General features: G+C 37.0%; 16 protein-coding genes and 3 pseudogenes across 24 annotated transcripts; 5 read left to right on the forward strand and 14 right to left on the reverse strand.

Annotated features, from left to right (window-relative positions):
• Positions 1–225: 225 nt before the first annotated feature.
• LOC110765293 (uncharacterized) lies at positions 226–3802 on the reverse strand (annotated as a pseudogene).
• Positions 3803–6044: 2242 nt separating this feature from the next.
• On the reverse strand, positions 6045–12537 carry LOC110765301 (Ankyrin repeat family protein). Of its 2 annotated transcripts, none has more exons than XM_088244332.1 (6): positions 12275–12537; positions 11741–11835; positions 11582–11660; positions 11406–11500; positions 11145–11240; positions 6045–6342 (listed from the first exon to the last, which is right to left on the reverse strand). In XM_088244332.1, exons 1-6 carry the CDS (start codon positions 12444–12446, stop codon positions 6262–6264), a joined length of 618 nt encoding a protein of 205 aa, XP_088100458.1. In that variant the 5' UTR covers positions 12447–12537; the 3' UTR covers positions 6045–6261. The 2 variants fall into 2 exon arrangements, with proteins under 2 accessions (XP_088100458.1, XP_021824079.1); XM_021968387.2 differs by lacking the exon at positions 6045–6342 and adding an exon at positions 10620–11070 and having other exon boundaries at positions 12275–12531.
• On the reverse strand, positions 6920–10226 carry LOC110765299 (pentatricopeptide repeat-containing protein At5g27110-like). Of its 2 annotated transcripts, XM_021968386.2 has the most exons (2): positions 7973–10226; positions 7762–7902 (listed from the first exon to the last, which is right to left on the reverse strand). In XM_021968386.2, exons 1-2 carry the CDS (start codon positions 10034–10036, stop codon positions 7894–7896), a joined length of 2073 nt encoding a protein of 690 aa, XP_021824078.2. In that variant the 5' UTR covers positions 10037–10226; the 3' UTR covers positions 7762–7893. The 2 variants fall into 2 exon arrangements, with proteins under 2 accessions (XP_021824077.2, XP_021824078.2); XM_021968385.2 differs by having other exon boundaries at positions 6920–10226.
• Positions 12538–14136: 1599 nt separating the features above from the next.
• Positions 14137–15665, reverse strand: LOC110765292 (zinc finger protein ZAT5-like). Its single transcript, XM_021968379.2, has one exon. The coding sequence runs from the start codon at positions 15217–15219 to the stop codon at positions 14287–14289; it is 933 nt and encodes a 310-aa protein (XP_021824071.1). The 5' UTR covers positions 15220–15665; the 3' UTR covers positions 14137–14286.
• Positions 15666–25826: 10161 nt separating this feature from the next.
• On the forward strand, positions 25827–27060 carry LOC110765295 (aquaporin TIP1-1). The gene is made up of 2 exons (XM_021968382.2): positions 25827–26309; positions 26423–27060. Exons 1-2 carry the CDS (start codon positions 25926–25928, stop codon positions 26795–26797), a joined length of 759 nt encoding a protein of 252 aa, XP_021824074.1. The 5' UTR covers positions 25827–25925; the 3' UTR covers positions 26798–27060.
• Positions 27061–46097: 19037 nt separating this feature from the next.
• Positions 46098–49402, forward strand: LOC110765305 (CHY-type/CTCHY-type/RING-type Zinc finger protein). The gene is made up of 12 exons (XM_021968393.2): positions 46098–46786; positions 46880–46967; positions 47061–47120; positions 47521–47553; positions 47648–47725; positions 47913–47956; positions 48129–48169; positions 48268–48350; positions 48434–48525; positions 48696–48765; positions 48860–48901; positions 48986–49402. The coding sequence occupies exons 1-12, from the start codon at positions 46692–46694 to the stop codon at positions 49136–49138; spliced, it is 879 nt and encodes a 292-aa protein (XP_021824085.1). The 5' UTR covers positions 46098–46691; the 3' UTR covers positions 49139–49402.
• On the reverse strand, positions 49373–51198 carry LOC110765304 (carbonic anhydrase Nec1-like). 2 transcript variants are annotated; one of them, XM_088244393.1, is made up of 6 exons: positions 50933–51198; positions 50610–50830; positions 50309–50521; positions 50012–50221; positions 49854–49907; positions 49373–49747 (listed from the first exon to the last, which is right to left on the reverse strand). In XM_088244393.1, exons 1-6 carry the CDS (start codon positions 51018–51020, stop codon positions 49658–49660), a joined length of 876 nt encoding a protein of 291 aa, XP_088100519.1. In that variant the 5' UTR covers positions 51021–51198; the 3' UTR covers positions 49373–49657. The 2 variants fall into 2 exon arrangements, with proteins under 2 accessions (XP_088100519.1, XP_021824083.1); XM_021968391.2 differs by having other exon boundaries at positions 50610–50836; positions 50927–51198.
• A 776-nt stretch (positions 51199–51974) lies between these two features.
• On the reverse strand, positions 51975–53432 carry LOC110765294 (carbonic anhydrase Nec1-like; annotated as a pseudogene).
• Positions 53433–54356: 924 nt separating this feature from the next.
• Positions 54357–56031, reverse strand: LOC110765303 (alpha carbonic anhydrase 7-like). Its single transcript, XM_021968389.2, has 6 exons — positions 55891–56031; positions 55577–55797; positions 55281–55490; positions 54977–55186; positions 54833–54886; positions 54357–54693 (listed from the first exon to the last, which is right to left on the reverse strand). Exons 1-6 carry the CDS (start codon positions 55982–55984, stop codon positions 54604–54606), a joined length of 879 nt encoding a protein of 292 aa, XP_021824081.1. The 5' UTR covers positions 55985–56031; the 3' UTR covers positions 54357–54603.
• Positions 55902–76652, reverse strand: LOC110765289 (alpha carbonic anhydrase 4-like). Of its 6 annotated transcripts, none has more exons than XM_088244087.1 (9): positions 59881–60665; positions 59652–59717; positions 59039–59160; positions 58029–58135; positions 57835–57949; positions 57593–57754; positions 57438–57491; positions 57118–57242; positions 55902–56039 (listed from the first exon to the last, which is right to left on the reverse strand). In XM_088244087.1, the coding sequence occupies exons 1-9, from the start codon at positions 59897–59899 to the stop codon at positions 55988–55990; spliced, it is 822 nt and encodes a 273-aa protein (XP_088100213.1). In that variant the 5' UTR covers positions 59900–60665; the 3' UTR covers positions 55902–55987. The 6 variants fall into 6 exon arrangements, with proteins under 6 accessions (XP_088100213.1, XP_088100212.1, XP_021824067.1 ...); XM_088244086.1 differs by lacking the exon at positions 55902–56039 and adding an exon at positions 76529–76652 and having other exon boundaries at positions 56818–57242; positions 59881–60241; XM_021968375.2 differs by lacking the exon at positions 55902–56039 and having other exon boundaries at positions 56818–57242; positions 59881–60241; positions 60345–60665.
• On the forward strand, positions 72621–76133 carry LOC148293318 (uncharacterized; annotated as a pseudogene).
• Positions 76653–81976: 5324 nt separating the features above from the next.
• Positions 81977–84275, reverse strand: LOC110759409 (carbonic anhydrase Nec1-like). Its single transcript, XM_021961456.2, has 7 exons — positions 84016–84275; positions 83638–83855; positions 83437–83543; positions 83239–83353; positions 82649–82816; positions 82465–82518; positions 81977–82361 (listed from the first exon to the last, which is right to left on the reverse strand). The coding sequence occupies exons 1-7, from the start codon at positions 84125–84127 to the stop codon at positions 82269–82271; spliced, it is 867 nt and encodes a 288-aa protein (XP_021817148.2). The 5' UTR covers positions 84128–84275; the 3' UTR covers positions 81977–82268.
• Positions 84276–91609: 7334 nt separating this feature from the next.
• Positions 91610–94375, forward strand: LOC110759404 (Pectin lyase-like superfamily protein). Its single transcript, XM_021961453.2, has 4 exons — positions 91610–91961; positions 92080–92543; positions 92881–93532; positions 94131–94375. Exons 1-4 carry the CDS (start codon positions 91831–91833, stop codon positions 94345–94347), a joined length of 1464 nt encoding a protein of 487 aa, XP_021817145.1. The 5' UTR covers positions 91610–91830; the 3' UTR covers positions 94348–94375.
• A 1655-nt stretch (positions 94376–96030) lies between these two features.
• On the reverse strand, positions 96031–97916 carry MYB27 (myb domain protein 27). The gene is given in 5 exon segments (XM_021961465.2): positions 96031–96626; positions 96718–96815; positions 96946–97075; positions 97174–97261; positions 97264–97916. Coding segments are annotated over 5 exon segments (711 nt in total). The 5' UTR covers positions 97309–97916; the 3' UTR covers positions 96031–96276.
• A 135-nt stretch (positions 97917–98051) lies between these two features.
• LOC110759411 (uncharacterized) lies at positions 98052–100903 on the reverse strand. Its single transcript, XM_021961459.2, has 4 exons — positions 100385–100903; positions 100152–100262; positions 99290–99358; positions 98052–98413 (listed from the first exon to the last, which is right to left on the reverse strand). The coding sequence occupies exons 1-4, from the start codon at positions 100535–100537 to the stop codon at positions 98363–98365; spliced, it is 384 nt and encodes a 127-aa protein (XP_021817151.2). The 5' UTR covers positions 100538–100903; the 3' UTR covers positions 98052–98362.
• A 478-nt stretch (positions 100904–101381) lies between these two features.
• LOC110759410 (Protein phosphatase 2A regulatory B subunit family protein) lies at positions 101382–105282 on the reverse strand. Its single transcript, XM_088243870.1, has 2 exons — positions 103618–105282; positions 101382–101962 (listed from the first exon to the last, which is right to left on the reverse strand). The coding sequence occupies exons 1-2, from the start codon at positions 104782–104784 to the stop codon at positions 101639–101641; spliced, it is 1491 nt and encodes a 496-aa protein (XP_088099996.1). The 5' UTR covers positions 104785–105282; the 3' UTR covers positions 101382–101638.
• A 5165-nt stretch (positions 105283–110447) lies between these two features.
• Positions 110448–112787, reverse strand: LOC110759416 (protein NUCLEAR FUSION DEFECTIVE 4-like). Its single transcript, XM_021961462.2, has one exon. It carries the CDS (start codon positions 112475–112477, stop codon positions 110588–110590), a length of 1890 nt encoding a protein of 629 aa, XP_021817154.2. The 5' UTR covers positions 112478–112787; the 3' UTR covers positions 110448–110587.
• Positions 112788–120836: 8049 nt separating this feature from the next.
• Positions 120837–123257, reverse strand: LOC148293319 (protein NUCLEAR FUSION DEFECTIVE 4-like). Its single transcript, XM_088256087.1, has one exon. It carries the CDS (start codon positions 122863–122865, stop codon positions 120967–120969), a length of 1899 nt encoding a protein of 632 aa, XP_088112213.1. The 5' UTR covers positions 122866–123257; the 3' UTR covers positions 120837–120966.
• A 3406-nt stretch (positions 123258–126663) lies between these two features.
• Positions 126664–130135, forward strand: LOC110759408 (uncharacterized). The gene is made up of 13 exons (XM_088256088.1): positions 126664–127116; positions 127280–127417; positions 127623–127704; positions 127888–127964; positions 128094–128209; positions 128340–128448; positions 128535–128651; positions 128843–128934; positions 129028–129094; positions 129189–129270; positions 129391–129482; positions 129574–129717; positions 129826–130135. Exons 1-13 carry the CDS (start codon positions 126844–126846, stop codon positions 129970–129972), a joined length of 1536 nt encoding a protein of 511 aa, XP_088112214.1. The 5' UTR covers positions 126664–126843; the 3' UTR covers positions 129973–130135.
• Positions 130136–132943: the final 2808 nt, after the last annotated feature.

Consider the following 132943-nt stretch of genomic DNA (forward strand, 5'->3'; position numbering starts at 1 on the left):
GCTCTTTTAGTAGCGCTATGGGAGGTGTAAGCCTTTTGAACAATAATTTATTTTAATAAGGAAAATTTATTAATAATACAATACAATTAAATTGTACAACTAATTCTTATTGAACCATAACAATCTTTTAAATATAATTAAATATAAGTACTAATTGTCATTCAAAGCATAATAATCAATCCCAAAACATAAAATATTTATTCAACATCAAAACAAAAATATAATTCACTCATCCCACTCCTCAACACTAATATCATTCAAACTAGCATCACTATCATATCGATCAACTGTATCAATATGAAAATGATATTTCCCACTGTCAAATGTTGAAGGATCTTTATCTATCTCATCATCTTCATCCATAAGCATCACTCTTATGGACTTGCTTTTGACTTTCCTCTTACCTGTACATATGAACAATGAATTAAAATTATAAAATTTAGTTATAATGAATTAAACACTCCATGATTTACTTTCCATACTTACTTGAGGCTTCACCATCTTTTCTCTTTTTTGAAGCTAACGAGGAAAGAAGAACATCATCGTCAAGAATAGGATCATCATCAATAATAGGATCTTGAATTCTAGAATAATGGACAGTAGGCTTTTGAGTCCTAACATGAATATTCCCTCGCTCTTGAGTCCTAGGATCAACAATAGGCTCCACAGAAATAGGCACTCGAGCATGTAGATCAGTTTCATAAGGTTCAGTGGGCATATTTCTGATTACATCAACATCATATAATTCTTGAGAACTAAGCCCAGTAAGATCAGTTGGTAGAATTGGTTCTTAAACCTCAGCTATCCATTCATCATTAGACTCAATTTCATTCACCAATATTGGATCAATCTTTGACCTCCTTCTAATACTTCCCTCTCTTAGCGCCGTATTATACTTCACATATACTAGAGCATTGAGCTTTGGGTTAATTACAGTTTAGTACCCTGTGGTTACACCCTTAAGACATGTTAGTCCCTATCTTTTCAATTTTAACAATCACATACCCCGGTCTTTTAAATTGGTTACAATGTGGTCCGCCGTTAGGGTTTCTGTCAGATCTCTCTGTTAGTTGCCTACGTGGCATTGTGGGTCCCACATTTTTCAAAATTTTTAATTTTAAATTGATTAAAATATGAATAAAATATTTAAAAATTAAAAATTAAAAATTCTCAAAAATTCTCTCTCTCTCTCTCTCTCTCTCTCTCTCTCTCTCTCTCTCTCTCTCTCTGTCTCTGTGCAACGAACCTAGAACCCAGAACCCAGAACCCAGCTCTCTCTCTTCTCTCTGCTCTCTACCCCATGACGCCACCACCTGCAAACTATACCACACCCCAGCCTGTTGTGAAGACAGTTGAACATGGAACAATCAAAGACAAGGTGACAAGAGTCTGCCTTATCTTCCACATAGCTTGAAATTAATAATCACATATGCAGTATTTTGAATTCTAAAAACGAGCATTGTGAAAGAAGAAAAAAAAAAAGAAAAAAGAAAGAGTTGTTTTTGGAGCTACAAATGATATTTTGGGCTTTGAGTGAAAGTTGGGATCTGACCCAAAAAATAAACATCGAAGTTGGGCTTTTATAAGAAATAGCTATATGCATTAGAAAGGATAAGCCAGAGCTCGACCCCATCGTCTTCATCCACACACAAACTCATCACTCTTACTAGTCACGCAGTGTTGACAAAACTGGCGCAAACACTGGCAATGCCTCTGGCACCCTCACTCTCTGTAATTTGCAATGGAAGAAACCCTAACCCCCTCTCCAACAGTCTCTCCTTCCCACTCAAAAACCCCAATAAGGTAAATTTCACTTCAAACCCACATTTTAAAATCTGGGATGAGTGGGGAAGAAGAAATCGGAGAGGGGGGGAGGGGGAAGAGAATAAATCTGGGTGGGGGAAGAAATCTAGGTTGGGGGGAAGAAATCGGGTCTGGGTTTCTGGGTTCATGGGGATCTGGTTGCAGGCTGGGGTGTGGTATAGTTTGCAGGTGGTGGTGTCATGGGGTAGAGAGCATAGGGAAGAGAGAGAGCTGGGTTCTGGGTTCGTTGCAGAGAGAGAACGCAGAGAGAGAGAGAGAGAGAGAGAGAGAATTTTTGAGAAATTTTTTAAATTCTTTTGGTTTTTAATATTTATTCGTATTTTAATAAAATTAAAATTAAAAAATTTGAAAAATGTGGGACCCACAGTGCCACGTAGGCAACTAACAGAGAGATTTGACAGAAACCATAATGGCGTAACCACATTATAACAAATTTAAAAGACTGGGATATGTGATTGTTAAAATTGAAAAGATATGGACTAACATGTCTTAAGGGTGTAACCACAGGGTACTAAACTGTAATTAACCCTTGAGCTTTTGATGTCAAGTCTATTTCTTTTCTTTGTATTAATCTAAAATGAATATAAAAATACAAAATTAGATTTAGAAGCATCAAAATTTGAACCGATGAACTTTACCTGCTCAAATGTGCTCCAATTCCTCTCACACCCAGATGCACTATAAGTAAGGCTAAGGACCTGAATAGCAAACTTCGTCAACTCAGGTGGGTCCCTTCCAAAACGCTTCCACCAATTTGTTAAAAAAAATAAAACAAATCCATCTAATTAAGTTTAACATTTATTTCAAGTGTTCATTATACTTGAATGAAAATGAAAAAGTAAAAATTATAACCTGGAGTTCGTAGTTTCCTTGAATTCACAGCAAGACGACCTCCAAACTCTCCTTTTGCCTCATCATACAAGTCCAACTGGATATCAGCAGCCATACGATCCTCAAAAGACAACATCCTAGTCATGCAATCTTCCAATCCCTTCCTCACTTCATCAGCATTAGAAAAGGTTTCTTCATAACGCAATTGAGGGTTCAAATAATAACCAGCAACATGTAAAGGTTGATGAAGTTGTAGGCCCCATCTTTCGTCTATTCTTCTCCAAATTGGTTTATACTTTCTTTCAACTTTTCCACAATTAAAAGCAATCTTCTCTTTTGCAACATCCATTAACTCATAAATAAATCCCATAGCGGGTCTCTCCTCTGAATCAACTTCTCTCAAAACAGATACTAATGGAATAACACTTTTGATGCAAAAAGCAACATGGGACCAAAAATTAACATCATATAGTATAGTTGAGCGAGCCCTAATACCTTCATTATGTTGGACAAATGGTCCATTGTGCCATTCTCTAGAAGAAAACATAGCCTGAAGAGGTTGCTTTTGCTTATATATGCTTTGAAGAGTAAGATAAGAAGTGGCAAACCGTCTGATTGCAGGGCGAATTATCTCTTTACTTTTCGTGAAAGATCTCATCAAAGCAAGAACCCATGTATGCCCATAAATAAACTTCACTACTTGCTTGGCTGGTCTAATTGTATCTTCAAAAAGTTTCATTTTGCTAATATCTTCTAACATCAAATCAATGCAGTGGGCAGCACATGGAGTCCACCATAACTTCTTCCTCTTCTCCATAAGTTTCACTCCAGCATTCTTATAATTGGAAGCATTATCTGTTATTACTTGAATCACATGCTCCTCCCCAACTTCTTTGACAACATCATCTAAATATTTGAATAGTAATGTTCCAGTTTTTATGGAATCAGATGCATCAATAGATTTCAAAAACCAAGTACCTGCAGGGCTATTCACAAGAAAGTTTATTAGCACTCTATTTTTACCATCAGTCCAACCATCAGACATAATAGTACATCCATACTCTGCCCAAGCTTTCTTATGTTCTTCCATCATCGTATTAATATCGCCAACGTCTTCCTTAAGGATCCAAGTCTTCAGCTCATGCATTGATGAGTTTGACCCAAATGATGCTTAAGTCTAGAAATTCCTCCGTTGCATCTTTGATCACAAAATGCGCATCTCAAGTATTTTTCCCCCTCTATTTCTTTTGCATACTTCCACGCAGGATCTTTTCTATTCATAGGTATAAAACAACACCATTAATAATTCTAAGATACAAGTATGATGCATGTACGTCAAATTTCTACTATATGACATAAACGAATAAGATAACTAATATATTTTGAAAAAGGGATATTTGTAGAAATGTCACATGAACTTATACATTAGTTTCAATTTGTCACCTTAAATTTTTTTTTAAAAGAAATGTCACCTGAATTTTTCAAAATCCATGATTTGTCACTTGACTTTAACATCATCCAATTTTCCATCTTTTTTTAAAAGGGTATTTTAGTCTTTTCATTTTCAAAGGTATTTTAAAAATGGAAAAAATTATTATTAAAAAAAGCTTAAATGTAAAAATGGATGGGGGTTAAAAGTAAAAAGCCCTGTTTTCCATTTTTAACATATTGGCAAATTTTAAAAACTGATAAGACAAAAATAAAAATAGAATAAAACATTAGAGAAAGGAAAAAAACTTGAAAAAAAGGATGGGGGTTGTCCGGGGAAGGAAGGACCTAGCAACGGAGATGTGGGAAGGATGGGCATGGCCTAAGGGGAGAGATGGAGACAAAGAAGTGGGGTGACCCCCGAATGGGCAGAGATTGGGGTGGAGATGGGTTGGAAAATCTAGATGAGCAACTAGGGATGGTGGGGCAGGGTTTGTTCTTGTGAGAGGACGAGATATATATATATATATATATATATATTAAGGGGTGAGATTGATCGGAGTTGGGTGGTGGGTTGTTGTTGGGGAGAAAGAAAAGAGAGAACAATGGCAGCTGGCGGTTGGGATTGGAGGATTGGAGGTGGTGTCTTTCAAATTTTTTTTTTTTTTTAAGTTTTAAGTTTTATTTTTCAAAATTATTTATTTATTTAGTTAACTCGTATTGATTTATTTATTTTAAATTGTATTCAAATAAAGTGGTGACGGTGGGTGTTGAAGATAAAGAGGGGGGAAGAGAGAAGTTTTTTTTCACAATTTTTCTTTTCATTTTTAATTATTTAAAAGATATATAATTTTTTTATAATGAATTTTCCATTTTAAACATACCCTTGAAAATGAAAAGACTAAAATACCCTTTAAAATAGATGGAAAATTGGATGAGGTTATAGTCAGGTGACAAATTCAGGTGACATTTCTCTTCAATTTTTTTTTTTAAGGTGACAAATTGAAACTAAGGTAAAAGTTTGGGTGACATTTCTACAAATATCACTTTTTAAAAAAATGAAAAAAAATTATACAAAACTTCAAATTACAGTTGCGAAGAATTAGAGAGAAAAATAAAATACTTACTTGTAGTCGAAAGATGAAGAGGATTCTTGAAATTGATGGAGATTATTTATAAGGGTAGAAATTAGGGTTGTACTATATATATATATATATATATATATATATATATATAATTCCGTGCAATAATATATTAATTTAGACCAAAAAAAAAAAAAGAGTAAGTAGCAAAGCTACAATCGGCTGGAGATAGAAAAGGCAAGAAGATATTAATTCTTCTTGCCTTAAGTTTATTACAATAAAGGGAAGGAAAAAAAAAACAGAAACTTGCGTTATTTTTTTTCTTCAAAACACTCCAAGTGAAACGACGTCGTTTCACTTTAAGTTTTTTAAAAACACTTCAATCGAAACGACGTCGTTTCATTACAATAAACCTAAAAAAAAATAACACGCGAGTCATCTTCCTCGCGAAGTCGTCTTCCTCGCAGAGCCGCAGCCAATTTGCAGAGTCTCAAAATTTCTTCCGGTTCAGAGTGTCTAGATATGTCACGCCATGGTCCACGTCGCTCCGCCTTGCAACTCCTCCTCACGCCTTCCCAGCGCTAAACGTGCAACCCGCGAAATAGCCGACCGCCTCGGGCGATTTCCTGCCGCCTCGCTCCGACGCGCGCGAAGGCATGCCTTTGAAAACACTGGTTTGAATGCTAAGAATATCACCGAGGCCATTGACGGCAGGTTTGGTAAAGCAAACAGACCCGCCCTGGCGCCCAGACCCGCCTAGACCCGCCCAGGCCGCCTAGATCCGCCTAGACCGCCTAGGGGCCGCCTAGATCGCCCCAGACCTCCCAGATCCCCCCAGATCAGCCCAGAACATTGGAAAGGTGCAAAGAAAAGCAAAAACAGAAAACCTACATACATGGAGTTCGAGTAACTGCATAGCCTAAAACCTTGGACATGTATGTGCTATTTTTCTATATTTAATATCCTAAATTGAGAAAGTATTAATGATAAACAAAGGGGCACAAAATCGTCAACATTTTGGTGTTGCTGACTGGTAATACTAATAAGATAAAAGCAGCAGAGTCACATCCTTCACGAAATCCTCAGCAAGTAAAGCCTACTGGCATGCCGTCGCACCAGCTGCAGCTTCCAAAATTCTCCTAGCTTCTGTAGCTAGTTCTGGTAAATCACTTGGGTTCTGCCAAAATTTTCAATGAGAAACACCACAACAACAGGAAACGTATAATTTATAAAGTTCCTTCAAATACAAATCTTTCCATATAGGTTCGCCTTTGTAGGAGAAGCTCCAGAAGCCAGCAACAATCTTATAATATCAGCATGCTCACCCCTCGCTGCATGATGAAGAGGCTGTGGAAGAAATGCCAATATATGAGTATAACGTTCACAAAACCGACAAGAAATAAGGCCAAACACCTTTGCGGTCCCTTGAAGCATGTTCTGCCAAGTCACAAACTTCTTTTAGGTTTCATTTGTGTAATTTTCTTTTTAGTCGTTTATATTAAAGCCTAAATTTACTTGTGGAAAAGAGAAGGCCTTTTTTTATTATCGCAATCTATTGAATAAGTTAAGAAAGAAATTCTATGTGATTTCAGGAATCTGAAAGGGCTGTAAGTAGAGAAGAGGGGCTTGCTCTTGCAGAAGATCTTGGATGTTTGTTTCTTGAATGTAGCACTAAAACTAGAGAAAATGTGGAGCAATGCTTCGAAGAGCTAGCATTAAAGGTACTTTCGAGAAAGTTTTGATAATTTCAGAACTGAGGTTCTTATGCAACTTCATCCCTACAAACTTGTTGATATAATTTTAGCTGAATACAGAATCGTAATGACAATTTTGGTTTAGTAATTATTTTTGCGGAGTGAGATTGACTGGCCTTTTTGGTAGATTTGTGGCATCATTGCTATAAGAATTTGCCTTTGACTCAAATAATTTCTCTTGAAAAAACAAATTACAATTATGCTCTGCCTGAGGTAACTATAAATCCATCCCGGCTTGGAATAACCAAACTTCTTAAATTGACTGCTCCTTCCCCATCTTTTGAAATTGATGCTTTCATTCTTTTGAGAAACCATATCTGGAAGCTTTCTTTCATTTTTGTCGCAGACTCTCAATACATATATACACGAGGGAATTGTTTACCAAGCCTAAAAAAGATGCAAAATTTTTCATGTTCTTCCCTTCCAACAATGACAGACACATTAATCAATGGAACCCATCACAAAGCCTTTTTGAGTTCTTAGTGATCATTAAAAGGTTCCCAACCCTCAGCAGTATGGAAAACTGAAGATTATGACCCCACTTTCAACCTAACCCTCTTCGTCACGCAAAACCAATCGAAGATCAGGAATGTATCCACTTTCTTTAATCAAGGTTGACAGAGAATTTAAACTTGCATAAATTATGTCTGATTGAAGGTGTGATGTGTCTCCAGCAACGAAACAATGGACCTGGCTTTTAACAACAATCCAACTTACTCCGGGAGGCTTTTCTAAACCCTTTTCCCTGAGCCGTGTTCTTATCTGCCTGACCTCCATCCATAGACCTGCTGCAGCATATATATTAGATATCAGAACATAATTCCCTGCATTCATCGGTTCTAATTCAACAAGTTTTTCAAATATGGTTCTAGCTAACTTCGTGGCAGAATGAAGTCGACAAGCATTGAGCAAGGCTCTCCACACTGATGCATCTGCTTCAACAGGCATTGATTCAATAAACTCTCTACCTTCTTCTAAGCGGCCTGCACGACCAAGAAGGTCAACCACACAACCATAGTGAACAAGCTCAGGTGATATCTTGAAATCACGTACCATAGTGTGGAAAAGCTGCAATCCCATCTCTATCAAACCAGAATGTCTGCAAGCAGATAGAACAGCTACAAAAGTTGCCCCATTTGGTCGAAAACCATCTTCTAACATTTGTAAGAACGCATGAATAGCATCATGTCCGTGACCGTGCATGCTGTACCCAGTAATCAAGGCATTCCATGAGACAACATTCCTCTTTGGCAAAATTTTAAACATCTTTTCAGCATTTTGCATGCTACCACTTCTTGCATACATTGATATAAAAGCATTTGCAAGAGACAAATCAAAACCAAATGAGAATTGCCTCCGATTTGCATAAGCATGCAAGCATTGACCTAGAGGCAGAGAGGCAAGCTGGGTACATGATGATAGAATATTTATGATTGTCACAGAGTTGGGATTCACTTCTGAAACCATACGGTTAAAGAGTAACTGAGCTTTGCCGATTTCATTGTTTTTTATGTAACTTGCAATTAAAGCATTCCATGAGATCACATCCCTACTGGGACAGCCCTCAAATACAGTCCTAGCTGCTGCTTCATCACCACAATTCATGTACATATCTGTTAGTGCAGTGTTCAAGGATAGGTCAGCTTCAATACCATGTTTTATCACAAAACCATGAATTGCTCGCACTATATTTATACAAGTTTCATCTTCACAAGTAGCAAGGATAGATATTATTGTATGTGAGTTAGGTTTGGTGTCAGATTCTCGCATCACCCCAAATATTTTCCATGCTTCATCTTGCAATCCATTGCAGGCTAGTGCCCTGATCAGAGTGTTCCATGAGATAACATCTGAGTATTTCATCTCAGAAAAAGCCTTCTGAACAGATTCAACACAGTTAAATTCAGCATACATACTCAACAATGTATTTCCTAGAGAAGCATCCATTTTCATCCCACTCTTTCTTGCAAGAGCATGCAAACTTTTACCGTTCCTCAAGCCCTCAGCTAAATCTTCACATACCGACAACATTATAACAATAGTTCTCTCGTCTTCTCTGATTCCTTCTATTCGCATTTTAGAAAACAAGCTCAAAGCTTCCTCATAAAAGCCATATTCAATGCATGCAGATATCATGGAATTCCACAAAGCAACATCACGGCTGGAGACAAATTCAAATAATTTACGTGATAGCTCGAAAAATCCACACTCACTGTACATATTCAGCAATGCATTTACTATGAACAGATCATCACTGTAACTATTCTTAATAGCCATTTGATGAATTTGCCTACCTAATTCAATAGATCCAATTCCTGCACAGGCCTGAATAACAACCAACATTGAAACATAGTCAAACTTAAGCCCGTCCACAAGCATCTGTACAAAAAGCTTCAAGGTCATCAAGTACTCTCCAATTTCAACATACCCTGTAATTATTGCATTCCAACTGACAATGTTCCTCACAACCATCGAATCAAACGTAAGGCGTGTTGTTTTAATGTCGAATCTCAGATAAAACCCTATCAAAGCAGTACCCACATGAGCATCCAAATCAAAGAGACCATTCCTCAAGGCATAGCCATGTATCTCCTGTCCGGACCTCAACTCTGAAACCTCCCTACATGCTGAAAGCAATGCAACCACAGTACGCGAATTGGGTTTCAATCCCCCATTCTGCATCTGCATGAACAACGATATAGCCTCCTTGTAACAACAACACCTCACATACCCATGTATCAAAGCATTCCACATAACCAAATCTCTCTCCCTCATTTCATCAAACACCTCAACCGCATCATTGATAAGCCCGCCTTTGCAGTAAAAATCAACAAGGGCAGTCCCAATTCTAACATCTTTCATTAAACCCGTGTTCCGAATACTCGAATGTATTCCCTTGCCTCTCTCGATGGCACTCAGCATTGCACATGCCTTGAGAACCAGAGGCAGAGAGGTGTTATCGGGTGCCACTCCGAGAGATTCCATCTGGGTATATGTTGAGAGGATTGCATGGTCATTTTTGAGCTTGGCGTGGTGCTTTATGATCAAGTTCCAGTCTTTTGGTTTTGGGTCTTTGATTGGTAGATTTTGAAGGCTTAGACTGACAGGTATATCCATTAGTGGAGGCTTTCACATTTTGCGGGAATGTGAGGAAGATAGAAGATAGACCAACATCAAAGGGGTTCTTTCCTTATCCTATATATTTTGTTGGTTTATTAGCGGCGGTTCAGTGGTTTGTCTCTTCTTTCTTTTCTCAGGCCTTCATCAGGGATGGTATAAGCAATGCTATGTTCGTGTTATCTTTTCTTTTTTATACTTGAAGGAATGCTTGAATTTGTAGAAAATGAGAGGCTCAAAGATTGTATCCATTTATCATCGTCTTTGAGAAGCTCAAAGAACTTGTAGCTCTAGTGGTTAAAAGTAATGTATTTACTTATACACTAGCCTCGAACCCGAGTTAAAATCCTCATTCACGCCCTGAGTTCAAATACCAAAGAGTCTAAATGATACAAAATGAGCAAGTGTGACCTACTCCCAATTTCATTGCTTGAATTACCATATAATTATACAGCTTTCTAGCCAACTCCAATTTCAATTTCCAGCAAAACACATGGTTTTTATATCATAGATCCAGAACTTTTCTGCTGGCTCTCAGTCTCACGCAAGTCCATGTGAGCAGTAACTATTAACTGTAACCATATGAAAAATAAATAGAATTTTGTTTCAACTGTGATACTAATAACCCAACAATCCTCAGGTTAGTCAAAAAGCGAAAACCATGGTTTACAGGATATTGCATCGCCCCACCCAAAGAACATTGGAAAGGTGCAAAGAAAAGCAAAAACAGAAAACCTGCATACATGGAGTTTGAGAAACTGCATAGCCAAAAACCTTGCACAAGTATGTGCTATTTTTCTATATTTAATATCCTAAATTCTGAAAGTATTAATGATAAACAAAGGGGGACAAAATCGTCAACATTTTTGTCATTTTGGTGTTGCTGACTGGTAATACTAATAAGATAAAAGCAGCAGAGTCACATCCTTCACGAAATCCTCAGCAAGTAAAGCCTACTGGCATGCCGTCGCACCAGCTGCAGCTTCCAAAATTCTCCTAGCTTCTGTAGCTAGTTCTGGTAAATCACTTGGGATCTGCCAAAATTTTCAATGAGAAACACCACAACAACAGGAAACGTATAATTTATAAAGTTCCTTCAAATACAAACCTTTCCATATAGGTTCGCCTTTGTAGGAGAAGCTCCAGAAGCCAGCAACAATCTTATAATATCAGCATGCTCACCCCTCGCTGCATGATGAAGAGGCTGTGGAAGAAATGCCAATATATGAGTATAACGTTCACAAAACCGACAAGAAATAAGGCTAGAGTACAACTGCTTTTAATATGCAGTTCATCGGGAAAACTAAAGAAAAATTCACAATTGGAACTCCCATGTAAAACAAAAGGATATGATTTGGTTAATACTCACAGTATCGCCTTCGGCATCAACTGTTTCTAGCATTCTCTTTACACGGGCAGCGTCATTAGCACCGTTAATCAAAAGTTGAACTATTTCAGTGTAGCCTGCAATAGTCATTTGAGGAAAAGTCAAACAAATTGAATTGAAATATGAATTCAGACATCACAATGGCAACAAGTGCTTACCCCCAGCACAAGCATCATGCAAAGGAATTGCTCCATCTTCATCCGTAGCCTCCAAGTTTGCACCTCTCTCCAACAGTAACTAAATTGAAAAAATTATTATCAGCTCAAAGTACTACTTGCAACAAATAAATAAAGAACAAAGAATTGATAAAAAAAAACCTGGACACAAGAAAGATTGCCATAGAGACATGCAAGATGGAGAGCTGTGTCCCCATCTTCCACTGGTTCATCAATGCTGCCTCCTTCTAAGTTATCTATATACAATCAGAATGAAGGGCAAGCATAAGCAGAAATAAAGATTATATGACCCAAAAACCAAAATAGGGCAATTAAACACTCCATGGGAAAAAAATTTAAAAATTTTAAAAAAACTTCATGAGGTTCCATGAATATATTATTTCCCAAAGCATTTGAATACAGTACAATCAAATAACTAAGAGGGGCAAGTATGAAAACACATATTAATGAAAGTTTCCAGCTTTCTTACACTAACCACCGAAATACAAACATAATTAACCAATCTGTGACAAGATTTCAGCAGAATTCTTTGTTTAAGTCTTTTGGGTCCATAAGTCTAACAAAATTTAGCTAAATGGCCATACCAAATCATAATCGCAATAAACCCATTGAGAAATCAAGCTCAAAAATCTAGTTAAGAAAAGTGGGTATGAAAATTGAGAGGCGAAGGGATACCAAGAGCGAGGCGAAGGGCGTCAAGGTCGCCTTGCTGAGAAGCGTCAGCGATGGCGCGAAGGTGAGGAGGGGTGTGAGAGTCGAGGTCCTCCAAGCCCTCTTCTTCGAACAGAGCGTTTTCGTCTTCGTTGTCATCTTCCTCCATACCATTCCGCCTCCCTGGAACCGCCATTCTCTTCCGAACGTTTGTGGGTTTTTGGTCCGCAGATTCGTGTGTTCTAATTTTCGAAACTAGGGGTTAAGAGGCCAAAAGGGTACTCCGGGATTTGTATGTGTTTTGATAAATTACAGTTTTGGGCCTTTGGGAACCACACTGGAGTGTTGCAATTAGGATACTGATCACATTTTTAGTCTTCAAATAATGTGACTAATCACATGTTAGTATTTTCAAATTTTTTTTCATTTCCTGATAGAATGTATAACATTTTAACTGTTGGAAATTAGGAGTGGACATCTGAAATGGTGAATTGGTGAACCAAATCGAAACATACTAAAGAAAGAAAAAATTTGTTGACCAAAAAAGTCAAATTAAAATCGAACAAACCAGTTTATGAATTTTTATTTTAACATAAGCTATATTATAGAGAAATCGAACCTAGAACCTTAATGATAAATATTTTTAACCACTTATTTACACGTCACTTGCAACTGATTTTTTATTTTAAACTTTGCAAAGCCGCGGTCTAAGCTTATCGGTTAGGCTGGGCTTAACTTATTGGGTCCGGCCCATATTTACAGATTTAAAACCACATAATTCCAAATTACAAGATAGTCCAAGATCATATGCAATTATACAAATCTCAAACAGAAACAATTTATCCCATATTTCCCGCTGATGATGAAGATTTGGTGCACTCATCTTTTCCATAGTGTACGGATTAGGGGTGGGTAGTAGCACCAATAATTTAAAGCCCTTGCTCAAACAAAAGCTAGTGACAACTTTAAATATGAGCCTCTTGTGAGGCTTGAAATTTTAGAGTTTTGGGGTTCCTTGTTTAAGGCAGCGTATAAACCATGCACAGTTGCCAAATTGCCAATGGCCCCCATCTCTCTCTCTCTCTCTCTCTCTCTATATATATATATATATATATAATGCAAATGGATCGATGGATATGCATCTCACGCAACCTTTTCAGCACCCACCATGAGCACATAGCCAACAATACAAGAAAAATTAAGATCAACCTTTGTGACTAATTTTACAACAAACGAGCACATGTTTATGAATGGTTACGTCTAAGTAGCTCGATAGATAACCGATGAGAAATTTTATTTTTATCTTGAAAATGTGATGTATAGATATGATACAAATAGTTTTATCATTATGATTTTAAACAGTATAATTAATATTTGCCGTTACATCCTAAGAAAGCATGAGTCAGTACACGTTCGTATACTTTGCATCATTGTAGATATAGTTTTGATTGGACAAAATAACATAACGGAATAAGAGAGCGTGTGGTGTATCACTTTCCCCATATAAATGCAAAAGTGGATCCATAAAAGAAGGGCAGTTAGCTTGGAGCTACTAGCTTTGCTTGCCATCCGTTTAAACTTTTTTGGTCAGTTATGTATGAAAAAGATAGACAGAGACAAAGCTTTTTAGCTTTCTTGCAAACCAAACAAGGGAACCTAATCCCCTACTTTCGGTTGAGGTTTTGGTGGTTCTGGCAAAGTCATTTCAATTGACAATCCCCTACCCTCCTTTGCTCTCATTCTCAATTCTAACTCTCCTCAGATATATGCTCTTTTCAGACTCTAAAAGGACTGGCCGAAAAATATGCCACCATATATAGACAGTAGCATACATGGCCCCAAAAACACAATTTGACAACAAAAAATTAATACACAAGTCAGTTCAGTAACCAAAGAATTCATCAATTTCAACTATATGATTAAAGTTTGGACATGTATAAAAGAATCAACAATGGAGATTGAATGAGTAACAATGGTGTTAACAATTAATTGGGTCACATTGATGTTGGGGGTTGCTGCTATAGCTAGCTGTGTTTTTAGTAATGGCAACCCACCAAAGGAGAGGTAGAGAAGACAATGACTTGTTCCTTCTTGGGGCCAAAGGGAAACTTGGTTTCGAGGCATTCTTCTTCTGGTGCAGGAAGATTAAGATCCAACTGCAAAATACTTCTTGGTCTCTTTGATCCTGATTGTGGCTGCGGAGAACTCATAGCTGCTGCTGTTGCTGTTGTTGTTGTGTTCATAAATGTTCTGTGCCTCCTCATATGACCCCCTAGAGCTTGACCAGATGTGAACTCAGCACCACAAACTGAACACTCATGAACCTTATTGGCTTTGCTGTTAATAACAGGAGTAGCAGCACTGCTCGATGCCCTGTAATCCCGATTCGATATTTGTAACGAAAGGGTGGTGCTTGTGTTGTTAAACCGATCATACTCCTCCGCTTCTTCCACGAACGACAAGGCTTTCTTGTTGTCCTGTGTGATGTTCATGTTAGCCTTGTTGGGTTTCTTGTGACTGGCTCTGTGTCCACCGAGAGCTTGGAACGACGAGAAGCACCGGTCACATGTCTTGCACTGGTAAACATATAACCCAGCTGAAGCTGAAGCCTTATTGTTGTGAACCAATATGGGGTGTTGGGTTTTGGGGGTTGAATTTCCTTGAGCCAAAAGAATCAAACAGTTTGCCATGTCCTCCTCTTCTTCTGTACTGATCTCTGTGAATTGATCAGCTGAGGTGGCTGGTGAGGTTTCTGTGGGACCAACAAGGACTTGATGTTGATGATCATGACCTGCACTAGATGAGCTTGAAGCTGTTGCTGTTGAGGCATGAGCAAGCGGAGAAGCCAGCCTCTGCCGTTTGGTGCGTTTGCCTTTGATGATCATCATCTGGCTCTGATCCTTATAACCCATCACAGCTTCTTCATGATCTTGATGATCTGCACCATCCATCATCATCATCATCATCATCTTGATCAACCCACCACACCAGGAACCAGAGCAGTACCAACAAAACGCTTGAGACCAGAGAGAAAAAGCAGAGAGAGAGAGAGAGAGAGAGAGAGATGGGCTGTGGATTGAATTGAAGAAGCAACGTTAAGAAAGTGGGTTTGTAATTATAGTGGTGAAGAGCGAGTTTTAAGTAGTGCTGAGTCTAAAAAAAAAAGCCGCCCAGGTGATGAATAGTATAGTAACCGTGAGTTTTTGCCTAATTGCCAAGCTTGGCGTTTTCGATTTCCAACCTTGGAAGTTATATATAGAAATACAGAATAGGAAAATATATGTTTGAATATCTTTCTGTGGGGCATTTATACAAACACATTACAGGTGTGTATTGGGGGAGAGAGAGATGCAATGTAAGTGTGAGGAAGCGAGGCAACGAGTGAGATTCGGTTGGCTTTGAAGCAAACCCATTACTTTTTTCCAACGATTCCTTTCTGTAGAGGAAGAAAATTGGTTTGCAAGCCTGTGAGTGCCGCAGAATTTGTGCATCTCCGCCCACCTTTTTTTGTTTTTTTTTTCCTATTTCTTACTAATTTACTTTTCTTGCTCTCTACATGTCTGTTAATTATCATTAGTTTGAACTATTTTTGGGTTCTTTAACAGTGCCGTTTAATTAATCGACAACACTGTCTGTACGATATTTATCAATCACATTGCTTACTACATTAGAGGTGAGAGATACGTGACGGTAATCACGATCAGCAATCTAGCATTAGTAGCTCTTAACTAATTAACTAATTTAATAAGCCATCACGCAAATGTTTGAAAATTGTTGGTGGAGGAGATCTTTTGTGACTTGTGAGGAGGGGATTTTCATAATCTTTTTAACTATTAATAGACTGCAAATTCATTAGTGACTTGATCAAACTAATTAAGCAGTTCATGTGCAGTTGACCCACCCACTTCATATTATACGCTAATCACTTCTTGGATGGACAATAACCCCAAAATCACGCCGCCCTATGTCTATGTTATGATCCAATTATTTGGATTGACATTTTATGCTCCCTCCAATCATTAGGGCTGTTCCATTAGATAAAAAGAAGAAGTAATCAAATAAAAATTTAAGGGCTGGTAAAAAGCACACAATGATAACACTTTTCTTAGTTGAACTTAGCTGCAAAATCACATGAATGCTTACGATTTTCGAAGGCAATCAATGATATATATGTATAGTAGCGTTAACCAGTTATAATAAGTTAATACGACGCTAACAGCTCGTTTTCACTCATTTCACAATCCACGAAAAGTAGCCAAAACAGTAAAAAATACTTATAATGGCAATGGAATGAGGTGAGCAAATGGTTAGATTCTAAAAGTTGAAGTTATGTAAGATGAGCTAATTGATGACTTGTACATGATTATAAAAGTGAATTCAAACAGCCTCATGCTGCATGCATACTCTATCTCCAATGATTGCGTAATAACAATAACAGCAAGAGTACAAATTACCACCAAGCCAACATTATTGTAGAAAAACAAATGTTATATAATTCTTAGAAATGGAATGGAAAAGGGATACGTAATATGATCTGATTATTGATTAATAACAATTGTAAGCGGTTACGATTTACGTGTCATTTTGTTATTTGACGTGAATGAGAAAGAAAAGACATATTACAAAAACAAAGAAATATTGTTTGGACGGTGACTAAATTGAGGGTAGAGTAGTGTGAAGTAGAGGGTAGAGAGGAATAGGGTTTTGGACTTAGAGGGAGAGATTCTTGGCGTAAGGAATTATAGGGGAGAGAGAGAGAGAGAGGAGGAGAGGTTGTGAGGGGCACGTAAATGCCAAGGCCAGCATCAGCAGTAGTTAGTGACACAAAGTAAAGCATCAAATTCAATTATTTTATTTATTTTATGGATTTTGGTTGTTGACATAACATGGGGTTTGCTTCATTTAATTCTCTTTTGCAGTGTTCATATAATTCTGCTACTTCTCATCCACTCCTAAATCTCTAGAAAGATATTTAAAAGTTTTCCAAAATTCGTGTGTTCACTCCACTTCACATGTGCGTGCAGGTATTGCTTTGAATTATTAAACGTATAAAAACCATATTCTTCCTCATAACTTTTTCTTTTTAAGTCAATTTTTTTATATAAAAAAATACATAACTTGAAATCTTAAAACGATGACGAAATGCTAATGACAGCTTTAGCTGCAAGACATTGTCAAGACTCTCTCTCTCTCTCTCTCTCTCTCTCTCAAGATGTAAAGAGCACCGTTTTAGTTCCGTAAACAAATGAAAGAAACAGAATTCTTGCCTATCGAGCGTTGATTTATGCGAAGTATCTATACAATGTACTCAAAACTGTACAGTTTCTTTCGAGTATTATGATTTAGACGGTTTTAAATCCCAAAATATAAAAATATATACACAGAGATAATATATGTAATGCAAAAGTATCGGTATCGATAATAATTGTATGTATTCGAAGTTTACCCTTTAAATTATGCAAGCTGATGGTTAAAAAAATGCACCGTCGGTGCTAAAAAACACATTTTGATAGTTGACAAGGATGCAGCTAGGGGTCTATCAAAGCCTTAAAATTATTTGTCATTTTCTTATGATTTGAAGCATATAATTAATTCACATTAATTTAGAGACCTCGTTAAGGCACTTGCTTCCATAGAACTATGGTTGCCTTCTGTCTCTACTAAAGCTAGGCTATAGGTTTAGTTGGTCACACAGTCACAGACTCACATACCAACATGAAGCACGAGAAAAGGTCTTTGTTTTCTCCTATTTCTGACCCATATTATGATTTGGACATTATCAAAAATACAAAAAGAAAAACTTACGCACATATAACTCTCAGCTCTTATTTACATGGTAAGGAATGAAGTTTTATAATTTATAGTTTATGCACATAATAATGCCATTGCTGTTAGCAGTTGACCATGAAGATATGCCCCCCTGGCTGAATGATAGAAATCACTCAAATCACAGTTGGTCTTGGTCCCTCCGTGAAAAGTTGCCAAGCTGAACCATAATTCACAGATTTCTTTTTCTTTTTTCTTTTTTCTTTTTTTTTGGAATAAAGGAATTTTTATCAACCAGAGAAAGTAAAAGGCCAGAGCCCAAAACAAAGAACAACACAAAGGGCTCAAACTAAGATTACGAAGCCCAACAAAGAGGTAAACAAGAAAATAAACTGGTAAGGGCCAAAGCCCGAAAGAGCCCAATCAAAAACCTGGCTTTTCTTTTTTGTCTTTTTTTTTATACCAAAAATACATATATTTACGGGAAATATTCCAAAGGTCATGTTTTGCTACATCATTGCAGAGGAGTTGTGCAATTGCTGGCTAATAAACATGATTATGATGATGATTCACTGATCTTAGGGTTTCATCTCGACGCTAATCAAGACCGTACTTGAGGGGAGCCCCGTGAGATGACGTTGTAATTCACATATTTTACAATTGGTTTATTATCATAAAATGTCCCTGACGTTTGCGAAATTATCACATTGCATTCCTAATGTTTTTTTGTATCATTAATGGTCCCTAACGTTAATACATGTACTCTTAAATAGTCCTTCAGTCAAAAGAACCGTTAAATCTAGGGGTATAATCGTCAAATCAATCCAAAATTATATATATAAAAAATTATTCCCTTCTCTCTCTCCGTTTCTCTTTTTTTTTCTCCTCTCTTTCCTCCTCTTTTCTTCTTCTTTTCCTTCTCTGTTTCTTCTTTTCTCTCCCTTTTTTTTTCTTCTTTCCTTCTTTGTTCCTCATTTTTCTTCTTTCCTTCTTTCTCTTTTTTTTTCTTCCCTTCTCTCTCTCTGTTTCTCTTTTTTTTTCTCCTCTCTTTCCTCCTCTTTTCTTCTTCTTTTCCTTCGTTGTTTCTTCTTTTCTCTCCCTTTTTTCTTCTTCTTTCCTTCTTTGTTCCTCATTTTTCTTCTTTCCTTCATTCTCTTTTTTTTTTTTTTTTTTTTTCTCTTTTTTCTTCCTCTTTCCTTCTCTCGGGGTGGTGATTTGGGTGGCTAGAGTGCTGGGTTGGTGGGCTATGGAATGGGGCAGGGAGAGAGTTGCAGAGAAAGTACATAGAGGGGGTGGTTATGGAGGTCGAGGTGGTGGTTTGGGTGGCTAGAGTGGATGGGTTGGTGGGCTGTGGGAGGGGGCAGGGAGAGAGTTGCAGTTAGAGTGGTGGCTTTGGTGGTCGGGGTGGTGGTTTGGGTGGCTAGAGTGGTCGGGGTGGTGGTTTGGGTGGCTAGAGGAGACAAAAAGAGAGAGAGAGAGAGAGAGAGAGAGAGAGAGAGAGAGAGAAGGGAAGGAAAAAAGAAAGAAAGAAGAAGAGTGAGCAGGGCCAGGCGGAGAGAAAGAAGAAAGAAGAAAGAAAAGAAGAGAGAAGGGAAGAAATTTTTTATTATATAGTTTTGGATTGATTTGACGATTATACCCTTGAATTTAATGGTTTTTTTGACAGAGAGACTATTTAAGAGTACATGTATTAACGTTAGGGACCATTAATGATACAAAAAAATATTAGGGATGCAATGTGATAATTTCGCAAACGTCAGGGATATTTTGTGATAATAAGCCTTTACAATATGGTAGTAGTTAGTAGAATGTTGGTTTTCAACTTCCATATTGTGTTTTGTAGGTTTTTAAATAAGTGAAAATTTTAGTCCTGTGTGGGGGTGGGGCTATTTTTTATTGTCACCTCAGACCCCTAAAATCTCATTGCCGACGAAGATAGTGTGGTTAGTTTTGGTCACTGTCACTCCAACTCCGGTTACTTTACCTGGCAATAGTTATTGGTTACTGAGAGATTAGATGTATATGCAGGCGTGGGCTGCTACCATTTGAAAGCAAATACTTTATGACTATGAAAATGACTTGATGTTGCTGCCAGATAACGCTCATCAGCCTTCTGTGCAAGTTGAGTTGCGTTGATTCGAACTTGTAATAGCTACGTATTTGTTTTGTTTTTGTATGCAAAAGAGAATAGGCCCAAAATGGTGTTTCTTTCCTTTTGTTTGTGGTATTTTGCCGTTCGCATGATTTTAGCCTCCAAAAATGACTTCTTTGGATTGATCCCCATCAATAAATTTTGGAATTAAGTTGTTTTAGAAATGCAGCTCCAAATTTAGCCCTCCTTGCTTTTGGTACAAGACCAAGCCCTTCTTTAACAAGATCAAATTCCGTGACACTTTGGTAGTGTGTGCTTGTGAGAAACTCTCCTCTTTCTTGTAGTTTAAACTATCGCTTGTATTCAAAAAAGAAAATGAACATGCTTGAAACTTTTTAGTAGGAGGTAAGATCATGAATTGTAGTTAATATTATGATAGTGATGTCTATCTTTAAATTAGGAGTTATGCTAAGAGCGTCTCCAATAGAGTTGCTATACTCTAATTCTTAGCCATTTTGTCTAGAATGAGGGCAAAACGCAATTCCAGCAGACTTGCTATCTAGCTCTTTATTTTGGAAAACTCCCTATTGAGTTTGGTGGCTCTCTACATTTTGGAAAATACGTGCCTCCTTCCCTGGAAATAGAAACTCCTATTTTCCTACTAATCACAGTTTGAAATGTGTGATGAGATTCTTCTTTTTGTGTTTTTGATGAATTATTTTTGTATATGTGTCAAACTTTAATTTGCAAGAAGTAGAAATGTCTCATTTGGAGTAAAGAGGGAAGCAGTATCCTTTTTGTTTGTTTGTTATATTCTTTACTTTATTTAAAAGATTTTGAAAAGTAGGATAGCGATCCATTAAATGTAATTATTAAACCAATTGAGATATATAATTGTCACTAAGGAAGTAATTAACAACTCTAAAGACAGATTGAGGAAATAATCTAATGTCGGATTTGTATAGTAAATGGCGGGAAAACCTTAGTGCCCAAAAACAAAAGAAAACAAAAACAGTTGAACTGTAACGCTTTATCTGGTTTTTAACTTTATCATTGCAATCAAAAATTGACTGAAATTGACACATGGCTTGGTCCAAATTTTGGTCCCAATAATCCGCTGAAAAGGAAAGGGGTCCCACCACCGAGGCAAAGGGGTCCCACCACCAAGGCAAAGGGGTCCTGAAGCAAGATGGATTGGGTACAGCTGTGAAGTGCCATTCAGACGGGCCAGTGCCAGCCTTGTAGCTGAACGTGCATCGTGCTTCATGTACCCCACCTCCACGTACGTACTCACGTGCTACCCATCATACACTAGGATGATATATTTAATTCAATTTCTGTGTATTTGATGTATTGTACCTTATCTAATTATAATTACACTTATTTTTTGAAAATTACGTATTTTGGATAATTGTAAGTTTATTTATTTATTTTATTGTTTTGGGTTGATAAGCTTTAGCATTTGTCTCTAACAATCGAGAGGTCAATTTCTGGGCCCCACCACTATTTCTTTCTTCTGTCAATTTACTCCCACCGCTTCTATTTAAATAGTTAATTTTAGAGCCGCACAACCGGCGGTGGCTGTAGCTTAGTGATGAGAATTTCACGTTGTGGCCGTGAAGACCTGGGCTCGAATCCCAGCAGCCACATTTTTTGTTTTTTCGATGCGGTTGTTTATTTCTTTATATTTTTTCTATTTCACGCTGTTTTCTTTCGTAGGCCAAATTCTACCAGTATCAGACCTTAATTATATTTAATTTACTCTAGATAAAAACCTAATTTACATGAAATAACCACTCCCTTGTTCTTGGATGCTCCCATTGTGAATTAATTTTTATATCATCATGCTCCCTTATTCTCTCATTCGGATGTCTGCACATTATTATCGTGTGGATGTCATTGTAAATAATAAGGAAAGTATGAACGGATAATAAAAAATACATGGCGTTCGCATGATAATAACATCTGAACGTCTGCGTAAGAAAATTTCTGTATATATATATGAAATTTATGAAGGGACAAGAAACAGTGAAAATATGCTTTGAAAATTCTTCCTCCTCATAAAGTATACAATTTGTACAAGTACAATTGTCGTATCGGAAAAACATGTCTTCATGTTGGTTTACATGAGTGGATGTGGAACCTTATGCTTTACCAAACCACCACAAAATCGTGACTACTCATATTATAGCAGTGGACAAGCAAGGGACCATTTTTTTGGCTCAATGTTTTCAATTTATAGCATGTTTGTTTAATAAGAATGCGAGAAGCCATGAATTTGTGAATAGCACGTGAGCCGTTTTATATTAATCAGCCAGTATCGACGAGTTAATCACTTCCGTCAATGTTTGGACAATCATCCATATATAATTTCATTCTATTTGGGATGTAATTATTTATTTATTATCATAAGTTGCATCACATATTGACAAAGTCATAATCAACAAATATGTGAAACTAACGAAACAAAAATACATTAATTGCTTCATTCTTGCAGATCATAGTTTGATGAATATACACCAATTCATGAAAATATAATAAGGAAACAAAGTCTACTCCTTCTTAACTTTTAATATCCTCATCGTTTTCTCTCTAATCCGTTGCCGCACTTTGAAAAACTCTACCCGCACTCTAGTCCCATTTCTCTTTGCCAACAACCAACCACAAGGAAGCTAAGGGGGGGAGGTGGCCACTACCTCTCCTTCCCTCCACCCATCTTCCCCTTTCTCTCCTCATCTCCCATTCTTTTTCTCTCATCTTTTCCCTTCCTCTTATCCCCTCTTCTCCTTCCCTTCCCCTCCCCAGATAATCTAGATTTGTTTGGATCTAGGTCTGTTTGTCTGTTTGTTTTGTTTGATTGTTTTTGCAGTGTTCTAGGTGACTGGTGTTGTCTTTGTCTCGGCAGCAGCGACAGTAGTGATGCTAGATTGTGTCTCTCCTTGGGAGAGTTGTGATACCTGGTGGCAAATGTTTTATCTATGTTTTAACAGCGGTAGCAGCAACAACGTTGGTGGTAGTTGTTGGGATATGGTGCTCTTATTTACTCTGTGCCGATCAAAGAACTATGCTTGGTCATATGATGTTTTTTTTGTCAGGTTCTGAGTTGAAGTGTAGTGCTTCTCATGGGTCTTTTTAATGTTGTTTCTGTGTTCCTCCTCCGTGTTCTCCTGGTTTCTGCTATAGTATGCCTTGCAGTTTGTGTGGGTGTCAAGGGACTATGGTTTTACTCATAGAAGGCTTCTTTTGACAGTTGGGATATTTTGCGGTCCTCTCCTGTGGGTTTACTATTTGGAGTTTCTGCGGTCTTCTTATGTGGGTCTACTGTGTTGGTCTCTAGTTGCGGTTCTTGTCAAAGGTCTTTGTGTTAGTTTTCGTGTTTGATTTGTTCTTTTATTGTAATGGTCCAAAGTGACCTGAATTGGACTCTCCTATTAATCCATGACATGTGTGGTACTCTTTCTTCCCTTGGGGTTTGTCTTATGGGATTGTCCTATAAAGGTTTTAACGAGGCCACTGTATCATGTCGCTCTTAGTACGTCTTTAGTTTTATTAATGAATTCTCTTTCTCAAAAAAAAAAAAAAAAAAAAAGGAAAATATATATGAACATGTCAAATTAAGATTAGTAAGAAACTATCAATTTTTACTTCCGGGACGAAACAAAATACTTTTCTTGATTATAACCAGGATAAACAACATGAATCAAAGTAGAGTTGAAACAACGAAGATGGATTGTATGTCAATGTTCCATCTATGAACAACACTCATCTTCATCTTTAAGGTTTTGAGACAATTTGATGTGGCTACTTTTATTTATGTATTTATCAACATTGGATGTGGCTATTTTGGTAAGTTCCACATTGAATAATAGACAAAAATAAACAGAAAAAACAGTAATTTAAAAGAAAAATCCAGGTAATATTCGAGGGTATATCCCAAACGCCAAAACCATGGTTGAGTTGAGAAGGTTTTCCTTTTTAAGGAGATGGTTGATTGGTTGAAAGGATGACCCTAAGAACGACTCTACGGCTCATAACCTTTTCGTATAATTCTTATCAAAATATCAACGTCATTTTAGTTAAATTCCTACTAGAATTTGTCTCAAATTTTGCCTCTACCTCCTACCATAAGTCGGTCCATGCCCAAATAAGTAATAAATTTCAAACCTTCTTGGGAGTACTTGATGTATATAAAGACAAGAATTTCAAAGCTTTCATGTATATTTGCTTAGTAGATTCAAGAACATTCAACTTTATACTGAAGAAGCTATAGATAATAAACGTTCAGATAACTAAAAGATTTAGATTCAAGTGTGTTTTTACAAGGGAAAATAACTCGGAATTTAGCTAAAAGTCGGAAATGTAAAAGGAGAAATTTACAATTCCCTTGTTTGGTAACTTAAGCGCGGATTTATTAAATGACATGCGGAAAAAAATCGTGAAAATTGGGGCACCAAATTCCAAAGTTTAATTCTATGTAATTTTCAATTCATTTATTCAAATAGAGGGTAAGATACAACACACAAAGAGAAACTCTTTTAATAGGACAACATATGCAATGCAATCAGCAGTCACAACTAATGAGATAGCTTAAGTTATATAGTGTGTGTAGTATCTTAGGTGATTAAAAACTTATTATAACGAAATGTACTGCGCAATTTTCCTTGATGATTGAAAGCTGTGAGTCAAAATAAGCTCGCTAAGCCATTATTTACTCAACAAATAAACTATAATACGTATGGAGATATGCACTCCTTGTTTTCATAAATCAAGTTTATCTTATATCTTATGCTTCAATCACACGCATTCAAGTTTCGGATTGTGCAAAAAACATGCACAAACTATCACACAGAAATGAATAAAAAAAAAAATTGAATGGAATATTATAAACATCACGAACTGCATGCACGATATTTTAATTTCTTTTTTCAATAAAAATAAGAGATATTTAGTCATATATCCATTATGAACATTAATAATATAGATAAACTCTACCCGCACTCTAGTCCCATTTAAAAACATAAAGAACAACTTGGTCGTAATTGATGATATCTCTTCATTTCACAAAAATAGAAATATTATTTTTTTTAGGAAACAAAAAAAGATTGGCATTATGTGTCCACTAATTTGGCTTTGATGCTACCACAAAAGGTAACATTAAAAAATGGAAATGGCTCCTATCCTTTATCCATTAAAGTATTGATGTGATCTACCTATTAGGGCATATACATACATGCGTATCAACATGGCGGAGCCAAAATTCAATGTTGGAACGGCTGCGGAAATTTTATTATTTTCCTTATCATCTAATTTCTTAGAGGGAAAGAAATCTTGGGGAGGGGGTTGGAGCGGCCGAGGCCTCCTTCCGCCCCTGCATTCAGTTAATAATGGAATGGCATAAGTGGAAATTTCAAGAGATGACAAAACCCAGTAACATCCTCACGTTACGTGTCCCCTGTCTCTTATCTACACGTGTCACTACCACAAGCCTTCATCGGCGCCATGCTCCGCTGTCTGAACAGCAACGATACAGAAACGAGAGATTATTATGAGATACGTCGACGCCTCAACCAAAAAAACAAAAACAAAATTTCCAAATTATTTCGCTATTTCACAGGCTGTCCACCAATCACGTTCCACTTTCAAATTACCTTCGAACCGGCAACCGGCTACAGCCGGTTCAAAATCAGTCATCAACTTCTGTATATAACACCAGACACTATCACTATACTGAGCCAAGAGTGAAGTAGTTGTGAGTGACCATACGCAGCTTAATTCTGCAGCGAATCTCCACCGTCCGATCTTAATCATCTTCCGACGATGCCGATCCGGAACATTGCCGTTGGCCGACCCGAGGAGACGTACCACCCGGACGCCTTGAGGGCGGGTCTCGCCGAGTTCATCTCCACGCTGATCTTCGTCTTCGCCGGCGAGGGCTCCGGCATGGCCTTTGCCAAGCTCACCCACGGGGCCGAGACCACGCCAGCAGGCCTCATCGCCGCCGCTATAGCCCACGCATTCGGCCTCTTCGTCGCCGTCTCCATCGCTGCCAACATCTCCGGCGGACACGTCAACCCCGCCGTCACCTTCGGCGCCTTCGTCGGCGGTAATATCTCCCTCCTCCGCGGCATCCTCTACTGGATCGCCCAGCTCCTCGGGGCCACCGTCGCCTGCGGGCTCCTCAAGTTCGTCACCAACTACCAGGTAATTTTATCACTTTCTGGCCGTTTTTGAACTATAAGTTTCTCGTTAAGTTCGTTAATATATCATTTCATATTAAAAGTGTGACTAACGGATTTTGATTATGTGCTTCGCAGACTACCTCCGCATTTGCTCTCTCCTCAGGGGTTGGGGTATGGAACGCGTTCGTTTTCGAGATCGTGATGACGTTCGGGTTGGTGTACACAGTGTACGCCACAGCCATTGACCCGAAGAGAGGCAGCGTGGGAACAATCGCGCCGATCGCGATCGGTTTCATAGTTGGCGCGAACATTTTGGCTGGTGGGGCTTTCACTGGAGCATCCATGAACCCGGCCGTTTCATTCGGGCCGGCTTTGGTGAGCTGGAGCTGGCATAACCACTGGGTGTACTGGGTCGGGCCTTTGATCGGCGGTGGGCTTGCTGGGCTTATTTACGAGTTCGTCTTCATCGGCAACTCTAGCCACGAGCCCCTCCCGACCGCTGATTACTAATTAATTAAGCCTTAATTAAGCCCTAATTAAGATTCAATCAAAATATTTGCATGCATGATGGATCTTCACTTGTTTTTATGAGGGTTTTGTACCGTTGAATTCTTGTGCTTTATGTTATCAAGAAAGATCATGATCGTTCATCATGAGTTCGTTGCCACCGTTTGTATTTGTTTCGCGATTTGCATGCTCCGGTTGTATGATTAATTCAATTTATCTTTTATATATATATATATATATATAAATTCTGTAATTTATTTCTCGAAGATGCTCTTCTTCTTACTTCTTTATTCTGTTTTTAATTTGGACGTACGCGGCCACGCGTCATATGATCGAGAAAAGCAAATACTATAGGGTGCGGTTGGATTAAACAGTTCAATCGAGCATGTGCTTGATTTTGGTAGTTTTACCTTCCCCTTCAAGTGAAAACTACTGTCGTTGCATGTGATTGATTTTGCCCTGCCGACACCAACCATTCGCCAATAAATTATGCCACACTAAATATTTTGACTAATGAGGACATTCCTTTTTATAAACGTGGGATTCGAATTTAGAATTTCTTTCAACGTTTTAGTCGGCAACTACGTACGTTGCTGATACATATCAGCATCGCGTGCTGGATAATTTGATTAATTACTTACAATACCATCTAATGATTTGTTTAGTAGATTAATTTCCTCATCCATGAAGTTACTAATTAGGCTAGCTAATAAAAATACTCTGGTAGAGAGAACTATTTTGCATGTGACTTCTAGGAGCTTATATGACACAACACATAAATACAAACATTATTACGTAAACCATAAGCAATATTATTATTTCTGCATGCGTATTCAATCATGTGGTGTGGGTCTTGATAAAAGGGTTTTTGAAATTGATTGACTTCAATATTATTTTGGGTGGTTGGGTTTTCATGTGAAAGGCATGAGAGGGTGTGTGCTTCACGTTGAAAGACTGCTAGAAGAGCCCAGACGACCCATATGAAATGAATGGCATGGCCTACTTTCATTTCATAGAGATTCCTCCACCTCCTCCTCATCATCATCATCTCGTTCTCATTCATGAAAAAAAGAAAAAAGGAAAAAGATAAAAAGAAGATGAAGCAAACAGAGCACATGATAATTTTCTGGACCATTTATTTATATCTTGTCCTTTTTAATCTGCATCTTTTGGCGACCTTTGTGGGGGCTATCGTTTTCAAACCCGAAAGCTGCCCCGCTCTCTCTCTCTCTCTCTCTCTCTCTCTCTTGCGTAATTGTTCTGGTTCTCACTGTGCAAATATTGCCCAAGACGTGGTTTCAAGCTGACCGCACATCTTGCAACGCTACCTTCCAATTGCATAGGATCTTCTAAAGAAGATTTGGGGTCCCATGGCTCACCGTCCATTCTGGTTTTCTACTTTATTATCACACGGTTTATAAAGAGTTTTTACTTTTTCAAATGGTAATGTTGATTTCTTTCTGAACTTTTCTGTCACCACACAAATATTTATATGCATATTGACAGACTATGAATCAATGGCGGAACTAGGAATTTTTCTAGAGGTGTGCTAAAATTTTAATTTTAATTTTTTGTATAGAAGATCTATATAAACAATGAGAACCAATTTTTTTTTTTTTTTTGGGTATGCTAATTGATACAATAAGAACCAATAGTGGGAATCAGAAACTGAAACTGTGGGAAGCAGAAACACGAACAAAAGTACAATTCATAGCAGTAGCATATCCAAAACATGTACACAGAGGCATAAACACAAAAGCTTTGTTGCACTTGTAGATCTAAATGCTAACCTGTAAATCGGAAGAAGAAGAAAAGAGAAGAAACAATGGTTCCCACTCACGTGGCCTCCAAACCACAAATATATTGCAAGTATGTGACTTTGTGGGCCAACTAGCTTAACAAATGGTGGACTAATATTCGTGGGGAGTAGGAAATATCTTATTAAATCTTGCACCAGGCTGAAGCCCACTCTAGTCTACATGTAGTTCCGCCCTTGCTATGAATCCGAATCAAGGCATGCAATCAAATAAAAATTGGTATGATCAATATCAAATTTCACGTCACACATTTAAATAAGAACCAACATGATTAATTAATGATCGAGATTGATATTCTCATGTTCTGTAAACGAGCGAAGAAGAAACTCACTGAAGCACACAATACAATATTAGTGAAACTTTTGTTGGTTCTTGCAAGATATTGCAAACATGTTTGAGTTGAAATTAGTCTCACATTATAAAAAAGTTGGGCCTCTTGGGCTCTGTGATTTAATATTAAACCCAATTAATTAAATTAATTACGAGTTAATTATTTAATTAATTATTTGAATTATTTCAAATATCAGATAAGTTTTGTCTGATTGGGTTTGACAGTTATTTGATAACTGTTCCAACAGGTATCAGCCCTTTATTTAAACTAGAGCCCTGATTCTGTAAAGGCATCATCAAACTGCAGATTTCATTCTAAGTCATATTCCTATAGCCTGAGAGATAAACATACAGAATTCGCCAGAAATCAAAGCCCTAGTGCTAGGACTTTGTTTTGAGATAGTTGTATCCTGGTGGAGCAGACGCCTGCAGAACTACAAGCACTGAGTAGGGGTGAAATTCTGTTTCAAGGACATTGCAATGTGCAAGCCTCTATCTGAAAAACCAGTCAGGTTTTATTTTACTGTTTTATTTAAATTTGTGATTTTATTTACTGTTTGATTTAATTGTTGAATTAAATTATTAGTGTAGTACTGACTGTTGTATCACCAACAATCTTGAAACAGAATTTCAATGGATCAACAATCAGTATCTGTTAATGGCGTCAATGGGGCTAAGAATCCTCACTCTGAAAAGTCAGAGAAGTTCAAAGGAGTGGACTTCAAACGATGGCAGCAAAAGATGTTGTTTTATTTAACAACAATGAACTTGGCAAATGTTATCAAAGAAGAAGTTCCAGTGGCAACAGAGAACCCTATTTCAAAGGAAACTCTAAGTGCCATAGATGCTTGGAAGCATTCTGAATTATGTTACAGGAACTATATCTTGAACAGTCTGGATGATAATCTTTATGATATTTATTCTGCCTGTAAAACAGCCAAGGAATTATGGGAATCACTGGAGAAAAAATATAAAATCGAAGATGCTGGTTCTAAGAAGTTTGTCATTGGCAAATTTATGAAGTTCAGTATGGTTGATTCCAGGTCTGTCATCGCACAAGTTGAAGAACTCCAGAAGTTAATCTCTGAACTTCATGCTGAGGGCTGTTCAATTAATGAACACTTTCAGGTTGGTGCAATAATTGAAAAATTACCACCATCTTGGAATGATTTCAAGATATACCTCAAGCATAAGCGCAGAGAGATGAATATGGAAGATCTCATTCTCAGGCTACGAGTGGAAGAGGATCATAGGAAGGGTGACAAAAATGATGTGTCTGCCTTAGAAGCCAATGCCAATATCATTGAGGGAAAAACCTTCAAGCCTAAGGATCAATCCAAGAAGAATACGGGCAAGAATTTTAACAAGCAAGATGCTGCCCTTGCCCCAAAAGCAAAGGATTTCAAGAAGATTAAGGGCTCTTGCTGGGTTTGTGGAAAACCAGGCCACAAAGCACAAGAATGCCGCCATCGAAGGGATCATAATCCTGCCAATCAAGGCCAATGTGACTGAGGAGATTGTTGCTGTTGTTTCAGAAACCAATATGGTTTCGAATGACAAAGATTGGTGGATTGATACAGGTGCTACCAAGCATATCTGTGGTGACAGAAACATGTTTTCTGATTACCATCAGATTTCTGGTGAAAAGCTGTATATGGGCAATGCCTCTGCTTCTGCAATTCAAGGAAAAGGCAAAGTGGTGCTGAAATTCACTTCTGGAAAGAATCTAACCCTGCAGAATGTGCTGCATGTTCCAGAAATTAGGAAAAACCTTGTGTCAGGCCCATTGTTGAGTAACAAGGGCTTTAAACTTGTATTTGAGTCTGACAAGTTTGTCCTAACTAAGGGGGGAACGTTTGTAGGAAAAGGCTACTTGGCTGATGGTCTTTTCAAACTCAATGTATTGGCTTTTGATGTTATTAATGAAATAAATAAGGCTTCTACTTATATTGTTGAGTCATCTAATTTATGGCATGCTAGATTAGGACATGTTAATTTTCATTCTTTACATAGAATGTGTAATTTAGGATTATTACCAAAATTTAATATTGATTTCAATAATAAGTGCCAAACATGTACGGAATCCAAATTTGCTAGACAAACTTTTAAGTCAGTTTTGGGAAGATCAAATGAGTTACTTTGTTTAATTCATAGTGATCTTTGTGACTTTAAGTCTACACCAACTCGTGGAGGGAAGAATTATTACATATCCTTCATTGATGATTGCAGTAAGTTCTGTTATGTTTACTTGATTCATAGCAAAGATGAGGCTTTGAATATGTTTAAGACATATAAGGCTGAAGTAGAAAATCAACTCGAGAGAAAAATCAAGGTACTTAGATCCGATAGAGGTGGGGAGTATGAATCTCAAGCCTTTTCTGATTTTTGTACTACACATGGAATTGTACATCAAACAACAGCTCCTTACACACCACAACAAAATGGTGTTGCAGAAAGGAAAAATAGAACTTTTAAAGATATGATTAATTCCATGTTAAATAGCTCAGGGCTTCCACACAACATGTGGGGTGAAGCGTTACTTACTGCAAATAGAGTTTTAAATAAAATTCCACATAAAAAGACTAATAAGTCTCCTTATGAAATATGGAAAGAAAGAATACCTACTTATAAAACACTGAAAGTGTGGGGTTGTCTAGCAAAAGTACAAGTTCCTTTACCAAAGCGTACTAAACTTGGACCAAAGACTATTGATTGTGTATTCATTGGATATGCAAACAATAGTGCTGCGTATAGATTTCTAGTAGTGAAATCTGAAATTCCGGACATACATGTTAACACTATCATTGAATCCGTTAATGTAGAATTCTTTGAGGAAATATATCCTTACAAAGAAAATAAATCTGGTTCAACTAGAAAGCGGTCACATGATCAAAGTCATGATGAAGCTTCTTCCTCAAGAGTTCAAGAAATAGATTCTGAACCAAGAAGAGGAACAAGGACAAAAGTACCAAAGAACTTTGGACCAGATTTTCTTACTTTCTTGTCTGAAAGTGAACCACAAACTTATCATGAAGCCATAAATTCACCCGAGGCTCCTTTTTGGAAGGAAGCAATAAAAAGTGAAGTAGAGTCCATTTTGCAAAATAATACATGGGAATTGGTTGATTTACCTCCTGGTAATAAACCAATTGGACACAAATGGATTTTCAAAAAGAAACTAAAAGCTGATGGTACAATTGATAAGTATAAGGCACGTTTAGTTGCCAAAGGATACCGCCAAAAGGAGGGGTTGGATTATTTCGACACTTATTCTCCAGTTTCACGTATTACATCTATTAGGATGTTAATAGCAATAGCAGCTGTTTACAATTTGGATATACACCAAATGGATGTAAAAACTGCTTTTCTGAATGGAGAATTAGAAGAAGAAATATACATGGAACAACCTGAGGGATTTGTGATTCACGGACAAGAAAAGAAGGTGTGTAAACTTGGGAAGTCATTATATGGACTTAAACAAGCACCAAAACAATGGCATGAAAAGTTTGATCATACAATGTTGACACATGGTTTCAAAATCAATGAGTGTGATAAATGTGTCTACATTAAAAGCAATGGTAATACTTGTGTCATTGTGTGCTTGTATGTTGATGACATGTTGATAATGGGAACAAGTAAGGATGTAATCAATAATACTAAGGCAATGTTGAACGCAAGTTTTGACATGAAGGACTTAGGTCAAGCAGATGTCATACTTGGAATCCAAATTAAAAGGACCAAGGATGGTTATATCCTTACACAATCTCATTATGTCGAACAAATCCTACGAAAATTTAGACATTTCGACAGTAAACCTGCTGTAACTCCATTTGATGCCAACTGTAAATTAAAAAAACATGTTGGTTATGCCATCTCACAATTGGAATATTCCCAAGTGATTGGCAGTCTGATGTATGTGATGAACTCTACTAGGCTTGACTTAGCTTACTCGATAAGTAGGCTTAGTAGATATACAAGCAATCCAGGACATGAGCATTGGGATGCTTTAATAAGGGTGTTACGATACTTAAAAAACACCATGAGTTATGGATTGCATTATACAAGATATCCACCTGTCTTAGAAGGATACAGTGATGCAAATTGGATTTCTGAAAATACAGAAACCAAGTCAACTAGTGGATATGTTTTCACATTAGGGAGTGCAGCAGTATCTTGGAAATCCTCTAAACAAACGTGTATAGCATGTTCAACAATGGAATCAGAATTTGTAGCATTGGACAAAGCAGCTGAAGAAGCTGAATGGCTTCGAAACTTCCTTGAGGATTGTTGCGTAGATACAGCTGCACCAAAATGGATTCAGTTGCATCCTCAACTTGTGATACTCGCAAGTGCACGAGCCGTTTGGTAGTATAGCATATGTAAGTGCGAGGTCGATCCCACGAGGATTGGTGATTGAATGATCCAATTCATTTTCCCTACACAAAACAGAAATGAAAAAGAAAGGAAATAAATAAAACAAGGAAGAAAGAAATAACTAACTCAAGCAGATAAGTTCCCAAGTTCAATTAGATTAATGGATTGATTCTAGCTAAAGTATGATTAAGCCATGGTGTGTGGTCATAACCTTGTGTTCCTAATTCCCTAATTTGATCATTTGTTGTCTAACCTAAAATTAAGCATTAGGAACCCATTAAGCATAGAAGAACAATTTAAACAACCAAGCATGTATCTAATCCCTGTTGTCGAATGTCCATACATACTCTTCCTATTCATAGTTCAATTCGAATTAAAGCATGGTGTATACTCTTAATTCAAACCAAGATAGCTAACATGCAAGCCTTAATGGTGATCAATCATTCAAACTAGCATATTAACTTATAAGCATAATGAATAAGAACATGAACCATAATTGAAACTTGGAAACTAATCAAACTTGAGACTAAAGAAAAGAATTTACATAATGAAAAGTAAAGTGGAACTAAGAAAAACTTAAGGAAAATTTCAACACAAAAGATTTCATTACAACAATTGAAAACTAGAAAATGAAACTAAGAGAATTTGAGGGAGAGAAGGGAAGGGAGCTCTAGAGAAGTGTTTGAGAGCTCCCCCCCTTGGGGTGTGTTTACAAGCTTGGGAAACCTCACTATATATAGGCCTAAGGAAGCTGAAAATCTGAATTAAGTATGGCTAATGCATACAACACTTTGTTTTATAAAATCTGAAATGGTTGATGCACTTCACTAATGCATACAACACTTCCATTATAAAATCTGAAATGGTTGATGCACTTCACTAATAAATCCCACCAGCAGCCCTAGCTCATCTTCATGTCACCATGACCAAGCTTCCAACCAGAAATAATAGCTCATCCTGAGGTCAGCATGACCAGCAACTTCAAGGGCTTACGAATTGGGCTTCCCTTAAGCAAATTAAGACTTTAAGCACTCAAACTTGAAGTTCAGAATGTCTTCTTTCCAGCCATATATCATTTGGGCCAATCCAAGGTCGGAGGAGGAAGTTAAGGCCAAAACAAATTGCTAACTCATTTTGCGCGCTGATAAAATCCATCCTGAGCATGGCTCTGTGTTTGCTAGGTAACAGACTCCACAATTATCCAATGGGGCTGAATTTCGGATATGTTATAGTATACACCCATTGGAACAACTTTCATGAAGAATGTGGCCTCATCCGAGCTATGTAGGTTGCTAAAACAAAGCTTGCAATATGACCTACGAAACTGGGCTGGCAGGGGACTGTAGCCAAAATTGAGTTTGTCTTTAAGCTCTTCATCCATTCATCCAAATTAGGCCCTAACATGCATGGATTGCATCATTTACTATCCAAAGCCCTCGTTATTACCTAAAGCTCAATGAACTGAAAGATAAACACAAAAAGGATTAAAAGCACAAGTTTAACTCAAAAAAACATAACCAAATCATAAGCTAGAAGGGTACAAAATGATATGTAAATATGCACCGATCAAATACCCCCAAACCTAGATTTTGCTAGTCCTCGAGCAAAACAAAAGGAAAACAAAGATAAAAACAAACAAGAAGTTAACTAGACCACTTTCGTAGGTAACTCGATTGCATTGAGCATATGCAACAAGCCTTTAAACCTCTAGGCATCCCTAGTAGGAGGAGTTGTGTCTCCTGAGGGTTTAACAGATACGATACCCACAAACGTTTTACTGACTCTGTAAAACAAGGTAATTAGAAAACTTAAAAGATTGTTAGTCCGTAAGCAAAATAAAAAACAAAAACAAAAATAATTACAAAAACAAAACAAAAATAAAAATAAAAATAAATAAATAAAAACTCAAAACAATCTTTCCGAACATTTTATGAAGATAAATGACTCATGCACATGACTCAAAAGTTTAAAAGCTCAATTTTAGACATTATTTACAAGGCGGCAAAGTTCAAAACATAACATGCTCAAAGTGTGGTAGTGTGATAGCCAAATGCAACAAATTCCCCAATCTTAGTTTTCACACAATTTCAAAAATCATACAAAGCACAAGTTCAACTTCAAATCTCACCAAAGTTGTCCTCTCACAAATGAATCACTCGGAAGAAGGCTACAATGCAATACTCAGTTATAAACATGAGGTTAGAGTTAAACCATAAGGACTTAACTCGAAATAAAAAGATGAAGGACTTGCATTAATATGATCTCAAGAAGGATGCCAAACACTTAAAAGTAGAAAAATGAATGCAATTCAACCACATGACATTTAAGATCAATTTAGGTCTTTAGCATAGGTTGTAATGGGGCCAAGGGTGTAAGGTGAGTAAGAAATGAAGGGTATGGATAAAACAAAGTCCAAGAAACTCAAAATATAAGAGCATAAAACAATTGTTTACAAGACTTCGAATCATCACGATTAGATTTTTTCTTTTACACGATCAAAACTCCTTATACCTTCATTTACAATGATTCATACTCCTTTCCTTGAATTGAACAAACACCAATTTATTTTGAAGGCCCAAAAATGAAACCCAAAAATGAAATTTCATTCAACCACCACTTAATCACAACTTTTCTCGTTTCTTTCACCAATTGTGTGATTTTTTTTTTTTTTTCAAAATGTAACACCAATTCCCAAACTTAGTATGAAAAACACATCCCAATTAAAGCTCATGAGTTCCTTAGAAAGGTAAATATTTGTTTTTCAGGCTAAGGCGAGGAAATATAATTGGTAAAATGAAAGAAAAGGTTTACATGTAGGCTCAAAATGGTTAACAATGGAAAGTCATGCTTAAACATGCATAAGGTTAGCTTGAAAGGCACAAACGATCCAAAGAGGGCCTTAATATCATTTCTTAAATGTCATGAGATCAAATTGCAAAAGAATGAATGACTTTTAAGTGTTCAACCAAATCAATGAATAATGAGATCAAACAACAACTTAGATGACAAGAAATTAAGAGTATGTGTATATAACACTCATGAAATGAAGTACAAGGCTCAAAAGCTCACATTATATGGTTATATAAGTCTAATTTATGATTCATACAATTCTTTAGATCATGCAAATCCTTTAATTGGAAAATTATGAAACAAATGGCAAGTGCAAAGAAGGTTTCGAACATGTCATGCTAGAACGATGCCAAATTAATTAATTAATTAATTATTATTTTTTACAATAAAAATTTACAAGGAAAAAAAATAAATAAAATTCAATTTTTTATTTAAGTCATGCAACATTTATCACAATCTCATCAAATGTGTTCGGAAAGTGACTAAACAAAACAAGATTCAAAACAAGAACGAAATTTAAATTTTTTTTTTTTTTTTTTTTTATAATTTTAAGAAAAACCAAGTTTACTTGCTAAACTCCAATACCCCCAAACCTAGAAATGAGCATTGTCCTCAATGTTTAAAAATTAGCCACAAACAATGTCATAACAACAAATGAAAGGTATTAAAGCAAATAAATAAAAAATCACAAAATCACAAAAGAAAACAAAAACAAAATAATTATAAAATAAAAATTACAACACAAACAAACAAACAAACAAAAAAAATGAAACAGTAAACCCTAATCACACAATTCTGAAACCCAAAAAAAATTTTGAAGCCCAAAGCCCACAATTTTGAAACACAAACCACGGTGAATTTAACCCACTTTGAAACCCAAACAACGGTGAAAACCTAACCCACAATGAAATCTGAAGCCCACATGTTATTATTAATTAATTAATTAATTTATTTATTTTAATTTAATAAAACGTGAATTGGGAGTGCGAAGGCGGGATTTCTGAAAAGAAAGTGTGTGGTCCCTGATGCCTTGGTTCCTGGGGCGTCACGGGTGAAAGGGGTGAGGGACGTGTCGGCGTGCAGAGGCAACAGTCACATCCCCCAAGCCAGAATTATTGGCTTCTTGGGTGAAGCGGGACGACTTTTTCACTAGAAGGTGGTGAAAGGTGAAAATGCAATTAAGGGGGGTTGGGAAACGGGTGCGGCGACATATAGAGATAAGCCGTAAGGGCCGCACAGAACTCAGAACCGCAGCGGCTAGGGTTTAGCAGACTAAGTCTATAAAAGGTAAAAAGAAAGGGTAAAAAAAAAAACAAACTCAGAAACACACAAAAGAGAAAAGAAAGAAAGAAGAAAAGAGAGTGAGAAATCAAATGGCCTCTAACTACCCATTTTCGTTGGATCTCAACCTAGCTCCACCGACTCAGACACGAGGCCAAGCAGCGGCACCAGTATGGATGCCCTACTTTGCTTCCGCACGGGGGCCTGTGACAGTAACTGACTCAATACTCCTGGACAACGATGTTGCCATTGGAGTGGCTAGAAATTTAGTGACTCCTAAAGATATACGTGTTCTGGGGACAAGGGATGACAATCGGGTCGTGAGCGATGCCCTGGCACTGAGCGTGCAGAGTACGGCAACAGTCGCAAGTTTGGGTCATCGCCTACTTGCGAAGTCCCATGAGGTAGAGGTGCTGAAAGGTCAGTTGGCGGCGGAGCGAAGTATGGTTGAGGAGTGTCAGACTGCTATAAAAAGCTTAAAAAGGGAGAGGTCAAGGATAGTGGAGGTGAATCGACACCAGCTAGAAGTTTTGCGGGACGAGAATAAAAACCTATCAAAGATGGTAGAGTTGTATTCTCACGACATGCGAAAGCAGCTGGAGGACCTAGACCGACCGGGTAAACGCAAACAAGCAGATCGCGAGAGTAGTTACGCTCAAGCTAAGATTGCGATCTTTGGGAGCTCAAGTGATGAGCCCCAAGAAGCTGTGCGTGAAGCCCCGGAAGAGGACAGCCAGAGGGCCAAACTCAAAGCTCCAATGGTCGAGACACCAAGCACCGAGAAGAAATGATTTCCTACTGCATTATTGTTGTTTTTATTTTATTTTGTTGTTTTTGTATTTTCGTTATTTTGTTTCGGAAATAAAAGAGTAAGGTTGCAGAAAGAAAAAGAAAAAAAAAAGAAAAAAGAAAACAAAGACGACAAACGGAAAAGAAAACACATTTCCCTAACTAAAATAAGATAAAGATGATAGCCGAAAGGGAAAAGCAAAAACACAAAGCTCTAGAAAATGAAAGTAACGGGCAAAAACATTAAACACCAGAAAACACGGAAAAAAGAAAAGTAAAGTGAAAGTAAAGGTGCTCCCCCTTGAAGCGATTAGGTCGAGCATGCCCGGGAAATCCGAAATGGTGTTGGCTCTCTCTCATCAGCATATGTCTATTTAAACCACACCTCTGCAAGCGGATGATACCCAGCATTTCTTCCTGCAACTAAAGGAAAAACATCAAAAAATCCAGAAACAGAAAAAAAAATGGCATCCTCATGCACTCACCTTGATGATCTCAACCTTGAATTGTCCCTTGCGCCACCGAATGCGCAGATAAGGGTTCCTCCAAACCATGTCTTCCCAAACTCCACATATCATCACGGTACGGCCTCAAACTTTGCTGAGATAATACCGAACTTTTCTGAGGCAATGCCGAACAGAGCAGCGCTGCTGGGAGGCATGATTGGTAACAAGCTCACACCGACAGATCATCTGCATGTGGCACAGAGGTCTGACAAGGCAGCGGTGGAGGAGTCCCACAATTTAACTGTACTCCATGCGGTCTCGGCTACCAATTTGGGCATGCGATTGCTGGCGAGAACACGGGAGTGTGCCGCGATGAGCGAGGAAATAGCTTCCTTGAAGGCTATGGTGGCGGACTTGCAGAAGCGGCTCTATTGTGCCAATCAGCACGTGGAAGCACTGCAGAGAAAAAATGAGGACCATGTGGAGCTGCTGCAGATTCTGCAAGTAAGAGAAAATAGAGGCATGCCATGAAGATGAAGATGAAGATGAAGAAGATGAAGAAGATGATGATGATGTTGTTTTTTTATTTGTTTTTATTTTTGTTTTGTTTTGTTTTGTTTTTTTTTTTGTTTTTTTTTTTTTTTGTTTTTATGCACTGTTTGAAATTTAAAAAAAAAAAAAAAAAAAGTGTTTTAACACTCAGAAATAAACTAACTAACCATACCACGTAAATAAATAAATAGACTAACATAACAAAACAAAAACAGAAACAAAACAAAAACAAAGACTCAACAGAAAAGAAAACAAAGAAAATAAAGAAAACTTAATTTAAAAACACACGAATATACAAGCAACTCACGGATGACCAGTTAAGGGCCTCAGAAAACACAGCCAGGGGATCCGGGAAGGTTGGAGGGGTCACAATGGTCCCGCTTAAAACCCAAACTTCTTAGACACCGAAGGTGTCGCCTAAAGAACTCCTAGACACTGTATTAACAGAAGTGCTCACTGGGGTTACCATAAGTCGGCTCATATGAAAAATCTTTTTTTTTTAATTTAAAAATTTTTAAGATAAGAAATAAAAACAAATTAAGATAAAATGAAACAACAAACCATAAACGAAAATGAACTAAGTACTCTAAACAAACTCAAACAAACTCAATAAATTGTTGTACTAAAAGAAACAAACCAAGAAACCAAAGAAAAACACAAACAGCACTTTCTATCACCTATTTATCACCTTTTGGACAGATTCGTTTCTATGTTTTTCAGCTTCGACCTCTGTTCAGTTTTTAGGCTATAACTTTCCAACCGTAAATCCAAATTTTACGTTCTTTATATGGTTGGATTCAGCACAGAAAAACAAAGAACTCAACGCAGACCAAAAGGTAAAAACAATGACGGAAAGAAACATAATTCAAAGAAGAGAAAGGATTGAAATGCTCCCCCTTGAAGCGATTAGGTCGAATGTGATGCACTTGGAGGTCGCGACTTCTCCCATTGCTCCACACTTCCCATTCTTATGATTGAGGTTGCCATCTCTCTCCATTTTTATTAAGCTATCATAAATTGCTAAAACAAACACACAAACTTGAAATGGAATTAAAAGGATTAGGAAATAAAAACTAAAATGAAAAGGAAAATCAACACACATCCAATTCCATGCTTCAAAGCAACAAGCACCAATGGGTTGTGTAAGCTGGGACTTAAACCCAGTTCTCTTGCTTGTTGGGCAATTGTCCTTTTCTGTTGGACTACAAACACAACTTGTCCATTAACGTCATTAACTTTAAAACTTGAAATTGTCTAGAAAAACATGAAAATGAAAAATAAAAATAAAACAAGTAGGGAAAAGAAATAGAACCAAACTATGTTGCCAATTCCCCGGCAACGGCGCCAAAAACTTGTTGCGTAGATACAGCTGCACCAAAATGGATTCAGTTGCATCCTCAACTTGTGATACTCGCAAGTGCACGAGCCGTTTGGTAGTATAGCATATGTAAGTGCGAGGTCGATCCCACGAGGATTGGTGATTGAATGATCCAATTCATTTTCCCTACACAAAACAGAAATGAAAAAGAAAGGAAATAAATAAAACAAGGAAGAAAGAAATAACTAACTCAAGCAGATAAGTTCCCAAGTTCAATTAGATTAATGGATTGATTCTAGCTAAAGTATGATTAAGCCATGGTGTGTGGTCATAACCTTGTGTTCCTAATTCCCTAATTTGATCATTTGTTGTCTAACCTAAAATTAAGCATTAGGAACCCATTAAGCATAGAAGAACAATTTAAACAACCAAGCATGTATCTAATCCCTGTTGTCGAATGTCCATACATACTCTTCCTATTCATAGTTCAATTCGAATTAAAGCATGGTGTATACTCTTAATTCAAACCAAGATAGCTAACATGCAAGCCTTAATGGTGATCAATCATTCAAACTAGCATATTAACTTATAAGCATAATGAATAAGAACATGAACCATAATTGAAACTTGGAAACTAATCAAACTTGAGACTAAAGAAAAGAATTTACATAATGAAAAGTAAAGTGGAACTAAGAAAAACTTAAGGAAAATTTCAACACAAAAGATTTCATTACAACAATTGAAAACTAGAAAATGAAACTAAGAGAATTTGAGGGAGAGAAGGGAAGGGAGCTCTAGAGAAGTGTTTGAGAGCTCCCCCCCTTGGGGTGTGTTTACAAGCTTGGGAAACCTCACTATATATAGGCCTAAGGAAGCTGAAAATCTGAATTAAGTATGGCTAATGCATACAACACTTTGTTTTATAAAATCTGAAATGGTTGATGCACTTCACTAATGCATACAACACTTCCATTATAAAATCTGAAATGGTTGATGCACTTCACTAATAAATCCCACCAGCAGCCCTAGCTCATCTTCATGTCACCATGACCAAGCTTCCAACCAGAAATAATAGCTCATCCTGAGGTCAGCATGACCAGCAACTTCAAGGGCTTACGAATTGGGCTTCCCTTAAGCAAATTAAGACTTTAAGCACTCAAACTTGAAGTTCAGAATGTCTTCTTTCCAGCCATATATCATTTGGGCCAATCCAAGGTCGGAGGAGGAAGTTAAGGCCAAAACAAATTGCTAACTCATTTTGCGCGCTGATAAAATCCATCCTGAGCATGGCTCTGTGTTTGCTAGGTAACAGACTCCACAATTATCCAATGGGGCTGAATTTCGGATATGTTATAGTATACACCCATTGGAACAACTTTCATGAAGAATGTGGCCTCATCCGAGCTATGTAGGTTGCTAAAACAAAGCTTGCAATATGACCTACGAAACTGGGCTGGCAGGGGACTGTAGCCAAAATTGAGTTTGTCTTTAAGCTCTTCATCCATTCATCCAAATTAGGCCCTAACATGCATGGATTGCATCATTTACTATCCAAAGCCCTCGTTATTACCTAAAGCTCAATGAACTGAAAGATAAACACAAAAAGGATTAAAAGCACAAGTTTAACTCAAAAAAACATAACCAAATCATAAGCTAGAAGGGTACAAAATGATATGTAAATATGCACCGATCAAGGATATTCCATTATGGTCCAAGCCTGTGACTGCCATTTGCATACACTGTGATAGTATGGCTGCCCAAGCAAGAGCCAAAAACAGTGTCTATAATGGCAAATCTAGACATATAAGGCGAAGACACAATACGATTAGACAATTGCTCCCAAATGGAGTCATTTCCATTGATTATGTAAAGTCAAAGGAAAATATAGCAGATCCTTTGACCAAAGGCCTACCAAGAGAGCAAACTTTGTATGCATCGAGGGGAATGGGTCTAAAGCCAATTCAATGAATCAAACCAGGCAGAAACCTAACCTAGTTGATTGGAGATCCCATGGTCTAGGTTCAATAGGCAAACTAGTTGGGGATGATTCAAAGTATTAAACACACAAAATGCCCATTTCTATGATATGTGTGTGTTGTCTGTTGATGATTGAGGGTATGCTTATGCATTTAATGACATTAATATCTTGTTATCAAGAGGAATATGACAGACTATTCTTTATTAATGTCACCTATATAGGAGTAAATGTGGGGTCGCATTTTTGAGAGTTGATATGGCTAAAATTCTCTAGAGCTCCTAGGAAACTCGGGATTTGTTCAGGACCAAAATGAACACAAACGTATGAATAGACGTGTGTCAGATTTGATATGTGTGAGATATATTGTCTCGGTTTACTAAAAAAGGTGAACAGTTCAAGTTCATTATATCCACTGCGTCACCCGGTAGACCCGATATATTTTCACTAGGGTAAGTTCAAGTCCAAAAGACACTTCTCCTGATGCATATCATTTCTCCTATCTCTCAGGTGATTCAGGCATCATTTGCATTTAAATTTCCATTCAAATGTGGGGTATGTTAGGTGTTTGAATACAAATTTCAACTCAAATGTGGGGTATTGTTGGTTCTTGCAAGATATTGCAAACATGTTTGAGTTGAAATTAGTCTCACATTATAAAAAAGTTGGGCCTCTTGGGCTCTGTGATTTAATATTAAACCCAATTAATTAAATTAATTACGAGTTAATTATTTAATTAATTATTTGAATTATTTCAAATATCAGATAAGTTTTGTCTGATTGGGTTTGACAGTTATTTGATAACTGTTCCAACAGGTATCAGCCCTTTATTTAAAGAGATTTTCTATTTAAACCCCACACTTCTCTTAGTTCACCCCAACTTTTAATTTAAATTTTCACAATTTCTAAGTAAACCCCACTATCTTTCCAAACTACCCTTAAATACACCCCAAGCTGAAAAAATAAGAAATAAAAGAGATTTTCTATTTAAACCCCACAAGCTACCTTTAGAGGAGGAAATACGTTCTAGGCATGAGAAATAGTAAGTATTAAATTTATTTTTTGATGATATTTCAGAGTCTTATTCATTGTCTGTTTTCAAGTGCATAAACATGCAAGTGATCAAGAATACAAGAGCTATGGCGGTTTTGGGTTTGCTGGATCACTAGACGTTAATCATAGCAATGGGACAAAAGGGATGAATAATGATTTTGAAAAATATACTGGCAATCAACAAAGGGAAGAGAATAAGATCGTTACAGCGAAACAATCAACAAGTCTTTCCATCAGCTCCCGCGCAGATTTTAAAGAGGTAGACTCGTCAATGTTCTACGTCTTTAAAAGAGAAAATTAATCTGGCAATAGGATGTAGAAGAGTTTGTATTTTTCTAAAACTTAATTTGAAGAGTGGTGGGGTGTGTGTATAGTTTGTATTTTTTTAAGTTGGATGACCTTTTTTGTCTTTTTACACAATAATAAAACTTACAGCTTAATGATTTAAGCATTGGGGTGAACAAAGAGAAATTCGGGGTTTAAATAGAAAATCTCTATTTAAACTAGAGCCCTGATTCTGTAAAGGCATCATCAAACTGCAGATTTCATTCTAAGTCATATTCCTATAGCCTGAGAGATAAACATACAGAATTCGCCAGAAATCAAAGCCCTAGTGCTAGGACTTTGTTTTGAGATAGTTGTATCCTGGTGGAGCAGACGCCTGCAGAACTACAAGCACTGAGTATGGGTGAAATTCTGTTTCAAGGACATTGCAATGTGCAAGCCTCTATCTGAAAAACCAGTCAGGTTTTATTTTACTGTTTTATTTAAATTTGTGATTTTATTTACTGTTTGATTTAATTGTTGAATTAAATTATTAGTGTAGTACTGATTGTTGTATCACCAACAACTTTGCAGTGGAGTGATTGATTGACGACACAAAGCTAGGTGGAAAGTAATTTTTTTTTTCTTTCTTCTGACCCAAATGAAGCCTTTGGCTCTTAGCCAATTATGTCGAACCAGTTGCAACTGGAGACTGCACCATGGCCTGGCTTCTCACGTCGTTTTGACGTGACCTGTCCCTACCCAGTTTGCTAGAATTATTAACAGAACGTGAGAGAAGTTTGGTAGAGGTCGGGGATGATGATGATAATGAACAAATGTCTATTTGTGTGGAGAGCCACCACCTACGTACGGCCTTAATTTCTTGCTCTCAGAATACAATAATACTAGAGAATTTTAATTATTTAGGGACTTTATATGATTAAGGAAGCTGTCTGGAGTACTGAGTATAATGGTTTGTGGTACTAGTGGTAGGTGTAGTGCCTGAGTTGTTATTGTGGGGCAAGAACAATTTTGATTAGTCTAGTGTTATGTATCTTCTTATTTTCTATCAAAGTCAAAAGGGGGATGGGGGAAAACTCACACACACGGGTATTATAGGAGCAAGGCCTGGGTCAGTCCAACTAATACCCCGTGAATGCTATATATCTTAGTTTAACCAATTAAAATAGCAATTAGACTGATGTCATGTTCACTTATTTAAATTATACATGGGTATTACGTGACTTTCACATTAAAATTCATAATTTAATATCCATAAAACCATGAATTAGGTTGACTAGGAGAGGAGAATGGTCGATTCGGGCGGTGGAGCCACTCATGGGCTAGCAGTGACCCTGCTCCGGAAAATATTGCTAGAAAGCTCTCATATTTACATTTTTGGGCCCTTTAAACATGTGTATGGAAGTGAAATTTGTGTAAAAAAATAAATCCAACTAAAGCTTGTTATTTATATTTTGGCTCCCCAAAATTTAAAATCTTAGCTCCGGCCATGCACGATCCCTGACCTATTCATTATCCTCTCCACTTTCCCGAACATGCCGTGAATGCAAATAGGTGAGATCAAGATTCGAGCTCGAGTCGAAATGTGGGACTTAGGACTCAAGTCCAAAGCTTGGATTATGGGCCCCTGGTCTTAGGCCGCTGAGCTCGGACCAGGCCACCAATGATTTTAGTTTCCTCACTCAGAATCTTTTGAACATTGGTTGAACTTGAAAGTGCCACACTTAAAATGGGCTGGGCTCTTCCAATAACTGCAAGAAGAGAATTATTGTTGGGTTGGGTTGCTATTTTCAAATTTGCTTCCAAACCAAATCTCAATGACCGGTTCCTTCCTGCTGCTGCCCCACATGGCCACGCAAGCATAGACGATAACGCTCACGTCATTAACCATGTGGATATATACAAATGTCTCGAACCCCAAAGTTAGCCGACACGTCGTCAAACAACACCGCTGTTTTCTATAAAAACGTTTTCTAAATTCTAAATACTGTGTGCCCGCCAAACGACAAACAGGATGTTGATTTCGGGACCAGGCGTTTTCCAGATCCGGAGACCCGCGTCAGCAAAGCCCATCACACCTATCCTATTCGAATCCAATATGACTCTCATTATATCCATGAACACATAAAAATATCCCAAAAGGGATCATTTTCTCTGCCTAAAACGCCCTCCTAGTTTTTCCTTATATAACTAACTCACTCAGTTCTACTCGTAAAATCACACACCTCCTTTCCATTCCCGCCCACCCATTTAGACCTACACAACCATTACTCATATAACAAATCTTTTTCGTAAGTTAGTTGGTTAAGATAGTATGCCGTCTCGTTACATTTGAATTAGATTTCCCTTTTTATTTACAATGAAAAATCTTCTTCACAATTATTGATTGAAATCCCAATCTCATCAACCGACCACCCCGCACACCCAAACACCCAAACGACAGCGTATTGGGGTCCCTTGGAAGCCAAATAATTGAAGGATATCAACTTTGTAATCATATGATTAGGACCCCTAATCAGTTGGGTGCAATTATTACATTTATTTGGGATTAGATTAGACCGGCAAACGCTGCTGTGTCGCCTCGTCAGCACTTTCATTATTCCCGCAAAGGAAATATCAATCCAGTTGATAAAAAGCAACTCATTTTCTCAGGGGGCTTTCGTCAGTTTTGTTGCTTACTTGAAACTTGAAAGCATTGCATAGGTAGGCCTTTGGCCTTCCTCTCTCTCTCTCTCTCTCTCTCATTTTATCTTCGCCATTTTCACAATTTTCTTCAAGCTTCAATCTTTTTCCTCTGGGTATCATAGTAGTTAACTAGCATTTGAGAATGGAGAGCGGATCCGAGACCCAGATGGATTTGAACAACACCACTTCTCATCAGAATGATCACTCTATCATGGAGATGGGATCTGGGAATTTCGGGTATTCATCTATAAATTTGTTTTTGTTCAAAAAGAATTGATTTTTTTGAGCTGAAGTTTTGATTTTTGTTGTTGCTGGTAAATGAATTTAAAGGTGCGCCCATTATAGACGGAGGTGCAAGATCAGAGCACCTTGCTGTGATGAGATATTCGATTGCAGGCATTGCCATAACGAATCCAAGGTCAGTTTTTTTTTTTTGGGAATGGTTTTTGTTTTAACTTTGATTAATATTGATAAGCATGTTATAATTTGGGTGTCTTTGTTTTTGGAGCAGAATACATTGGAAGTTGATCCTCTTGATCGCCATGACGTTCCTCGCCATGATGTGAAAAGGGTTAGTTGCTTTTACTGTCTCTGATTCATAGCAGCTTAGTTTTAAAAAAGGAATGGGAAATGGAATTAGAAACTGTGGCCTTTTTATTTTTCAAGTAGATTTGATTTTATCCGGGTTTTGCTGGATATGAATTTACTTTTATTTACTTTCCATTTATATCTCCTTGTGCTGTCTGAGCGTTAAAGGGTTCACATCAAAAGATCTGAACTTTATGGATAAGGTTCAGAGCATCTATCTTTTGTTTCTCTATGGACTGTTGATTACTTGCACATATTATGCCAACTTGAAATAGTAATTTTATTTTCTTTCCTTTTATTTTCTCCCCTCTTCCTACCCTTTTCATTTTAAGTTTGTGTTGAATAATTAAAAAGTTTCACTTTGCTTGCCTTGTATGGTTCAGGTCATCTGCTCCTTGTGCAACACAGAACAAGATGTAAGCCTTCTTGCAGAAAACTCTGATAATTGTATTATTAATTATAAATTGAAGAATGAGGTTAATGACTCCTCTAGTTCTGATATCCTTTCAGGTTCAACAGCACTGTATCCAATGCGGCATTTGCATGGGGAACTATTTTTGCTCCAAATGCAAGTTCTTTGATGATGATGTAAGCCTCTGAGTTCTTACCTAATAAAAAAGGGATCTTCTTAAGTTCATATCCTCATAAATATGAAACCCTGTTTCGAATGCACTTTTTCTTATTCTGAAATTGGTAGGTTTTGAAAAAAAAAAACAGTTAAATTGTGACAAATGTGTTATTAGAAATTCACTTTTTCTTATTCTAAAATTTGTAGGTTTCGAAAAAACAGTACCATTGTGACGAATGCGGTATCTGCAGGTTAGACACTTTTCTGCACGTTTTCGTTGTTCCCTTCCGTTGTTTGTCTTTTCGCTGTTTTTAAATTTTCTTTTAATAAATACGCATTACATTTCATTATCTTACGTCAGTAAAGCTTCTTCATTGATAAAACATTCGCACGTGTCTAAGTTTGTTTTAATTGGTATTACAGAACTGGGGGCGAGCAGAATTTTTTCCACTGTAACAAATGTGGTAAGATGTTAACCCTGTTTTTTCATTAATTTTTCATCGTTTTAATCATTTTTTTATTTATAATAGTCTAAATTGGAATATCTCTATCTGTGTTTTAGAATGTTGTTACTCAAAAGTGTTGAAGGATTCACACAATTGTGTGGAGAAAGCAATGCATCATAATTGCCCTGTGTGCTTTGAGGTAAAGTTTGGAGTTTGCTATGCCCAAGTATTATCCTGTTTTATGCTTTATGGTGCACCAACTCGCATCGGTTACTTGTGCAGTTTCTTTTCGATACAAGGGCAGACATTACTGTCTTGCTATGTGGACACACTATACATTTGGAATGTGTAAAAGAGATGGAGCGACATTGCCAGTAATTCCTTTTTTCTTCGCACTCTCTCTCGCTATATATATATACATATAAAAGGATAATCTGATATAAATCGTCAGTATTAAGTGTAATGAAAGGATTATCTGATATAAATCGTTAGTATAAAGTGTAATGAAACAATAGCCCCATAGTAATTGTATACAACTTTGCAGGTATTCATGCCCGGTTTGCTCAAAATCATATCGCGATATGTCCCGTGTGTGGGAAAAACTTGATCAGGAGGTAAATCTATGATTCGATGATTCAATGTAACGATATGAGTCACATGACTGCCTCTCATTTCTAGTTTACTAATCTCTTTCAAATTAAATATCAGATTGCTGCAACTCCCATGCCTCAAATATATCAAAATAAGATGGTAAGTATACACATATGATCGCTATCTTTGATTTTCTCCAACTATTGGGTAATTAAATTCCGCATACACTTTTTGCATGGTTAGGTTTGGATCCTCTGCAATGATTGTGGGCAAACATCAGAGGTAAATTTCCACATTGTAGCACACAAGTGCCTGAAATGCAACTCCTACAATACAAGGCAAACACAAGGAGGGCCAGCCTCGTGCTCATCAAGGATTACAGATATGGTAAGATGAATGACTTCAATACATCAAAATTTGTGATGTATTACTTCCTAAATTGTATCACAAAAGGAAGCTTGTAGTTGTGGTAAAGGAGGAAAATTAGTAGTGCCAGTTCCTTTACTAGTTTCTTTGTAGGTTTAATTGTTCCAAACAATGGCTCTTATTTGAGCCAATTTCTATATGCCAGTGGGTAGGGTCAGCAGGTTGTATTTGAAAGTATGGGAAAACATTGTATGAAGCTTCATCAATGGAAAATGTTTCAACATATAACAAAGATATCATGATATCAATTTGTAATTCAATTGCAAATAGGTTTGGAACTTCAAAAGTACATATAAATTGAATGAAGAGAATGAATTGGATTGGAGCAAAACTGAAGTCGATCATTGACTTCCTGAGATAGACTTGCCCGCACAGCTTCTGAAGTTCATATAGAACTTTTCAAGATGGGTGTCTTAATCAACATTGTGCAAGGACTAATTAGTACATCGGGAATGTAAATATTGTTTTCTTTTCCAATCACGGAGGTCGTTAGTTTTTCAAATTGACAAACGATGAACCGTGGAGCTTGACCTCCCGGCCATTGAGAGGTTGTACTGGTCTTGCATTCATCTCTGCAAACTGCATTCATGTTGATCAACATAGGGAGTTAATATGTGCTCCGGATACTATCATTTCAAAGTTCAATCAGAAGAACTCACTTCAGAAAGACGGGTAGGTTACTTACATCAAAAACGGCTTGTTGAAGCAACTTCACTTGTGATATTGAAACAGTATGTACCTGAGGACAGTTTTTAATTAGGGCAACTTCACTTGTGATATTGAACCAACATGTGAATTTACAGGAGTAGGAAAAATTTTCAGGGCTGATGAAGTTGGCTGTACCTGTTTGTTTATGGTCCAAGTTACTCCTTCACTGCAAGGAGGGGTTGTGAATGATCCACTGTATCTGTAAAATTTCGAGCTAGCCTTTTTGATCTGCCTCTTTTTTGGGTCCTGAAACCCGATCTTAGCCTTCTTCATCTTCCTCGGATCAATCACTCCCAGGTGTACCTCCTTCTGTACATCAATCATCGACGCTATCGCCTTTCTGACCTGAAAGTGGAAATAACACCATTGATCTCCTATATCTGTCTTTCCTAATTTAACCAAAACAAGTTTTTACCACAAAAAAATTGATACCTTTGAGATGAAAGGATTTGGTTGGCCAATTTTGTAGAGGAAGCCAACCACTGCTACATCGCTGTTGTTCTTGGCTCTGTGAACCATGTGCAATTCCACATCATACCTTTTGCCATTAATGGAATGCTCTGAGGGTGAGTGCCAATGGCATTGTCTGAGGTTGTATTCTTTGCCATTGATACTGATTGATCCAGCATCACCGTCCCATACAACCTGCATCAAAATTACAAGACAAGCAGTCGAAATTCATGCCTTCATTATTGTTCATAAAACAAGTTAAACAAGATTTTCACTTTCTTACCGCGATAGCATGACCTTCATTCTTCATAATGGCTTTTGTAGGCTTATAACTGATTTTAAAATGCTCTAAACTTGAGTTCACTTTGGTGGCGATCCCATCCCTTAAATCTATGGGTGATTGGGCTTTGCCATTCTTGCATGTCTTCCATTCTTTCTTAAGGTCTCCCCAGTGTTCTGGTCCTTTCTTGGTCCCTGCCTTATATTCAAATTCTATTTTATGCCCTGCACCTAAAAATCCAAATTCAGTAAATTATGATCAAGAAGAAGAATAAGAAGAAAAGAATGCACGTTTCTATATATTTATGTATTTGGCATTACCAGAACCTTCAGCTCTAATCGGTGTTGGGTCCAAGCACAGAAGAAAAAATGTAAAAACAATGAACCCAAGATGGATTTGGTTTGATCCAGCCATCTTTCACAGCCAATTATTGCAGCGAGGATGCAAATGGCTATACCCAACAGGATGGAGGATCCTGTTAGGTATTTTATATAGCAGATGGAGGATCTGAATGCAGAAAGAAACCACAGTTTTCTCCTTGATGAATGTGTATGAGATATCAATCACTTTTATGCAATTCTAATTTTCCTTTCTTGGCATTGCAATCCTTCTACATTTTGGGGTAATTATACCATTTTTTCAGGGAAAGTTTGGAAGTTGTATTAACTGAATTTGATCAATTCAATACAGCCAGTCTGGCCACTCATTTTTTTTTTAACTCCTTGATTTAGGTGTTCTATCTTTCTCTTTCTATCTATCTAACACTAAAAGTATGGAATATTTTTCTGTCTATTTACAAAAGTACTATATATAGAAACAAGAAGTTGGTGCAGTCCTACTTATAATTAGCCCCGGATTTATGGGATCCAAATTTTTTTAGAATGTAGAATGAAAATAATGAAAATAAAAAAAATAAAAAAAGACACCAAAATTTGCAGATGGCTTTCTAATTTTGTTTTGCTTTGACTAAAAACTAACAACGACACCGGCGCAAACAAAATGTCTACAACAAAATTAGTTTTGCTAAAAATATGTTGTATGTTGGCCTCAAGGAACTAATCATGTCAAACACAGAATGTCCTTAACCAACGAAAATAACTGTGGAGGCAAACGATTACGACTCAAAATAGCATCAACTGTTGAGTCAGAGATTTTCATGTTTCTTGGTGTCCAAGTTTCTATGGAGTTACTCCTTGAGAATGTAATATGTCCATGGAATTTATTTTCGGTTCAAAATTGAAGCATCATAGACATTCTAAAGAACATAAAGAATTTTCCAAGCTGGTATGCTTAACATACATGTGCAAGTACTAATTTATTACAGCAAAGAATGCAAACTTTTTATTTTCTTTTCAATCATGGATGTTGCTAGTTTCGCAACACCGGCTGTCTTAACAACGGGCTGTAGAGTATGATGTCTCGGTCGTTGAGAAGCTGTGATGGTCTTGCGTTCATCTTGCATACTGCATTCAGGTTAATGAACACAAGTTAAATAGGTGCTCAAAATTGACACTTTAGTGTAGTTAGCTCTAACAGAGGAATCACATAACAAGACAAGGTTACTTACGTCATAAACAGCTTGTTTAAGTAACTCCAGTTGTTCTTTCGAAACGGTATTTACCTGAGGGAAAATTATCAAAATGTGAATTTACAAGAGTTCAAGTAATGTTCATGGCAGATGAAGAGGTTTTACCATTTCGTTTACGGTCCAAATAACTCCTTCAGTGCAAGGAGGGGTTGTGAGTGAGCCAATGTATCTGTAAAATTTTAAGCTGCTCCATTTTATCTCACTTGATCAGTCAGTCCCAGTTGTGTCTCCTTTGTACCAATCGTAGACTCTAAGCCCTTGTGCACCTGAAAATTGGAATATATAAAGCTGAAAAAGTAACACCTTTGGGCTCCAATAATTTGTTTTACATATATGTTTTGAGTCTTTTTACCTTTGAGAGAAGAGGATTGGGGCGGCCAATTTTGAATAGAAGTGCAACTACAGCTTTATTGTTCGGGTTGGGACTTCGGTGAAGCATGTGCAGCTCCAAATCATACCTAATAAGTAACTCTTTAGACATTGATCAAACCATTTGGATTTTTAAGACAGAGGAGCTGAGATAGAGAAAGAGAGAGACCTTATGCCATTAATGGAATGCTCAGAGGGGCTGTGCCAATGGCATTGCTTGAGGAAGTAATCTGTTCCATTGATTTTGACTGATCCAGCATCACCCTCCCACTCCATCTGCATCAATTGAATATAATACGAAGAAATGAAAATTGCAGCACTATGAATGTCTCTTCAAATATGTTTTTGTTTTTGGTAACAAATTAGACATTTCCATACAACATATGTGTAGTAAAAATTCATAAGACCTTGAATGCTACACATTTGAACAAACAAGAAATTAATTCAATGAGATTTTTAATTTTCTCACCGCGATATAGTGGCCTTCGTTCTTCATGGTTGCATTGCAGGGCTTGTAACTCATTTGAAGATCCTCTAAACTTGGGATCACTTTGGTGGCACGGTCATCCGATAAATCTATTGGTGATTGCAATTTTCCATGCTTGCATGCTGCCCATTCTTTCTTAAGCTCTCCCCAGTGTTCTGGTCTCTTCTCATTCCCATTCCTATAATCAAACTCTATTTCTTGACCTGCACCAAAAACCCAATGGCTGTGATCATGATGAAGCTGGTAAATGAGATGAGTGCAAGAAGTAAACATATTTGGCATTACCAACAACTTGGGCTCCAATGGGTATTTGGTGCCAGTAGAGAAGAAACAAAGAAAATACAAGGAACTGAAGATGGGCTTGCTTTGATTCAACCATCATTCACAGACAACAGCCACTAAAATCATACAAATGTTAAGACAGAGGAGCCTCTGTTCTTTGTTTGAAATTGCTACAATGAAGAATGATAGAATGATGCACTATGAGCCTATGCCTATATACAATTTACCGGATCTAGATGCGGAAAAAAAAAATCATACATCATCCCTCTAGTAATATCTTTGTAATACTAATCACTTTTATTGCATACTAAAATGGGGTTTGAATGATTTCGAAATTTGATGACGCTCAACAGCTAGGACATGCATGTATCTGTGGTTTGCATGCGAAAGTACTTTCACTCCCTACGATGGAGAAGTTTATGTGACCTAACACCGCCACATAGTGTTACTAATCCACGTATTAAGCATGTTAGCTTCTCGGTGTCCCGCTGTATTTGTATCCTTGTCTAATACACTTGCATTTTGAGAAAACCTCTTAACGAGTTGGACTCTCTCTTGGTGGAAACTAGAAAGAATCATCAGTCTCTGCTAACTGAGGTATCTGTTATTAAATGTGGATATGTCCCAATCTTGCCCTTTTAGTTTTTTGGGAAAGTCTTTATCTCTGTTTGGTAGCGGAAAGATTTACCTCAATTATTTCCTAGGTTCATTTTGAATTTTATTCTCATTTTATTTTTATAAGTTGGTACATTGTACTTTGTAGTGCCAGTGGATAGCATTTGGAAAGATAAAATGATTTCAATCCATTTACAGCAATTCAATGTTAATGGAAAATTTCATAAAATGTTACACATTCATTCTAATTCTGTTTTTGACTAAAAACCAGCTTAGGGACTTGGCAATGAGAGAAACCTGGAGATGGAAATAGTTTGTATTCATGATGCAACACGGAAGACGGATCGACAAACGTCTAAACCCGAAAAGATAAACTGAAATCCATTAGCAACTGGAATCCACCAGAAAATAGAGAAATCTCTAAATTTTGATTAATAATATGATAAAACTGATTAATAGAAAACAAAGAAACACTAGGTTACAGAATATTTCTCTTTTTCAAATTTCCTTTGTAGGAATAAACACATGATTTGTCCTACATCAGTTCAGAACTTCCATTGTCCTTGCTTTAGTAGCTTGGAGGTAATCTAAAGACTTTCTCAGTATGCAGCCACCACTGGCGACAATGGAGGCCGATGCGGTTAGTTACACATGTCTCACTGGCGGAACGATGAGAACAATGAGTCATGGAGCTTGATATCCCGGCCATTAAGAGGTTGTAGTGGTCTTGCATTCATCATTGCATACTGAACTCAAGGTAATCAACAGAAAAAAGTTATTATATGCTCAAAAATGGATATTTTGATATGCTTTTTGGTGGACATTATCCTTTCAAAGAATCTGTTGCACAAGAAGAATCACTTCACAAAGACAGGTTTTACTTACATCGAAAACGACTTGTTGAAGAAGCTTCACTTGTGATTTTGAAACAGAAAGTACCTGAGGACAGTTTATAATTAGCTTCTCATTTTTGGCTACTGAAATTACAGGAGCAGGAAAAATTTTCAGGGCTGATGAAGTTGGTTGTACCTGTTTGTTTATGGTCCAAGTAACTCCTTCAGTGCAAGGAGGGGTTGTGAGTGAGCCCATGTATCTGTAAAATTTCGAGCTAGCCTTTCTCATCTTCCTCTTTTTCGCGTCTTGAAACCCCGTCTGAGCCGCCTTCATCTTCCTCGGATCAATCACTCCCAGTTGTACATCCTTCTCTACATCAGTCATAGATGCTATCTCCTTTGTCACCTGAAAGTTGGAACAACACCAGTGATCTCCTATATTCCTCTTCTCTAATTTAACCAAAACAAGTTTTTAGCACATAAATTTTGAAGGATTTTACCTCAGAGAGAAACGGATTGGGTTTGCCAATTTTGTAGAGGAATCCAACCACAGCCACATTGTTGTTCTTGGCTCTGTGAACCATGTGCAACTCCAAATCATACCTTTTGCCATTAATGGAATGCTCAGAGGGTGAGTGCCAATGGCATTGTCTGAGGATGTAATCTGTGCCATTGATACTAATTGATCCAGCATCACCTTCCCACACAATCTGCATCAAATTACAACACAAGCAGTAAAAATTCATGTCTTAATTTGTACATAAACAAGTTAAAGCAGAGTTTTTCACTTTCTTACCGCAATAACAGGACCTTCGTTCTCGATCATGGCTTTGGCAGGGTTATAACTGACTTTAAAATGCTCTAAACTTGAGTTTACTTTGGTGGCAATCCCATCCCTTAAATCTATTGGTGATTGTGATTTGCCATCCTTGCATGTTTTCCATTCTTTCTTAAGCTCTCCCCAGAGCTCTGGCCCTTTCTTGCTCCCTGCCTTATATTCAAATTCTATTGCATTCTCTGCACACAAAAACCCCAAACTCAATAAATTATATTGAAGAAGAATAACAGAAGAATGTAAGTTTATATATGTATGTATGTATTTGACATTACCAGAATGTTCAGCTCTAACGGGTGTTGGGTTCCAGCACAGAAGAAAAAATGTAGAAACAAGTAACCCAAGATGGATTTGCTTTGATCCAGCCATCTTTCACAGCCAACAACAGTTGGGATTCAAATTGCTACCACCCAAAAGCCTTCTCCTGTTGGGGTTTATATAGCAATGTTCAATTCCAGTTACAGGATTTGAATGTGGAAAGAAATCACAGCTTCTCCACTTTTAAGCAATTATATAATTTACCTTTCTTGGCATTGCAATTATATACTTTGTTAATGGAAATTTTAGAAGTTGTATTAACTCCTTGATTATGTAAGCTCTCCTTCTTACACTAGTATTGAAGATTTTTCTGTCTATATATACAAGAGTTACGTACTATATATAGAAAATAAGAAGTTGGTGCAGTTTTTTTTGTAGTGATTAAGTAACATATCCTCCTTATAATTAGCGCAAGCTGTTGGGGGATTTATAAACTTTTCTAGAACGTCTTGGTACAGAGAACAAAAAATAAAAATTAAGACAAATGACTTGGTAATTTTTTTTGTTTTGCTATGACTAAAACCTAACGACGACATCCACACGAACATGTCTACAGCAGAATTAGTTTCACGAAAAATATGTTGTAAGTTCACCTTAAGGAACTAACCAAATCAAACAGAGAATGTTGTTAACCAACCAAATTAACGGAATTGAGATGTGTGCTTTCTGATCTATCATAAAACAACCAACGGAGTTTTAGTACATTTTTCATAACATTGTGAAGAACATATAGAATCTTCCAGGCTCATATGCTTGTAATTTATTATTATCATGGACATCACATTGTTCGCAAGAAATATAAAACGAGTAATTATACCACGTGGTCATACTATCGTACTATTCTTTAATTTCTCAAATAGAACAATGCAAACTCACAATTGATAGATACAACAAATTCATGCCACAATTTCTCATATATTTCATAAATTCAACAAACTAACATAGCGCACAAACCTCACTATTAAAAGAAGTAGAAAAGAGAAAACAATAAAGGAAAATAATACAATATCTTCTTTCTAATCAAATAAAAAAAATCAGTAATTAAGAGAAGATATGCGAAGATACACACTGTTACGTGCGTAAATAATCTGAGAGACTGCTTAGGGCTTTGGTTACTCTCTGGGTGGCTTGGTTTTGGTGCATTATTTGAGCCAGATTCCTTGGGGCTTTGTGCACTAACTAACCTATATTGATTGGCGCCGCCGTGGTTGCCCTCATGGGGGCTTGGTGCATCACTTAACGACAGGCCATAGTGCTTGATTTCTCGGTCATTGAGAGGTTGTAATGGTCTTGTATTCATCTCTGCATACTGCATTCAAGTTAAGCAACAGTAGAAATTAATTTGTGTGAAAAATTGTTAGGTACTGATCGTTTGAAAGACACTACTCTCGCAAGTTTCCACTTTCTTGAAGTAGGTCGTCAGTTCAAATCTCATAGATGCCGGTAGATGAATACGAAGAAAACAAAAATTGAGGAATCAATTAACGAAGATAAGGTTACTTACATCATCCACAGCTTCTTTAAGTAACTCCACTTGTTCTCTTGAAACATGTTTTACCTGAGGGCAGTTTATGATAAGCTAAGTCTCTCATAATTTTTTTGGCTAAAAAGGATATTAAGAAATGCCAAGTAATTAGGGCTGATGAAGAGGTTTTGTACCCTTTCGTTTATGGTCCAAATAACTCCTTCAGTGCAAGGAGGGGATGTGAGTGATCCAATGTATCTGTAAAAACTGAAGCTAGTCCATTTTATTTCCCTTGGATCAATCACTCCTAAGTGTACCTCCTTTGTAGCAACCTCAGACATTATATCTTTGTTCATCTGAAAATTGGAATAGTTGGAAATTCATCTCCTATAGTTTCTTTTATACAATTGTGTTAATCTTGAGGCCTTTTAATTACCTTTGAGAGAAAAAGGTTGGGGTTGCCAATGTGGTATAGAAATGCGAGTACAGCAATACTGTTCTTTATTTTCGGGTCGGTGCTTTGATGAACCATGTGCAGTTCCAGATCATACCTGATGAAGAGACTCTTTAGACATTGAAGAAACATTTTGGATTTTTAAGACAAAGGAGATGAGGAAGAGAGAGTGAGACCTTATGCCATTAATGGAATGCTCAGAGGGGGTGTGCCAATGACATTGTTTGAAGAAGTATTCTGTGCCGTTGATTTTGATTGATCCAGCATCACCTTCCCATTCGATCTGCACCAATTGAATACAATACAGAATCAAGAAAGAAATGGACAAAGGAAGAAGTTTTCTTGTAGCAAAAAGATTACAAAACCAAACCTGTTTGTAACAATGTGAAAAGCAACACTAATATTTTTGCTAATAACAAATATAGTGTCAACATATACTTGGGTGGGACCAATGAACTATGGAATAATTGAAATAAGGTATTGTAAAAAATAGGAAAAATTCAGCATTAATTAACGCCATCATTTTGTCTCAATCTTGAATTCAAATCTCACGAACGATAGTTGTTCAGTAAATAAATAAGACCATTATCCACATCTCAACCGAAAGAAAACTCAATCAAATTTTCAATTTCTCACCGCAAGATAGGGACTTGGCAGAACATGCTTCAAGGGACCGCAAAAGTGTTTGGCTACATGGAACATTTACTAATGATCCTAGGCTTCATGATGATTTACTACTAGAAAAATCACACTCATGTTGACCAGTATTATGCAGACTAAGATACTGTTTCAGGGTGTGTGTGAGCACTGAATACATGTCCAACTGGCAATGTTTTGATTTCTCAAATATGTTAGAGAGCCTGCAGATACCCCTTAATCATGCCATGTCATCATCATATGAGTCTGGCAGGGATGAAGGGCACAGGTAAGACGGAGGTCAACAAAAGTTGCACTAAATTTCATCACTTCAAATCAAGAGTCTTGGTTTTCTATGTGTGAGCACTCAAAACACACAAACACAATGAAGAACATGGAGCTAAGTAATAAGACCTTTGCTCGCTGTCGACTTACTGCTAGAGACAAATTCCCTATAACTTTTTATCAAAGTTGAGGACCATCGATCACTTCTTGTTCATTTTCTGGGATCAAGTTTTTAAGCAGTAGACATAGAGGATTTGAAACTTACTCTGTCGACTTTATTTCCAACAAGCATCTTGGCACAGTCCTTATTAGTTGAGTAGAGCTCCACTTCTTTAGCCCATACATCTGATAAGTTGGTAAAGGTGTCTCTCCGAGTCACATCATACACTAAAATAAAGCAGAGGAGTTGTTCATTAGCTGAAATCAGGCAACTATTGTATTGTATGCAAGGCATTATGAGAACTTTGAATTAGGTATAGTTCTATATGCCTATGAGGGGAAACTTCTTCAATGCCATTCTTTCTCCCATTTCTTATAGCTCAATAAGAAATACACATGAAAATAAAAATGTAGGAATTTGAAGAAAAGGAGTTAAATTTTTTGAAATATTTGCGTAGGATGATGCCGGATTAAACAATATTACATGATACATGCCCATATACAAAATTCAAGATTGTCACTAGAAAGATCATAGATACAAAATATTCTTCATTTCAGCAGTCAACCAGACATGGGAACCATATTCTCCCTTTTTTCTCTTTAACATGAAAAAGCGGCGCCACTAAGAGAAGCGAGAGTACATGCCACATTTTCCTCAACAAAATTTGAGAAAAATATATATTTCCAGACAAAAATTGATGAGGCTTTTGGTAGCATACCAAGAATGATTCCTTGTGCATTTCTGTAGTAAGAGCTTGTTAATGTTCTGAACCTCTCCTGTCCAGCTGCAATAGACAATATGATTTGTCATGTTATCAATTCATCGTTAAACTTCCAACATATAGAATGACGAGATAAATCGGTTTTTGCTCTGAAATCCGTAAACGTTTTATTTATCGATAAAAATTGCATCATAGAATGAAGGAATGGACAAGTTTAATTTACTACCTGTGTCCCAAATTGTCATCTTAATTCTCTTCTCAGATACAGTGAGCAGCTTGATTTTAAAATCCACACCTACAAAACCAAGGAACAAAACCCATCAAATGCCTCGCACAATGAGGGACATCCCTAGGCGGTCTGGGCGGATCTGGACGGCCCCTAGGCGGTCTGGGCTGATCTAGGCGGCCCCTAGGCGGTCTGGGCGGATCTAGGCGGCGCCTAGGCGGCCTAGGCGGGTCTAGGCGGGTCTGGGCGCCAGGGCGGCTCTGTTTGCTTTACCAAACCTGCCGTCAATGGCCTCGGTGGTATTCTTAGCATTCAAACACTTGGAGCCATCTCGTATCCAAGTCATCTTCCCAGACGGTACCTATAATATCAGAACAAATTTTCACGCATCAGAAGTGAAAACCAAGCTGGCACACCATTGTTAGCATGAACTGATACTCTCACAGCTACTTTACAACCCTGACCCTGAGTCTGGGCTCACTGAACCACTGGATACATTTATGTAGAGTTGAAGAAATTGGTGCCGAACAGGAAAGCTTGGTCGAGGAGGCCAAACGACTCCGGAAACGTGTTTTGCTTGCCAAAAGTCATTGTCCCTGCGCGAAGAATGAATTTGTATTTGAGGATGAGAGGGAGGGCCAAAGAATCAGACTCGGAGTCGGTAAGATTGGGGGCGAGGTTGAAGAGAGGCACAGCCATTGCTTCGCCTGAGAAGCTCTTTTGAGTTTGTCAACTGTGAGTGGAACGGGAACGCGAGTTTGGTGGATTTGCAGGGGTTGGATAAGACACAAACAGAACCGAGTTACTATCTATAAGTTCAAAAAAAATAAAATAAAATAAATAATAAATAATAAAATAAAATAAAATAAAATCCGCCTAGGCGGGTTGGGTCCTTTGTTTTATTTTTTCCTGACTTTAAATAAAACCTAGTCTTGGAGGGATATGGAGAGGAGGAGGAAGAGTTAGATTTAGAGGCCTAGCTTTGAATCAATGCCTGTTGAAGCAGATGCATCAGTGTGGAGAGCCTTGCTCAATGCTTTTCGACTTCATTCTGCCACGAACTTAAAACTTGTTGAATTAGAACCGATGAATGCAGGGAATTATGTTCTGATATCTAATATATATGCTGCAGCAGGTCTATGGATGGATGTAAGGCAGATAAGAACATGGCTCAGGGAAAAGGGTTTAGAAAGGCCTCCTGGAGTAAGTTGGATTGTTGTTAAAAGCCAGGTCCATTGTTTCGTTGCTGGAGAAACATCACACCTTCAATCAGACATAATTTATAATTCTCTGTCAACCTTGATCAAAGAAAATGGACACATTCCTGATCTTCGATTGGTTTTAAGGATTAGGTTGAAAGTGGGGTCGTAATCTTCAGTTTTGCATACTGCTGAGGGTTGGGAACCTTTTAATGATCACTAAGAACTCAAAAAGGCTTTGTGATGGGTTCCATTGATTAATGAAACCTATATGGAAAGGTTTGTATTTGAAGGAACTTTATAAATTATATGTTTCCCGTTGTTGTGGTGTTTCTCATTGAAAATTTTGGCAGATCCCAAGTGATTTACCAGAACTAGCTACAGAAGCTAGGAGAATTTTGGAAGCTGCAGCTGGTGCGACGGCATGCCAGTAGGCTTTACTTGCTGAGGATTTCGTGAAGGATGTGACTCTGCTGCTTTTATCTTATTAGTAATACCAGTCAGCAACACCAAAATGTTGACGATTTTGTGCCCCTTTGTTTATCATTAATACTTTCAGAATTTAGGATATTAAATATAGAAAAATAGCACATGCATGTGCAAGGTTTTAGGCTATGCAGTTTCTCGAACTCCATGTATGCAGGTTCTCTGTTTTTGCTTTTCTTTGCACCTTTCCAATGTTCTTTGGGTGGAGCGATGCAATATCCTGTAAACCATGGTTTTCGCTATTGAATTAGGCTGGCAAATTCATCAAATGGCTATTAAGAATAGTTACAGTGATGATCTGTTCATAGTAAATGCATTGCTGAATATGTACAGTGAGTGTGGATGTTTCGAGCTATCACGTAAATTATTTGAATTTGTCTCCAGCCGTGATGTTGCTTTGTGGAATTCCATGCATTGAATATGGCTTTTATGAGGAAGCTTTGAGTTTGTTTTCTAAAATGCGAATAGAAGGAATCAGAGAAGACGAGAGAACTATTGTTATAATGTTGTCGGTATGTGAAGATTTAGCTGATGGCTTGAGGAACGGTAAAAGTTTGCATGCTCTTGCAAGAAAGAGTGGGATGAAAACGGATGCTTCTCTAGGAAATACATTGTTGAGTATGTATGCTGAATTTAACTGTGTTGAATCTGTTCAGAAGGTTTTTGCTGAGATGAAATACTCAGATGTTATCTCATGGAACACTCAGGGCACTAGCCTGCAATGGATTGCAAGATGAAGCATGGAAAATATTCGAGGTGATTCTGACACCAAACCTAACTCACACACAATAATATCTATCCTTGCCTCTCTGCCTCTAGGTCAATGCTTGTATGCTTATGCAAATCGGAGGCAATTCTCATTTGGTTTTGATTTGTCTCTTGCAAATGCTTTTATATCAATGTATGCAAGAAGTGGTAGCATGCAAAATGCTGAAAAGATGTTTAAAACTTTACCAAAGAGGAATGTTATCTCATGGAATGCCTTGATTACTGGGTACAGCATGCACGGTCACGGACATGATGCTATTCATGCGTTCTTACAAATGTTAGAAGATGGTTTTCGACCAAATGGGGCAACTTTAGCCAGCTGGTGTATCACCGAAGCTTGCAAACTCAACAGCAACAACCTTCTTGTTATAAAATCTTAAAGATCCTTAGAAGAAACTCTCTGATAATCGTTTTTCATGTAAACAAACAAAAAAAAATTGCAAAATCAGAAACATACGTAAATTGGACGCCATGGTAGCCACGGATAGAGACTCGAACTCGTAGTTAGGCGGCCTGGGCGGATCAGGGAGGTCTGGGGCGATCTAGGCGGCCCCTAGGCGGTCTGGGCGGATCTTGGCGGCGCCTAGGCGGCCTGGGCTGGTCTAGGCTGGTCTAGGCGCTAGGGCGGGTCTGTTTGCTTTTCCAAACCTGCCGTCAATGGCGTCGGTGATATTCTTAGCATTCAAACCAGTGTTTTCAAAGGCATGCCTTCGCGCGTGTCGGAGCGAGGCGGCAGGAAATCGCCCGAGGCGGTCGGCTATTTCGCGAGTTGCACTTTTAGCGCTGGGAAGGCGTGAGGAGGAGTTGCAAGGCGGAGCGAGGCGGACCAAGGCGTGACATATCTAGACACTCTGAACCGGAAGAAATTTTGAGACTCTGCAAATTGGCTGCGGCTCTGCGAGGAAGACGACTTCGCGAGGAAGATGACTCGCGTGTTATTTTTTTTTGGGAAATTGGCGGCTTTGCCCCCGGCGCAGCTAATTTATTCAATATTATCCCCATTTTGAAATCTAATCACAAATACTCCCTATAAAAACTCCCTATTGACAACTTATTGCCCATCCTTCACTTAGGTTTTTTTTGTTCTCAGTCGTTGCTCTTCTTCTTCCTCATCCTCTTCTTCCTTCTGCCAAACCTCACAGGAATCCACCTCCACCATAGAATCTCGCTTAACTCAATCTCCTCTTAGTTATATCTTCAAACTAGGAGCTAATTTGAACCTCAAGGTTGAACCCCAAATTTGGAATTGAACCCTAGCCAAGGCGTGACTCACCACCTTCGTCGTCGGCCTCCATAACGGAGCCACAATCGTGACTCTCCACCTCCTTCGTCAACTTCCACCACAAAGCCGCGACACCTTCATCTTCGATCTTCACTGTGGTGAGTTCTAATATTGGTTTTGCTTTTTTTTTTTTGGGTTTCTGTTATTGATTGAGATTATTGGGTGATTACTTTTACTATTTTGAATGAGACATTAATGGGTTTTTGTTGTGGTTTGTTTGCTGTTTCTGTGATTGAATGAAATTTACCAACTATTTCTTGTGGTTGTCAAGCTCTTAGACTTGGATACATTGTTTTGTACTTAAGATTTGTCTCTGAAATCATGCATACACTGTTTTGTGATTGAGACTTGGACATGCAGACCTCCTTGAAAGTGGTGTATTCACTCTTTTGTGATTGTGATTTGTCTGTGAAATCGCTTAAGTGGTATATCAAATTAGGACTTCTGGCTTTTCTGAGCAACCTGTAAGAATACATATAAAACTCATAGATGCTCTCTGAAATAACAGTAATGTGGGTTTTAACTGTAAGAAACCAACATCATAATTTGAAACCAGTAGCACCACCAACAAATGCAAGATTCTAATCCTTTACTTCTTTTGAAAGTGATTGGAGATTTTGTAAGTTTTATGAGATGCCAATATTTTAACATACGTTTGATAGTGTAAAGTTGGCATATGTTGGATCTTTGTTTTCTCTATTTTTTTTGTAATTCAATCCTAGATCTGTTTTTGGTGCAATCTATACAATCCTCAAGGTTGGTATCATGCCAAAGTTGTGTTGGTGCCGTGAAAAGGGTTCTTGGAAAACTTGAAGGTTTGTTGACAGCTCTTTGCATTTATCTAGTTCCATTGTCTTGCTCTTCTTCTTCTCTGAGACTGTGCTTCTTTAATTGTTTGAACAATGCCAAATGCACTATTGATGATTTCCTGATTTCCTGATTTGTATTTTTATTCGCCTGCGAGGACACACATTCACTTCACCCATGTTTATAATTACTTTTATATTGCAATTGAGTAGTATGAAATTGTGTGCATGAATGTGAACTTTAATTTTGCAATGGTACTGTCTTGTGAAAGCTTTCCATATGAAGAATTGGGTCATTTAGAAAAGCCAACAATCTATATGAATTTTGATAATGGTTTCTATTTTGAAATTGGTTTCAATTGTGATTGAATGTTATGTTTTTGTTTCAATTATGATTGAATGATTTACTTCTAATATGCATTTTTTATCCATTTTATACAGATGGAAGATTGTCTTGTTTCAAGTGGCGGCGTTCTTTTGGGGAGGAAATTGCTAACTTTCAGTTTAAATTCGGGTCTAAGAGGACATGTCCTGGAATTTTAATGATAGATATAAATTGTGTTAAAATTCCCGACCAAGAGGAGATGTAAATTTTTTGTTTTTTTGCCACTTTCTTATGTATATCTTAAGATGTAATGAGATAACATTGCTTCCATAGTAGGGAAATTGGGAAATTATGGTTGTAAGAATGTGATTTCATCAAGGACGTCACATCCTTTTTTGAGAAAACATGTTATATACATTCAGTGTATATTACGTGTATATTGTCTATATATTGCTTGTTTATTGTTTGTGTATAACCATTTATTGCCTTTTATTGTCATTGTATTGTATGTTTATTGCCAATTTATAGCTTTTCATGAAAAAAAAAAGAACCCTGCAAAAGAGATGGCAAAACAAAAAAAATTACAGGTCCTCTTTGTTGTGCAACAACAATTTCATCAACAAATATGCAAGGTGCATTTTCCATGGCCTTCTTAAAAAGATAGCAAACTCATGAAGCACTAGCACCAACAACAACCAAAGGTTAAGGCAATAAGCCTAGCAATAACTCATAGGTAAGCCTAAATCTAAAACACTGAATGATGATGGCTGTCATACTACAATGCCTCTGTACACTCTTCCCAGTCATCAAAGAACTCTTTTTTCTCACCTTATAACTGATATGGTTTATGGCATCTGCCTGCAACAACCTACAACAATGAAACATAATTTTAGAAAGAGAAACAAGGAAGGTTATAAGAATTGGAGAGCAATTCCAGAGTGGACTGTGGAATGAACAAAGCAGTCTTGTAATTGGTGAACCCATTATCCATTATCCACTTCCTCTACAAGCACAATCTAACTTTGCAAAAAGTGTCCTACATTGTAGAGGAGTGTAATTAAAGTAAGTGGTGGACATCAAGCACAATCTAACTTTGCACAATTTAACTTCGATTATTATCTTACTAGATATCAAGCGTTTGCTTCTACTTAAGCTCACCATTGCTGATTCAATATTATGGATGCAGAGAGCTCACTTAGTAGTTCTTTATATCAATTTATGTAGTTCATTCAAAAATCACATCCCAAAACATAACAAAACAAATTCAAATCATAGCAGATTCTTGAAGATGCATAACACTTTCTAGTGGCCCGAATGTTCCTTTATATTAGATCACACAACTCCTATAAAACCAAGAGACCATTGAACCAAATAATTGTGTTTCTTTAATTGATTTCTTGTCAGAATAAAAACCTAACTCAGTAATAAATTCAATCAGCAAAAGAAAAACTTCAAAATCATTTTAGCCTGGACAAGCTTCAAGCTTCAAGCATAATATTCCTTACGACAAACAGAGAAATATTTGTTGCACAGTCCCAAAATTTTGGCTCAACAAGTTTTTGTATAATCCTACTTAAATAACATTCTCTACACAAGCTGAAAATATTAATTTTAAAAAAGAGAGAGAAAATTTTAAATTAAACCCACAATTATGTTTCAACAAATTTATGTACAATCTCACTCAAATTTGACCTGGAGGGACTTGAAGTGACATTAAGCACCAAAAATTCCAACCCATATATGAAATTGAAACAAGCAGAAGAAAACCCAAATAACATATGGGTGTGAAAGTATAGCAGAAAAGCTAAGTACTTGAGATGCCATGGATTTCAGGAAAGCTGAGAAAAATTGAGAAATTTGTTGAATCAGAGGGGAAGAACGGCAGTCGAAAGAGGTGACAGAGAGTGAGAGATGGAGGTGGAGAAGGGCGGCCGAAAGAGAGAGGGTGAGGTATAGCATTTTATTGCTTGTGTATTGCTGCTGTATTGCCCCCGTATATCTTTTTTTTTTTAAGTCTGTGTTGGAATAAATTTATAGGGGGCGTATAGAGTTTGTATATTGCCATTGTATAGCCTTTTATCGCTTGTATATTGCTATTGTATTGCCCCCGTATATCTTTCTTTTTTCAAGTCTGTGTTGGAATAAATTTATAGGGGGAGTATGTGTATTGCCATTGTATAGCCCTTTATTGCTTGTATATTGCTAGTGTATTGCCCCCGTATATCTTTTTTTTCCAAGTCTGTGCTGGAATAAATTTATAGGGGAGTATGTGTATTGCCATCGTATAGCCCTTTATTGCTATTATATTGCTAGTGTATTGCCCTCGTATATCCTTTTTTTTTTTTCTTTTCAAGTCTGTATTATGGTTACAAAGGTAGGGATGGGGGACAAAAGCTTCACGGGGATGGAGATGGGAATGGCATACCCACCCCCGATTCGACCCACTGAATCAAAAACTTTGAATACACAATTTAGGCCCGAAAATGACAGATTTTAACAACAATATAGCAGATAGAATACGCAATACATACCAAATAATGAAAATTTAACAGAATTCACAATCCACAAAACACCAAACGCAATACAAATACAATTCAAATTCACACTCCATAATTCATAATGTATGTCCAACATTAGGTAGTGGAACATTGTTTTTACAAGTGCTTTTATTGTGGCATGTGCCACTGCACCTTGAGCATTTTCTCCTTATGATATCCTCTCCTTGCGATGGAATCCTTAGCTTCTTTCGTCGGCCTGGCATGACCTTTGCATTGGGAGGATGAACAACTCTACTTTGGACATCTTCAGGAATAACCCACAACTCTTGAGGTTGTACCGGGTAGATGGTATCTGAATAAGCATCCAACCATGTATTTCGAGTGTAATAACGAGAAGCCATGGAGTATACATTTAGTTTCAAGAAACGGCAAACTGCAACTACATGCTTGCAAGGTAGTTGCTCAAGCTGAAACTTCCTACAACTGCAAGTGTTATTCGTCAAATGTACGTGGCCGTCCATATCACCGTCCACGACATTATACTCTACGTGATTCAGTTTCACAACATTCATCCTTGAAGCACATTCCAACCTGTGTCTCAGCTTCTTCTTGCCAAAGTCAGGGCATAATGTTGATGTACAATCCAAAGCAAAATCACGACGTTTACTGAACCATTTCACAAGCAGTTTGATGATTTCATCAATCAAATGCACCACTGGTAGCATCCTTGCAAACCGAAGGACTGAGTTGATTGACTCCGCAATATTTGTTGTCATTACATTGTATCGACGTCCATCCATATGAGCTCTAGACCACTTGTGTAATCCTGCACTTTCAAGATATTGAGCAACCTCATCATTTCCTTTTATCTTACGAAAATGACGATCAAATTCAGCGATACCATAAGATTTCGCAGCTTGTTCAAAGTATAGCAACAATTTATCACGTTTTTTCAGTTTGAAAGTGCGTTTCATGTTACCCTTCATATGGTAAAAGCATATGCCATGTTGTGCTGCTGGAAAAACGTTGTGCCACACATTCTCTATGCTAATATTCCGATCAGAAATAATCACAAGATTTGGACACTCACCAATGGCTTCATGAAGCTTACTAAAAAACCAATGCCATGATGCATCCGTCTCTAAATCCCCAATTCCAAAAGCAAGAGGATATATATTTCGATTTCCGTCAAATGCATTAGCAACAAAGAGGACACCCTTATACTTACATTTTAAATGCGTGGCATCCACAGCAATGACTGGCCGCATCGAAGATTGAAACCCTCTAATACATGCCCCAACAGCCATAAAAAAATACAAAAAGTTATTGTTCTCATCGGTGTGGATGTGTGTCCTTGTGCCAGAATTCACACGCTCTAATTCGTGACAATAAGCTGGAAGGAGAGAATATGCCTCCTCTACTGAACCTCTAGTGGACATTACAGCTAACTCCCTCGATCTCCAAGCTTTGCAATAATTAATGGTGACCCCAAAGTTTTGTTTTACATCTCTGATTATATCACTTGGTGTGTATATTGTGCGAGAATCTTTCAACTTCCGTTTCACTGCATTACCAACGAGTTTAGCACTTGCGTGACGATGCTTGTCATGTATGAAACTCATATCACATTCATGGACCGGATTATATTTCACAATCATGAAGTTCTTTTCTCCATAACTAGATGCACGAAGCCGCCATGGACATGGACCTTGAGAACAAACCACAACCAATCGACTCTTGCAAGACTGCTTCACCTTAAATTCAAAGTGACCTCTCACTGCTGCCAATTGTAACTTGTTGGACAATGCTTCCTTACTAGAGAAAATTTTCCCAACTTCCAATTTTGGATCCCAATTATTCCGTGAATACGCACTTTCAATATCTTCTTCTTCATCATTTACAATACCCAAATTGTGCACGTTTTGTTCACCCATTTGTCTCCAATTATGTCGAATAGAAAGTTCAGACGTTGTTCCGAAACCCGTCACACCCACTTGTGAAAATGTCTCCAAATGGGCCAAACTAGGAGGGGTTGAGTGCATTTGCAAGCCATTCATTTCTGTACCATTATCACCACTATGCATCCCCTCCATCCCTGTAAAATCAATCCTGTTTAAATATTCTGTTCCAGAATCACCATGTATATTACCATTGCTTTCAACTATGGCATTTGAAGAACAGGCCATTCGACTCATATCTGTCATGATATGCATACGATCACCTACGACATTTTTCACTCCTCTGTCTTCTATGCTCACTAGTAAAGGAGCCACTTTTGAAGGAATTACGTCACAAATGTACTTAATAAAAAATTTCACATCATCATTATCCTCAATCTTGATATGCTTACACTCATTCGAGGATATTGAAACTGAGAACTTTAAACAAAGCTTGTCTTCCCTGTTGTCTGTATTAACAATCTTATGCACCCTTTCCAAAAGCTCACCAAACGTGATGTTTCGCGAAATTATTACGCCTTTTGAGTCACCCCCTTCATATGTGCACATCTTCTTTGAGGTTACCCATTTTCCATTGTAGCAAACCAAAATTGCAATTGTGTCCATTTCTGACCATCATAAAATTTCCTTTTATTAACACATGTTAAGCTACCAATAAAAAATCTATCAACTAGTGGATAAACCATATGGATAAAACATCAATTAAACATCAGTAACCAACAATTTCAAAACATCAGCATTATGCAAAGTGAAACGGTTCAGCTAGCCTAGCTGTGTTTCAAGCTCCAGCAAGGAAGGCATGTGTCAAGAACTCTTAAAGTTAAAACAACCCAAAACCATTAACCTAGGGTATCATATTACTAACAAATTACTTACAAATTGCCAAACCTTGACTGTCCAAGGTTGTTTCTTATCGAATATCATACCACCCAAAAGAGTGAATATATCATTTTCAAGGAGATCTGTAAGTCCAAGTCTCAATCACAAAACAGGTATAAAGACAAATCATAAGCACAAAACAGTGTATCCAAGTCCAAGAGCTTAACAACTACAGGAAATAGTTGGTAAATTTCATTCAATCACAGAAATAGCAAGCCAAAACAGAAACCCATTAATGTCTCATTCAAAACAATGAAAGCAATCACCCAATAATCTCAATCAATTAAAGAAACCCAAAACAAAACAAAACCCATATCAGAACTCACCACATTGATGATAGACGATGAAGTGTCGTGGCTTTGTGGTGGAAGTCGACGACGGAGGTGGAAAGTCAAGACTGTGGCTTCGTTGTGGAGGCCGACAAAGGAGGTGGTGAGTCGCACCTTGGCTAGGGTATGGTTCCAAATTTGGGGTTCAACCTTGAGGTTGAAATCAGCCCCTACTTGGAAGATATAACTAAGAGGAGATAAAGTTAGGGGAGATTCTATGGTGGTGGAGGTGGATTTTGTGAGGTTTGGCAGAAGGAAGAAGAGGAAGAGAAAGCGTAAGGACTGTGGAAAAAAAAACACAATAAGCTGTCAATATGGAGTTTTTATAGGGGGTATTTGTGATGGAGTTTCAAAATGGGGGTAATATTGAATAAATTAGCTGCGCCGGGGGTAAAGCCGCCAATTTCCATTTTTTTTTTTAGGTTTATTGTAATGAAACGACGTCGTTTCGATTGAAGTGTTTTAAAAAAACTTGAAGTGAAACGACGTCGTTTCACTTGGAGTGTTTTGAAAAAAATAATAATAACGCAAGTTTCTGTTTTTTTTTTCCTTCCCTTTATTGTAATAAACTTAAGGCAAGAAGAATTAATATCTTCTTGCCTTTTCTATCTCCAGCCGATTGTAGCTTTTCTACTTACTCTTTTTTTTTTTGGTCTAAATTAATATATTATTACATGGAATTATATATATATATATATATATTGTATAGTACAACCCTAATTTCTACCCTTACAAATAATCTCCATCAATTTCAAGAATCCTCTTCATCTTTTGACTGCAAGTAAGTATTTTATTTTTCTCTCTAATTCTTCGCAACTGTAATTTGAAGTTCCGTATAATTGTTTTTCATTTTTTTAAAAAGGGATATTTGAAGAAATTTCACCCGAACTTTTACCTTAGTTTCAATTTGTCACCTTAAAAAAAATTTAAGAGAAATGTCACCTGAATTTTTCAAAATCCATAATTTGTCACCTGACTTTAACATCATCCAATCTATTTTGAAGGGTATTTTAGTCTTTTCATTTTCAAGGGTATTTTTAAAATGAAAAATTCATTATAAAAAACTTATATATCTTTTAAATAATTAAAAAAGAAAAGAAAATTTGTGAAAAAACACTTCTCTCTTCCCCCCTCTTTATCTTCGACACCCACCATCACCACTTTATTTGAATACAATTTAAAATAAATCAATCAATACGAGTTAACTTAATAAATAAATAATTTCGAAAAATAAAACATAAAACTAAAAAATAAACAAAATGAAAGACACCACCTCCAATCCTCCAATCCCAACCGCCCATTGTTCTCTCTTCTCTTTCTCCCCAACAACAACCCACCACCCAACTTTGATCCATCTCACCCCTTAATATATATATATATATATATATATATATATATATATATATCTCTCTCTCTCTCTCTCTCTCGTCCTCTCACAAGAACAAACCCTGCACCACCATCCCTAGTTGCTCACCTAGATTTTTCAACCCATCTCCACCCCAATCTCTGCCCATTCGGGGGTCACCCCACTTCTTTGTCTCCATCTCTCCCCTTTGGCCATGCCCATCCTTCCCACCTCTCCGTTGCTAGGTCCTTCCTTCCCCCGACAACCCCCATCCTTTTTTTCAAGTTTTTTTCCTTTCTCTAATGTTTTATTTTATTTTTATTTTTGTCTGATCAGTTTTTAAAATTTGCCAATATGTTAAAAATGGAAAACAGGGCTTTTTACATTTAACCCCCATCCATTTAAGCTTTTTTTAATAATAATTTTTTCCATTTTAAAAATACCTTTGAAAATGAAAAGACTAAAATACCCTTAAAAAGATGAAAAATTGGATGATGTTAAAGTCAGGTGACAAATCATGGATTTTGAAAAATTCAGGTGACATTTCTTTTAAATTTTTTTTTAAGGTGACAAATTGAAACTAATGTATAAGTTCATGTGACATTTCTACAATTATCCCTTTTTAAAAATATATTACTTATCTTATTTGTTTATGTGATATAGTAGAAATTTGACGTACATGCATCATACTTGTATCTTAGAATTATTAATGGTGTTGTTTTATAGCTATGAATAGAAAAGATCATGCGTGGAAGTATATATGCAAAAGAAATAGAGGGGGAAAAATACTTGAGATGCGCATTTTGTGATCAAAGATGCAGTGGAGGAATTTCTAGACTTAAGCATCATTGGGTCAAACTCATCAATGCATGAGCTAAGGACTTGGATCCTTAAGGAAGACGTTGACGACATTAATACGATGATGGAAGAACATAAGAAAGCTTGGGCAGAGTATGGATGTACTATTATGTCTGATGGTTGGACTGATGGTAAAAATAGAGTGCTAATAAACTTTCTTGTGAATAGCCCTGCAGGTACTTGGTTTTTGAAATCTATTGATGCATCTGATTCCATAAAAAATGGAACGTTACTATTCAAATATTTAGATGATGTTGTCAAAGAAGTTGGGGAGGAGCATGTGATTCAAGTAATAACAGATAATGCTTCCAATTATAAGAATGCTGGAGTGAAACTTATGGAGAAGAGGAAGAAGTTATGATGGACTCCATGTACTGCCCACTGCATTGATTTGATGTTAGAAGATATTAGCAAAATGAAACTTTTTGAAGATACAATTAGACTAGCCGAGCAAGTAGTGAAGTTTATTTATGGGCATACATGGGTTCTTGCTTTGATGAGATCTTTCACGAAAAATAAAGACATAATTCGCCCTGCAATCACACGGTTTGCCACTTCTTATCTTACTCTTCAAAGTATCTATAAGCAAAAGCAACCTCTTCAGGCTATGTTTTCTTCTAGAGAATGGCACAATGGACTATTTGTCCAACATAATGAAGGTATTAGGGCTCGCTCAACTATACTATATGACATTAATTTTTGGTCCCATGTTGCTTTTTGCATCAAAAGTGTTATTCCATTAGTACCTGTTTTGAGAGAAGTTGATTCAGAGGAGAGACCCGCTATGGGATTTATTTATGAGTTAATGGATGCTGCAAAAGAGAAGATTGCTTTTAATTGTGGAAAAATGAAAGAAAGTATAAACCAATTTGGAGAAGAACAGACGAAAGATGGGGCCCACAACTTCATCAACCTTTACATGCTGCTGGTTATTATTTGAACCCTCAATTGCGTTATGAAGAAACCTTTTCTAATGTTGATGAAGTGAGGAAGGGATTGGAAGATTGCATGACTAGGATGTTGTCTTTTGAGGATCGTATGGCTGTTGATATCCAGTTGGACTTGTATGATGAGGCAAAAGGAGAGTTTCGAGGTCGTCTTGCTGTGAATTCAAGGAAACTACGAACTCCAGGTTATAATTTTTACTTATTCATTTTCATTCAAGTATAATGAACACTTGAAATAAATGTTAAACTTAATTAGATGGATGTGTTTTTTTTTTTTTTAACAAATTGGTGGAAGCGTTTTGGAAGGGACACACCTGAGTTGACGAAGTTTGCTATTCGGGTCCTTAGCCTTACTTGTAGTGCATCTGGGTGTGAGAGGAATTGTAGCACATTTGAGCAGGTAAAGTTCATCGGTTCAAATTTTGATGCTTCTAAATCTAATTTTGTATTTTTATATTCATTTTAGATTCATACAAAGAAAAGAAATAGACTTGACATCAAAAGCTCAAGGGTTAATTATAGTTTAGTACCCTGTGGTTACACCCTTAAGACATGTTAGTCCCTATCTTTTCAATTTTAACAATCACATATCCCAGTCTTTTAAATTTATTACAATGTGGTTACGCCGTTATGGTTTCTGTCAAATCTCTCTGTTAGTTGCCTACGTGGCACTGTGGGTCCCACATTTTTCAAATTTTTTAATCTTAAATTTATTAAAATATGAATAAATATTAAAAACCAAATGAATTTTAAAAAAATTCTCAAAAATTCTCTCTCTCTCTCTCTCTCTCTCTCTCTCTCTCTCTGTGCAACGAACCCAGAACCCAGCTCTCTCTCTTCTCTCTGCTCTCTACCCCATGACACCACCACCTGCAAACTATACCACACCCCAGCCTGCAACCACATCCCCACGAACCCAGAAACCCAGACCCGATTTCTTCCCCCCAACCTAGATTTTTTCCCCCCACCCAGATTTATTCTCTTCCCCCTCCCCCCCTCTCCGATTTCTTCTTCCCCCCTCATCCCAGATTTTAAAATGTGGGTTTGAAGTGAAATTTACCTTATTGGGGTTTTTGAGTGGGAAGGAGAGACTGTTGGAGAGGGGTTTAGGGTTTCTTCCATTGCAGATTACAGAGAGCGAGGTTGCCAGAGGCATTGCCAGTGTTTGCGCCATTTTTGTCAACATTGCGTGACTAGTAAGAGTGATGAGTTTGTGTGTGGATGAAGACGATGGGTTCGAGCTCTGGCTTATCCTTTCTAATACATATAGCTATTTCTTATAAAAGCCCAACTTCGATGTTTATTTTTTGGGTCAGATTCCCAACTTTCACTCAAAGCCCAAAATATCATTTGTAGCTCCAAAAACAACTCTCTCTCTTTTTTCTTTCACAATGCTCATTTTTAGAATTCAAAATACTGCATCTGTGATTATTAATTTCAAGCTATGTGGAAGATAAGGCAGACTCTTGTCACCTTGTCTTTGATTGTTCCATGTTCAACTGTCTTCACAGCAGGCTGGGGTGTGGTAAAGTTTGCAGGTGGTGGTGTCATGGGGTAGAGAGTAGAGAGAAGAGAGAGAGCTGGGTTCTGGGTTCGTTGCACACACACACACACACACACACACACAGAATTTTTTATTTTTCAATATTTTATTCATATTTTAATCAATTCGAAATTAAAAAAATTAAAAAATGTGGGATCCACAATGCCACGTAGGCAATTAACAGAGAGATCTGACAGAAAACCTAACGGCGGACCACATTGTAACAAATTTAAAAGACCGGGGTATATGATTGTTAAAATTGAAAAGATAGGGACTAACATGTCTTAAGGGTGTAACCACAGGGTACTAAACTGTAATTAACCCAAAGCTCAATGCTCTAGTATATGTGAAGTATAATACGGCGCTAAGAGAGGGAAGTATTAGAAGGAGGTCAAAGATTGATCCAATATTGGTGAATGAAATTGAGTCTGATGATGAATGGATAGCTGAGGTTTAAGAACCAATTCTACCAACTGATCTTACTTGGCTTAATTATCAAGAATTATATGATGTTGATGTAAATTTGTAATCAGAAATATGCCCACTGAACCTTATGAAACTGATCTACATGCTCGAGTGCCTATTTCTATGGAGCCTATTGTTGATCCTAGGACTCAAGAGCGAGGGAATATTCATGTTAGGACTTAAGAGCCTACTGTCCATTATTCTAGAATTCAAGATCCTATTATTGATGATGATCCTATTCTTGACGATGATGTTCTTCTTTCCTCGTTAGCTTCAAAAAAGAGAAAAGATGGTGAAACCTCAAGTAAGTATGGAAAGTAAATCATGGAGTGTTTAATTCATTACAACTAAATTTTATAATTTTAATTCATTGTTCATATGTATAGGTAAGAGGAAAGTCAAAAGCAAGTCCATAAGAGCGATGCTTATGGATGAAGATGATGAGATAGATAGAGATCCTTCAACATTTGACAGTGGGAAATATCCTTTTCATATTGATACAGTTGATCAATATGATAGTGATGCTAGTTTGAATGATATTAGTGTTGAGGAGTGGGATGAGTGAATTATATTTTTGTTTTGATGTTGAATAAATATTTTATGTTTTGGGATTGATTATTATGCTTTGAATGACAATTAGTACTTATATTTAATTATATTTATAAGATTGTTATGGTTCAATAAGAATTAGTTGTACAATTTAATTGTATTGTATTATTCATAGATTTTCCTTATTAAAATAAATTAATGTTCAAAAGACTTACGCCTCCCATAGCGCTACTAAAAACGCATCGCCTTTGAAAACATTATTGATTCAAACACTGGGGGCCATCTCATATCCAAGTCATCTTCCCAGACGGTACCTGTAATATTAGAACAAATTTTCACACATCATAAGTGAAAACCAAGCTGGCACACCATTGTTAGCATGAACTGATACTCTCACAGCTACTTTACAACCTTGGTGGCCAAAACGACGCTCCTTGCTCCTACCCTGACCCTAAGTCTGGGCTCGCTGAACCACTGGATACATTTCTGTAGAGTCGAAGAAATTGGTGCCGGATAGGAAAGCTTGGTCGAGGAGGCCAAACGACTCCGGAAACGTGTTTTGCTTGCCGAAATTCATCGTCCTTGCGACGAATGAATTTATATTTTAGGATGAGAGGGAGGGCCAAAGAATCAGACTCAGAGTTGGTAAGATTGGGGACGAGGTTAAAGAGAGGCACCACCATTGCTTCGCCTGAGAAGCTCCTTGAGTGTATCAATTGAGTGGAACGGGAAGGAGAAAAATCAAAGTATCTGCTATATCGGTGCAAGTTTGGTGGATTTTCAAGGATTCGACAAGATAAAAATAGAACCGAGTTCTTCGAAATATCATCCAATGAAAAAAAAAAAAAAATCCACCTAGCCGGGCTGGCGGGTTGGGTTCTATTTTTTATTTATTTATTTTATTTCCCGACTTTAAATGAAACCTAGTCTTGGAGGGATATGGAGAGGAGGAGGAAGAGTTATTAGATTTAGAGGCCTAGTGTTTCACTTCAAGTATTTTTCTTTGTAGTAACTTTTTCCCATGTTTTATATCAATTGTGGTTTTTTATAATTTATATATCGTTTTATTTTGCATGATTTTGGTGTAAATTTATAATTTATAATACAAAATAATTATTTTTAAAAAAAAAGGCCTAGGCCCAATTACTCTTCTAGGCTCTAAGTTCCTCCTTACCGCCTAGCGATTTTTCGAACATTGCTATCTACACCTATAAAATTCTTCATTCCACAATATAATTGATACTAAATATTTATTTACTAAAAACACCTGCAAATCAAATTATTTTTACATTGACAACTATTTCCTGCTGATAATTGAAACAAATATTTGTTTACTAGCATTACCATTTCCCCTTATCTTTTGATCAAATAAACAACCTTTATTACTTCTTCAGAAACAATCAAAATAACATTCAAGAAACAACAAGAAAAGCTGGAGAAAGGAGGTGCACCTATGGTGACCTCATAAAACCTTGCCTTGAAAACTCCCAGTTGAGGAAAATTCGGTCAAGGAAAAAGAGTACCACACACCTCCCTTAAAAACACTAAGCATTTTCTCTATTCGCCACCAGCTTAAACCATCCCAAAACAATTGCCGCCGTTCACGTAAGCCGAAGTGAGCCAAAAGGTGCGCCCCTTAATTCCCTTTGTGAGGTTGATAAAACACTTCATGCACTTGCAAATGCACCAATATATTCCTCACATCTTCAACCATATTGCCTAGATTGCTCCAACATTTGCCAGATCAAGTAATAAGTGACATTGCCTCTTGAGAATCAAAAGCCAAAAGAAAATTTTGGTAACCTCTCCACAAATCCATTAACAAACCTTCCCGCATCGCAGCGAGTTCGGCTCCCAGAACATCAAGTCCAACATGTCCTGATAAGCACATAATTATTACAATTTCTATCCCTAAATATATATTTGTTAGTGCATTAATTTATGTTATTTTGAGCTTTTAGGCTAAAGTTTGATTTTTATAAGTTTAGACATTATGCTAATAAAAATATTGGAAATTAAATAACTACTTTCTCTTAGTAGGTTCTTGGTCAGATTGGCAACAAGCAAGAACAAGGAAAGAAGAATGGTGGAGACTAGATGGCGTTGAACATATGGAAGTTGGGATTAAACAAATAAATGAATGAAGAAGTGGTAATGACATTGATATAAATAAAACAAAATGCATAAGGCACAAAGGAAAGAGAAGGAATTTAATTGTCAAAAAGATGAGATGTGCCACCCAGCAGATAAAAAGAAGTTCAGCAAAGCCAAAGAAATAGAAGAAAATGAGAGAGAAACCGTGGGGATTGGCTTCCAAGGGATGAATCATTGTTAGTGGTCAGTCAACTTAAAATAAACTATACATCTTTACTTCCTTAAGGTGCTGCACTCAACCAAAAGAAATGGAATTGAAAAATGGAAGTGGTACGTGTGCATCAATTGATGATAAGATCAGAGATGGGCTGGCGGCAATGAGCAATTCCAATCATCCATAAATAAGAGGTCTTTACTGCAGCTTCAGACACCAAGCTCCTCAAACTCTATGAGCTCTCTCCTTCCTCCATTTCTTTTATAGTCTTAATTTATGTTTTAGTTTTTATGGGGAGCTAACTCCCTAGCTAAGGCTAGGGAGAAAGCTTTTAATATAAGTGTGTAATTTTTATTAGTTTGATCCAAACTTAAGCTTTAATATGATTTTGTAGTTTTTGTTCAAATGGAATTTGTAGTTTTCTTTTTAATTAATTGATGAATGTTTGATATTCTATTTCATGGGTTCAATCATGTTTTTCCCATTGTGTAGTAAAAACTTTCATGCTTTTAAAAGAGAAGAGAATTACTAAAGATTAATAGAATTTTGATGAAGATTATTTTTTGATAGTTTGTTGCCAATGGTACAAGTTATGCTTAGAATACTTCTAAAGGAAATTAAAAAGAGCTTTAATTATTTTGAACAACTATAATGGAAAATATTTTGTGGATCAAATTATTAAGAGTTGCATGCTTATGTTAAAAGTGGAAACCCAATGCCTTAGTGTTTTAATCAATTAAATTTTCTCTAAATCAAATCTTGCATAAATCAACCTCTCAATCACACTTGTTTTTTTTCAGCTCTGCTATCTTTACACCGCTCTCTGTGGATACGACACTCGGACTTCCGAGCTACACTGCTATACGACACCTCCCTTGGGTTTTGCAAAGTGGTGCGAACATGTCCATCACATGCAAAACTGCAATAAAACTCGCCATATGTTCCATTTCCCCTTATTCATATCTTATTAAACTATTTTCTACTAATTTTGGCCAAGAAAAACTATTTTCCATTAATACACTCTTTTAACTTGCTTTCTTTTCCATTTCCCAAAATTAAAAGTGGATTTAGAACGTTTGTAATAACAAAATAAAGGATAAGAGGGCAACTAATTATTGTTTAGTTTACAATTTAATTTTAGAAAATCCATCAAATCATTTTGGTAACATTGAATTAGATCTTCAAACATCTATAATTTTGAAGATCATAATTCTGATTTAGAAACCTAAAACATTTTCATTTTACTTTTCATTTTCTAAGTATGACATCCGTTTATTTGAAGGGCTAAAATAAGATAATCGATATCATATATCTTTGTATTTTCAATTTGATTTCTGAATCGATAAATGATCTTGCATAACATAACATGTAGAAATATTTAGAAAACTTATGGCACATTCTACTATGTGTCTTTAAGTGGGTCCTTTCAAATTGCAGCATCCCAACATGTCCATGTGTATGTATTAAATGTTGCAATACAAAAATTTCTAGCTAGGATATAGTTAATCTGGAGATAACAGTTGAGTAGTATTGTGATGAGCATATGAATCAGAGAAAGAGCTCATGTAATTTTTTTTTTTTCTTATGTGAAAAATACAAGCAATTCTGGTTTCATAACATGGCTGAAAAACAGGGAAAGCACATTTACACAAGCTAATATGAATGCTATTTGAGTGGCAATTTGTCTATTTTAAATGAAACAAACAATTATGCAATTCAATAACTAGACACCAGCAGTAAGAGGAAAAAAAATGGAAATTACATATACATGATCTGTTCATGATGTGAGTCAAGCTTCATATAAGGTGCAATGCATATGGCGGCATTTTACGAGCAACAACCGCCGCTAGGAGAGGTGCTTGATTTTCCTGTTTCTGCTTCAAAATATTTCTCTTTGCTGCAGTTGAACCTTCTTCCAGGAGACTAGGAACTTCCATTATCTGTTACAGAATTCCAGTTGGTTAGAATTGACAACAGAACAAAATGTCACATATGTTCAGATAATCTCAATCATCTCCCTAATCCCACGACGACTGCTTTTGATTAGCAATACGACAACAAAAATTATATCAACAAGTTTGTAGGGATGAAGTTGCATAAGAACTTCAGTTCAGAAATTATCAAAACTTTCTCATAAGTACCTTTAATGCTAGCTCTTCGAAGCATTGCTCCACATTTTCTCTAGTTTTAGCGCTACATTCAAGAAACAAACATCCAAGATCTTTTGCAAGAGCAAGCCCCTCTTCTCTACTTACAGCCCTTTCAGATTCCTGAAATCACATAGAATTTCTTTCTTAACTTATTCAATAGATTGCGATAATAAAAAAAGGCCTTGTCTTTTCCACAAGTAAATTTAGGCTTTAATATAAACGACTAAAAAGAAAATTACACAAATGAAACCTAAAAGAAGTTTGTGACCTTCATTCTTGACAGTTGCATTTGAAGGCTTATAACTCATTTTAAGATCCTCTAAACTTGGGGTCACTTTGGTGACATGATCATCCGACAAACCTATTGGTGATTGAAATTTCCCATCCTTACATCGTGCCCATTCTTTCTTAAGCTCTCCCCAGTGTTCTGGTCCCTTCTCACTCCCTTCCTTATAATCAAACTCATGCTCTGCACCAAAAACCCAAATTCAATATAAAATGTGATAATGGTTATATGGCTCTTGATAATGAAATCAATCCAAACATATATATTGCATTACCAGCTTCTTTAGCTCTAATCAGTGTTGGATGCCAGTAGAAAAGAAAAAATGTAAAAACTAAGAGCTGAAGATGGGCTTGCTTTGATTCAACCATCATTCACAGCTTTTTTAAAAAAAAAAAACAATTAAGATTATATGAAAATGTTAAGACAATATTGATGAACTGTGAGTGTATGGATAGTGAAATTTATGGAGCTTCCTCAATCACACATGGCAGCAATATCACTGTATAAGTAACAGGATCTAGATATGGAAAGAAATCAGATATCCCTTTACCCTAATGTCATCCCCATTGTTGGTTTTAAATCCATGTCACCTATATTAGATGCTAATTATAAGTAACATTGCCTTGACTTGTTCACTTGAAATTAAAAGTACTATATATAGACATGAGAATTTGCCAACAACCAATCAGCTCAGGCTGGACCCAGAGTCCCAATTTTTATTTTTATTTTCCTAGAACGATTGGATAATAGATTAATCATCATCAAGGTCATCTTCTCTTTCACTAAAGAAACTCCATAATGACGTGATGCCAGATACTTATATAATATCACTCTTTCAGAAATGGGGTTTGAATGATTTCGATATTCGATTAGGTTCAACGGCTAGTCCCATGCGATTTTAGGCCATTGGATGAAAGTTTGATGGAGCTTCTTGAGACAATAAGAAAAAAAATCAAAATAGTTCATGATAGATATTATATTCGTGACATTATCAATTTATATCATATTTGGCAAATTACCCCATATGATTGGGAAGTAAGGATATAGTGTCCTATAGTAGTCCATTTTTAACAATTCATGAATGCATGGTAACGTATGAAATTTTGGACAAATACTTTGAATGAATCATTTGTGATGCCATTATAAATTAGGAACTCCAACTAGAAACAGATACATTGAAGAACAGAGGAAATTCAAGCATAGACAGTAGCGTGGTTTAAACTAACATAGCACGTTTAACGTATCACAGTGATATATGGAGCACATTGAAGTCCATATATGTGTTCCAAATTTTATTTTTAGAAATCAGATCTAACAAGAGTACAATTTTTTTTTTCTCCATCTTGTTTTGAGCTAATATATAAGTTTGTGAGTCCACTAGGGTTTCTGGCGAACTCTCTTATATCTTCAATTGTAATTAATAATCTTTGGTTTTTGGAAATAGAGGCGGATCATTCGACGATTGAGAGGTTGCAATGGCCTTGCATTCATCTCTGCATACTGCAATTAGTTTAGAACCACATTAGAAAGGAAAAAAAAAAAAAAAACAGAACAAAAATCTTTTCTATGTAATCAAAGGATGGAAGCACAGACAGCCACTTACATCATACACAGACAATCGAAGTAGGTCTATCTGTTCCCGTGAAACTGTCCCAAGCTGCATTGAGGCAATTAAAATTTAGGTAAGGAGCTAGTTAGATAACGTTCTTGGCCCGCACCCAAGAAATAGAAATTAAAAAAGACTAATTCAATTAAAAAGGAAAGGCCTATAGTTGAAGAAGGTTTACTTGTTTGCTCATGATCCAAATAACGCCTTCAGTGCATGGAGGAATGGTGAGTGAGCCTATGTATCTGTAGTAGTTTTTGCCATCCAATTCTACTATTTCTGCAGGATCAATCACCCCAATGCTTCTCTCTGTCTTTTTATCAGTCATAGATGCTATATCCCTCGCCAACTGAAAATTCAGAACCAGCAAATGTTAAAGATTTTTAGGACCTGTAGGACGTCCTGGGAAGACTTCACTAATTTCTTAGAAATTTGATATTTAAAACCTAAAAATCTAAGCTCTAAATGATGATTCTGCACCCTAAAACAATCAACTGTTAATAAATAATATCGAATTAAGTTGAAGAAAATTGAGTGGAAGTGAGGTTTTCACGACGCGTCATATCTTTAAGAAAGATTAGATGTCCTGTACGGTGTATATTCTTACGCTTATAGCATGGCATGTGTATGTAGTATATTAACGCATATAGTATGAGATTTGATGCATGCTAATATTTTGTATTAGTGATAACAAGCAAAAAAACAATTTGTCCAAAATTAATACTGGTAACTCGGGCTAAGTGGTGTAATGTAGGAGGCTGGCTCTTTCACCTTTGAGAGGAAGGCATCAGGGCGACCAATCTGGTAGAGGACTCCAACAACAGCAGTATTGCTTTCCACTTTCGGATCCATGCTTTGATAAACCATGTGGAGCTCCATATCGTACCTAACACAGGAAACTAGATCATGAGCATATCAACAAACAAATTTTATGCGTCACAATTTTCTGGCATTAAGAGAGACAGAGACCTCTTGCCATTAATGGAATGCTCGGAGGGAGAGTGCCAGTGGCTTTGTTTTAGGAAATACTGAATGCCACTGATCTCAATCGATCCGGCGTTGCCAGCCCACTCAAGCTGCATCCACCACATAAATACGATTATGAACTACCCCTTTACGTAATTAATATCTCCTAAATATGATTATGAACTTCAGAGTTTCCTTAATTACCTTAATGTCATGGCCTCTATTCTTGAGAGTGGCATTAGAAGGCTTGTAAGTCCTCTTTAGCTCCACCAAACTTGGGAGTATTTGAAAACTCTTACCTGGCAAATCTATTGGAGATTGCATGCCTCCATGTTTGCATGCTGCCCATTCTTTCTTGATCTCTCCCCAGTAAGCTGGCCCCTTCTTGCTTCCCTCAACATAATCAAAATCTCTCTCATCCTCTGCACCAATATAATATATATGTATTAGTATCCATAATCTTGGTTTTGATTGAATTTTGATTAAACCCAAGTGTTAAATTCAAGCATGTATTTTCGATCTAAGAAATGGATTATATGAGAAAAATAAAAGAATAAAAACATGTATTTTCATTCTGCATACCAACTTCTTGAGCTTTGACGACTGATATTGTTGAATGCGTGAACAGAAGTACAAAAACTAGAAAACGAGAAATGATGAAGATGGGTTTGCTTTGATGCTTCATGTTGATCATTTATTAGATGAAACATGCAAGTCTTTGTGATGCTCTGATCAGTAGCAGTTTTTGATTGGTATATATAGATAAAAACAACTGCAATTAAATTGAGGACAAAAAAGGGAGAGGCATTGCGATCACAAGTTTTTTGGATAGTCTTGGGCGGTATAACATGAGACGTCTCAAGACTAATGAATGCCATATAAATTACAAAGGCAATTTTATTGTACACTGCCAGTTTTGAGTTTGCTACCGAAAGTTTTGCATGATTTTGATCAATATGAGGAAAAGCCGGTAAAACTTAGACGAACATGAGCTGGGTAGAGTTTGGGTTGATTTTAGGTCTAAACCTCATCACGCTTGAGAAGACATGTAAAAGGAAAGTTTCACAATCCAAGGATTTCATTTTGGTTTATATTACTTTGGAAACTCAAAACCCAAAGTAATTGCATGTGTTTATGCCAAACAGAAAATAAAGTAAAATTTGTTTGGACAAAGAGAATAAAGTAAATGCATAATTTGGAAGTTTAACATGGGCTTAGCCAAGTTGGCTAGAGCGGATGTGCTCCCCACTCTGCACCCGAGTTTGAATCACCCTCCCGTAATTTAAATTAAATTAAAATTAGAATACCGCTTGTATAAAAAAAAAAATTATACACTTGAGTTTAGCAATACAATGAACCTTCGTGTTCTTCTTAATTTCTCTCATAGATAGGAGAATTTCTAAACAACTAGCCATACCCATACATGCATCTAGAAAATATTCTAAAATCTAATTATTTCCCAACAATATATCATGCAAAATATATTGATGTATAGGTCAATCAAATGGGTTTTCAGGGTATAAAAAAGCATGACTTGGATGATCCCTTTTATTTTATCTACTGTTCAAATTTTGTGTGTTTTCAGGATTATAGCATTTACTTTAGCAGAGAAACTATCCGAAATTGTAACCAACTTTGCACATCACCAAGCCAGCAATGCCAAATAACAACAAAGAAATTAAAAGCTAGTTTAAATACAACTAACACCGAATTCAAGAATCAAAATCAGACAATCAATATAAATAAAGGAAGTCTAAGAGCTTCATATACCCAAGCGTTTATCATAAGTGTGGGAATCGAATTAATTCATAATCTTAGGTCAAATAATTCCTTCAATTTGGGGATTATTTGACCTAATTGGGAATTATTCAATTTAATTGGGGATTACCCAATTAAATAGAATGTTACCTAATTAGGTTGAGGATTGATTTGATTCCTACGAATATTCTCAATTAAAGGAAGAGTTACCTAATTAAATTAGGTATTGATTTGATTGATTACCACAATTAGGGATTTGATTTATATCCCTAATAGATCAAATCCCTAATTAGTCAAATCTCGCCAAATTGGGGAGGAATAATTCCCTTCCATCTACCGAATTATTCCTCTGAAACCCTAGCTCTCGAGACCTCTATAAAAGGATGGCCACACACAAGGGTTGAGGTACGTCTAAAATTACTACCAAATCTCTGCATAAATTATTTCTCACAAATCCTAGCCGCCACTCTCTCTCTCTCCCTTTTACACAAGGCTCCGGCCACCACTCATGGTTCCGGCCACCCGGTTTTCACTACACATACATATTCCCGTACCCTATTTTAGCTATCGTTTCTCTATAGATCGATTGAACTGACTTAGGCATCGGAGGGCCTTTGGCCAACACCGCCCGGGTGTGGTCCTCTTATTGCTATTCATTTTGCATGGAGAAAGAGAAGCGGAGAAGACGAAGGAATCTTTCAACCGAATATTCTCGTGGGAGGAAATTTGCTCCCACAATAAGAATCAGAATCTCATCCTAAATTCAACCCGAGTTAATTACAAAAAGTGTGTACTCATTATACCAAATTAATTTGACTCGAGTTACAACGACTGCTATAATGTAATGCTATTATTAGTACATTGTAGTGACTCTTCACTTTTACTTTGGACTTGCATATGAATTAGTGACACTTGCCTACGCATATTTAGTTCGCTTCAATATCTCACACAAATTAGAGTAGTCAAATCAGTTAACATCTTTCTACCAAAAAGAGCTCACAAACAAGCAGTAAAAGTTGTGTTCATACTCTTAGCATATACACAGTTGTATTTTGTTGCAGTAGATCATGCAATGCAAACAGTTCGTTAAGAAGTCAGTTGTTTATAATTTAGGATATAAAAAAGCATAACTTGAGTGCCTCACACTATTTGTTTTACTTTTGGTTCACATTTGGTGTGTTTTCGAGAATCTTTAACAGCCCATGCCCGGCCCTTAATTTGCGAATAGAAGGCTGCAAATGTAATTTTACAAGTTCTATATTTAGGCTGCGGCTGACACTTCAGAAAACAAAAACGAGCATCTTGGAACTCAAACAAAAAAGCCAAACAAGACGTATATCACTTTTTTTTTGGTGATTAAAGAAATTGACATGAACAGAACCTGCTTCAATATGGTCTGAAATCATTACCGAAAACCAAAGGGTCAGAAAGTTGGACATATTTCAACGTGACTGCTTAAATTTCAAATGCAACTACAGGCCATGAACAAAAAAATAAAATAAAATTCAGATCGAATTTACCTTAATATAACTGGAAACAAGTTGATGTAGCCTCATTTTCTACCAAAAATAAGTCCACCCTAAATTCCTCCAGCTGCCAAACATTGGCTTCACAATAAGACCAAAACACATTAGTATTGATGAGTTGTACAGCTGGCAGCAAAAACAAATTCGCATGAGAATAGATGACTAGTCATTCTGGTTGACTAATCATACCGTTTAATATTTAAATGAATGCACGGTATGATTTTTATCTTTAAGGATTTTGATTCCATTTGAGCCATGACAAGATTAATCTCAATTTCTGTAATCATCTTGAGTGCAGACTTAACATAGCTTAAAGTACTTGAGCTTGATTGATTACATAAGAAATTACAAGTTTGTCAAGAAAAGCTACAAACATTAGCTAAACACAACCTAACAGAGCCAATAATAGAATTCATTTTCTCTCTCTTTTCTTCATTACCTCTTCTCTATTTTACTATCTTCATTTTATCTCTGTTCTTTTCATTGCCTCTTCTCTATTCTCTGATCTTAACACAAACACCCACATTCAATTCTTCTTTTTGAACAACTATATCATTTTTTATTTTTTCTCAAGATTGTATTTGGACTCGCTCCTTTCTTGCACCTCAAGACATTAAAACCAATCGATCCTCTTAGTGAAAATTTTAAGTTAATCGAAAGGAAACTTGGGATATGAATATGAGTATGCAAAGATAATTGAGCAAGTATATATTTAGGTAGAATTTCATATAATTCGGGATGTCTATAGAGTACACTAGGTTTAGTCCAATCATTCTCTATTTATTCTTGCACAAAACTAGTAAAATGATTTTATAATACTATATTTAGTTCACTCCAATATCTTATGTAAATTAAAATACAATACATTTGAATAAGATAAGAAAATAGTGTTATACCCACCCATATAAGCAAAGATTAAAATCTCAATCTTACCATTACTTATCAATTCCAACAAGCATTATTTATTCTAATATATCATGCAAATGGTTGGTTAATAGGTGAAATTTATTATTTCAGGGTATAAAAGCATGAAGGGAGTCATCACACTATTTGTTTCACCAATTGTTCATATTTTGTGTGTTTTCAAGACTAGCTGAGGAAACTTCACTTTGATTTTTTCAAGAGTTTGAAAATTTTCATATAACTCTAATGATAATAATACTTAGTATAATTGTTGTCGCTGTCGGTGTTGTTCATACTTACGCTTATTTCTATTATTGTCATTATTAAGCTAGGTGTGAATAATATAATTCATCAACGCGTTATAATTACTCCTTATATATATGCATTATGAGCTTCAAAATTTTCCTCTGTATTGTCTGAGTTGTCCTCTATAGACTACGGTATACTTTTTCTTTGGCTGTCTACCTCATTTTTGAAACCTAAATATTTCTTTATCTTTTAAGGGATATTAGGAAGAAGGGGATTTTTAGGGGCCCAACTATTGAATTGATCATTGATGGGGGGTTGAAGAAGTTGTAATGCATTTTGAGCAACTTGCTAGGAGCGTAGAACTTTCAGTCTCTAGTTTACCATAAAGCCCTTGACTGCTAATCAGCGACTTCAAGTTGAAGCAAGGCAACACACACAGATATATATATTATACATTTGGGATCTACTTAATCATCTACATCCATAAATCTTCTTTCAGTCAAAGAGGTAGGACCAAACATGTAATAAGAGTCAAAAAGGGCATCAAACGTACGTATTAGTGGGCCGATGAGGATGAGGTACCAGCAAATTCACTAGTCCAATGATTTCAACAAGAGAACGTTGTATTCTATATACTAGCCTCTCTGCATGCGCTTCCGCGCTTGCGAGAGGCTTTTTAAAAGAAAATTTTTAATTTATTTTAGAATTAAAACAAATAATGGGTAGTTGTGTTCCATAAAAAAAGGATCAATTATCTGATTTTTCTTTTAATTTTAAATTTTTTTTAATATGAAAAAGTGTAAATTTACCATATTATCCTCACTCAATTAATAATTTCAATTCTTAATGTTTGCATTAACCAAGGGCATTTTTTGGTATTTTGAATGTTTCACCATTCTTTGCCTTTTGCTTTATATATATAGATTAACATTATCCAAAAGCAGATTCTTAAATATATATACAGAGAAATTGTTCTATACGGACATCCGGACGTTATTATCATGTGGACGTCATGCATTTTGTACTATCTCTCCTTGCTTTCCTGTCTGTTTACAATAACATCTACATGATAATAACGTGTGAACATCAGAGAATATATTTTTAAGTAGTTTTCTTTCTTTTGTTACTATATATAGCTAGTTAGAGAGTTGCATGGATCTAAAAATGAAAAGCCTAAATTAAGGGATATGATTTGATCAAGGAACGAGAGTTGAGAGATTATATATTGGATTAATTTTTCGAGGTATTATTCTGAATTGGGTGGGTCAAATTTTTCAAAAGCTACCTCTCATTAAACCCTAGCTAAAAGTTGGTGGGTATAGGCATGGGGATTAGGATCGATGCATTTTGAAATCCTTTAACTGAATGGGGGCCATGGCTTGCAGTTAAAGTTGTAGAGAGAGGGGGCATTTCTTTTCTCTCTTCCACTTTACATGTTGGAGAGGAAAGGAATATGAATACAGCTCCTTTCTAACATAAATATTCAACAATGGACCACGCATTTGTCTGATTCTTCTGAGAATCTGATGAAGCGTACGAAATGCATCTATCAACGAGTCATAAGCAGCAAACTAGCAAAGTGAACGCGGTGCATTAAATCAAGAAATTTGAGCACAACGATTTTGAGTAGTCACTAATCACTACTAGAAAACTTCTGGATCTGCCATTGGTACACCCGTGACCTATATATTAAGGTAGGCCACAGATTTTCCGTAGTATGTTGGATACGATGAATTTTGCAGAATCTGTGTATGTTCCCATTTAAGTGTGTGTTTTTTTCACGGTTTAATTTGTAGTTTTATCTTAAAGAACTTCGGTGCAATTAGGTGTAGAAAGTCACTTATGCAGCTTGGATGACAATTTATTATTTGATGTGCACAAAACTATGAACTATCCTAACAAAAGTCCACAACAATGAACGTCTATACGTCTCTATACAACTAATCATCTATCCTAAACCAAATTAGGAGGGCCTACACCCATCAACTTCATTGGAACTTTTGGCAATGAAAGCATGCACCAACGCCAAAAGTGTATATCTATATAGTTTAGAATTAAAATAATTAAAATAAAAGGTAGCGTAATGTCATAATGAAAGCACAAAACAGGGGGGTATTTGAAAACTAATAAAAGCATAGATAGCAGCATCTATGTATATCCAGTATTATTTCTTTCCTAATTTCTGATTCCCCAAATTAGTCTTTTTCTTTTAGTGGGGCCCTCATGTCGAAGAAAGAGAGAAGAATAGAGAGCTGATCAATTTGTTCCCGGATCCGCAGGAGGAGGCTCCATACATATTTGATGATATGTATATATATAAGACATAATTATATTTGGTTGTTGCTGGGTTTACTGCACTGCATGTGTAATGTAGGCCCTTTATATTATTTACTGCTGCGGCTTTGAAACTGGGGTTGATTGAATTAACCAATCAGATTCATAACTGGATGAAAGCTCAGCGAAAGGTTTGGATGAAAAGAAAAGGACCAGTTGCTGTTGAAACTGTATTTGTTCAGCTTAATTCATGCACTGATGTTTCAAAAAGAAACAAAATTTCTCAGCTCAAGAAAAAGATGTGTATCATTTTGTCAGATACGTATCCCTCTTTGTTAATCATATAAAAGCACCAATTGTCAAAGCTAGTTTCAAGAAACCGGATATTTTGATATGTTTGTTTCCACGAAGAGGAAAGAAGCTACATCTTTTGAGTACCTTTTTATTTATTTATTTATTTTAAGTTTTGAACACAGGCAATTACTAAAGGAATCTGAGGTTTCACCTCAAAATTGCAATGGGAGAGTAGGATAAGCCCATGCTAGATCCCACCTTTACATTCTCACACGACTCCGCATGTGTGGTGAATTTTCAAGCCTAACACGCGGACAATATATATTGGGTGACGTGAAACATGTGTGGCTGTTGGGCATTCACAAATAGGCAACCCGAAGAAAGTTGAGGTTCCATCCCAAAATCAATTGGCAATGGAGAGGTAACCCAACACCTTATAAGTCCTAAGTCGCACTTTTTCACCTACACATTCTCACAATTACTACTATAATTTCATGGGTTTTGATGAAGAAGAAAAGATGAAATGCTGGTGAAAAATCAAGGCTGCATTGTACCAGCCGAATTAAGGGGGCAGCCTTATTAACTGTGGTTTAGAGTACCAGGGTCCAAAAAGTCAAAAAGCCCTGCCAGACACCACGAGATACCAACTTCTTTACCTACCTTTCCATATTGCAAAACCCTAGCTAATTGGTATAATGGTCCAATTAGCTAGTGCCATTTCACTCTATCTAGGATCTATCTGCTTGAAATTTGGTATTATAAACCATTAGGAGCACAGTTTAACCCATCATGGTTAATTATTGTCTATCAGTCTACTCCATTTAAAACATTTAAAATAACGATGTCTGAAAGTATCAAGTTTGAATTCTTTTTTCTTTTTTTAAATAAAAAAGGAAAGTAAAATGGAGACTAGCTCCTTTAGGAGATAGATTTTCATGCAATAGGAATAGTAATTTCTGACCAATAGCGCAATGACACTTAAAATAACTTTTTCGCATGTCATTGCATTATTAGCCGCAGATAAAAAAACAGTCCCATCTCCGTTGTAATAAAGTTTTTTTCTCCTCCAGAGCAGCCGGATTCGCATAGTAAACAGTCTCTGTGTGGTTCTTTTTCTTTTCCCCTCCATTAAGTGAATTCCTAAAAGTCTATATCAATGATTATAAAAGAAGAGCACTGAAATGACACTAATGGGTACAGTAAGAAAGAAAGGAGTGTGAGAGAAGAGGGCAAGTGACCATCTTCTCCACTCACTCCACTCACTCCAATTACTGTATATTGTCTTCCCAAATTAAACATGCAGCTCAATCACTGAAACACTAACTAGATTCTTGGACCAAATTGGTATACAATTCCTAGCAATTATAAAAACTATCCTAACATTTCCTCAAAAATGGTTCCCAGAACCTGCATTGTCCTGCTCTTTCTTCTCTGCTCATTTTCTTCTCTTGCCACAGCATTCCTCAACCTCACTCTTCCTGGCCAACATCCCAACCCAGAAGAAGTTGTTCAAGAAGTTCATAGGTAAATACATAGCTTTAATTACCTCCTCTGTTTTTTTTCCCTCTGTTTTCTTCTGTTTCTCAGCCTTTTGTAGATCTGAGTTATCAATCTTAACTTCTTTTTTCCCTTTATTTTTCAGGAAGGTTAATGCTTCTTTGGCAAGAAGGCAAATGCTGCAAGGAACCCAAAAATACCAGGACTCTTCATGCCTAACAGGAAACCCAATAGATGACTGTTGGAAATGTGACCCAAATTGGCCAAACAACAGGCAGAGCTTAGCAGATTGTGCAATTGGGTTTGGCCAGTATGCTCTTGGAGGCAAAGGTGGTGAGTATTATATTGTCACAGACTCTTCTGATGATGATGCTGTGAATCCAAGGCCAGGCACTCTGAGATATGCTGTGATACAGACTGAGCCTCTCTGGATTGTGTTCCCTGGGAACATGCTCATCAAGCTCTCCCAAGAGCTCATCTTCAACAGCTACAAGACCCTTGATGGCCGTGGAGCCAATGTCCACATTGTGGGTGGTGGCTGCATCACATTGCAGTTCATAAGCAATGTCATTATCCACAATGTGCATGTCCACCACTGTTATCCGTCAGGTACATGAGTTTTCCACTTCATTTCATGAATTTTTATTTACCATATACGCATGGTTTGCTCGTAGTTTAAGTTTATTCAGATTTACTTGATACTTATGATTTACGAATGATTGCACATATTTAGTTTTATCTAATATATATGACTTATAAATAAGAGACTGAGTGTATCTAGATTTACTTTAGATTTACCTTAAAACCCTTTGCCGGGTTGTTCTTGCTTTTACTCAAAAATAATTTCGGTGTATGATCTTGGAATTAGCTCAAGTAGCGGAGAAGGAGTTTGAGAAAAATTGGTTAGGATTAGAATAAGTTAAGAGTTGGATTCCTTTCCATGCAGGTGACGCTAATGTGCGTTCAAGCCCAAGCCACTACGGCTACCGCACAAAATCAGACGGTGATGGGATCTCCATCTTTGGATCCAAAGACATATGGATAGACCATTGCAGCCTATCACACTGCAAGGATGGTCTGATAGATGCAGTAATGGGGTCCACAGGGATCACAATATCCAACAACTACTTCTCCCACCACAATGAGGTGATGCTTTTGGGACACAGTGATGACTATTTGCCTGACTCAGGCATGCAAGTGACCATAGCCTTCAATCACTTTGGTGAAGAACTAGTGCAGAGAATGCCAAGGTGCAGAAGAGGCTACATCCATGTGGTCAACAATGACTTTACTCAATGGGAAATGTATGCAATTGGGGGCAGTGGAAATCCCACAATAAATAGCCAAGGCAATAGATATACCGCTCCATCAAACCCTAATGCCAAGGAGGTGACAAAGAGGGTGGAGACAGCAGAAGGGAAGTGGAAGGATTGGAACTGGAGATCAGAGGGGGACATTTTGGTAAACGGAGCTTTCTTTGTGGCTTCAGGGAAGGGTGTGGAGTTTAACTATGAGAAGGCCTACAGTGTGGAGCCTAAGTCTGCTGTTCTCATTGACCAGCTCATCATGCATGCTGGTGCCCTTGGAGTTGGTGGCAGGTCTCTTCCTTTTTCTTTTTTGTCTCTTTTTCTTTCTCTTTGCTCTCTTTTTCCCTCTTTTTCACTCTCTTTTACTTTTCTTAATTATCTATGGACTACCTTGATTATCTCCACTAAGTTCATTCCAAAATTATGGTGGGCTGATTCTAAGCTCAAACTTGAAGAAGGTGGATCTACTTGGTTTTGGGGTCATCTTGGGCCTCTATCTTGCTTAATTTTGGACCAAATAGGACTTGTAGTATAATGTTTCACTTATTTGATATCTCTGCATCCATGAAAATGAGCCCAAGATGTCTCTTTTTACTTTTAGTAAAAGACATTTGAAATTGACTCAATTCATATGGGATGTGTTTGGGTAGGGTTTTTCTTAGTGCTAAACCAACTTTTGAATTTACAAAAGCGCTTTTGATAGTGTTTGGTAATAAACAAAAGTGCTTTTTGCGGTCAAAGAAACATTGTTATCTAGTAGACAAATTTTCAAAAAGCGCCTACTTGCTGTGAATATGTAAAGTCTTGGGTTGAAATGGTAAAACTAAGACCTGTGCAATGTTATACTCTGGAAATTATGGCAATGCATGATGCAATTTTGAATGAACAGGGACAACAACCTGGGGAAGTGGAGCTCCGGATCCAACGGTGACGGAAACGGTTTAGGGTCGGGTCCAGACTACACAGATGACATGTCGGGAAGTAGCAGCAGGAACATTCCACTGCCACTTTCATCCACATCCACTCTCTTCTCCTTTTTGATCTCATTGTCATGCTTGTTATTTTTGTATATTATCCCAGACATGCATTTCACAATGAGAAAATAATCAGTGGTTTCAATTGCTTTTATATTTATATCATCAATGTCTCTGCATATTCAACCACGTTTGACTAAGAACCATGTTTGGTACACGAGAGAAGATAGAGAAGACATAAGAGCAATATAATCTACTGCCTTTTGCTTTAGGCTAATTATAACTATAGTTTAGTTTACTTTTAATTAGGATGAGATGTCTTCTGGAGCATATACATCTAACTCTTAGGGCATGTTTGGTACTATTTTTGAAAGAACTAAAAGTGCTTTCTAAAGAAGTCATTTCAAAGTGTTTTTCCAGTACGTATTTGGATTTTTAATAAAAATTAATTTCAATGTTCTTCTAATAAAAACACTACGCACTTCTAAAAAAACGTTTATAAGTATAACTGCTTCCTATAAAAGCAGTCTCACACGAGCCCTTAGCTATACTAAAAATGGACAAAGAGTGATGCAGTTCCCAGTTAGTTCCAAATCACTTTATTTTATATTGAAGTTGAACAGCTCTTTATATCCATTGGAACAATCAGTCCAGGTTACCAATTTAAATACTAATGTTTGGCTGGGTGGACAGAATGGTGTTGAGGTATTGGTGTTAGGTTTTGATACCAGATAGATATTCAGCCTTTGAGAATTTAAAACAGGAATTAAGAACCTGGGTTGTGATATTTGTTTTCTCTAGGTCATCATAAGCCAGCAAGTGACGTCTACTGAGGCTCTTGTTCAGTTCATGTAGCTGTAGGCATGTTCAATTTATTAATTCAATGCCACCTCATAATCTAGTTGCCAGATGGATAATGTTATCTTCTGCTTTTTGCTTACGCTTGACCAACTCTTTTGCTCATCAAGATTACAAGCAGCATATATATTGTCTCACTATAATGGAGCAATGAAAAGTAAAGAGTTTTGAACTATAATTATTATTATCCATTTATGGATAAAAAGTAGATGGTTTGCCACAAGCTGTTTTTTTCCTTCTTCTTTTTTGACCAATTGATAGGTTTAAGTTACATCTTGGATCTCTTTTTTGGTATTTTTAAAGGACCTTTTCTATTGATAGGGGCGACACACACTACACTGATTAGGACTCGAACCCATGACCTTGTCTGGGGAAGCAATTACTCCAAACCACTACACTAGTGAGTCCTTTGCGCATCTTGGATCTTTAGAGATTCATGTAATTACCAAACTTACTTGGTTAACTGATCTTTATAATTCAATGTTGGAGGGCAACTTAATTTATGGCGATGCTTTCTTACTCCCAAATGCTGCAGAATTTTTATCAGTAAAACTTGAAGGGTTAAATCACAACCATCTTAGATTAGTTCTTGTTACTGATCTCAACTCTATTAGCAGCTTGTTTTGCTGATTAAATCTGTCTCCCACCATGCATCTTATTTCTCTAACAAAATAAATTGGTCATCGATCACTTTCTTCTTCATTGTTTTAACTCTTGCTTAGCTGCTACGGTACCTTGGTAGGTCTTCTTCATTGTTCTTCAAGTTGGATGCTTCTCTCTCTCTCTCTTTTTTTTTAGGGTGGAAAGTTTGGATGCTTTAGTTAAGCTTAGTCGGCTTTTTCCCTAAACTATTTGTCTTAAATGACTATATCTACCAGCATTTACGACGATGATGGGAAACTGCAACAGTTTAGAAGAGAAACATGATAAATTTTCAATTTGATTAAGTTGGTTCTACATCACATACATGCATGCCACTTTGAATTACAATTTGAAGGCTCTAAGTGTTCGAAATGCAAAAACTATTCACCATTCATACTCTGGCCCATTCATTCTTATAAGGCCATCAGCTGCGCCATAATTGTTTCATGTAGACATGCTGGAGTTGGAAGGAAGAAGTTGTGTTTCTCGTAGCAGCAACGTGATTTTCAATCTAGAGGCTCGGAGTTCATTTGATCCACAATTCAAAATATTAAGTGTCTGTTAGTTCATGTCCCAGAGGAAACTTGGACACTCCCTTCTATTGCTATCATCTGGAGTCCATGTCAGATGACACAAATCTGACTCTACACTATTACAGTCCTGATTATAGTTTATTCCACTTTGTTCGCTTGATAATTCGGATATCCAATCTGATAACCTGGTTTCGTACGGAGAATTTGTCAATGCAAATTCCGATAAACCAAGATCATCAGAGCAAGGATCCTTGGCTCCACATAAATTTGAAACTGAGTCATGGTCTTGATTAAAGTTGTACTGTTTTTCAGCACTCATATCACCTTCCTGAAAGAAGAGACTTTGCTGGCCCTTGTTTGACGTACATTGGAAGTTTCCTGCAGACAGAGCAAGTGTAACTGTAAGTAGATAAATAACCTTAGCAGTAACATATATCAGAAAGCAGGAAAAAATGATGAAGTTCTGTACCATCTTGAATTGGTTCTTTCTTCTTTAAATGTGTCCTCCAGTAATTCTTGATCTCATTATCAGTTCTTCCAGGAAGCATTTGCGCGATCTTCGACCACCTACATGACGGATATAGTTAGAGGACCACTTATCAAAATTGGTAAACATAACTTATGCACTTAGGCAGCAGTGCTAGCAGTGGTAATGTCAAACTTGAATAGGTAAAGACAAGAAAATTAAGAACCTTACTTGTTGCCCCAACGTTCATGAAGATGAAGGATTATTTTCTCTTCTTCGACAGTGATATGTCCATGCTTAAGATTTGGACGGAGATAGTTCAACCACCTCATCCTGCAACTCCTACCACTCCTCCTTAGACCTGCAGCATGTAAACAGATTCTTAATTTCTGTTCTCCACATGTGTAAAATGAGTCATCTCCAAAATTAACTAATAAGAATCACATGTAATGTACGTACCTGATTCTTTCGCTAAAGCATCCCACCTCCGATTCCCCTTTAGATTTACGTAGGCTGTGAGTTGTTCATCTTCCTCTTCAAGCCATGGGGACCTTTGCGCAGTTTTTCTCCTTCGATGTCTGCTTGACAAGTCATTATTGGTGTGACAAACCAAGAGACATTAAATCCTTATATACGAGAAGCAAAGGTAACTAGGAGTTGGGGAAAAGAGAAAAAAGAGAGGGTGATTAGAACTTCTTACATGCCACACTAGGTGGACACATCACTAGTTTGTGGGACTCCACCATTGGCTTGCATAAATTCATGCTAATAAGGCAACAATTAGGTCATCCATGAAGGTGAACAGTTGATAATTCTAGTTCTATCTCCCTTCTTACATCACATTTTTTGTCTCTATAAGCAGATGTTGTCCTTCTATGAAAATTATATTATTGATTTTACTGCAGCATATAGATATCTATTTTGTCTCTGCCTATCTTAGAAAGTTAGCAGAGCAACATTACTATATGATTGTATAAAAAAGAGAGGATAGAGATAATGTTTTGGAAGGTGGCCAAGTCAAGCAAGATTTTGAAATAGATTAATAGATCTTGTGGATACTTTTCATTGGCATATCCGGAAACAACTTTGGACTGACTGCACATCACTTGATCCTATAGAGGAGGAAGGGTTTGTTCTCAAATGAAACCAGAAATGATAATCAAATTTGATAAAGACATTAGCATTGTGTTGATGACAGCGATTGGATCCAAGAACTTGATTTGGGGCTTTCATTTAATTCAAAACCATGTTACAAGCTTCAAGGGTCAAGAGCATAAGCTGCATGCCAACTTTATATGCATACATTGGTGTGGTGCATGTACAGTGAAGCGAAAGAGTTCAAAAATAACAAAACTTCACATTACTCAAAACCTCATATAATTTAAATTTAAAGTATTAATGTAACATATTGAACTAAAAGCAGTAGAGTTCAGGGGCCAAGACAACATTGAAAAAAGGGAACTCCTCATGCCACAATCCAAAACAAGAAACCTCCCGCATCTGATCTATGGATACTAGGAACTACGTACACCTTAACTGCAGAACAAGCAAGAAGACAACACAAGAGGAGATCTTAGTATGTCATTCTTCCTGAACCGGCTTCTGCTGACTGCAAGTACTTGTCCTCTTGATAACAGGAATGCATGCACTAGCGATCTATGAATGATTTATTCATGAGATTGACAGCATCATCCATGAACTGCATCATAGACATGACCAATGTATTAATTTAAAAGTCCTTTGCAAATATGGATTCTCATGTTTTATGTATGAAAGCATAGTTTGTTGTTTCCCATCAAAACTAAGTACTTGACAAGAATCAAACAAGAGTACACCACCAATTATCAACAACAAACAGTGGAAACTACAATTTAAGACCGAGGACTCAAAGAAAGGGCGGAGCATAAAGTATTTTCTTGCTCATTCACTTCAGAACAAGTGAAGGCATAACATTTACAGAGAACTTTTAATTTAGCACTATAAATCTTCCACTAGTCAGCTATAACTAAAACCCAACCTCCTTCCACTTTGTAACAAAAATCATTAACATTTTGGGAAAACCAGGTCTAGTCTGCATACACTAGGCCACAGCCTGAAAAGACAAGCTGATTAATTTACACAATGCTTAACCACAGAAAACATTTGGCAGCAATGAAATATATGCATGTATCCAGTTTTGAATTTCATTATGGTGCTGTGTGAAGATCATTTTCAGAATTTTCATGGCGATTTGACACAAAAGAATTAATTTTTTTCCTTCAAATGATACAAGAGAACAAAATGGCATAATATTATTTTCAGCAAATCTAACCAGGCAAACCAGGAATGTTCTGTCACAAGCTGGTTTTATTATTGGGCAAATTTCATTTCATTGGTACTTTTTCCATTCCATGAAATTGGGAACCAATTCATCAGCAATTTAAGTTGGGGACAACACCATTTCTCAAGGGCATTTGCACTTTATTTCTTTCTTTCTTTCTTTCTTTCTTTTTGGTCTAAAGCTATCTGCTCTCATTACCGAGTCAAGAATGTTAACTCCAAAAGGTGAAAACAGATATGAAACATGGAAATTTACCTTTCCAAGCTGCTTGAGCTCTCGTCCAACTGGTTCCAAAAACTTCAAGTTAACTTCAATAGGCCATACCTGCATGAAAATCAGGGATCAATTAAAAGAATAATAACAAAGAAGCACGAGAGGCAAGGTAGATCTAATAGACTATGTAAAAACTTGATACATCTATGACACGGGCACAAAATGCAAATCAAAGCATTAAGATTTCTCTATATTTTGCATTTTGAAACACCATCTATCAAACATACTACAGGATCTGCCTTCCTAAAAGTAGAAATACATGACTAAATACACCTCCGGAAAAGCAGAATAAATAATTATAGAAAACAATTCCAGACTTTTAATAAAGTAATAAAATTTTAAGGGTAACATGAGATAGAGAAAAAAGATAAGACCCTAGTTAGAACATAAAGGCAATGCCATATTCTACAAAGTTCGAACTTTACAATGAACACCTGGTTTAAAGGTTAAAAAAGAACAATAGGCAAACTAACAACATTGGCGCCAAGAAGAAGCAGAAGTTTCTATTCTAAATGTGCACAGTTAGCATAAAATATATATAAGGAAAACATAAAATAACAGCCATAGCACTCTACCTAGAACTTACAGCCAGCAACTATTGGCGTGTACTTACTACTTATTCGCATATGCCACCATAGTTGCACACACAACCCGCATAATGCTTAAGTTATTTGTGAACATAATTGAAGAATCGCATCACTTACATACAAATGAGGAAAATTGAACTAACCCATGAAACTATTTGTCAAAATTTGGGAACTAAGAAACTTATTGAAGGCAGAATGAACCAAATAAGTTGCATAAATTTTAGTGACGAAAAAAAAATGGAAGAGTAGGAGGCAACCTTGACACCAAGTAACTTGATAGGCGTAACTTGTCCCGGGACAATGCACTCAGGGCCTGCTGCTTCCACTATGGCTTCCATTCCTAACCCACTTCCTACCGGGTTCGGGTGCTGCAAAATTAAACTTTTTTACGATGACCCAGAGGAGAAAGAGAAAAAAAACAAAAAACAAAAAAACAAAGCAATTACAAGTGTAGAAGGAGAGTGAGGTGTTTGAGATAGAGAAAAGGAACCTTCATGACAGCGATGGCATAATTGGAAGTAGGGTTCTGGGTTATTCGGAGAACAGGGGAATGGTGAATTTTGGGGATGGGTTTGGTGTTTGAGGCCCTCCAAGGCACGTCCTTTGGCAGTGAAGAACCACCTCCTCCTCCTTTACGGGACATGCCCTTCTTTCGTATAGAGAGAGAGAGAGAGAGAGAGAGAGAGAGAGAGAGAGAGAGTCTGCGTGTCTGGTTTTGAGTTGATGATGAATCGATGCTGAAGAAGCCACAAAATGATGGATAAATCACTTAGGACCTGAGGTTTGTATCTTTTGGAGCGGCCTCTGTTTTTTCCTTTTCTTGTTTTTGATTTGTGGGGTTTTCTAATTTGTGACTAAGAGATAGGGGAAAATGATATATCTTTATTAGACGCTTTTCTTTTTGTCATCCAGAAATAAAAATTAAAACCTTTCAATTCCTAATTTCTTTTCATAATTTTGTTTCCTTTATATCAGGAATTTCTTCTTAGTATTTTGATCTAGAAAAATTGTTCTTTCGAAAAACTTTGCAACTTTGCATAGAACAGGTCAAAGCCTATATAAATTTTCAGAAGACTAAAAGAAAATTCCTTTTTTTGGAAAATACACAATCTGTATTTGGATCATATCCTAATCTGTTAGTTTATCTCCAGTCTTTCTATTTCTCTTAAGCTCTTTCTGAAACACATATCAAAATTACAAAATTACACATTTAAATCTCACAACTTTTGACAACGGACCCACCATTGTAGTGATTTGGAGTATTTACTCCCTCAGACAGGGTTATGGATTCGAGTCCTAGCATTCATGTAGTGTGTGTGAGTTTAGTATACTATTGCTCCTCTCAATAAGAAAAGTCCTAAAAAAAACTAAAAATAAAAATAATTCTCACAACTTTTGGGACGCTTCTTTATCTCTTAAGTGTATTGGCATAATTTCACCTAATTAATCTGAAATGCTTGGAGGGGGGAATAAAAGACCTCAAAAAATTGTGGGGGGGAAAAGTGCACAATATATTTCACAAATAATTCTTAATCTGCAGCATATTGCTAACAAATGCCGTACATCTTAAATTACATTTATCACTGCTTCTGATATTTTCAATGATTGGAACAGAGATCAAAAAATTAAACGACAAAAATTATATATTAAAAAAGAATACCACCAAAATGAGAGGAGAGGATTTATCTTCAATCCATCCATTCATTTTCCAATTGCGGGGGCACATGAAACCCTGGTTGGTCATTTAGACTGTAACCATATCATCTTCCCCTTTCTGTGCTGCCGCATCTGCCAATTTTTTCCATGTCGACTCCCGCTGTTCTTCCACCTCTCTGGACCTCGCCTCTCTCTCCGCAAGCTGCCTCTGGCACTCTTCAAACAAGTCAGCATCCATTTCCAAAAACATTTTTCGAACATTGACGGTCAGCCCATGAACTGCTTGGTTCCAGTGACTTTGGATATTCCTCTCCAATGCCTCAAAAATAATTGGTAGAGTGACATTCCGGTTCTGAGCAATTAAACCCACAATGTGCTCATTATTCCACAGAAAGAGTGCTCGTTCCGCAACCTGCATTGCAAATGTGACTAAGCAAAATTTTCAAGAAAGGCTATTCTTAGAGTAAAATACAACTTTGGAAGTTTTGATTTGGAGTCTGATTCCTTCACCAATTCATTAATGATGAACATTTGGAAACATTAGTACAAAGTCCTAACAACATTACTCTTATCAGATCAACACAAGTTAACGCAAAATTAACAAACATTACATTTATATAGTCCTAACAACATGTCCCTTCACCAAATTAACACAAATTACTCTTATCAGAAAACTTGCTTCAAGCCAACAACATTCATAACACAAGACAGGAACCCAACTAAAAATTTCCAATCTTTTACCTCCTTAATTCTTTTCATTGATATTTGTAACTTGTTTAATAGAATACCAAAATATAGCCCCACGCGCAGCACTAAGCACATGCATAACAGCAAGCACAAAGTTGACAAAATTCCAAAATATATAATTCATAAAAATGAAAAGTGGAGCACTTTAGGTTCAAATCGTTGCTGCAGTCTAGAAAAACTAGTTGCATAAATATCAATGGTAAAGGGAAAAAGAAAACCTACTGCTGATGATGCTATAATAAGAATGAGTCGGGCTGTTTCATTGGATCATTACATATTGGTGCCAGGTTTATTTATAACAATTCATGCATGGATCAATATAGAACGTATTTCACAGATCAGGAAACTTGTCAGCAGAAAGCTAAATAGGGATGGACGGAAATCACCAAAACAATGTCAAACACAGCAAGCATTTGCATTAGTACATCGAAAGTTAGGTTATCTAAGGTGAACAATTCTAGGATATTTCCCACCTAGTAATCTTGTGCTTTTTCCCCCTAATGTTGACACTGCATGCTTTCAGTTATCTTATAATGGTTCTTGATGTGATAAGTATCTAACTACTTCTCCCATATCAAGTTATATGGCATCTATTCCTACAGAATACAAGTTGATCTCACATTCCATCCACTTTATTGCAGCCTATCTGCTTATTCAATAGAAATCCAAAATGTCAAAAACACTAGCATTTTTAACGTACTACATGGGCATTTCTAAGAAATTAGCATATCAAAGATCTTTCCCATGGGAGAAACACGCAAGTAAACATTCATTTGGTCCCCACTATAACAGAACGGAACTCTCATTAGCACATTATCAGCAACAAAAGGACTAGAAATAAGTAAATTCATCAAAAAAGGATAAACAGATTAAGGCTGCAGCCTCATGCAGAAAGAGAAGAGTACTAGTTTCAGAAAGATTTTGGAAACCCGTATTTGGGTTACAATAAATGTTCTCTATGCATAAGCAAATGCGAGAATATAACATAATATGGCACCTTTCACAAACAGCAGCAGTTTCCATTTGTGAAACATGTCATATGAAGAAACAGCTCAATCCATCGATAACATGAAAACAAAATATAAGTACAATGAAAGCATAACAAAATAAAAAATTGTGAATTCAGAAAAAGAAAATGGAAAGGTGAAACTTTGGACCAAGCAGAAACAGAAAAATGCCAGTAAGTTATATTCATAAAATAAACAGTGAAAAAAAATATATCATTGGGAATCATTTGTCTTAAACAAAGAAGTTAAAGAATTAGTTTAAAGCTTCAGCAAAATCAAGCAAACCCAATAAAATTTGCAAATATTCCCAAACCTGGAAATGAGAGCTATTGAGGCAGCGAGCAATCTGTCTGAAAAGAGGAACCATGCAACGCTGAAATTCGGCAGGTTGTGTAGCCTCCAGAACTTCTTCAAGTTCTCCAAGGAAAAGAACTTCCTTCTGGCAATTGGTCAGCGGCCAGTATTTCAACAGACCCCTAACAACCGTATCTGCCAATTTGTAATCCTTTTCAACAAATTGGGTTATGCAGTAGGACAGCTGCTGATGATAAACTGCAATTGACTTTGGCTTATGCAGCGGTATAAGTGCCCGAACAAGAAATAACTTATGCTCCTCTTTCATTGGTAGTGCAAACCCATTAATTATGCTCCCAAGAATCTCTAAAAGCTCAGCAACGCCGCTGTGCCTCTCAGTCTCATAAATAAACCGATAGAATATGTTATTGATGGCTTTCCTGATGAAGGGTCGGTGCACCATGAACTTCCCATATATTCGGTGAAGAATGTTTTTCAAGTACTCACGCTCACGCGGGTCCTCAGAGTCAAACAAATCGAGTAGCTTCAACACAAACGAGTGATCAATATAACGCTTGGCAACCTTGGTATCAGTATCAGATGACACAATGTACCTAAGAAGGAGCTCATAAACCAACTGCAAATGAGGCCATGATGGCTCCAAATAAAGCTCCTCCTCTTCAGGATCGGCATTCTCTTGGCCCGTGTTTTCATGAGACGCAGGGGGCAAGCAACGAAATATATTAACAGAAACCATTTTGATCATCTCCTCTTGACATGTCTCGGTGATCTTACCCGACCCAGATTGTATGAAATCAACCAATTCCAAAAGGGTTTGACGCTTAATTTCCTTTTCTCTAGGGGTCTTAAGGGTATCAGAGAAATCAAATTGAAAGCAACAAACCTGCAATTTGCGAAGAAACAGGGTCTGGCGTTCGGAGACGGGAGCGTCACGGAAGAACGGGAGAGGCTCGATGGTGCCCGAAGGCGGTAACGCCGTTATCCCCGGAGCCCCACCCGAATTGGGACCTGAAGCAGCCGGCCCGGCCCGGGACGCGTGGTTTACGACCACATTCGCGACTGACCCGGAATTTCGGGTCCCGGGCGGGCCGTACCCGTACGACGAAGGATCATGAGAATCGGACTTGGAGGGCTTCTTGTTTCCCTTGATGATCTTCTTGAACATAATTTCCCAATTTTCCCAATACAGCAACGAATCCTAAACCCTAGAATTGGGGGTGGGGATCGGATTGGAATCAAAACGAGCTCGGCGATGTTGAAAAAAAAACGATTGGCGATCAGATTCAGCATGCATGGAACAACAACCCTAGATTCTCAATGAATCAATGAATCTCCGCAACTCTTATTCAATTTGTGATTTCTGCGTCGGAAGACGAAATTGAAACTGAAAAGGGGCGTGGGGAAGCGAATAAATGTACCGTCTTTGGAGTTTCGAATCGGAGAAAGATGTGGGTGGTGGTTGGTGGATCCGAAATGAAAGTCATCTGAGTCGGATCGCCGGAATGCCGGCGACTTGATCGGTCGGTGGTGGTTCCGGCGATCAACCCGATGAGAGAGAAAGCGAAGGAGAGAGAGAAAGAGGGAGAGAGAGTGTATGTATGTGCGTGTATGGAAGTGGAGGGCGGATAATTAAGGAAATGAGAAAATTAAAAAACCAAGAAAAGTTTAAAACAGCAAAAATGGGAATGATTGCAAAAACGCCCTTTATAAATAATTTTAAAAAAAACACACTGACACTTGTTTATTTAAGGAATAATTTGTATTTATTAGTTTTTTTTTTTGTTGGGAATTAGTTTAACAAACAAAAAAATTTAGTTTAGTTTAGTTATTTAGGTTTTTGGTTATTTTGCAGGTGGCGCACGAGTGAAAGAATTGATAAATCTGAAAATATGAGATGTGTTTGTGTTTTTTTTTTAAAATTTAAATTTTTGGTATTAAAATCTGAGATGTGTTTGTTGTTTTTCAGGTTGGGAAGATGTTACCATGTTTATGTTTCCTTCATTCCTTGGAGAGAACCTTGGATGGAAGTTTGGATTGGAGCCTTGTAGATGTTGGTGGGCCCCCACTGTTCCGAGGATAATGCTGAGGGCAAAAAATAGTGAAGTTTCTATTTTTAGGTTGGTTCTAATTTTGTGTAATTTGCTGGGTGGTACCCAAAATAGAAAAAAGGAAGAAAAAAAAGTCAAGCATTTCCCAATTTTATTGTTATCTTTTGTATTCTAATTTTTGTATTGGATATATTATATTATCCATAGGGAAATCCAATTAGCAGAATTATTTTTCCTTATGCGAAATATAACGAAGGTATTTAGATCGAGTTTAATATACTTAAACTTTGGTAGATTCTTTAAAAGTTCGAATTGAATACTTTAAATTTTTAAATTTCTTTAAAATTCATTAAAATAACAATTATATCCCCCTTGAGGTCAGTGGCCTCCATTCATCTCATCATCTCCTTCCTTCTCCTCCTTACCCTTCTAGACCTTCCCATGCCCTCTCCACTTTTGATCCTCACTCATCTTCTCTAATGCTTCCGTATTTACTAAGTTTGGTGGTTATTTGGCTGTATTGGCAACGATGTGGTAGTAGATCAAGTTTAATTTTACTTGTTTTGTGTAGCAGTTTTTTGAGTTGTAATTAGTGCATCAACTCTTTCTAAGTTTGTTGCATGTTTTCTAGTCTCTACTAGTATTTTTAACTTGTGAGAGTTAAAAGGTTGCAGTTTTAGTTCTAGTTTGGTTCAATGAGGTATACATCTGGTTTTACTAAGCTTGTGGTTTTTTTGCCGGAATTTCTTAGGTCATGTGTGGCTATGAGTGGAGGTACACCTTGTGCGCTTGTTATTGAGATGACCTCCTCCGTATTTGGATTAATACTTTGTATTAACCTTATGAAGTTATTTGTATTTGTTATTGTAACTTACAGCCTTTTTACTTGAATTATGAATGCAATTTATCACATTTCTCTCAAAAAGATCATTACTTCTTATGGGGCTCACTAGGATGAAAACACATGTCATCTTAACCTATTTAAACAATTAACCAAAAACCCTTTTATCTTCCTAACCAAACACCAAACTCCCCCATTTTCATGCCATTGGCCCACATAAGAAAGTAAGGATATCATGGTCCTAAATACGACCCAAGTATTGTCACCCCAAACATTACTTTAAAAATTCAATCCATTATGAATCACGGATTTTTTAGGTAATGACATGAATGACACGGTAAAAAAGAAATTGATTTTTTTTTTTCAATGAAATGATTAATCCAAAAGAGTTGTTAGATTAGATAAACACCATCCACATTGAAAAAACCAGACATTAACGCGGCTATGATTGTTTCAATTATAGGACTTGACTTAGTGATTAAAGGGCAGGTTAGATTTTTAATTAATCATATATTGGGACAGGATTATATTTGCTTCAAATTTATAATCCGCAATAAAACTCCTCATTTTGTCAAAGTGCATGGGAAAGGAATTTTAGTACTAAAGTGGACCCAAATTTTCCAAAAACTGATTGGATGCGACTTTCAAGTCTTTAATTTATTGAGAGTAGATAAGATAATTGTACTAAGTCAATTTTCTCACCCAATTATGTGAAGACTTGGTGATAAGCTTTGGTCATTTGCATAATTTTCTTTATTCTTTCGAATACAAACGATAGTCTAAACTATAAATTAATGTCTTTTTCCATTATGCTAGACTCATTGGCTAATTTTCTTTATCTTTGTGCAAGAATCAATTGGTTAGAAACAACCACTTTAGTTGGATATATTTATATAATAAATTGGTTGGTTAAAGGCTAAACAAGCTAAGAGGATTCTTAATTTAGTACTTTAGTAGGGATCTCCTAGATATTCCTTGTTTTGGAAATGTATTATTAATTAAACTCCAGATTTATGGTACACAAAAGGAAGCATACAACAAAAATTGGAATTTCTTTTGGGTTGAAACGATAGGATTTTATTAAGAAGATGGAGTAACCAGTACAAAGGGATTAGATGAGCATCTCTACACATAAGGGCTCGATAATCAAACTACCTGATAACCTATCCTCTTCCCAGATAGCAATCAGAGAGAACAAAGCGCCCCCCTCCCCTGGTTCCCCTTAGAAGTACTTAGCCAAAAAAATTGGAATTTTAGTTTGATTATAATTTATAAAGACCAACCACCTCAACCATGAATTAGAACCTTTTTCATCTCAGCAGAATCTGGAAAAAGGGAAAATCCAAGATCATGCAGGGCTAGGGCTAGGGCCTGGAAAATTCTTTCGTGGGCTTTATTTAATTTTGGGCCTCGGGCCCCTTACTGAAGGAAGTGTTTAGGGTTGAGGATTTGTGGTTAATCTTGGCCAATTATGCATCTAATGATAATCCTCTTTTGTCCAAAATTTGGCATCCATCAATCAGAAACTTTTCTTTTGTCCCCAAAAGATCCAGCACTTACTTTAACATGATTATTGTATTCACAAACTCTATATATGCATGGTCATTTCGCCTTTTTAATTTTGTTTCTTCTTACGGGTTCAAATATTTAATGTTGACTCACGTGTTTCCTTAACGCAACCACCACTCCTTCACCAATCATGCACGAAGTGTAAAGATTTTAGAGAGATTGACAAAGGGTCCACTACTATTGGTGTTGGATTTAGCATAAAATGCATCAATGTTATGAGTAATGGACTTACTCGTTATATGTTGTTGTATTTTATTTTGTTAAGTTTTTTTTTCTTTTCGCATTCCTCAACACAAACTTATACTTGCTTGTAGATTTTGAGCTAAGAAGGGAAAGCTGATCCTGAGAGAACTGCTAAATTTGTCCATTTTGTAAGAGCATGTCCACCCATGAAGGCTAAGGCAAGGCTAAGGCAAGGCAAGGGCTGCCACTATTCAAGTGAATAGTGCCAGCCTTGCCTTAGTTGGTTCCACCCTTGGAAGCTAGGGCAAGGGCAAATACTATTTATATGAGATATGAATAGATGAATTTGTATAGAGTTTTTGGTGTGGGAAATAAAGAATATGCCTAGGTATTTATTTAAAAAAATTCTGAAATTTTTAGTTTTTTTTTTTTCCCTTTTTTTTCCATTTTTTTTCAAATTTTTTTAGCTGCTGACGTCATTATGACGTCAGCATTGCATCATCCTGCCCAGGCAGCAGCTCGGGCTGAATTTGCCTATGGGCTTGCCTGGGCTCGTGGGACCCAGCTCTTGCCCGGGCTGGATTTCCTGCGCTGGAGGGGGAAATGGGCTGGCGGGTGGCCTTTTGCCCGGGCTCCTACGCTGGAGGTGCTCTAAGAGGGCCAATGTAGCTTTTACCCACTCGTGACTCATCTATGGATTGAGGCAGCTAATTATAGTAGTGCACAGAGTTGAAGAAGAGAAAATCCCTTTCTTGTTAAAAGTGGTAAAATTTCATGCATAGATGGGAAATGGACATTTTACCTACCAGAGACATGTCATTTGGCAAATTAATTCATGGTATTATAATTAGGTTAAATTGACAGTTTGAGGTAGTAAGTAGGTAAGCAAATGTGGATTAGTTTAGTTGACGAAGACAATGTATCCTGCTCCTTATACCTGACTTCAAACCCTCTCCTTATATATTAGAATAATTTAGAATATCACTCTTGTCAAACGACGAAAAAGTAGTAATAAGTGGGGTTAAATTGAAAGTATGGATGAAGAGTTCCCGAAAACAAAAAGAGTATAATTAAAGAAATTGTTCACAAAGACGCAAGCTGGTGCTGAGGGGATAACTCATAGGACAGAAAGCAACGTGATTGTGAGTTGTTTTCCTGTCTTATGCATTATTGGCGCTCTGTGGGGTTACAAATTAAGAACTTGAGGCACCGAAAAGTTGGAGCCCCAAAAATATTGATGGCAGTCCATTGATGTTAAGCACAGTGAGAATGAATGGTGGGCACAACTTTTGTTTTCATACAAAACCCAGGAAAGGAGTTCAAAGCACACCGCCTAATAGTGTCTCCAAGCGTAATGGCGAAAGCTCCTTTGTCCCTTCCTCCAAAATACCCCACTTCTCCCAAAACGTCAAAAGGTATAATTGCACGCTTACAAGATACATGTCATATTGTGTGCTTTTACGTGGCATATTTTACCAGCCGAATTTTGAAAATTCTCTTTTCTTATCGCAACTGGTTATATACAACTGTGTGTTTATCTATACTCGTCGCACCACATAAATGACATACTAATGAATGGCAACAACCTACAGAAAAAGAGCACTATTGCTGCCACAAATTAATGAGTGGCAGCTGGGATGTTTTGATCCTACTTGAACCAAGAAAGAGAGCAAATTGGAGGTTTCTACAAATATTTGAAGAGACTTGTGAGGGTGGTGGAATAAGAGAACAAGTTGGGCAAATGTTGTTATAGCTAAAGGTGGCAAGTGCCTGAAGTTAGCTTAGCTAAGAGACAGACTAGAGTTATAGTTTGGTCCAGCCAAACCTAGAACTGGGCAATCTATTGCTTCTATGCAGTGGGTTTGGCTCACAAGAGGCCAAGGAGGAAATGAACAAAAGGAATTCAGATTCTGTCATACAACTGGCAAAATGGGTCAAGGCCATAGTGGCATAGTCAACAATACTTAAGCTTACTTTGGGATTGATTTGGCTTTTGGAAAAAGAAACAAATTTACTGAAAATATTATGAAAATAGGAGGGAGGCTAGCTATATCACTTTTAAGTGACACATGTTCTAAATTGCTATACATAAGCACTTTAAAAAGAAAACCATTTCAAGTGCTTTTTGGAAAAGAAAAGTACAACCACCCTCTTGAAAAACCATCCCTATAGTTTATTTGCTTCTAATTCTATAACTAAATTCTAATTAAGAAAATATATTAATGATCTGAATTACAATGTATGAAGAGAGAGATCATGTTTTTTTTCCTTTGTAAATGATTTCCGTAGAAAATTACAAGAAGATTCTGAGCAATAAATTAGCTACCTCATTGATTTTCCCCTACCCTATTTTTCAAATCCAAGTTGGTCTCTGAACCTTGTGGTGCTGCAGAGGAGCTTGAACCGTGAGCAGTATCAGCAGCAGCAAAAGTTGCTTTGGCCTCTATTTCTGTCAAAGGCACCATGCCACTTGAAGCAACTGCATCAGATTCAGCTGCCTCAGCTGCCTCTCTGAACTTCTTGTAAATATCACTTCTATAAAATTTCCTAGTCCTGATCACCAAAATAAATGAAACAAGGCTCCCAAACAAAGCCACTGCAGCCATTATAATGAAAGCCAATCTGTAACAATGCACTCCTTCACAAGTCAAGTCCTCACCTTTTTTCCTAACCTTACCCAAAGCTTTCAGTTGCTTCAAGGCCTCTGCATCATATAAATTACCGGCCACTTTCACATTTAGAAGGTAAGCCCCAATAGGGCTAGCAGCACCGCCAACATTGATCAAAGTGGCATAGTATTTGAGGCCAAAGATTTCTGATATGATGGCAAAAATCAATGGCCATTGTGCCCCAAAACAGAACCCAATAATCACAGAAGCAAAGTAGAGAGAGTTGGGGACGCCGAATGCGATTAGAAGATGGCCAACGCATGATAAAAGAAGCACAAGAGTGAGCAAGAGGGGACGAGGGAACTTGTACTTTTTCAAAAGCACTTCTGAAGAGAAGCCAGAGGTAACTCTTCCAAGGTAATTCCAGATGCTTACCAGAGATATAAAAGTGCTTATGCTGTGAGTTGGGTAGCCTAATGAGCTCCCAATCTGACCCAAGTTGTCGATGGCGGTTAATGTCCCACCGGCACCACAGGTTATAGCAATGAACAAGATCAACATGTCAATGCTGAAAACTGCTTGCAGTATGGTGTAGTCCTCACCTCTATCTGGTGGGCTGAAAACATTTTGCAAGCAAGAATTTGGCTTCTGCTGGGTTTGTGGAGATGGTGGTGCTGCAACAGGTGGCAGGGCAACTTGAACAGGAGGAGCTGGATTCTCAGCTACTACTTTGAGCTGAGATTGATCATTCAATGCTCTCATTTTGCTCTTCCAGATTTTGAATTCTTCGAAAATAACAACGGCAAGCGGAAGAAAGAGTAACACAAGCACAACTGAAGCACTTCCAATGTACCCAATTCTTGAAAATCTCAGGTTGTGTTGTATGATAATTAAAAACATGAGAAACCCAGCTAGGCCAAGAGTAACGTAGAGAAGATTGTAGAAGACCCTGAGCTCATTTGGTTGTCGAACAACCTTCAACAATCGGATTATTGGAAGAAACACCATTGAAACAGCAGCTGGAAGCCAACCAATTAACAAGATAAGAGCCTTTGAGTGGCCACCATAGAAAGCATGGAAGAGCTGTGTAATAATTGCACCACTTAGGCCAACAAGTCCCTTCAAGAGCCCCAAAACACTGCCTCTACTCTCCGGGAAATTCTTAACAGAACTCACTACAGCACCAGTGTTTGAAAATGTCTGAGAATTTGCACCTATGCAAATGTACAAACACATCTGCCACACCCGGGGCTTCGAAGTTCGACCGGTCACTGCTAGCCATATCATGAAGTACCCGAAAAAGTTCATGACCGCACCGATTAACAGGACCACCCACGGAGCTGTGAACTCGTTGATGAGGCCGGCTATGACCCCAACATTGCCCCCCAAGTCCTTGAAGAAGCTCAGCAAATTGACTGTTGTTTGGTCATAGCCTAGAGATGTTTTGACGTCATTGGAGTAGAGGCCAAACATGTATGTTGCTCCAGCCACTGACAAGATCAACATTGAAGCAAAAATCGTGAACCATCTTCCATGGACAACTTGCATGCCAAAGCTCCTCATCTCCTTGTGGCCTAAACCACCACCACCAAAACTGAACTCATCCATTTTTTTTTCTCTTCTTCTTCTTCAAAACAAAAGAATTTCCAACACAGTTGGGTTCTTTAATTAGTGGTTACTGAGTACCATTTGCACACACACACACATATATATATATATATATATACATATATACATGAACAACGGAGATTTGGCTGAAAGGGAGGTGGGAAATGAATAAGGAGTTTCACATTGACTGGATAGTTGACCTGCCTCTAGGAATTGATGAAAGGCTTTCTGTGAAGAGTAAAAGATAAGGTGGAGACTTTGGGTTCAACCTGTCCACCTTTTTTGACATGTGTGCTGTTAGAAAAAGCACTTCTTGCACAAACGAACCAAATAGAAATACATACACAAATTTAATGTGCATGATTATTTTATTAGTTGATCCAATTAAAGAACATACGAATTTGATGACTGATTTAGGAGTTTTGATGGTTACATCACACCCATTGTGAACAGAATCATATGATTAGAACTGTTATAGCACGAGCAAGGAAAATGAGAGGTGAATATATTCCTTTTTTTTTTTTTGGTGAAAACCAAGGTATCCCCGCGCGATTGCGGGGACTAACCCTCGAGGTACTGTCGGGTGCAAAGCGGGGACCTCTCCCAACAAAGTCTGCTCTATTCGCAAACGCCTGGGATCGAACCCAGGACCTCTTGTTTAAAGGATCCAAGCCCCTTCCACTTGGACCAACTCCTGTTGGTTGAATATATTCTTTTCACTGTCAGTCAAAATTCAAATTTAGACAAACTTACTTTGCTTTGTCCTGTCCTCTTCCGGATCTCCAGCTCCAGGCCCCAAAAATATCTTCAAAAACAAATTAATTTAGCATCTTGGAAGAGTGACATGTCGGTAGAGAAATACCAGGGATAGTTGACGATGTGGTCATAGCGTGATTAGGTGTGTCTTACAACATATCAACGACTGACAACAGAACATATTTACTTATTTATCCTCCTCATTTATGTATATTACTTCTAGATGGTTTGGACCTAACCCCTTTATCTCAATTTGATGCACTTTGTGGAAGTCAGTTGGACAATGAAATGAAAGCTAACCAATAAAGCCACCATTCCCCAAATCAGTTTCCAAATGCATGAATAATGTATTTATCACTCGTGGTCCGGAGTTTTGCCTTAGAAAAACATTCACCTCACATACTAAAAGCTCATTGTGCGCATAAACTTATCAAAACCAAAAAGAAAGCGCAAATTTATGGACCCCTTATGAATTTTCTGATGGCCAATGAAGCAATTGGCTACAAGGTCTAAAATATCGGTGGTATCGGAAATATCGGAAGTCCAAAAACACGGAAATGTTGATGGAAATATTGAGATATTATTGGTATCTATAAAAATGGAATAAAAACCACCGAAAATGTAAGAAAAACTTGGAAATTTTTATTGAAACTTTGCAGGATGTTTATTTAGTCAATTATCTATTAGTTTATCACAAAAAATTGGAAGGAAATGCATTGCATGATGGATTTAATTGATTTAAGTTGATTATATAGCGAGCTGGCAAACACTGTAAGTGTAGAAAATATGTAGTAATTAATGAAAGAAGATTAAACACACCATAATCATTTATATATAATGAATTACTACAATATTTTACACTTTATACATTGCATGGTAAGATACATGAGTGACTTAATACCACATAGAGTTCCTATGAGGTTCAAAATTTTCACTATGTGTAGAGTAAGTATATTGTGAAGAGTAGTCATCAAATGATAAATTCCCAAAATAGTTTTGCATGTAATTGTTTCTCATCTCATGTAATCCCTAAAAGGAATGGTCAAAGATTCATTCTCATCTCATGTGAAAATTTGTTTCTTGCAAAAAGAATTCAAAACAAAGCCATGTATATATATAGGGGGCGGATCCGTGGCACCATATTTTTGACACAAGTTTTGACACAATTTTTGGACCATTAGATTACTCTACTTTTAATGGTTGAGATTAAACCTGACATGACAAAATAATATATTTTTTTCTTTAATTAATACTAGCCTCTCCGCACGCGCTTTCGCGCCTGCGAGAGGCCTTTTTTTTTAAAAAATTTATTTTATTTTAGAATTAAAAAAAGATAATGGGTAGTTGTTTTCCATAAAAATAGGATCCATTATCCGATTTTTCTTTTAATTTTAATTTTTTTAAATAAGAAAAAGTGCGAATTTACCATATTATCCTCATTTAATTAATAATTTCAATTCTTAATGTTTGCATTAACCAAGGGCATTTTTTGGTATTTTGAATGTTTCACCATTCTCTTCCTTTTGCTTTATATATACTAGCCTCTTTGCATGCGCTTACGCGCCTGCGAGAGGCTTTTTAAAAGAAAAAATTAAATTTATTTTAGAATTAAAAAAGATAATGGGTAGTTGTGTTCCATAAAAAGAGGATCCATTATCTAATTTTTCTTTTAATTTTAAAAATTTTAAATATGAAAAAGTGTAAATTTACCATATTATCCTCACTTAATTAATAATTTCAATTCTTAATGTTTGCATTAACCAAGGGCATTTTTTGGTATTTTGAATGTTTCACCATTCTCTGCCTTTTGCTTTATATATATAGATAGATTTATACATTGAGATTAAAATTCTGATATTAATTAAGAATTCAATCTCTCTCATCTCATTAATTATCTTTAATTCATTCATTCTCTCTCTTTCTTCTACAGATAACTGACGCCTCCTCTGCCTTTGCTTCTTCTTTCTCACTCTCCCATCCCCTTCTCATCCCCAAAGCCACCCTCACCACCACCACCACTCCAACTCCTATCCTACCTAAACCACAAATCACAGACTAAAACTAAACCAGAGAAGGTAGATGCCCTTCAACATCACAACCAACCATCAAAAAATAAGGTTCATGTCACAACTCAGAAACCCAAAAAAGAACAAGTTGGCATCCTCTGACCTCCTTTGATTAAAAATACAAACACATTAATAATAAAACCCACCAAATATTACTCTCTCCACCGATTCTTCTGCAATCTCTCTCTCTCTTCCTATACTTTGTTTTTCTGATCATTCTTTCTATCTCCATTTTGATCAGGTTCTGTGTGGGGGTTTTTTCCTTTTCGTCATTGTCCAACCATCAGCCGTTTCCTGGCCACCTCCAATGGAAAGCTGATTGTGCATAGCTTCATTCAACATATCTTCTAAATCATCTATGTAAAGAGAGAGAGAGAGAGAGAGAGAGAGAGAGAGAGAGAGAGAGAGAGAGAGGTGTGCGTGAGAAAGAAGATAGATTACCAAGAAAAGAAAGAGAATGAATGAATTAAAGATAATTAATGAGATGAGAGAGAATGAATTCTTAATTAATATCAGAATTTTAATCTCAATGTATAAATATTAATTAAAGAGAAAAATATTATTTTGTCATGTTAAGTTTAATCTCAATCATTAAAAGTGGAGTAATCTAAGGGCCCAAAAATTATGTCAAAACTTGTGTAAAAAATATGGTGCCACGGATCCGCCCCCATATATATATATATAAGTATATTTTCACAAAAACATAAGTGATATGGTGGTTAAGGTGTTGAAGGAGTAAAATGGTTTTCATAAAAACCATGTATATAAATATTTTTGGGTTTCGTATCGGGATATTATCAATAATATCGCGATATATTGCCCAAATCATGCATAAAAATGTTGAAATTATCTTCCCCGATATTATCGGGATAATATCGATAAAAATATCGATATATTGAAGATAACACCATGATTTGTTGCGAAAATATCTGCCCCCAAAAATCCGATATTATAAGGATAATATCGACATTTAATACCTTGATTGGCTGTGCCTAATGGCAAAGACTTCTTGTGTAAAATGGAAGCCCGTCTTTGAGGAAAATGACAAGATAACCATGGCAATATGGCATGTGATTTGGCTCTATCTTATGTTCCAAAGCTTGTCTGTTACCAGCTTTGGATAAGGGAAATGAGATATTATTTCAATGGGTTGATGATTTTGTTACACAATCTTATAATTGATATGATACAAATCAAAACACGAAAGTGGATTCGGATTAACAATTGCTTAATATAAAACCAAAAAATGGCAGGATAGGTGCTAACACAAATGCTAAATGAATTGTGTTAACATCAAATACGAACAATTCGATTTTAATGTAACAAATTTATTAAACATGTATCGTGTGAATCTTTAATTATTAAACCGATGAATTATTATTATTATTATTATTATTTTCTTTTGTTATGAGGGAGTGTCTCAATTGGTTTAGGAATAAGACGCATATTATTAAACTTCAAAATTAGGATTGATTAGTACTAGTAGGAGAAAACCCCTATTGGTACCGTGACTAACCGAGCAACCAGGAGTCCCACATCGAAAAACTACAAGAGATGGAGACTCCCCCTCACCTATAAAAGAAGACTACTCTCCCCTTAGAAAAGGGGCTCTCTCTTCAGGACTCTCCTGCTGGTCTGGTCTTCGAGTCCTGAGTCTCCGGACCTGGGGACTTGACTCTTGGGCTTCAGATTCCTAGCTTTGTACCTTAGGCTCAAGGCCTCCTTCTTTTGGGTCTAATCCCCTTGTACAACTGTAAACAAATATTATCATAATGAGAACATCTTTTCCATGGACGTAACCCATTCATTAAGGGTGAATCATGTATATCTTGTTTTTCGTATATTTATCGCTTGCCCAAGTCCTCACACACATGCTGAAGGTCCTCATCTTCACCCTTCATCCACCACACCTTATCACTAAGTTGGACTCAATCTTGGCTGAACCATTTTGAGCATCAACAACCCCAAAATAACACGAATCAAACACAGTCCGAGTCAATCCATTCATGTATTCAAATGGATAGGCAAAGCTGCGTGGTTGTTTTGTGATCAAATTCCAAATGGGGTTTGAATTGCATTCGTATAATTTGACACTACAATCACGTTGGCCCACACAATGAATGATTGGTTTTGCGAATTCAAAGATACCATCGTATGTGAATTATTGGAGGGAGGTCGATAACTTGCCTGGTCAACAAAACGTGCCTATTAGGGGGATTTATGTCTTTTAAGATTCACAAAGCCCATGCGGCAAGGGCCAGCTGGCTTGGATGTTTCAAGTCTTATAGCCCAAGCAAAAATAGAATGATATTTTCACATGGCCCAAGTGGCAAGCGCGGGCTGGGGCGGGGAAGGAAGAGCTCAATCCAGAGCTATTAATATAAAAAGAACTTTTGCTTATAAGCGTTTTTAATGAAATACGCACAACAAGGGTACAAGTTTCACAACTTCATGGCGGACGGAGTTTATGCATGCCAATGAATTCTTGGTCTAGTGATATTCAGTCTCTATTTTGTTGGGAGAGGATGGACGACAAATTTTAAGAAAATAAATAAAACAAAGTTTATTTAAAATATATGTAATGTGGTCGGCAATAACTTTTGTGTATGTGCTCAAGCTATCCAAGAAACAGTCTGACAATTGGACGGCCTAGAAACCCATGATATATAGAATACTAGCTTTTCTTGTTTGTTGGATTTTTTTAAAATTTTTTAAAAAAATTTGAAGACTGACACAGGAAAGGCCAAAACGATTAGTCAAAGGATAGGTCACCTTTCTTCATATATGTATATGTGTTTTTTATTTTAAAAAGCATTACCAATAGGCCGTCCAATTGTTAATTAGACCCTTTCTTGGTTTGCCTTAGCACATTTACAGCAAATTAAGGTGAAACAATCCGCCCCAAGCTCAAGTACATTATATACATTCAACATTTGTCATGAAGTAATCTTCTATTGTCAAGACAAGTGGTACCTGACAAACTCAGAAAATGAATCCGAATCATGCGTTCGGACAAAAATCAATCTCGTCAACCATCTAATTTTTTAGATTCATAGTTTGATAAGAGAATATTCACACAACTAATTGCGATTCATATATATTCAACAGAACGCACGTATCAATGTGTTAATACATCCAAATTAAGATGCAGTTCTTAAACAAACAAAACAGTGGCTGCACAAACACTATACATATACGTACGTAACCCTCTTGCACATATGTGTCACTAAACCATCTAAAGAAGGATGTTATGGCAGTTACTGCCACCCAACATGGGATCCGGACCACATTTCTGTCTTCTCTTGCCAAAGTTCCTTGATTTGTCGGACTCATCATATATTCTTATACAATTATCACCTGCATATATATAAGTACAAAATTTTCTCATTCTATATACTTGAGTTTCAATGTATATGCATGGCCCAGTTGCTCCAGTCAAAGCCAACATTAAAAGCCGGCCTTTTGTTCTTTACACAATTGTCTTTGCTGAGATTCCTAGCTAGCTAGCTCTTCCTTCCTCTCACTTCTATTACTATCACCCCCTAACTCATCCATTAACTTTAGTGCATAGAGAGGGAAAGCTATGGAGGATGATGCTAAGAAGTTGGAAGAAGGCCGTCTTCATAACAAAGATGATTTGATCAGTGAGAAAGTAAATACAACATCTGATCACAATGGTCGTGGGGATGCCATTGACCATGATCATGAGGATCATGAGGAGAAGAACAAAGCAGCGGTGGCGGCCGCACCTCTGGAGGAGGAACAAATCAAGGGGGAGGAGCAACCAGTACTAGTTGTTAAGCAGAAAAGCAAGAGGGTTGCTACTTTGGATGCATTCAGAGGCCTCACCATAGTGGTACATATTCATGATCAACTGTTCCGTTTTCACAACATAACATATTATACACAGTGCCTTTTCTCATGGTGTATGATTGCTTTGATCTTGCTAATTTGTACATGCATCATGCATGCATGCATATTGCATGTACAAATTAGCAAGATCATGATGTACATTGGCCGATTTTGTGATGCCCTTCTTCCTCTTCATTGTGGGGTTCGCCATAGCCCTTGCTCTCAAGGTTTAATACATTAATATACACTTCTCCTTTCAATGTTTCAATGTTTCAATGTTTCAAATGTTTTTGTCTGCTGGATATTATGTAACGCACGACCTCTTAATCGGTTAATCCATAAGACAATAATCTTTTACCAAAATTTTGTGTGTAGGTTTCTAACTTTGTGTGCCAATTTGATCACTGACTTAAATTTTATGACAAAATTTTGATTTTGCAGAAATTCCCAAGATCAATGATGCAATCAAGAAGATTATTTTAAGAACATTGAAGCTTATGTTTTGGGGAATCATTTTGCAAGGTAATAGTCCTGTGTTAAGGACGTAGCTTTCCTTGTCAAGAGGACAAGATACTTTGCTTAAACAATAACACATTGACTTCGATTAGCTAAGGAGAATTAATGTGCCAAATTCAAATCTTCTTCCCAAAAAATATATATTGTTTGGCTCTGGTGTATGAACTCACTCTCCCATGTAGTGCAGGAGGATCTCTTTTACGGAGTTGACATGAAACAAATTCGATGGTTTGGCATCATACAGGTGTTTCCCTAAACCCCTTTTTTTTATTTATAACCCAGGAAAGGAATTCAAAGCACACCGCCTAATAGTGTCTCCAAGCATAATGGCGAAAGCTCCTTTGTCCCTTCCTCCAAAATACCCTACTTTTCCCAAAACGTCAAAAAGGTATAATTGCACGCTTACAAGTTACATGTCCTATTGTGTGCTTTCATGTGGCATATTTCACCGGCCGAATTTTGAAAATTCTTTTTTCTTATCGCAACTGGTTATATACAACTATGTGTTTATCTATACTCGTCGCACCACATAAATAACATACTAATGAATGGCAACAACCTACAGAAAAAGAGCACTATTGCTGCCACAAATTAATGAGTGGCAGCTGGGATTTTTTGATCGTACTTGAACCAAGAAAGAGAGCAAATTGGAGGTTTCTGCAAATATTTGAAGCGAATTGTGAGGGTGGTGGAATAAGAGAACAAGTTGGGCAAATGTTGTGATAGCTAAGGGTGGCAAGTGCCAGAAGTTAGCTTAACTAAGAGACAGACTAGAGTTATAGTTTGGTCCAGCCAAACCTAGAACTGGGCAATCTATTGCTTCTATGCAATGGGTTTGGCTCACAAGAGGCCAAGGAGGAAATGAACAAAAGGAATTCAGATTCTGTCATACAACTGGCAAAATGGGTCAAGGCCATAGTGGCATAGTCAACAATACTTAAGCTTATTTTGGGATTGATTTGGCTTTTGGAAAAAGAAACAAATTTACTGAAAATATTATGAAAATAGGAGGGAGGCTAGCTATATCACTTTTAAGTGACACATGGTCTAAATTGCTATACAAAAGCACTTTAAAAAGAAAACCATTTTAAGTGCTTTTTGGAAAAGAAAAGTACAAGCACCCTCTTGAAAAACCATCCCTATAGTTTATTTGCTTCTAATACTATAACTAAATTCTAATTAAGAAAATATATTAATGATCTGAATTACAATGTTTGAAGAGAGAGATCATGTTTTTTTCCTTTGTAAATGATTTCCATAGAAAATTACAAGAAGATTCTGAGCAATTAATTAGCTACCTCATTGATTTTCCCCTACCCTATTTTTCAAATCCAAGTTGGTCTCTGAACCTTGTGGTGCTGCGGAGGAGGTTGAACCGTGAGCAGCAGCAGCAGCAGCAGCAACAGTTGCTTTGGCCTCTATTTCTGTCAAAGGCACCATGCCACTTGAAGCAGCTACATCAGATTCAGCTGCCTCAGCTGCCTCTCTGAACTTCTTGTAAATATCACTTCTATAAAAATTTCTAGTCCTGATCACCAAAATAAATGAAACAAGGCTCCCAAACAAAGCCACTGCAGCCATTATAATGAAAGCCAATCTGTAACAATGCACTCCTTCACAAGTCAAGTCCTCACCTGCTTTCCTAACCTTACCCAAAGCTTTCAGTTGCTTCAAGGCCTCTGCATCATATAAATTACCGGCCACTTTCACATTCAGAAGGTAACCCCCAATAGGGCTAGCAGCACAACCAACACTGATCAAAGTGGCACAGTATTTGAGGCCAAATATTTCTGAAATGATGGCAAAAATCAATGGCCATTGTGCCCCAAAACAGAACCCAATAATCACAGAAGCAAAGTAGAGAGAGTTGGGGACGCCGAATGCGATTAGAAGATGGCCAACGCATGATAAAAGAAGCACAAGAGTGAGCAAGAGGGGACGAGGGAACTTGTACTTTTTCAAAAGCACTTCTGAAGAGAAGCCAGAGGTAACTCTTCCAAGGTAATTCCAGATGCTTACCAGAGATATAAAAGTGCTTATGCTGTGAGTGGGGTAGCCTAATGAGCTCCCAATCTGACCCAAGTTGTCGATGGCGGTTAATGTCCCACCGGCACCACAGGTTAACGTAATGAACAAGATCAACATGTCAATGCTGAAAACTGCTTGCAGTATGGTGTAGTCCTCACCTCTATCTGGTGGGCTGAAAACATTTTGCAAGCAAGAATTTGGCTTCTGCTGGGTTTGTGGAGATGGTGGTGCTGCAACAGGTGGCATGGCAACTTGAACAGGAGGAGCTGGATTCTCAGCTACTACTTCGAGCTGAGATTGATCATTCAATGCTCTCATTTTGCTCTTCCAGATTTTGAATTCTTCGAAAATAACAACGGCAAGCGGAAGAAAGAGTAACACAAGCACAACTGAAGCACTTCCAATGTACCCAATTCTTGAAAATCTCAGGTTGTGTTGTATGATAATTAAAAACATGAGAAACCCAGCTAGGCCAAGAGTAACGTAGAGAAGATTGTAGAAGACCCTGAGCTCATTCGGTTGTCGAACAACCTTCAACAATCGGATTATTGGAAGAAACACCATTGAAACAGCAGCTGGAAGCCAACCAATTAACAAGATAAGAGCCTTTGAGTGGACACCATAGAAAGCATAGAAGAGCTGTGTAATAATTGCACCACTTAGGCCAACAAGTCCCTTCAAGAGCCCCAAAACACTGCCTCTACTCTCCGGGAAATTCTTAACAGAACTCACTACAACAGCAATGTTTGAAAATGTCTGAGAATTTGCACCTATGCAAATGTACAAACACATCTGCCACACCCGGGGCTTCGACGTTCGACCTGTCACTGCTAGCCATATCATGAAGTAACCGAAAAAGTTCATGACCACACCGATTAACAGGACCACCCACGGAGCTGTGAACTCGTTGATGAGGCCGGCTATGACCCCAACATTGGACCCCAAGTCCTTGAAGAAGCTCAGCAAATTGACTGTTGTTTGGTCATAGCCTAGAGATGTTTTGACGTCATTGGAGTAGAGGCCAAACATATATGTTGCTCCAGACACTGACAAGATCAACATTGAAGCAAAAACCGTGAACCATCTTCCATGGACAACTTGCATGCCAAAGCTCCTCATCTCCTTGTGGCCTAAACCACCACCACCAAAACTGAACTCAGCCACCACCATGTTTTGTTTTTTTCCTCTTCTTCTTCTTCAAAACAAAAGAATTTCCAACACAGTTGGGTTCTTTAATTAGTGGTTACTTAGTACCATTTGTACACACACACACATATATATATACATATATACATGAACAACGGAGATTTGGCTGAAAGGGAGGTGGGAAATGAATAAGGAGTTTCACATTGACTGGATAGTTGACCTGCCTCTAGGAATTGATGAAAGGCTTTCTGTGAAGAGTAAAAGATAAGGTGGAGACTTTGGGTTCAACCTGTCCATCTTTTGTGACATGTGTGCTGTTAGAAAAATCACTTCTTGCACAAACGAACCAAATACATACACAAATTTGATGTGCATGATTATTTTATTAGTTGATCCAATTAAAGAACATACGAATTTGATGACTGATTTAGGAGTTTTGGTGGTTACATCACACCCATTGTGAACAGATTCATATGATTAGAACTGCTATAGCACGAGCAAGGAAAATGAAAGGTGAATATATTCTTTTTACTGTAAGTCAATATTCAATATTAGACAAACTTACTTTGCTTTGTCCTGTTCTCTTCCGGATTCCCAACTCCAGGTCCAGACCCCCAAAATATCTTCAAAACAAATTAATTTAGGGGAAATATGCTGATATAATCACTTTTTACAAACGGAATTCTGAAATGATCACATTACAAATTGTATTTGGATATAATCACTTGGGGACATGAAATTACCTAAGTGCCCTCCATATAAAAACATATCTATTGTGGAGTTATTGGCCATTGATTGCCGACCTAACACTTCTGACTTCTGTCTCTGTCTCAGCTGTCTCTCACGGTTCTCTCTTCCTCTCTCGGTGCTCTCTTCCTCTCTCGGTGCTCTCTCTCCATCGACCACCACCACTCTCTTTCTCCCTCTATCGCGAAAACCTAAGTAGCACTCTCTCGTTCTCTCTCTGCAGTCAAAATTAGGGTTTGTTGAGGGGGTTCTTGAAGGTGAAAGAGAGGGTTTCTTCGTTTAATGCTCTCTCCCTTCAACAATGTCTCAGTTCCCTCTCTTTTCATGTCTTCAATTGACATCTTTCTCTTCTCCTCTGCTCCTTTAGGGCGTCAAAAAACCCTAATTCTTGGTTTCGGTTCTGACTTTTTTCACATACTTCCTCCTCATCGTCAATCCTCTCACATACAAAACCCGTGCTTTTATTTAGGTGTTTCTAGGATTTCCAATTCGGTTGTCTGTGCAAAACGAGTGATTCTAAGGTGGGTTTTGTATTTGTTATTGACTAGTTTGTGTTTTTGTATGGTTTTCATTTGAGAAGGATAATTTCACTAACCTGTGACTGATTTTGTGAACTTTAGTAATTAGAGAGATTGGAAATTTCTGTATTATAACTGTGAATTAGTACATGCTTGGATGAAACTTCTATTGCTCTGATTGACTTTGCTATATGGACGAAGAAGTGATTATATCAGCATATCGATATGATTATAGCGCGATGTGGTGAATCTTACAATGTATCAACGACTGACAACAAAACATATTTACGTATTTATCTTCCTCATTTATGTATATTGCTTCTAGATGGTTTGTACCTAACCCTTTTATCTCAATTTGATGCACTTTGTGGAAGTCGTAAAAGCAAAGGTCAGAATAAGCAAGGGACTTTCAGAACCAGTTGGACAATGAAATGAAAGCTAACCAATAAAGCCACCATTCCCCAAATCAGTTTCCAAATGCATGAATAATGTATTTATCACTTGTGCTCCAGAGTTTTGCCTTAGAAACACATTCACCTCACATACTGAAAGCTCATTGTGCGCATAAACTTACCAAAACCAAAAAGAAAGAAAGCGCAAATTTATGGACCCCTTCTGAATTTTCTGATGGCCAATGAAGCAATTGGCTTTGCGTAATGGCAAAGACTTCTTGTGTAAAATGGAAGCCCGTCTTGCAGGAAAATGACAAGATAATCATGGCAATATGGCATGTGATTTGGCTCTATCTTATGTTCCAAAGCTTGTCTGTTACCAGCTTTGGATAAGGGAAATGAGATATTATTTGAATGGGTTGATGATTTTGTTACACAATCTTATAATTGATATGATACGAATCAAAACACGAAAGTGGATTCGAATTAACAATTGCTTAATCAAATACGAACAATTCGATTTTAATGTAACTAATTTATTAAACGTGTATCATGTGAATCTTTAATTATTAAATCGGTGAATTATTATTATTTTCTTCTGTTATGAGGGAGCGTCTCAATTAGTTTAGGAATAAGACGCATATTATTAAACTTCAAAATTAGGGTTGATTAGTACTAGTAGGAGAAAACCCCAAAATAACACGAATCAAACACTGTCCGAGTCAATCCATTCATGTATTCAAATGGACAAGCAAAGCTGCGTGGTTGTTTTGTGATCAAATTCCAAATGGGATTTGAATTGCATTCGTATAATTTGACACTACAATCACGTTGGTCCACACAATGAATGATTGGTTTTGTGTATTCAAAGATACTATCGTATGTGAATTATTGGAGGAAGGTCGATAACTTGCCTAGTCAACAAACGTGCCCATTAGGGGGATTTATGTCTTATTTGATTCACAAAGCCCATGTGGCAAGGGCCAGCTGGGCTGGAAGTTTCAAGTCTTATAGCCCAAGCAAAAATAGAATAATATTTTCACAAGGCCCAAGTGGCAAGTGCGGGCTGGGGCGGGGAAGGAAGAGCTCAGTGCAGAGCTATGAATATAAAAAGCACTTTTGCTTAAAAGCGTTTTTAATAAAATACACACAACAAAATGTACAAGTTTCACAACTTCATGGCGGATGGAGTTTATGCATGCCAATTACTTCTTGGTCTAGTGACATTCAGTCTTTATTTTATTGGGAGAGGATGGACGACAAATTTTAATAAAATAAATAAAACAAAGTTTATGCAAAATATATGTAATGTTGTCGGCAATAACTTTTGTGTATGTGCTCAAGCTATCCAAGAAACAGTCTGACAATTGGACGGCCTAGAAACCTAGGTACGTAGTATTATATTGGATCACATGATACCCATGATATATAGAATACGAGATTTTATTTTTTTTTCATTTTTTTTATATTTTGAAGACTGACACAAACGATTAGTCAAAGGATAGGTCACCTTTCTACATATATATATATATATATATATATATATATATATATTTTTTTTTTTTCTTTCTTTTAAAAAGTATTACCAATAGGCCGTCCAATTGTTAATTAGACCCTTTCTTGGTTTGCCTTAGCACATTTACAGCAAATTAAGGTAAAACAATCCGCCCCAATCACAAGTATATTATATACATTCAACATTTGTCATGAAGTAATCTTCTATTGTCAAGACAAGTGGTACCTGACAAAATGAATCCGAATCATGCATTCGGACAAAAATCAATCTCGTCAAGCATCTAATTTTTTAGATTAATAGTTTGATAAGAGAATATTCACACAACTAATTGCAATTCATATACATTCAATGGAACGCACGTATCAATGTGTTAATACATCCAAAGATGCAGTTCATGAACAAACAAAACAGTGGTTGCACAAACACTATACATATACGTACGTACCCTCTTGCACATATATGTAACTAAACCATCCATTTTAAAGAAGGATGTTATGGCAGTTACTGCCACCCACCATGGGATCCGGACCACATTTCTGTCTTCTCTTGCCAAAGTTCCTTGATTTGTCCGACTCATCATATATTCTTATACAATTATCACCTGCATATATATAAGTACAAAATTTTCTCATTCTATATACTTGAGTTTCAATGTATATATGCATGGCCCAGTTGCTCCAGTCAAAGCCAACATTAAAAGCCGGCCTTTTGTTCTTTACACAATTGTCTTTGCTGAGATTCCTAGCTAGCTAGCTCTTCCTTCCTCTCACTTCTATTACCATCACCCCCTAACTTATCCAATAACTTTAGTGCATAGAGAGGGAAAGCTATGGAGGATGATGCTAAGAAGTTGGAAGAAGGCCGTCTTCATAACAAGGATGGTTTGATCAGTGAGAAAGTAAATACAACATCTGATCACAATGGTCGTGGAGATGCCATTGACCATGATCATGAGGATCATGAGGAGAAGAACAAAGCGGCGGTGGCGGCCGCACCTCTGAAGGCGGACCAAATCAAGGGGGAGGAGCAACCAGTACTAGTGGTTAAGCAGAAAAGCAAGAGGGTTGCTACTTTGGATGCATTCAGAGGCCTCACCATAGTGGTACATATTCATAACCAACCATTCCGTCTTCACAGTCTAATAACATAACATATTATACATAGTGCCTTTTCTCATGGTGTATGATTGCTTTGATCTTGCTAATTTGTACATGCATGCATGCATACTGTGACAAGTAAGAGATCATGTGTATATGTGAATGCAGGTGATGATATTGGTAGATGATGCTGGAGGAGCATATGCTCGTATTGACCATTCGCCATGGAACGGATGTACATTGGCCGATTTTGTGATGCCCTTCTTCCTCTTCATTGTGGGGGTCGCCATAGCCCTTGCTCTCAAGGTTTAATACATTAATATACACTTCTCCTTTCAATGTTTCAATGTTTCAATGTTTTTGTCTGCTGGATATTATGTAACGCACGACCTCTTAATCGGTTAATCCATAAGACAATAATCTTTTACCAAAATTTTGTGTGTAGGTTTCTAACTTTGTGTGCCAATTTGATCACTGACTTAAATTTTATGACAAAATTTTGATTTTGCAGAAAATTCCCAAGATCAATGAGGCAATCAAGAAGATTATTTTAAGAACATTGAAGCTTATGTTTTGGGGAATCATTTTGCAAGGTAATAGTCCTGTGTTAAGGACGTAGCTTTCCTTGTCAAGAGGACAAGAAACTTTGCTTAAACAATAACACATTGACTTCGCTTAGCGAAGGAGAATTAATGTGCCAAATTCAAATCTTCTTCCCTAAAAAGATATATTGTTTGGCTCTGGTGTATGAACTCTCTCTCTCCCATGTAGTGCAGGAGGATACTCCCATGCGCCGGATGATCTCTCTTACGGAGTTGACATGAAACAAATTCGATGGTTCGGCATCCTCCAGGTGTTTCCCCAAACCCTTTATTTTTTTTATAAAAAAAATTTCTTTTCTTTCACATTGATGAAACTCACAAGGACTCACCTGACATTGTTTTTCTTTCTTGGTTTGTATGTGTTGGTAAATGATAAACAGAGAATAGCATTGGTTTACTTTGTTGTTGCTCTAATAGAGACACTCACCACCAAGCTTAGACCAACTGTCCTTGAGCCTGGCCACCTCTCTATTTTCACTGCATATAAATGGCAGTGGTAAGTAAACAGACTAAGGTCTTGAATTTCACTATCACATAAGCAAAGTTTAGCAAATTTATCCCAGTTTGAATTTTGTACCTTTGTTCAATGTGGGTATCTAGTATTGTTTTAATGTACCATTCTGCAGGATTGGAGGGTTCGTCGCATTCCTCATCTACATGATCACAACATTTTCATTATATGTTCCAGATTGGAGTTTCGTGGTAGACAACGATCTTGAATCGAAAAAATACTTGGTATGTATGTTTGTTTGTTTAATGACTAAATGTAGGAAGTTTTCACTTTTCACCATTTCTTAAATTTGTTTTCTACTTTTTTTCAGGTTAAGTGTGGGATGAGGGGACATCTAGGACCTGCTTGCAATGCAGTTGGATATGTGGATCGACAGGTCTGGGGCATAAATCATCTCTACACACAACCTGTTTGGAGACGCTTGAAGGTTTTAGCTCTTAATAGCTTAGCTATATAAATTTGATGCAGTTGTATAATCAGAAAAACTATTTGTACCATCTCTGTCTGCGCTACATTAGCTCTACTCATATTTCAATTGTCATGCATCTAATGAGCAAAAAAACGGAGAGGGAAAATAATATTTAAGTTTTTGTTGTGATTTTTGTGACAATTTTGTAGGCCTGCACCCTTAGCTCTCCGAGTGACGGTCCTCTTCGAGAGGGAGCTCCAAGTTGGTGCACAGGACCATTTGAACCTGAAGGCTTGTTGAGGTATGCTAATTGAGTAACACGTGTGAATTACATGCTTACTACATGAAGAGCAAAGATGGAACTCAAATACTTTTGGCTGCTCTTCTTTCTCAGTTCCATTTCAGCTATCCTTAGCGGCACCATTGGCATCCATTATGGGCACGTTTTGATCCATTTCAAGGTTACACATCTCTCTAAACTCACAGATTAGTGCACTTTTTAGTTATATTTTGAAATTCATTTAGGATGGTGAAGTTGGATTCTCATGCATGCAGGGTCACTCTGAGAGGCTCAAACAATGGGTTTCAATGGGGTTTGTCTTGATTGTCATAGCCATCATTCTGCATTTTACAGATGGTGAGCTTCCTTCACCTTTTTGTGCCTAGTTCTTGGCTCTACTTTCTCTGCCTCAAACAATTCAACATGAAACAATCCATGTTCCAAAGTTAAACTTCTTAATTTGTAACTTGCTTGCAGCTATTCCCATCAATAAGCAACTCTACAGCTTCAGCTACGTTTGTTTCACAGCTGGTGCAGCTGGACTGGTTTTTTCTGGATTTTATTTACTGGTAAACAAGTTGAAACCTATTCAAGCTATCGCTTCTATTCCAATTGAAGATTAATCCAGGGACAACTAATGACTATCTTCTACATAAACAGATTGATGTTTGGGGCTACCGGACGCCGTTTTTGTTCCTGGAATGGATAGGAATGAATGCAATGCTAGTGTTTGTGATGGCAGCTCAGGGCATCTTTGCAGCATTCGTAAATGGATGGTATTATAAATCTCCAGACAAGTCACTTGTAAGTATAATCAATCCCCTTTTTCAAAATCATACTAAATACTCCTGCTTTGATACAATTTGTCTGGAAATGTAATCTAATTTAGTGAAGGAACCAAACTGTTAACAGGTGCATTGGATCCAAAAACATGTTTTCATCAATGTATGGCACTCAAAGAGGCTAGGAACCCTCTTATATGTCATATTTGCTGAGATCTTATTCTGGGGAGTAGTTGCAGGCATCTTGCACAAATTCAGAATATACTGGAAGCTGTAGAAGTAAAAAAAACAGAAGGCAACAAAGATTAAAAGAAGACCCCAGCAATCTGTATTTGTGACATATTTACTTTTACCCTTCATGGGTTCTTTTCAGTGTGGATTTCTTTTGCTATTTTATTTGATATACTCAAAAGTAATTAAGGATAATTTAATATGTTTATTCTTCTATGAATGAGGGATATATATATATATATATGTACTTACCTATAGAGATTATATAAATAGAAAATATATACAAATTCTATTAGTAATAGAAACGTTGACTCACGCCAACAGCTATTAACTTTCTTTGATCTAGGTCCAGGTCCTTAACCCATTATGCAAGTTTGCAAGTCCAATCAGGTACATGAAATTATATGCATTTTTTTGACTAAACCGTAGACTACTTTTTGGGTGCTCAAATCGTAATTCCATTTGGGAGAAAGTGGTTAGTTTTTGGCAAATGGTTTTCACATCAAATGATGTCTCACCCTCAAATTTCAAACAACGTTAGATAAGAGGTTCCATTCTGCTCTCATCAAGTGGCTCTTTTCCTGAAAAACGACTTATATCTGCCGGGCTGTATACTCTTTTAGATGTGGAAATCTTGAATCTAATAAGTCTTGGGTGACCTAGACCTGGAATCTTATGTATCTTTTGAGCCATACCTTTGTGATTTTTCATGGGTTGTTTTGTTTTATTTGCTTATTATACAGAAAGTTCCCTAAAAAAGTAGCAGCACATATCTCCTTTAGCATTCGTCTGAATTATTAATTAGCGTTTCTATCTTTCTGTAGCTGAACCTATCTGCACCAGCGAAAGTTGAGGAAACTTTGTGGCCTGAGAGCAACCTTTACCAGCAAAGACTTTTCACCTTTTCATAAAGAACTAGTAAATTGAAATAAACAACCACAATCATAATGGCCACAACAAGATGAAAACATGCATAAAATAAAATAAAACTTATATAAGATCCAATGGTACTAGGAACCGTGTCCTGTCTGTCTGTCCTGTCTAAAGATGTTCCAAATTTGATGGTGAAATATTTGAGTAAAAAAGGTTTATTTAAGGGAGATTTACTATTATACCCAATATAAGGGCTCAAATTATAAGAAAACTCTATATGAAATGGACTTCAGAAACACACCCAAAGCTCATTTACAACATAACAAAGAGGCTTTTAACTCCTTCTAAATAACAATATTGCCATTGATTTCTTAAAACAAGCTTAACCCCAAAACCTCATAAAAAAACCCAAAACACTCAATAAGATATCAAAGTAATTTAATAATTAAAATTAAATTCAATAGGGTCAGCTGTCATTTTTTGGGTTTTTTTTTTTTTGGTTTGTTTATGGAAATTAAATGGTGTACGATTTATCTATATCATTAATGCGAAAAATGAGTATATGACTAAATATCTCTTATGGTGTGTTTACTAATCAGGAATTGGAATTCTCATCAGGAATTGGAATATCTCTTATGGTGTGTTTAGTAAACATGCCATTAATTTAATGCACTTCAAGTGGGTCAGAAATTCAGAATCAGCTCAAGCAAGGGCCCTTCAGAACAAGTTGGACAATGAAATGAAAGCTAACCAATAAATCCATGACCCCCAAAATCAGTTTCCAAGTGCGTGTATTTATCACTTGTGGTCCAGCGTTGCCTTAGAAACACTTTCACCTCACAGATTGAAAGCTCATAAACTTACCAAAACCCAAAAAGAAAGAAAGCGCAAATGGTGAATTCTGATGACCGAGGAAGCAATTGCTTTGCCTAATGGTGACCTCTCTAACTGCGTCATACCTTTAAAAGGCAAAGACTTGTTGTGTAAAATGGAAGACGAATACCCATCTTTCAAGAAAATGACATGATAACCATGCCAAAACGGCATATGATAACTTTGCTTTTGCTGTATATGTGCTCAAGCTAGGTGGCTCATTGGCACATTTACAACAAATTAAGGTGAAGCATTCCGCCCAAGCTCAACTATTTTTCTATTGTCAAGAGTCTCAAGACTCGTATTATTTGAAAAACTTAAAAAATGATTTGTCGCCAATGGGGTTCCCACCACAATGGTGGTTGATTCCCCCTCCCCTCCATGGCACTCAGGATCAAATTCCATTTTATTAAAGTTTGTGATTTTTCAATGGTTGTTTAATAAATTGAAGTGGGAAAATGATAATTCTTTTGTTAGAAAATAGAGGTTTAGCTCACGAACATGTAGGCGCAAACGGTTTGCGATTTAGACTTCGAATGAGAAAGTTAGTGGACTTGAAAATGCGAAGGATAAAATAAAAAGAAAAGGACAGGACAGGTCACTGTTCACAAGTGGACTGCCACGACTTTCTTCTTCTTCTGCTGCTACTTTTCTCTTCCATTTTCCTCGTTCTTCATCTTCTTCTTTAGAAAACCCAAAACTCGTGGGTACTTTCCATCAGTCTAGAAGTCCCATTTATAAAGCTCAAATCAGAAACACTTCTTCATCAAAGTTGTTCATCTGCTCGAGTACTATAACATATCGAAAACTTAGCATAATCAGATCAATCTAGCTACCTCAAACGGGCTCTGATATTTCTGTGTTCATCCATAGCTGGTGAGTTTTCTGCAGCTTGGTTTTCAACATTTTTCTATAATCTCCAATGCTCGTTTGACAAAAATTCCTTTACTAAAATTGTTCCTCAGTTTGAGAACTGTGACATATTCAAAAAGCAAAGCAATTGAACTACTCTAACTATGTCTGTGGTAACTTGTAAGCATGTTCGTCACTTCCTCAGATCCTGCTGTTATCACTGTACACTACATTATTCACTCTTGTATGTCAATTTCCCTTGCTCAGATGACAATACTTCCTTGATGAAGGTTGTTCAGAAATCTGTTCTCTACAACATATCCAAAAATCGTGGTAGTCCAACTAGTGTAGCTTTCTGGCAGTGGTACACATGAAACAAGCTTTTATTAGTTTTCGAGTGTTGTTTGAGTTGGTTATTT

This window comes from Prunus avium, chromosome 7 (genome assembly GCF_965620075.1).
Source record: "Prunus avium chromosome 7, drPruAviu1.hap1.1, whole genome shotgun sequence".
Lineage (NCBI taxonomy): Eukaryota > Viridiplantae > Streptophyta > Magnoliopsida > Rosales > Rosaceae > Prunus > Prunus avium.

Excerpts from the sequence above, each read along its gene's own strand:
- LOC110759411 (XM_021961459.2), bottom strand. The coding sequence starts at position 100,537 with ATGTCCCGTAAAGGAGGAGGAGGTGGTTCTTCACTGCCAAAGGACGTG. Across the intron at positions 100,263-100,384 it reads ATGCCATCGCTGTCATGAAG|CACCCGAACCCGGTAGGAAG; the intron begins GTTCCTTTTCTC and ends TTAATTTTGCAG. Across the intron at positions 99,359-100,151 it reads TCAAGTTACTTGGTGTCAAG|GTATGGCCTATTGAAGTTAA; the intron begins GTTGCCTCCTAC and ends ATTTTCATGCAG.
- LOC110765299 (XM_021968385.2), bottom strand. The coding sequence starts at position 10,036 with ATGGATATACCTGTCAGTCTAAGCCTTCAAAATCTACCAATCAAAGAC.
- LOC110759409 (XM_021961456.2), bottom strand. The coding sequence starts at position 84,127 with ATGATCAACATGAAGCATCAAAGCAAACCCATCTTCATCATTTCTCGT. Across the intron at positions 82,817-83,238 it reads CTGATGCCTTCCTCTCAAAG|TTGGCGAGGGATATAGCATC; the intron begins GTGAAAGAGCCA and ends CTGAATTTTCAG. Across the intron at positions 82,362-82,464 it reads TTCGATTGTCTGTGTATGAT|TATGCAGAGATGAATGCAAG; the intron begins GTAAGTGGCTGT and ends AACTAATTGCAG.
- LOC110759410 (XM_088243870.1), bottom strand. The coding sequence starts at position 104,784 with ATGTTCAAGAAGATCATCAAGGGAAACAAGAAGCCCTCCAAGTCCGAT. Across the intron at positions 101,963-103,617 it reads TCAATAGCTCTCATTTCCAG|GTTGCGGAACGAGCACTCTT; the intron begins GTTTGGGAATAT and ends TTTGCAATGCAG.
- LOC110759416 (XM_021961462.2), bottom strand. The coding sequence starts at position 112,477 with ATGGATGAGTTCAGTTTTGGTGGTGGTGGTTTAGGCCACAAGGAGATG.
- LOC110765303 (XM_021968389.2), bottom strand. The coding sequence starts at position 55,984 with ATGGCTGGATCAAAGCAAATCCATCTTGGGTTACTTGTTTCTACATTT. Across the intron at positions 55,798-55,890 it reads CGTTAGAGCTGAACATTCTG|AGAATGCAATAGAATTTGAA; the intron begins GTAATGTCAAAT and ends TTTTGTGTGCAG. Across the intron at positions 54,694-54,832 it reads TTCAACAAGTCGTTTTCGAT|TATGCAATGATGAATGCAAG; the intron begins GTAAGTAAAACC and ends CCTTGAGTTCAG.
- LOC110765305 (XM_021968393.2), top strand. The coding sequence starts at position 46,692 with ATGGAGAGCGGATCCGAGACCCAGATGGATTTGAACAACACCACTTCT. Across the intron at positions 46,787-46,879 it reads ATGGGATCTGGGAATTTCGG|GTGCGCCCATTATAGACGGA; the intron begins GTATTCATCTAT and ends ATGAATTTAAAG. Across the intron at positions 47,554-47,647 it reads TGTGCAACACAGAACAAGAT|GTTCAACAGCACTGTATCCA; the intron begins GTAAGCCTTCTT and ends ATATCCTTTCAG.
- LOC110765304 (XM_021968391.2), bottom strand. The coding sequence starts at position 51,020 with ATGGCTGGATCAAACCAAATCCATCTTGGGTTCATTGTTTTTACATTT. Across the intron at positions 50,837-50,926 it reads GATTAGAGCTGAAGGTTCTG|GTGCAGGGCATAAAATAGAA; the intron begins GTAATGCCAAAT and ends TTGGATTTTTAG. Across the intron at positions 50,222-50,308 it reads CAAATCCTTTCATCTCAAAG|GTCAGAAAGGCGATAGCGTC; the intron begins GTATCAATTTTT and ends TTCCACTTTCAG.
- LOC110759404 (XM_021961453.2), top strand. The coding sequence starts at position 91,831 with ATGGTTCCCAGAACCTGCATTGTCCTGCTCTTTCTTCTCTGCTCATTT. Across the intron at positions 91,962-92,079 it reads GTTGTTCAAGAAGTTCATAG|GAAGGTTAATGCTTCTTTGG; the intron begins GTAAATACATAG and ends TTTATTTTTCAG. Across the intron at positions 92,544-92,880 it reads CCACCACTGTTATCCGTCAG|GTGACGCTAATGTGCGTTCA; the intron begins GTACATGAGTTT and ends CTTTCCATGCAG.
- LOC148293319 (XM_088256087.1), bottom strand. The coding sequence starts at position 122,865 with ATGGTGGTGGCTGAGTTCAGTTTTGGTGGTGGTGGTTTAGGCCACAAG.
- LOC110765301 (XM_088244332.1), bottom strand. The coding sequence starts at position 12,446 with ATGGCGGTTCCAGGGAGGCGGAATGGTATGGAGGAAGATGACAACGAA. Across the intron at positions 11,241-11,405 it reads TTGATGCCGAAGGCGATACT|CCTCTTCATCATGCAGCGAG; the intron begins GTGAGTATTAAC and ends TTTCTTCCACAG. Across the intron at positions 6,343-11,144 it reads AGGCGAACCTATATGGAAAG|AACCCAAGTGATTTACCAGA; the intron begins GTTTGTATTTGA and ends AAATTTTGGCAG.
- LOC110765289 (XM_088244086.1), bottom strand. Across the intron at positions 58,136-59,038 it reads TTGGAAATAAAGTCGACAGA|ATCGAATGGGAAGGTGATGC; the intron begins GTAAGTTTCAAA and ends CAATTGGTGCAG. Across the intron at positions 57,243-57,437 it reads TTAAAGAAGCTGTGGATGAT|TATGCAGAGATGAATACAAG; the intron begins GTAAGTAACCTT and ends ACTTGAATGCAG.
- LOC110759408 (XM_088256088.1), top strand. The coding sequence starts at position 126,844 with ATGGAGGATGATGCTAAGAAGTTGGAAGAAGGCCGTCTTCATAACAAG. Across the intron at positions 128,449-128,534 it reads TTGAATCGAAAAAATACTTG|GTTAAGTGTGGGATGAGGGG; the intron begins GTATGTATGTTT and ends ACTTTTTTTCAG. Across the intron at positions 129,271-129,390 it reads CATTCTGCATTTTACAGATG|CTATTCCCATCAATAAGCAA; the intron begins GTGAGCTTCCTT and ends ACTTGCTTGCAG.
- LOC110765292 (XM_021968379.2), bottom strand. The coding sequence starts at position 15,219 with ATGATGATGATGATGATGATGGATGGTGCAGATCATCAAGATCATGAA.
- LOC110765295 (XM_021968382.2), top strand. The coding sequence starts at position 25,926 with ATGCCGATCCGGAACATTGCCGTTGGCCGACCCGAGGAGACGTACCAC. Across the intron at positions 26,310-26,422 it reads AGTTCGTCACCAACTACCAG|ACTACCTCCGCATTTGCTCT; the intron begins GTAATTTTATCA and ends TGTGCTTCGCAG.